The sequence below is a fragment of the Saccostrea cucullata genome, unplaced genomic scaffold, assembly GCF_032062105.1.
Source record: "Saccostrea cucullata isolate Sc308-1 unplaced genomic scaffold, CSIRO_AGI_Scuc_v1 ctg2050, whole genome shotgun sequence".
In the NCBI taxonomy this organism is placed as follows: Eukaryota; Metazoa; Mollusca; class Bivalvia; order Ostreida; family Ostreidae; genus Saccostrea; species Saccostrea cuccullata.
In genome coordinates, this window is record NW_026926947.1 from 115,173 (window position 1) to 259,351 (window position 144,179).

At 33.4% G+C, this 144,179-nt stretch overlaps 9 protein-coding genes across 10 annotated transcripts in view; 5 read left to right on the plus strand and 4 right to left on the minus strand.

The window, feature by feature from the left end:
- The first annotated feature begins 3,064 nt into the window (after nucleotides 1-3,064).
- On the plus strand, nucleotides 3,065-30,114 carry LOC134273000 (uncharacterized). Its single transcript, XM_062755171.1, has 9 exons — nucleotides 3,065-3,136; nucleotides 5,774-5,849; nucleotides 6,833-7,006; nucleotides 7,310-8,412; nucleotides 20,625-20,837; nucleotides 21,028-21,058; nucleotides 22,072-22,474; nucleotides 23,188-23,366; nucleotides 28,693-30,114. The coding sequence occupies exons 2-9, from the start codon at nucleotides 5,823-5,825 to the stop codon at nucleotides 30,082-30,084; spliced, it is 3,522 nt and encodes a 1,173-aa protein (XP_062611155.1). The 5' UTR covers nucleotides 3,065-3,136; nucleotides 5,774-5,822; the 3' UTR covers nucleotides 30,085-30,114.
- Nucleotides 30,115-37,456: 7,342 nt separating this feature from the next.
- LOC134273006 (DDB1- and CUL4-associated factor 6-like) lies at nucleotides 37,457-49,903 on the minus strand. The gene is made up of 18 exons (XM_062755177.1): nucleotides 49,750-49,903; nucleotides 49,320-49,381; nucleotides 48,902-48,994; nucleotides 47,588-47,659; nucleotides 47,295-47,393; nucleotides 46,659-46,772; nucleotides 46,315-46,450; nucleotides 45,923-46,083; nucleotides 45,598-45,657; nucleotides 45,109-45,436; nucleotides 44,164-44,382; nucleotides 42,582-43,595; nucleotides 42,354-42,450; nucleotides 41,954-42,107; nucleotides 41,437-41,593; nucleotides 40,494-40,582; nucleotides 38,536-38,641; nucleotides 37,457-37,780 (listed from the first exon to the last, which is right to left on the minus strand). Exons 1-18 carry the CDS (start codon nucleotides 49,817-49,819, stop codon nucleotides 37,716-37,718), a joined length of 3,096 nt encoding a protein of 1,031 aa, XP_062611161.1. The 5' UTR covers nucleotides 49,820-49,903; the 3' UTR covers nucleotides 37,457-37,715.
- Nucleotides 49,904-53,002: 3,099 nt separating this feature from the next.
- LOC134273007 (uncharacterized) lies at nucleotides 53,003-58,517 on the minus strand. The gene is made up of 7 exons (XM_062755178.1): nucleotides 58,399-58,517; nucleotides 57,005-57,187; nucleotides 56,172-56,256; nucleotides 55,732-55,831; nucleotides 54,764-54,890; nucleotides 54,410-54,539; nucleotides 53,003-54,277 (listed from the first exon to the last, which is right to left on the minus strand). Exons 1-7 carry the CDS (start codon nucleotides 58,471-58,473, stop codon nucleotides 53,640-53,642), a joined length of 1,338 nt encoding a protein of 445 aa, XP_062611162.1. The 5' UTR covers nucleotides 58,474-58,517; the 3' UTR covers nucleotides 53,003-53,639.
- Nucleotides 58,518-60,512: 1,995 nt separating this feature from the next.
- On the minus strand, nucleotides 60,513-71,683 carry LOC134273008 (zinc finger CCCH domain-containing protein 18-like). The gene is made up of 9 exons (XM_062755179.1): nucleotides 71,576-71,683; nucleotides 69,338-69,573; nucleotides 68,566-68,685; nucleotides 68,060-68,124; nucleotides 66,453-66,545; nucleotides 65,614-65,847; nucleotides 62,431-62,496; nucleotides 62,008-62,087; nucleotides 60,513-61,809 (listed from the first exon to the last, which is right to left on the minus strand). Exons 1-9 carry the CDS (start codon nucleotides 71,587-71,589, stop codon nucleotides 60,537-60,539), a joined length of 2,181 nt encoding a protein of 726 aa, XP_062611163.1. The 5' UTR covers nucleotides 71,590-71,683; the 3' UTR covers nucleotides 60,513-60,536.
- Nucleotides 71,684-71,910: 227 nt separating this feature from the next.
- LOC134273009 (uncharacterized) lies at nucleotides 71,911-73,286 on the plus strand. Its single transcript, XM_062755181.1, has one exon. It carries the CDS (start codon nucleotides 72,018-72,020, stop codon nucleotides 73,041-73,043), a length of 1,026 nt encoding a protein of 341 aa, XP_062611165.1. The 5' UTR covers nucleotides 71,911-72,017; the 3' UTR covers nucleotides 73,044-73,286.
- A 562-nt stretch (nucleotides 73,287-73,848) lies between these two features.
- On the minus strand, nucleotides 73,849-76,457 carry LOC134273010 (serine palmitoyltransferase 1-like). Its single transcript, XM_062755182.1, has one exon. It carries the CDS (start codon nucleotides 76,440-76,442, stop codon nucleotides 75,006-75,008), a length of 1,437 nt encoding a protein of 478 aa, XP_062611166.1. The 5' UTR covers nucleotides 76,443-76,457; the 3' UTR covers nucleotides 73,849-75,005.
- Nucleotides 76,458-76,631: 174 nt separating this feature from the next.
- On the plus strand, nucleotides 76,632-86,311 carry LOC134273011 (hsp90 co-chaperone Cdc37-like). Its single transcript, XM_062755183.1, has 11 exons — nucleotides 76,632-76,761; nucleotides 77,100-77,233; nucleotides 77,683-77,734; nucleotides 79,034-79,129; nucleotides 79,427-79,477; nucleotides 79,833-79,892; nucleotides 82,149-82,307; nucleotides 82,606-82,721; nucleotides 83,638-83,758; nucleotides 84,146-84,214; nucleotides 85,844-86,311. The coding sequence occupies exons 1-11, from the start codon at nucleotides 76,723-76,725 to the stop codon at nucleotides 86,051-86,053; spliced, it is 1,107 nt and encodes a 368-aa protein (XP_062611167.1). The 5' UTR covers nucleotides 76,632-76,722; the 3' UTR covers nucleotides 86,054-86,311.
- Nucleotides 86,312-103,749: 17,438 nt separating this feature from the next.
- LOC134273012 (ras-related and estrogen-regulated growth inhibitor-like protein) lies at nucleotides 103,750-109,823 on the plus strand. Its single transcript, XM_062755184.1, has 5 exons — nucleotides 103,750-103,930; nucleotides 104,420-104,833; nucleotides 107,877-107,933; nucleotides 108,063-108,139; nucleotides 108,922-109,823. Exons 2-5 carry the CDS (start codon nucleotides 104,767-104,769, stop codon nucleotides 109,393-109,395), a joined length of 675 nt encoding a protein of 224 aa, XP_062611168.1. The 5' UTR covers nucleotides 103,750-103,930; nucleotides 104,420-104,766; the 3' UTR covers nucleotides 109,396-109,823.
- A 21,357-nt stretch (nucleotides 109,824-131,180) lies between these two features.
- The window catches only part of LOC134273013 (phenylalanine-4-hydroxylase-like), a 27,784-nt gene continuing 14,785 nt past the window's right edge, over nucleotides 131,181-144,179 (plus strand). The window contains exons 1-8 of one of the 2 annotated variants that reach the window (XM_062755185.1): nucleotides 131,181-131,319; nucleotides 133,026-133,151; nucleotides 133,901-134,090; nucleotides 135,468-135,482; nucleotides 139,722-139,810; nucleotides 140,489-140,556; nucleotides 140,666-140,716; nucleotides 140,808-140,953. In XM_062755185.1, coding sequence (XP_062611169.1) covers nucleotides 131,266-131,319; nucleotides 133,026-133,151; nucleotides 133,901-134,090; nucleotides 135,468-135,482; nucleotides 139,722-139,810; nucleotides 140,489-140,556; nucleotides 140,666-140,716; nucleotides 140,808-140,953 — 739 coding nt within the window. In that variant the 5' untranslated portion in view covers nucleotides 131,181-131,265. The remainder of the gene's footprint in view (nucleotides 131,320-133,025; nucleotides 133,152-133,900; nucleotides 134,091-135,467; nucleotides 135,483-139,721; nucleotides 139,811-140,488; nucleotides 140,557-140,665; nucleotides 140,717-140,807; nucleotides 140,954-144,179) is intronic. The other variant, XM_062755186.1, reaches the window with a different exon arrangement.

Here is a 144,179-nt window from a genome sequence, read left to right on the forward strand (position 1 = left end):
TCGAGTTTGATCTGATGATCCGCGCCTGTCAACAAGACGTGATACGGCTCTTCGGATCAAGTTACTGTTATAATGATAACTTTATTATATACCCCCTTATAACTAGCTAAATATAGCAGAATAAAACTTTATAGATCAATTGTATAATATTTATTCATAAAACAAAGCATAATAACAAGGGACTTTTTAACGCGCAAGAAAAATAACGTCATGTTTTTGTGTACTACGTCATCAGTTTCAGAGAGTGGTGATATGGATTCAGAAAACTACAGTGTGGTGATCCGGAAAATCGGATCAAACTCTGTAAAATTAACAGTAACAAAAACAAGGAAATTGATGGGTATATAATAAATATATATTATTATAACAGCAACTTGATCCGAAGAGTCGTCACGTCGAGTTGACAGGCGCGGATCATCAGATCTAACGAGACGCGAAGCGTCGAGTTTGATATGATGATCCGCGCCAGTCAAAAAGACGTGACACGGTTCTTCGGATCAAGTTACGTTATAATGATAAATTTATTATACACCCCCTTATAACTAGCTAAAAATGGCATAATAAAACTTTTAAAAATCAATTGTATAATATCGATAAAACAAAGCATAATTACAATGGACTTTTAAACGCGCAAGAATAATAACGTCATGTTTTTGCGTACTACGTCATCAGTTTCAGAGAGTCGTGATATGGATTCAGAAAACCACAGTGTGGTGATCCGGAAAGTCGGATCACAACGACACGTGATTGCGTTAATTCTACAGTAAAATTGAGTGATCTCAATACATGTTAGGTATATAATAATGCTCTGGCAACCACCAAACAAACAAAATTTAGGATTTCTACTAAAGACCGAAGTTCTCTTAGACGTAATATTCGTTTAACTATACTGTATTTTTTTCTTCTTTCTCGCGCTGCATCGAATTCCTACTCCCGATTTGTGTGTCAAATTCAATTCATAGAAATACTAACTTCATACTTGCCCAAGAAGACTTTTCTTCCTAGAGTTTCACTCCTGTAAACTTTGATCGCCTATATTCGATGCTGATAGAGCAATAAATTAAAGATCATCCAACAAGTCTGTAATGTTAAGATATGTCAACAGTTTACTCCTCCTAGGCACCTAGGGTTTATCCCTCTTTATATTTTGTTTTGTGTATCGGTTTATTCTACATCGATCACTGTTCGTTATCTTTATGTTTTACACTTTACACTCATTCTGTGGGTTTAGTTATTTTAAAATGGTAAAAAAAAAAGAGTTCTATGAGTCTTGGCTAGAAAAAATCTGGATGAAAAAATCACCATTTCGGAATTATTCCAAATTGTTTAGCTGTTGAATTATTAGGCTTAAAACTCAATTTGTTTACTGTACGGTTACCTGAGGAGGGGGGGGGGGTGTCTCAGTAACAGTGGTGCTATTTACCTGGAGACCCTCAATACCCAAGTTGTCAGATATCTATATTCACGTTGCATCATATACAGGATGTCTGGGTTTAGTAATCAGGATCAACATCACGTTTTTCGTATCTTAATTAACCGTCATCTGTTGAAGGAAAAATCATCAAGAAAAACTGTTTATTAAAAAAAAAAATTGTAAAATAAAAGATTAAAAGTAAAAACCACAAAGCAATCGGATCTATATTTTAAATCTTAAATAATAGAATTAAATTATAATGATTAAATAATTGTGAATATTGAAAAAAAATAAAGATATTCTGGACATTTTTCCGCGATTGGAATATTTTTTTTATTTTCTGGCGAACAATGTTGCCCAAATATTCAATATTTCCGTTTGTTTGTGTGTTAAGAAAAATCAATTGTTTCAAAGATTTTTCTTTAGGATCGATCGCTGTTCGTTATCTTCACCTTTTCATATCAAAATTGGAAATTTGAGCAATAATTCTGAGATTTCTTTACAACATAGTGTTTACAAAGGTATACACATCTTTTGTAAACCATACCGTTTATACAATGGAAGTTGAGGCTAACAGTGGCAGAAAAGGAAAAAAAGTGCTACACTTACCAAAAGAATAGCCAAAAGCCAGCTTCTGACCATACAAAATGCGAAAGAGAAACAGTATTGGCTTAAAAATTGATATTGATTTTGATATCTGTTCACGTTAGTATCAGATACAGTACACCAAAATATTTGTCGAATGACGGGGAGCGACAGTTGTACTGCAGTGTACTGAGTATTAGTAGTAGGTTTATAACAATTAAGCTATATATGAAAGTAATTATATAAAGATGTCCCTGAATTACACGGAAAGTCTTGCGAGAACAAGTTTTTTGCAGTTTCTGACATTTCTAGACTGTCACTGGACAACTATAGTTGGAAAACCCACTTCTGTTGCTTTCAGTTTTAGTGGCAGTTACCAAGGGCGTTTTAGTTTACTTTATATTTTATACATGTATACTGTAAACCAACTTTTATTTGCGTGCAACAAATAATGTATACTGTAAACAATTCAAAATTGTAACATAATTAAATAATTAGTCTGTAAGATTTCAATTTGAATATGTTTTCAGTACACATTTTTTCATAGAGTTCATTTCTTTTTAACGTTTACTGTAGGTAAATTATCTCGTGTTATTTTCATATTTTCTGTAATTTTGACTTATTATATGCTTTGTTTATTATAGATCAATGCCTTATATCCTTAATAAATGAAAACGTCTGTCTTGCTGCTCGGTTACTCATATTCGTGAAAATCAATCGACGCGGATTGATTTTAAACTTACGAATAGTGTGAATATAAGATGACGCAAATAATTGGTTGGTTTTCAGACTGTAATCGGTAAGCGATGACAAATAGCGTTCCTTCAGTCGTTTTATATACAACAAAACGATATTGATTCGAGGAGGCGATTTTGACTTAATTTAAATCAGATAATTAATTTCATAAAACAATAATTTGTAAAAAATTAATCGATTTTCAAAAAACGATTTCCGGTGACTTTGCATTTTCGCTTTAATTACTTGGAAGCACAAAATTGCGTGCGCATACAAAAATTACGTGGAAGTATACCCGTCGGATGACTGTGCATAAACAATGAAAACTTTTGACAGCATTTTGTTGAAAACACATTATATGTGAATCCATTTATAATCCCGATTGGACATAGATTTTCTGTGGTAAGACTTTAATTTTCCTTGGCATTCTAATCGTTTGGGTAATTTTTTGTATTCAGATACTAGGCCTAGATATTATGATATTTAAGTCAGTTTTTTTTTTTTTTTTTTTTAGAAACAAAGTTTTATACATGTAGATGTTTACACGGTAAGCATGACGTGAAATTCTACTGGACAAAAAATTATTTAAACAAAAATTAAACATTCAAATACTTTTTTTAATCTATAGAGGTCAAAAGTTTCAAATCTTATATATGTATCAGCAAGACATTTTTGGCAAGATTAACGTTGTTTCAGGGGAAAAAAATAATTTTGATTCTGCAGACTATGAAATCTGCATATGATGTATTTTTTTTATCGCAGACAGTGCAGTCATAAATTTGAATTTACTTTCATTTTCATGCAAGAAAGATAAGGAAATTATTCAAGGTTGACCTCAAAATAAATGCATTTGTTTAAATGGAATTTTTCTAAATATTGAAAAAATATTTTGTTCATGTTCCAATGTTGATAAATTACGTTTATTATAAGGTAAGGGTATATTTATTTTATTAAAAGAAAAATAAGTAACGTCAGGTTCCTGTGATAAGGTAACAGTATTTTTTTTTTTATTAAAAGAAAAATAAGTAACGTCAGGTGCCTGTGTACCAAGGGTAAAGGTTAATAAAGTTGAGTAAATCCTTGCCAATTCGTACTATAAAAAAGTAAAACCTTGTCAAGAATCCATTGATTCGAGGAAGCGATTTTGACCTATATGTATAATTCAAATTTCTTATTCATAAGAAATAAGTCGACTTTTAAAAAACGATTTCGGGTGACTTCTCATTTTCGCTTTGATTACCTGGAAGCACATACAATAATAACATGGTAGTGCACAGTTCAGTGTGTATACATAACAATGTGAAAAACCTATAAATATAGAAACTTGATTAGGCCTAAAAGATACGCTTTTTTGGAAACTGTATTAAGTATATAAAAAAAGTTGTTGGTTTTATTACGGTAAAAAAATAAATTCTATTCGGCATAAAATGCTTTTTAAAATCAAGTTGGACACTGAAATATTTTTATATACAATAATTTCTACTCTAAATACAGGGCAATAAATACTGTATAATTATTAAATGATGGAATAATATCCCCATCTCTGATTGGCTGAGATCCAACAATGTTTGAAAAATACTACGTTATATTGACCTACACGTGCTCTTCCGGGTCAATACCATATAATGTCATATTGTATCATTTTTTTTATTTCCTGGGTTGTTAAGTAAATGCAAAATTACAAAAAGACCATTAACATACGGTAGTCAGATAACATATTCACAAAATACAGGATGTAATTCACAGAAGGAATATACATAAATAAAATATTTTCATATACGAGAGCTGTACTTTAAGATAACATCGCTTTTGTACAATATTTCCTACAAAACATTTTTAAAAATCCCCAGTTTACAGATGTGAATCTCTAAGTACTTCTGCTTTTTGGGGGAATTTCACTTTATTACTGTTCACACACATTTTCAGTTGATAATGATTGTAATAGTTTATACATGCTAAGTATATACCAAGATACACCCTGTACAAGTTTATGATACAGTTGACATTTTGAAATAAAATGGTACTCATATTCAAACTCCATTTGACAACAAAAGTTAAATGTATTCTCCCTAGAAATATGAGTAAATCTTCCCTTCTCAATCATTTCAATCACAAATGTGTGCTTAATCTACAGAATTCTATCAACCGTTAAAAAACTCAAAATTTTTCCATACATGATTACAAGAGTGACTCGTTCTAATAACGCCAGTACCCCTGACTCTGTGGCTAAAAATTATAAAATTGTTGATCATGCATCCTTTACTTATCATTCAATCAGATAAGCAACTACTGAATAAAATTAATGATAACACGGATTCTTTATTTACATAATACCATTGTGCAGCTCAAAATTAGTATGTACTTATCATTACCAAGCTCTTCGTTTCTATGGTATTTACTGTGGTGTGGTAAAAAAGAGTTTTTAAAGCATTCGAGCATTTTCTCCAATTACACAACAAAGACTTCCTTCTCATTAAAATTATGTTTTTGGTTTGTCTGCTAAATATCCAAAAGCAGAGAAAAATAGTTATATATTTGAAGAATTTATTCATATACACTATATGAACAATAGAACTCCGCTTGAACACCAGAACTCTTGATCCTGGGACCATAAATTTCACAATTCTGGTATAGGGCCCATGTTTCTTACAATGATGCCAAAAGCTCGTCTGTTTAATGAACAGGAGTAAAAAAAGAAAGAGACTATGGAATTCACATTTTTATTTGCCTGCAATTTGTAAAATCTACATGTAATATCTAATATTTGCTTTAACTGGTTCAGGAGTTGAGAAGAGACTGAAAATGTTCAAAGTCCTCACGGACGACGCAAGTCGAAGGACGACAGACAAAAATAGAGAGCAATAGGTCACCTGAGTGACTCAGGTGACTTGTCGTAAACCATGCAAAAAGAACTGAAGAGAATTCACGTTTTTAAAAAAAATCTCTTTTTGAACATTTTTTTCATCCCAAAAGTTGTTTATAATACTTTTGTTGGATATGTGTACGCCTCGCTTTAAAAAATTATAATTATGTATTTAGGTCAAAGGAAGACAATTGTGAGTTTTTTAGAAAAATAGACAATTCCAGCATGTCTGATGATCGTTGTGAAGATACTGTGAGTTTTTCTTTTAATAATCAAACATTGATATCTTTGTGTATTGGTCAAAATTAACATCGATTTGGTATAATTCATTTAAGAAATTCATGTGTATTTGTTAGATAATGATATAAAGTTAAAAACAAGAGGCCCATGGGCCACATCGCTCACCTAAGCACTGTGGCTTGGAAAAAATAGAAATTGGTTTATTATTGAAAAGTTTAAATCCAAAAGTAGTCCCATGACCAATCATGGCTTTGCTATTCTTGAGAAGAAGATTTTTAAAGAATTTTCCTATATATTTCTATGTAAAACTTTGGTTGGCCAGTTTGGCCCCGCCCTACCCCCGGGGGTCATGATTTGAACAAACTTGAATCTACACTATCTGAGGATGCTTCCATATAAATATGATCAATTATGGCTTTGTTATTCTTGAGAAGAAGATTTTTAAAGAATTTTCCTATATATTTCTATGTAAAACTTCGGTCGGCCATTGTGACCCCGCCCTACCCCCGGGGGTCATGATTTGAACAAACTTGAATCTAAACTACCTGAGGATGTTTCCCCATAAGTTTCATCTTTCCTGGCACAGTGGTTCTTGAGAAGAAGATTTTTAAAACATACCACCTAATTTTCATTAATTCCCAATTATCTCCCCTTGAATGAGGGCGTGGCCCTTCATTTGAACAAACTTGAATCCCCTTCACCCAAGGATACTTCGTGGCAAGTTTGGTTGAAATTGGCCCAGCGGTTCTAGAGAAGAAGTCGAAAATGTGAAAAGTTTACAGACAGACAGACGGACAGACAGACGGACGCCGGACAAAATGTGATCAGAAAAGCTCACTTGAGCCTTCGGCTCAGGTGAGCTAACAAGTCTTCAAGATATATAATTTATATGTGCATGCAGTTAAAATGGCCTATATCTAATTCCTATACCTGTGCCGTATTTAAATGAAATAATTATTTGTTATTCTTCCTCTGGTATCATACTACTTATGAAGTCAAAAACAGATATTCTTGAGGAAAATGAAAATAAAAAAGAAAATGTTCCCCGGGAGACTCTGGAAAAATGGGAAACTCTGAAAACCGAATTGGTGGAAATTGAAGATGAAAACAATGGAAATCAAATGGTTGGTATAGGACAAGTTCAAATCCCAGATTTACTCGATAAGAAGGTAATCAAAGTTCCAAACTATTCCTGTCGTACTCTTAATGTTTACCCAATTAAGTTTATAAGGAAAAAGAAAATCAGGAAATATTACGTTGTTAGTTTGTTCCTCAGTTGGTCATCGACGTTGAACATTCGTCGTAAAAAGTGGGGTAAAAACTTAGCAGACTTTAAAAAACTGAACAAAGTACTTTAAACCTTATGAATGTTACCGTTTTGAATAAGTTTTTATTTGTTTAATTCTGTTCTAAATTCAATGGCGACTGGTTTCAAATGATAGATTTGATAATAATGATTTTTGTTCATTTAGAATAAATTGATTCTCAAAGGAAACAGCGATGTCTGCACTGAACACAACTCTGAAGTTCAGAACGTTTGCATTACTTGTAAAGAAAAGCTGTGTTCTGTTTGCTCTAAATCTCATGGGTTAGAAGCCGGGAAAGATGTCCATCAGATATTACCCTTGCTACAATTTCTAGGCGATAAGTTTCCTTGCGCCAAATGCAAAATAAGTGCTTCTTATCACTGTCATTCCTGCAACTTTGATTTTTGCAACGAATGTAGAATCCGTCATCAATCCGACGTACTGATTGACCATGCATGGCTGGATATCACAACGCATGCCTTAATCCTTGAAAGTAAATCAAGGCCCCTTTGTGGTGTCTGCAGTGGGTCCGATATAATTGAGGCACATTCCTTCTGCCAAACCTGTAAACCTTTGCTTCCTCTCTGCGAAAGATGTTCCAAAAAACACGAGAAAGCTTTTTCAACGCACAGTCTTTGCCCTGGTTTGCCACCAAAAAATGAAGAAACCGAGAGTCAAGTGGACGATGATAAATTCTCTGTCAAATGCATTCCCTGTAAATATGAGAATGAAAGTAACAATGCCACTTCATTCTGTCAAACCTGCAATGAACCTGAACCGATGTGCTCAACATGTGCAACGCAGCATACTCGAGAGAGAAAAACACGTAATCACAAACTTTGTAGCGATCTTGAAAAGCTTCTTCGAAGTAAACGAATAGAGAACGATCCACTATGTGAAAATTGTGCATTTAATGACATTACGTCCACAGCTATTGGATTTTGTCTTAATTGTGATGAGCCAGAGCCTTTGTGCAAAAACTGTATAACTATGCATTTAAAACAAAAAATTTTCCGGAATCATCAAATTTGTTACGAGTTAGAAAAAATCAAAACTGATTTAGTTAAAGGGGCAAAGGTGTTGTACTGCGAGCCTTGTTCTTTTGAGAAAGAGAACCACATTGCTACACATTTTTGTCTTGATTGTGATGAACCCGAACCACTATGCCAGGAATGTGCTACACATCATCTCAAACAACGAAATGGCAGAGGACACAAGCTTTGTGACGATATTGAAAAAATTTCCCAGTCAACTATTTTGAGTGATAGGTAAGATCGATCACAAATAGTTCTATGCAGATTACATCGTTTTCGTTTATTATGCCCCCCGCTTGAAAAGTGAGAGGGTATACTGTAATCGGTATGTCCGTCCGTCTGTGTTTACGTCCTTCCGTCCGTCTGTTACGCTTTGGGGTACCCATCTCTTATCTGCAACTCCTCTTATACCACTCAGTGAAATTTAATGACAATTTAATTTTCTCAGAATCTTTATTACATATTGTACCATTGTTCACCTCCTATTTTACTTTTTGATTCGACACATATTTTGGGTTTTTCCCGGCCACAGCAAAACATGGACTTTGCTATTATAACCATATGGGAGGCGGGGGCATCATTTAGTGAGCTCATTGCTCACAATGCCTCTAGTTTTCCTTTATATATTCAAATCGACATTTACAGAAAACCTTATAATTCAAACTTATTAAAACACATACATGTATACTGTTATGGGTCAGAATTACCCGAAATGCCAGCAAAGATCAATAACACAGTTTAAACCTAACAATAATTTATTTACAGTAATATATAATAAATATATCAAACATAAAGTACAAACTTAGCAAGAATCTAAAAATACATACATCAGAGTGTCCGTTGCTGCACACAATGTCCCAGTGAAAATATATCCCATTTATATCTAAATAGTGCTTATACGACAAAGTATTGTATTTGCATCGAATTGACAGGGTATTTATATAGTATCATAAATCTAGAAAATTCTAGAAATTATTAAAACATGTTATTACTGGAACAATCTGGACATACACAAAATTTAAGAATGTTCTAGATCAAATGACCGAACATGTTGACCACGCTGGAATTTTCAAGAAACTTAATGTTACTAATTATATACATAATGAAACAATACACATCTCACAACACCTCCCCCCTTAAAAAGTTTGAATGTCAATGAAAAACTTAAGTTGTAAAACATGTACATTAATACAAAATCTAGTATGTTTACGATACTCTTGACAAGGCGTCTGCAATAACATTGTCTTTGCCTTTGATATGCTTAACTGTTATGTTGTATTCTTGTAACAACAAACTCCATCTAGTCAGTCTTTGATTCTTGTTTGACAATTTGTGCAAAAATGTCAGGGGGTTGTGATCTGTATATACAAGAATTGGATGCAAAGTAACATTCAGATAAACATCAAAATGCTGTAAGGCTAACAACAAAGCAAGGCATTCCTTTTCATTGGTGGAATACTTTTGTTGAAATTTTTTATGTTTATTTGAAAAATAAGAAACAACTCTATCTACCTTATCACTATGTTCTTGAAACAAAGCTGCCCCGATTCCAACATCACTAGCATCAACAGTAAGCTTAAATTGCTTAGAAAAATCTGGAGTTGACAGAACTGGGTTGCTCATAAGGACAGATTTGATTTTATGAAAGGATTTTTCACAGCCCTTTGTCCATTTAAAGTTAACCCTCTTTTGTAAAAGATTTGTAAATGGACTAATAACTGAGGAAAATATTGGACAAAATTTTCTGTAAAACCCAGCCATGCCCAAAAACCTCATTAATTCTTTCTTGTTTGTAGGAATCGGGAACTTTGCAATAGCTTCCACTTTAGCCATAATGGGTGTAACATAACCTTGACCTACTTTATGACCTAAATACTCTACATAAGCATGACAAAATTCGCTCTTCTCAAGATTCACAGTTAAGTTTGCTTTAGCTAAAATGTCAAATAAAGCACGCATGATTCGGAGATGTTCGTCCCATGTGTTGCTGTATATGACGACATCATCAATGTAGGCCTCGCATCCCTCAAGGTCTTGAAGAAGGGAGTGAACCATCCTTTGGAATGTAGCCGGTGCGTTTTTCATGCCAAAAGGCATTACTTTATACTGGTAAAGTCCATCTGGTGTTGCAAAAGCAGATATTTCTTTTGCTCTTTCTGTTAACGGTACTTGCCAGTAGCCTTTCAATAGGTCAAATTTACTGACAAATTTCGCGTTTCCAATGTTGTCAATGCAGTCATCGATTCTAGGTATTGGATATGAATCAGTTTTGGTAACAGAATTCACCTTTCTAAAGTCTGTACATAATCGGTAGGTACCGTCCTGTTTTGGTATAAGAATACACGGTGACCTCCAATCACTTTTACTAGATTCAACAATGTCATTGTCCAACATGTACTGCACTTCCCTTCTTAGGTACTGCAATTTTATTGGATTCAGACGGTACGGATGTTGTTTGATAGGCAGAACGTCACTCACTATGACATCATGACAAGCTGCATTAGTTTTCTTTGGAACATCCGAAAAGATTTGATGATACTCATTCATCAAGTTTTTAACTTGTTCTTTTTGGTGAATGTTCAAATGTCCAAGTTTGGCATCAAAATCAGCCAAAATTTCCTATTTCTGGCATTTTTGTCATACCACATTTTCATTTTCATCTGAGAATTCTTCAAATTTTCTTGTGCTAATTTACAAGCATTGTAAAGTTTTTTCTTTGAAATCAGACACATAATCTAAAAGATTAAGATCACTAGTCTCAGTCAGCCACTTTTCCTTCAACAATTTCAAAGGTCCTCTAACTGTATGACCAAACACCAATTCAAAAGGACTGAACCCAAGAGACTCCTGGACTGCTTCTCGTGCAGCAAATAGCACAAGAAGAACCCCTTCATCCCAGTCTTTCTCATACTGATAACAATAGGTCTTCAGCATTGTTTCTAAGGTCTGGTGAAAACGTTCTAGCGCCCCCTTGGACTCAGGATGATAAGCAGTTGATCTATATTGCCTTATACCCAACTCATGCATGACTTGCTGGAACAACCCCGACATAAAATTTGAGCCTTGATCCGACTGAATTGCCTTGGGTGCTCCTACAAAACTGAAAAACTTGGTTAGGGCTTTAACTATGCTCTTTGCCTTTATATTCCTAAGAGGTATGGCTTCAGGAAATCGAGTGGATGTACACATAATGGTAAGTAAATACTGGTTCCCAGATCTAGTCCTAGGCAAAGGTCCTACACAATCCACCAACACTCGACTCGACGGTTCTTCAAAAGCTGGAATTGGTTGAAGAGGGGCGGATGGTATCTTCTGATTCGGTTTACCTACCATCTAACAAACATGACATGACTTGCGAAACTTCGAAACATCCTTTCTTAGCTTAGGCCAATAAAAATGACTCAAAATCCTATTATAAGTCTTACTGACACCTAAATGACCTGCCATAGGTGTATCATGAGCTAAGCTCACTACATCTTGACGATAAGCAGCTGGTACCACTATTTGGTGAACAACACGCCACACTTCGTCTGGGGAAGCGTCAGGTGGTCGCCATTTTCGCATAAGGATGCCATCTTTCATATAGAAACATTCTCCAACTTTAGTGGTCTCTTCTGGTGGAAGTGCCCTCTTACTAAGTTGAATGATATCTGGGTCTTTATGTTGTGCTGAAAGTAACTGCTCTCGGCTTATGATATCCTTGCCTTGGCTTTCTGGTAGATTTAACTCATCTTCATCACCATTAAATTTTGATAAAGGTTCATTCGTCACCGACTTCTTGATATTGTGTGGTTCCATGCTTGTTTGAGTGCCATCAAGGTCAGATAAGAAAGTGTCATTCAAATCAATATCAGTAGAAGAATTTGCACTGTCAAAGGCTTGAGTATGGTCTGCCTCCATTTCTCGTCTTTTGGCCATTGCTCTGGTAACAGCACAGGCTGGATATATGTCATCATCTTCATCATTACACATGACATCTGAAGTGATTTTCTCACAAACTATAGGATCTGGTACAACTTTTCCACCAGCTAAATCGTTGCCAAGCAGCAAGGAAATGCCTGGAACGGGAAGAGTAGGTCGAACTCCTACAGTAACAGGTCCAGTAACTAAATCTGACTTCAAACAAATTCTATGCAGGGGAACATCAATGACGCCTAGCTCCACACCCTGTACTAAAAATGACCCACCAGTAGAAGTCTGCTCAGACAAAGGAAGCACGCCTTCTGACAATAACGTCTGTGCAGCACCAGTATCTCTCAAAATCTGGACAGGTTTAATTTCGCTAGAGTCACCGAGTGAAACAAATCCCTGAGACATAAAGGGCTTATAATCCTCCATAGAATCAATAGAACTGGACTGTGAACCCTGGACATCAGGAGTGTCAGAACAAATCGAAACTAAGGCTTCTCTATCACCTCTAAGTGCCGCACAAGCGTGTGGTTGAGTTTTATCAAAATCATTTTTTCTCTTAAGTTTAAAGCATTCACTGATCAGATGACCTTTTTTCTTACAATAACTACAAGTAGGAAGCGACCCTATTCCAGAAGATCCTTCAACACGTCCTGGACCGGACTTAAAACCACCTTGTGATGGAGAGTGGAGACTTGTGGAAGACTGAGACCCTGAACCACTCTTTTTATATGTGTCTGAATTGGTAGAATTACTGCTAGTCTGAGATCTTGATACAAAATTCTTTTTATGAGACAGAGCATAAGTATCAGATATGACTGCTGCCTCTTCAAGAGTTTTCACATTCTTATCTTCTAAATGTGTTTTCAAATCTTGAGGAACACATTCCTTAAACTCTTCTACCAGGATGACTTGGCACAAATTAGCAAAAGTTTTATCAAGTTTCTTAGATCTAAACCAGTGATCGAATAAATCTTCTTTCTCTCGTGAAAATTCAACAAATGTTTGATTATCAAACTTCCTATACTTTCTGAATTTTTGTCTATATTCTTCAGGTACTCATTCATATGCTTTTAATATTGCTGCTTTGACCTTCTCATAGTCTGAACTTTCAGCTACCCCTAGTGCAGAGTATACCTCAGCTGCTTTGCCAACCAGTACACTTTGTAACATTGTTGACCAAACGTGTTGTGGCCATTTAAGATTCTCTGCGACTTTTTCGAATTGGGGAAAATATTTGTCTACAGATTTTTCTTGAAATTTCGGAACTAACCTAATATTTTTTGCTGCGTCAAATTCATTCTTGACAAATGACGGTTCTGGTTGGTGCTGTAATCTTAATTTCTCTAACTCAAAGTGCTCTTGTCTTTCTAATTTGTCTAATTCAAATTTTCGTTCACGCTCTCGTTCTTCTCTTTCTAATTTGTCTAATTCAAATTTTCGTTCACGCTCTCGTTCTTCTCTTTCTAATTTTTCTCTTTCAAATCGCATTTTCTCTAACTCTAATTGAAACTGATATTCTGCCATTTTATAAGAGCCTAACTCTGATTTAACTGTATATTCTGGAAGATCGTATTTTTCAAAGATGTTTTCTTCTACTAGTTTGTTTGCAACCTTAATTCTTATGTCTTGCTTTCTCTGAGAGGATTTCACATCTAACCCAAAATGCAAACCTAATGCGATCAAGTCATCCTTTTTTAACGTATCAAAAACCTGAACACTTGGTGAACCAAGAAAGTCAGTGACCGAAAATACCATGTTGATTTTTGCTGGCTTATAATCAAATTTAACGGTTCAATAAACAAAATTTTGACAATAAACTGCAAAAGTGCAAGAAATTCTTTATCCCGGACGAGCCCCAAATTCTGTTATGGGTCAGAATTACCCGAAATGCCAGCAAAGATCAATAGCACAGTTTAAACTTAACAATAATTTATTTACAGTAATATATAATAAATATATCAAACATAAAGTACAAACTTAGCAAGAATCTAAAAATACATACATCAGAGTGTCCGTTGCTGCACACAATGTCCCAGTGAAAATATATCCCATCTATATCTCAATAGTGCTTATACGACAAAGTATTGTATTTGCATCGAATTGACAGGGTATTTATATAGTATCATAAATCTAGAATATTCTAGAAATTATTAAAACATGATATTACTGGAACAATCTGGACGCCCCTGCGAGACGATCATGAATAATTCATGAATTTCCTTGAATTTTTCATGAATTTCATTCATGAAATGTTCATGAAATGTTCATGAAGATCCTATGAACTTATTATTGGACATTTTCAAATCATGAATTTTTATTCATGAAAGAAAATTGATGAATATTCATGAATATTTTTTTTCATGAATAATTCATGAAGAGTCATATTCATGAAGATTCATCATTTCAAGAATGTCCAATAATAAGTTCATAGGATCTTCATGAACTATTCATGAATCATTTGATGAATTTTTTCAGGAATGTTCATGAATGAATAAAATTCATGAACCATTAGCATTCATGAATATTCTTGCTTATTCGTAAACAAAAAATGAAATATTATTATTTATTCATGAAAATGCATAAAGTCATGCTAAAAAAGTAACAGTAGATGATTTATAATACAGCATCTTGAAAGATTTTACAGAAATGTTGTTTGTTTTCCAACCATGGCAACAAAATCTTTGTTAATAAAATTAAAATAGACAATTCTGACACATTAAACCATAGAAAATGAGTAATGTAGTTCATCCTGGTGTAAGTATAAAAAATTTCAATTCAAATGCAACTCTTTGCAGAATGTTTAACCTTACTTGGTCAAAAGGAGAGGGGGATCCTTCCTCAGCATGTTTCAAATTGTGTTTTAATGCCAGAAATTGAACAGTATTTAATTCCAGTCTAGGAAAGACGTTTGTTCAGCACCAGGTTAACAGTTTTCAGTGCTTTCAAGCAGTTCAAGCAGAGGTGGTCAATTCAAAAATCCTTATTGTCTCTCCAAGTAGAATTTCCAGAATTTCATCATTTGGATCCTTTGATTGAATATCATTCATATTTTCATTTCTTTTTTTGTTTCTTTTTCAAGAGCTCAGATTTTTTATTTTTTGTGCAGCCAGAGTTTCTTCTCTTCTGCTCATCAACATTTGTGAACTGCTTCTCTTTTTCCTTCAAAAAGAAAGATTTTCTGAAAGTACCCATGATTGTAAAACATAAGACTTTTTTGTATTTTCTTGCGCATTTTAGTTTCATTTAATTTTGCATCAGAGACACTTCCAAATTAAAAAATTCTGAGTGGAATTTATGCCTATTTTCTTGGACCACCATTTTGTAGATCAATCAGGCCTATGAATGTTTTGAGTATCAGTCTATAATTAATGTATGTTATATGGTCGGATCCAAACTCAAAGCAAAGTTAGACAAAAATAAATTGCATTAAAAAAAGAGACATATTAATTTATCATAATGTGCTTTAATTAGTTGTTATTTTACAAATAGACAGTAACATTTACAGACAGATTTCTGACTCAGTGACTGTCTCCATTTTTTGTCACTCACCAGTTATGAAGTAGATCGATCCTATGTATAGTCTTCCTTCTTCATATTCTGTTATTTTCTTAAAAAGTTGACAAAGATCAGTGACTGTACTGTTTATTGGACACACCTTGTGAGAGGGTGAAAAACTACAAATTACAAAAGCATAATAAGAATTTGACAAAATATCAAAATCATAAGCAATCATACAAAATTAAATGCGTAACTTTAACATGTGAGCTGAACAGGCCTATGCCTATCGCATGCTGAAAATGTGCGGTTTTACAAAACATTGTAGTTAAGGAATTTAAACATGATAAAATATATTGCATAATACTGTTAGATACAGATGATCAAGTTAGATATATTTTCAAGTAAAACAATATAAAACTTACTCCTTATGGAGGCCAACATCACCAAACTTCACAGCCAAAACGCCAGGCAAACAGCATGGCTACCATAATTAGTATAAACAGAATATTGAACCCGATCGAAATAAAATCATGCAATACGAAAACGGCACAGTGACTATGCAAATAATAGATCACAAATACTGATTCTTCCACACTACAATTCCCACTTCCAACGTCTCGCGCGTTTTCAAGTTTGCGCCTATTCAAAAATGTACGGTAGAGCTAAGAAATACCTTAGTTTCGAATTTCCAAGATTTCTGTTTAAAAAAAATTACAAACACTATCTGAATAACATTTCACTGAAAATACAATATTTTATATCAAAATAAGTTTTATCAATGAAGAATTCGATTTTTTTACGTTATAAATTATACATGTATTGACTTTTAGTTTCGTATAGCAAGTATGGTGGCCCCCTATGACATGATTATAACAATCTCTTGCCCTCAGACAGAATATTCTGAGCTGTGAAGACGCATAGGAGAATTAAAACTACAAAATACGAATGTGGATCATAGGTACTTTACAACCATGCTGTCTTTGCTCTATCATTAACGCACGAAGCAAGGGAAACTTTTGACATTTTAACTACACCAAAATTGAAATGTATGTAGCGTTTCGATCCAGGAATAATACGGTACAGTACAGACAAGTGATATAATTTTTAAGTTGTTAATAAATATATAAAACGTTTTTTACGAAGCTCACTAAGTTCATTTTCGAGAATGTTTCATTTTCCAACAACTTGTTTAAAGTTTGATGTTAGAGAAAATTCGGTCGAACAAAGTTGTGTGATGAAAAAAATTATTAAAGCACATTATGATGAATATAACTGTTTAATTTAAATTATGAAGAAACACAAGTAATGAATTTGAAAAAAAAATGCTGTCAATTGTGATACAGTGTTTGTTAAATTAAAATCAAATAAAAACACTAAATGTTTAGAGATTTCATGTTTTTTTTTTAGATGGTGAAAGAATTATTATTAAACATATATTATACTAGGGGCTTGTTCAACAATTGCATCTGCATGCAAAAGTTGTATTATGAGAGTATTGAGTATTTTCTGTTAATCATTTTTGTCAATTATTTTAGTCTTCATGAAAATTCATGAACATTCATAATACCTTGAACTCTACATTTTTTCTGTCTTTAAAATGAAAATTATCAATATTCATATATATTCATCATCTGTTCGTGAACTACATTTTATGAATATATTCATGAATAAAGTTCATGAACCATCTTTATGAACCAGTCATGAACCAGTCATGAACACATCATGAATGTTCATGAACGATTCATAAAAGTTCCTGAAATCATGAATTTCACCTCGCAGGGGCATACACAAAATTTAAGAATGTTCTAGATCAAATGACCGAACATGTTGACCACCCTGGAATTTTCAAGAAACTTAATGTTACTAATTATATACATAATGAAACAATACACATCTCACAACAATACCACGAAGTATTGATATAAGATTGAGTAGCCTGACTTCACCATTAACGGTATATTCTAAAACAAGTTTTCAACACCCTATATTTTATAATTTTAATTTTAATACCGAATTATCGAGTCTTTCTAAATATTACAATGTACTGTAAACCTATTACATTTGGCGCTGTATTCTTTTTAGCGTTTTTGGCGGACAAAAACTTCCGCTAATTCAAGTACAACGCTAAATGTCTTAAACATATAATTTATACATTAATAAGCAAATTAATAGATGCGCTAAATCAAATCTGCGATAACTTGTTCAAAAATCACTTTCCGCCAAATATTGTACACGCTAAATATAATTACAGTACTTGAAATGAAACGTAGATACGAGAATTACGAGGGACGTACAATAAATAAAGTCATCAGCTCGATGACATACAACATAGAAATCATATGACATTAAGCTTGACTCGAGATATCGCGCGGAAACGAAAGTGTTATAACAGACAGAATTTGCGAATTTATGACCTTGACCTTTGACCTTTTGACCTCAAAATCAATAGAATTCTTCTTTAGTCCATAGGGAGTTGCTATGCAAAATTTCATTGCGAAAGCTCAAAGGGTTCTCGAGATATCGTGTGGAAACGAAAACGTTACAGACAGACAGAAAGACGGACGGACGGACAGACCAAAAATTAATATGCCCCACTTTTCAAGCGGGGACAAAAAAAAAGTACAACAAATCATAGGATCTGCAATATTCCAGTATGCAAAGGTCATACTTCAAAATGTGTTCTAAAAACAATTAGAAATTGAACTAGATGAGATCTCGTTGCGAGCAACGAGTAGGTCTTCCGTTGAATTTCTCAATAAGATGAGATGTGATTTTGACTGAGATATTCGTTTAAAGAGAATGACATTGAGTTTTCCCTTATTAAAGTTAAAGTTTCTCATTTTTATCACGATATTCTGAACATCTTTTGTTTGATAAGGCTTATGAAAAACTCCTTCTTTTTGAGACATAAAGCATAAAAAATATAGCATTTTGGTCCCTTGTGACCCCTAATTACGTAACATATGATAAAAATATCATATATTGTTGCAATTCGTTAAGATGAACACTTTTGCCCTTGTAGTGTATAACAAAATATTGATCATTAGAGAGTTATAGATAAAAGAATATTGGCCCCTCTGAGCCCCTTTTTCTTGATATCAAATGCAAGGTCTTGTAATTTTAAAGATTTTTTGTTCAACACTTATTCAGAGATTTCTACTCGTTGTGGAGATATGCTAAATAAAAATATTTAGGGGTCACTTTTTCAAGTCCTTAATGGGACCGTTTTACAAAAATTCAAAGTATGCATATTGTTAAGAAAATTTTCTGGCCATCTTTTGTTCAATATTGCTTATCAAAATATTCCCCATTTTCGAGATATAAAGCGTCAAAGATTTGACATTCTGCCCCCTTGTGACCCCTAATTACGCAACATATGATCAAAATTGTATCATATATTGTTGCAAATCGCTAAGATAAACACTTTTGCTTCAGTAATGCACAACAAAATATTGTTCATTAGGGAGTTAAAGATAAAAGACTTTTGGTCCCTCTGAGCCCCTAATTTGAGGGGTCAGCCCCTTTTTCTTGATATCAAATGAAAGGTCTTGTTATTTTGAAGATTTTTTGTTCAACACTTATTCAGAGATTTCTACTTGTTGTGGAGATATGCTAAATTGAAATATCTAGGGGCCACTCTTATGAGTCCTTAATGGGGCCGTTTTACAAAAATTCAAAGTATGCATATTGCTTAGAACAATATTCTGGTCATCTTTTGTGCAATATTACTTATCAAAATATCCCCCTTTTTTGAGATATAAAGCGTCAAAGATTTGACATTCTGCTCCCTTGTGACCCTAATTACGCAACTTATGATCAAAATTGTATCATATATTGTTGCAAATCTTTAAGATAAACACTTTTGCTTCAGTAATGTATAACAAAATATTGTTCATTAGAGAGTTATAGATAAAAGACTTTTGGTCCCTCTGAGCCCTTAATTTGAGGGGTCAGCCCCTTTTTCTTGATATCAAATGAAAGGCCTTGTGATTTTAAAGATTTTTTGTTCAACACTTATTCAGAGATTTCTATTCGTTGTGGAGATATGCTAAATGGAAATATTTAGGGGCCAACCCCTCAACTCCTTAATGGGGACGTTTAGCAAATAATAAAAGGTTGCATATTGTTTAGAACATGATTTTGAACATCTTTTGTTCAATATAGCTTATCAAAATACTCCTCCTTTTGGAGATATAACGCGTCAAAGATTTTACATTCTGGCTCCTTGTGGCCCCTAATTACGCAAGATATGCTTGAAAGTTTACAATATATTGTTCCAAATGGTCTAAAATTTAAAAATATTGAAAAGTCGAGCAAAAAAAATAATAAAATTTTTTGGTCAAACGGGGGATCGAACCCGGGTCGCCCGCGTGACAATCCAACGCGCTAACCATTTAGCCATTGGAATCGCCGCTTCGCGTTTTCAAATGCAAATATCTCGAGATTGGCTTTTTCGATTTTCAAACAAATTACATATTTCGCTTCTGCAAAAGGGTCTCTATTCAAATCAAAATTAAAAATCTTAAAAATCAAAAGTTGAAAAATTTCGTATTTTAAATTCGCTTCCGGTAGCGACCGGAAGTATTGACATCGCACGAAAAGGTGATTCTGCAACGCTATAAGTCATGAACTATCATCTCCAAATAGTCTCCAGTTCATATCTTAAGCAGTTTTCGCTAGTAAGTTAAGACAAAATTGCAATTTAAAATCAGAAAATTGTCCATATCTCACGACCGGAAGTGACGTCATAAAAACGCTTAAAAACCGCGTGCACAAAATCGGTTGGAAAAAAAAATAATAATAGGGAAAAAGAAACCGAAGAATAACAAGAAGGTCTTCCGTTGGAGACGGAAGACCTTAATCAAAATGTTATAGACATGTGTTTAATTAAAAGAGAATATTTTAGTTAAATCATTAAGACAAAATCATAGAAAAGCGTTTTTTATTTCTTTCCGAGCCCCGATGACATTATTTATTAAACGTCCCTCGTATTTTATTTGATTGTTGTGTCAAACATTCCTTTTATTCGATTTCAGAGAGAAAGACGAGAAGACAATTTTTTGCGATCCGTGTTTATACGACAATTTACAAAGCGTTGCAACGCATTTCTGCAAAACATGTGAAGTTCCTGAACCGCAGTGCCAAGATTGTGCGAAGCAGCATCTACGACAGCGATCAGGAAGAGGGCATATTTTGTGTGACGACATTAGAAATTTAAAGTCACAAAAATCAAATTTGCCCCCTTTAGAGTAAGTAAAATGAATCAATGAAACTAAAAATAAAAAACCCAATGCAACGTTTATTTAAACAGTAAATAAAATTTAAAGGTAATATGAAACTTTTTGGACTAATTAGCATAATAAGACATGTAAACAAGTTTTGGTTCTTTTCTATATTAAAAATATGTACGCTCTATAAAGAACAATTTTCATTCTTCAGGGCGGATGCTCCGTTACAACCGGATCCTAAGGTATTGAATTCACCGAAAGTAATGATGAAGAAGTAAAGAAATAATCATTCATATTAATTTAAAGAATCATCTTCCTGTTATAACCATTGTTTGATATTGATGAAATCCTTATGTGTATAAATTAAAGTCGCTTAATGAAGAGAATCAGGGGACATGAATGTGAAGAAAAGATAGGCATGGAGAAATATCAAGAACAAGACAAACCAAACATCATAGGCGCTCCCCATTTTTGAATGTGACAAAATGATACTCTACAAAGGTCCACCTCTCTTGATTTTATAGGGTATACTCGGTCTATGAAGGCTATCATTTCGTCATCTACAAAATTACACGGGAAGTGCCTATTACGAACATTACCTCCTCTACATTGCAAACGGTGGAAGACATAGGTATAGCGAATCTATGGAAGCCGGTAGGTGCCAGGTAGAAAAAAAAATTATCTGGTGGCCGCCAGATAAAATATTTTTCTACCTATCGGCTTCCGTTCAAATTGAGTGAAATTATTTTTAGAGATTAGAATGGCATAGTGAACACTTTTCCACCAGGATAAATGTAGGTTTCGCGATTTTCTAATTCAAAATTGAATTCTGAGTATATTTTGGTGCTTTCAAATATGTAAAATGTACTTATACAAGAAATGTTTGAGATTTTGTGTGAATTATTGGTGTGTGAGTCACACAGACTCAAAATTTTAATTTGTAAGGAATGTTAAAGACAAATAATTGCAAAATGCAAATATACAAAAATGGTATTCAAATTAAATTCACTGTTGGCTTAGAAGAAAACCCAGCGAATGTAAATATTGAAACATGCTGAGCAATATGTTTAGTAAAATTTCAATCAGCTACCCAGGAAAACGGTACTTATTAAATTATATGATCAAGTACTTGAGATATTTTACACAAACGAACCCTGGATTCTCAAAATAATATATTTCTACTCACAATATCAAAATTATGTGTGCTGTTAATTAAGACTGGTCGCTTTATCAAAAATTCATGCATTTTTTTCAGATCCCCGGGAAGCCAAAATCTTTAAAAATCAAATCCGATGTTATGGAGCTTTGTTGGGAAAAACCATCAGAAAAAGTTGATCATTACCAAATTCGGTATAAGAGTTTGAACGACAAAGAAAAATGGAAATTTGTTGAAACCGATTCCGATGAAAATCATGTAACTATAACAGGACTTATGGCAAATACACAATATATATTTCAAGTGAGAGGAATTTTTGGGGATGAGGAAGGACGTTATGGACCAGTAAATGAGGATCTTTCGACAACAAAGTCATTGGCAACAATGATGTTAGAATCTTCAATTCTTGTTAATAAAAATGATCCTTCGAAATATCAACTTCCTGTTCAAGAAAATCAAAGAGCTAGAAACCCTCAAGCAAGAACCAGGCAATTATTCTTAGGTATTTTTAACATAATCAATCTGGTAATCTCTTATGCTCATCTGAGCTGAAAGCTCAAGTAAGCTTTTCTCATCACCCTTTGTTTGTCGTCCGTCCGTTTATCCGTCAATCTCTAAATTTTTCACATTTTCAACCTCTTAAAAACCACAGAAAAAGTTTAGCCAAACTTGGTATAAGGCGTTCTTAGGTAAAAGAGAGTTTAAATTATTAAAATAAAGGACCAGGCCCTTTGACCCTCTTCCGCAGAAATGAGATATGCGATACTTATTTATCCAAATCGTGATCCCCGGGTTTTTGCGGGGCTACAGTAGGGAAATCAAATTATTAAATTGAAATACATGTATAAGAAAAATCTTTTCTCCGTATTCTCCGTATCAAGAACCACGGGGCCAGTAAAGTTAACAATTATGCAGAAGCATTCTGGGCTAGTTGATATTCCCACGAACCGATCTACATGACCATAAAATGCTGATACTTATGTGGAAGCATTAAGGGATAGTGAAAATTCCAAATCATGACCCCTGAGGGTAAGACGGGACCACAGTAGGGATTACAAGTGGGTAAATCTGGTAAGGACAGCGTATAGGTAAAGTTACTCAGGTGAGTGTTGTGGTTCTCTTATATTTTACATCATATGTTAAAACATGCATAAACTATTATATATAATGTACAATTTGTCTTCATCTTATTGTACCTAAAACAATATTAATCAGGCAAACTCAATCATGGTTATACTGAGGAGAAAACCAGTATGCTAGTTGGAGCAACAGGTTCCGGAAAAAGCACATTAGTAGATGGCATCATTAACTACGTTTTAGGAGTGAGTTTTGAAGATCCTTTTCGATTTACAATGGTTACACTGGAAGATGAAGAAAAGAAAACTCATAATCAGGTATTTTATCTGTAATTGGAAATAATTACTAACCTACCCTTACTATATTAAATGAATGAGCTATTTTACATATACAAGGTGTGCTGCCAAAAATGATTACAAAACGCTACCCTTTTTGGCATGTGTATTCTGTTTTTTCCGGTGTAATTATATGTACAGAATTTTTAATTATGAAGGTTCAGTCAAATGCGTGCATCTTAGACCAAAACGAAATCTAAATGTGATATTGCAATTGATTTACATAATAACATAAAAGAAAAATGTTCAAATTATGATTTCCCTGGATGTGATTTGGCCACCGTCGTAAATGTGAAGGGATTTTCAGATATTTTGAATTCTGCTGAAAAGTCTAAGAATTAAAATGTTGATTTAATGCATTGGTGTAAACAATAACCATACAGAGCAGAATTTTTAGCGAGAATTCAATTTGGCCTAATTAAAGAGGGTACTGAGATTGCTAAAATTGAATATTATTAAAAATCAATTGTGATTTACCCCAGTATTTGTAATTCAGCGAAATGATCAAGAATAATTCTTGAACTTTTAAAAAATTTTTTTGAATTATATTCTTGAATCTGCTCATGAATTGTTCATGAAGATCCCATGAAGTTAAAATTGGTCACTCATGATTTCATGGATTTTATTCATGAAATCCAAAATCAAGAATATTCAAGAATAGTTTGTTGTTCATGAACAAACTTGGATTTTTTTTAATTGCCTGCAAAATGATCAAGAATAATTCTTGAACTTTCAAGAAAAGTTCATGAATTTTTTTCTTGATCTTTCAAGAAAAGTTTATGTAGTTGATCCAAAAGTTCGTGGAATTTCTTTCTAAAATTTTATCGTGATTTGATGAAATCAATCAACAGGCATATTCATAATACTAGTATAGAGTCATAATACAACAATATTGGAAAATTTCACTACTTTCCAATTACCAATAAGGTCACACGAGCTTTCTGAAAATGGATAGTTGGGAAACCCGGGGGAGACTTCGACGTAACGTCAAGTTAAATATGTCACGTCACGTTATAGAAGCATCTCGCCCAAATGTCCAATTATAATACGTAATTCTACAAAATGCTGCCTTTTTCTCCATTTTTTTTTCTCAAAAAAGCCTGAGTATCCTCTCGCGCCAACTTTTTTTACTCATATTTCAAAAATACTACCCATCTTTCCATATGATGTTCAAATTTCAGTAGCAATGTCAAGAACAGTACGGCAGCCGACAACGTCCATTAACGCTTTTAAATTGTCTAGGGGGATACGTACTTAAACAGAACCTCTAAAAAGCGACCACACCTTTTATCAATGTCCATGGAAGTTCTGTTTGTTTAAATTTCTTATGCCTCTGGAAAACCAGTAACTAAATGCATTTTTTCCAAGCCTATGTCAATAATATACGCGTGTAAGATAGATTAAGATAGAGTGATCCTGGGATTTTTCTCAAAACTTATGACTTGACCAAAATTTGATGTTGTCTCACAACTCAAAGATGAACAATAAGTCACCAACTAATAAACTAAATATCCAGTAAAATCAGTAAAACTCTCACACAAAGGTTCATAAAAGATCAAGCAATCGTAATAATGACATAATTTTCGTTTTATACCACATATGGCGGTTTAATTCTTATTTTACGAATTAAGAATTTAAATGATAATAAACGCGTTAATGTCTCCCCCGCATTTCCAAACAACCGTTTCTATGGCAACTGCCATAAAGGTACTATCGAAGATATTTAAAATGGTTTTTTTTAATTTAAAATATTCATCAAGTGTCTATATTTTCATTTGTAATTTTCAACTAATTCCACTGAATAATAAATAAAATATGAAGAAATTCCACGAACTTTTGGATCAACCCTCGTATTAATAAGTTCAATGCATTTTCATGAACTATTCATGAATAATTTGTAAAAGTTATATAGGAATATTCATGAACTATTCTTGAATGTTTTTGCTTCTTTGTAAACAAAAATGTAATAAGTTATGCAAAATGAAAAACTGTAAAAGAAGATATTTTATAATATATCATCTTGAAAGATTTCAAAGAATTTATTTTCCAATCATGGTAACAAAATCTTTGTTCAAGTAAACAACTCTGATAAGTGATAACGATAATAAATGAATTATGTAGATCATTCCTGGTAAAATTATGAAAAATGTCAATTCAAATGCGTCTCTTAGCAGAATCCTTAACCTTACTTGGTCAAGAGGAGAGCGGGTTCCTAAAAATACTCCGTATATTTCAAAGTGTGTTTTCATGCCTAAAATGGAATTATTTTTAATCCAAGTCTGGTAGAAAAAATGTTCCGCAATTAGGACATCAGCTAAAAGGGCTTTCATGTATTTTGAGCAGAGGTGGTCAATCAAAAAATTGTTCTTGGAATTTCCATAATTTCATCACTTAGATCCTTTGATCGAAAACTATTCTTATTTTCATTTCTTTCTTTTGTTTTTCTTCAAGAGCCTGGATTTTTTTGCAGCCAGAGTCTTCTGATCTAAACTTATCAACATTATCTGTGAACTGCTTCCTTTTTCCCTACAAGAACAAAGATTTTATGAAATTGCTCATGAATGTGAAAATTTAAGACTTAATTGTATTTTTTGCATATTTGTTTCATTTAATTCTGCATCATATCAAAGTATTCCGAGCGGGAGTTTAGCCTGTTTCCCTTGCCCGCGTTGTTGTAGGTGAACAGGATTATGAATGTTTTGATCCTCAATCTTTAATTATTGAATGTAACGTAATTTGGTTGGATCCCTACTCATTACAAAGTTTGGCAAAAATTTCATTAAAAAAAGACACAACTTTTACAAATAGACAGTAACATCTACAGACAGATATATCACACATTCACATGATTCAGCGATTGCGTCCATATTTTTATTTCTTTTTTTTTTTTTTTTTTTTTTTTGTATATCATCACTCATATCTGAAGTTATGAAGTAAATTGATCCTCTGGATATTCTTTCTTCGTATTCTGTTATTTTCTTCAAAGGTTGACAAAGAATGACTACGCTCATAATCCTTCCACTCTACCGATTCACTTTCTAACGTCTCGCGCGTTTAAAAGTTTTCGCCTTTTAAAAAGTGTAATGCAGAGCTAATAGTAAGAAATAGTTTCGGATTGCCAAGATTTTTGTTTAACAAAATATAACAAACTCTATCTGTATAATTTTTCACTGAAATTATTTTTTTAAAAATTAATATGTTATCATTTAATGATTAAGATTTTTTTTTACATTATACATGTAGAGCCATAGTTTCGCATTGTAAGTATGGCCGCCTCCATTTTAAGAGGACAACAAATATCTCTTGGAACCACTCTCCCTCAAACTGAGTACCTTGAGTTATGAAAGTTTGTAGGAGAATCTCAGAATAGACTACAAAATATGAATATGGATCATGTCATAGATACAATCATGCAGTCTGTGCTGTGTCATTTACACACGATGGACAGAAAAATGTAACTTTAACTGCATCAAAATATAAAGCGTTTCGACCCAAGAATAGTACGGTACAGTACGGACAAGAGATACGATTTTAGAGTTGTTAATAAATTAATGATACGTTTTTACAACTTAAGGTAGATCGCGGGTTTACTGTTTGCCTGAAAACATACTCTGAAAATTTGTCAACTGAACCCTCTCGTTTCAGATTTTACTTTCTGAATTTTTTGTGAGATTCATCTGTGTGGTTATATTGTTATCGCATTTCAAAGGCACTAATGTTGATGAGAACTGGTGACGCTGTTACAATGAAATATATAGAAAATGCGCCTTTCTCGTCTGTAAACGCATTTCAAAACCATGCTTATGATATAAAAACGGGGCAGACGAATTTTATATTACTCAACAGAATGAAACTGAAATAAATTTAGAATCGGTCTATAAAAAAAATTAATAAGTGTTCTCGCTAATTTTCTCGCAAAAAAACTTACAAGTTTTACAAATTTGTGACAAACATATATTATTTCATTAAGACGTTATATAACGTTAGTGCAACGTCATTATTTTTGTATGTCTCAGAATCACGATGTAATCAACAATTCAGTGAAAATAAAACATGTTTTATCCGCATATTTAATTTTTTTCATTGATTGGCAATAAATGTTCATGTAAACATTCAATGTCATAATTTACCTAAATTGTCACACTTTTTTCAATGAAACACAGATTCATATTATTTGAATAAATTTTGACCTTTCATATTTTAACGTTATGTTAATTCTTAATTTAATTTAGTATTGATTAGTTATTGATTGATCCTTTATCTTTTATTACATATAAATAGATATTTTTACAGACAAAACAAGCTTTAATGTACTGATGGAAATACTTTTTGCTTGTTTGTAGTTGATACTGTAAACGTAGTAAGGTTTTTACGTCGAATCCTATTGTGACGTCAGCAAACCCGCGATCTACCTTAATTGTTTAAAGTTTAGCAATAGAGAAAATTGGATCGAACAAAGTTGTGTCGTGAAAAATAAGATTATTTAAAGCACAATATCAATATAGCTGGCTAATTTAAATGATGAAGAAACATTAGTAATTCAATATGAGAAAATGCTGTCAATGATAATGCAGTGTTTGTTTAATTATAATCATAATTTTATTATAATCTCCCTTCTACATGTATACAGTTCATAACAGATTTTAATTATCTTGAAGAATCTAAGTTATCAATTACATAGAGTAGAAAATAGTGATTTTAACCTCTTATGTTCTCCTACTCGGCTCTGATCCCATATTTTCAAAATCAAAACAATAGCATGTTATTAATTATACCAGGGGCTTGTTCAACAATTGCATCTGCATGCAAAAGTTGTATTATGGGAGTGATGAGTCAGTTTTCTTCAACCTGAAAATTACCAATATTCATATTTGTTCATGAACTACATTTTATGAATATATTCATGAATAAAATTTATGACCTGTCTTTATGAACCAGTCATGAATCTGTTATGAATAAATAATAAGTATTCATGAACGGTTCATTAAAAAGTTCCTGAAATTATTAATTTCATCTCGCAGGGGTGCTTCTTTGGTGAGCACTTTAAAATTGACAAAACTACTTTTCTTTTGAAATAAAATACTAATTTAAAGTAACTACATTTGCGTCTCGCTAAATTTTCCACTTGTATACAGTATTTGAGATCAAATACGTAAGATTTTACCTAAATCTTCATAATATTTTATGTAACTTTTAAGGAGGAAAGATTAGGCTGAAATTTTTGTCAAGTGTTCTTGTCATATTTAGAATTTCTATTAACAAGTTAATATTGTATTGAATTTTGATATCACGAAATTTACCTCCACAGGCCATGTCTCAGACAGAATGGATAACGGTATATAGAATTGCTCCAACTGAAGGAAGTCGACTCAACTACATGCTTAACATCATTGATACCCCAGGGTTTGGAGACACACGAGGAATAGAACGTGACCACGCTATTGTAGATCAAATAAGACACTTGTTTTCCGCACAAGGTGAACAAGGTGTCCTCTACATCGATGCTGTTTGCTTTCTTGTTAAAGCTCCTGATGCACGTCTTACTGTCGTGCAAAAGTACATATTTAGCTCTATCATGTCTCTGTTTGGAAAAGACATTGAATCAAACATATGCACGCTAATTACATTTGCTGATGGTGCACAGCCCCCAGTACTTGCTTCTCTAAAAGAGTCTAATCTGCATTTCGGTGCGACTTTTCAGTTCAATAATTCGGCCCTATTTGCGGAGAATAAAAATCTAAATGACAATGCTTTGTCACCGATGTTCTGGGAGATGGGATGCAAAAGTTTTGACAGATTTTTCTTCCAAATGAATTTTTTTGAAACAAGAAGTCTCTGTCAAACAAAAAACGTTTTAGAAGAAAGAGAGCAGTTAAAAACTATTCTTTCAAATGTTCGACCCCAAGTATCAGCAGGATTGTCAAAATTGTCTGAACTAAGTGATCAGTTAGATATTTTCAACAGATACAAAAAGGAAATAGAAAACAATGAAAAGTTTGAATATCAGGTCGAAGAAACCAGACAAGAAATGGTTGACCTTCCAAAAGGTCAGCATGTTACAAATTGCCTTAACTGCAATGTCACTTGCCATGAAAAATGCCAGATAGCAGATGACGCTGAGAAAAGTGGTTGCTGGGCAATGGATAGACAAACTGGACATTGTAGAATATGCGTAGAGAAATGCATCTGGTCAGTTCATAAAAACACTCCCTACATCTTTAAATATGTTACTGAAACTGTCAAAAAAACATACGCTGAGATGAAGAAGAGATATGAAGATGCTATAGGCCAAACACTATCTCACGAAAAGTATATTGAAGAACTGACTTATGATGTGGATGATTTGTTTGAGCAGGTTTCTTCAATGATGAATGAGATGAATCGTTGCAAAACAAGACTCAAAGAGATTGCGTTAAGACCTGATCCTTTATCAGCAGTAGAGCACATCGATCTTATGATACAGTCTGAAGAAAGTGAAAAACAACCAGGATTTCCGAAAAGAGTAAAAATGCTTATGGAAATGAAAAGAATGGCCCTCGTAGACAAAGATGTGGAGAGTTTCAGTCAAAATATAAAAGTCACTCGCAAGAACATTCAATCAGCCACAGGCAAAACTTTCACTAGAAGTCGAAGAGTGCGTGTCGTAAAGGGAGGAAATGTTTTTTCGCGGGGTTTGAATTACGTGAAAAAATTATTTTAACTTTTTCACGTAAATCGTGCTTTAGTGGGTTATGACGTATGTAAATAGATGTTCTGAATAAGAACAAGTTGACGTTCTGGTTGAATAAATATGATCTATATAACTGTAAAATGTGCCTGACGGACACAAACGTCTTTATCAAACTAGTTCCTCTGTTCAACATTTTTCAAAGCGATATTTGGTAAAGGATTTTGCGTCGTGCGGCCACTGGGAATAAAATTATCCGTCAATTTAATGCGATAAACGTTTTTCACACGCAATGTTGACGCTGCTTGTCAGCCTAAACGCAAATATAACTTCGTTTATATGCATAGAAAAACTATGGCTTTAATTATTTTTTTTATAATAAATACTTTTGTTAGTGAAACAATGATGCCCTTCCCCGCATGGTACATGTAGCTTTTTGTGAAGATTTTTAGCAGTTGGCAATACTACTAGGTCCAGGTCAAAGAGTAAAAAATAATGGTAGTCAGGGGAAAGCTTTATTATAAGAAAAGCACGTGTTTAAGAATGTATTTGTGAAACAGAAATGCCCATGTATTACAACTTTTGCCGAAGGTTGAAATTTCTCAAAAGTTAAAACCAAGGTCAAGGGTTGTTAAGAAAAAAATTTGTAACAAGAAGATGAAACTGGCTATCAAAGGATATGGGCAAGATGAAAGATTTGGATAAACATGCAGAGAGAGGAGTGGACAAAAGGGGCAAAATATATACATTGTACCTCCGAATCGTCCGGGGGGGGGGGGCTAAATATCACTATACATTAATTAGCCGTATTTTGTTAATGAATTGATTGTTTGAAATATTAATTCCCTTCAACATATCTTTACTGAATCGATGACTGGTAAAGGATGTCACTTGATCGATCGAACTTCTGTTGTACTAAATCCCTTCCGTTCGTTCAATCTTTGTTCATAAAACAACAAATAGTCTCCAAGCATGACAAAATTTCATTTCATTGTAAAAAAAATAATGATAATGCGGAATTTCTCTTAATATTAGGGTCGAATTAGGATTAGCGAACTACAGTGTTTAGAACTGTGCATAGTGTCATTTCAATTCACTTTTATTTGAAAAATATTGTTAAAAAGGTGTACATTTGATACAATTCTCGCAAAAAAGAAGGCCCCAACAGTAGATTTTGCACATCATTCTTTCATTTGCATTAAAATAGGATTCTTCTCACTCAAAACTATATTTCTTGTATTGAAAATTAACGAAATTTTCACAGAATCAAGAAGACAATATTACAAAGTGATGGTGTCAGTTAGATTAGTTTTGACCGTTTTATATTAGAGTCAAGGTCATTACCCTTTTCCTGGACATTAAGAATAAAAATTACTGCATCCAATCATGCGATAAGATCTTTTTTTCAAAAGATTACATGTTTTTTTTTCTTTTTGCATAAAAAGATTTTACCATGTAGGGTCTATAAGATGATATTTCCAAATTGACACATATAGTTTAACAAAAATGGATTTTAACTAATTCGAATTTTCTCTATTTTGTAAAATTTTTAAGATATTTAAGTTATTTTTATATGCACCCTATATTTAAATGTTTCGTATTTTCACACATGGTAAAAAAAAATCATGTAGAAATACAAATGGTACAAAAACAAAAAGTTTTGACAGTTTACTAAGAATGTAAAAACACTTGAATCTACGGATTTTTGCCTCATACCTGTACTTGGAAGCGTTTAGAAGCTAACATAATTGTAGTTTGTTTGGAAAATCATATTTATTTGGTATATTTTGAAACTTAAAATAATTTTGAGTTGCAAAAAAGAAGATATTTTAAATACGCCACCATTCCGCCAAAATTTTAGTCCATGCTAGTTTTCGAACACAATTTATCATTTCTATTTAAAGTTGTACAATTGTGATAAAGAAAGAAAATGTATTTTTTTTTTAAATCTCTTTCACCTTAATATATACGACATAAAAGCAAATATACATTGAATATTTCACCCTCTCAGAAACCAGAGAAGAATCCTACCGTAAGATATTTGGATTGGAGTCATTCATATATATTATGCACACTAAGCTTGAATTTTTTGCTTAAAATTGTATCTATTTTTTAAGCTAAGATTAAGAAATGTAATTTTTTATAGTCTTGTAGTTTTTATTTGTTATTATTTTACCGTCTTTAAGGTTGTTTGTATTACTGTAATCGGTCCCAGAAATGTTATTCATGTAATTCGACGATCCCTCTCTGTAGAAATTCATCCGCAACAACCATAACGTTTTTCTTGCGTGAAAATTAAACATTATAATTATGTTTCCCAAACGAAGTTGGGGAACATATTGTTTTTACTCTGTTTCTTCTTCTTCTTCTTCTTCTTCTTATTAAGGTCTTCCGTTTCCAACGGAAGACCTTATTGTTTTCGTTCGGTTTCTTTTTCCCTATTATTATTTTTTTTTTTTTCTTACCGATTTTTGTGCACGCGAGTTCTCGAAAACGGCTCGGTCGATTTTCACGAAACTTTCAGATCTGATAGATATTGGTCTGAACCTTATTGGAAATTTTTTATAAGTACGTCGTCACTTCCGGTCGTGAGATATGGACGATTTACTGATTTTAAGAGGGTCAGCTTGTCCGGGCAATCACTAAAAAATGAATGAAGATATTGACTTGAGATTTTCAGTGAAGGTAGAGGAAGGATTGCTGAATTGCTTTTTTAAGTCTATATCTTTCCAGCGCAAAAGGCGTTGAAGCTCTCTTGAGCTCGTTATAATTATTATTTTTCTGACCATCAAATTTTGTGCACGTGATTTCTCAAAGACTACTGGATGGATTTTTATGTAAATTGCAGGAACAATGTGTTGCTATCTGCAGTTATTATATCCTGGTGTTTTTTTTTTGGAAATTCTTATCTGGTGCCGAGTTACGGACAATTTTCTGATTTTAAATTGACATTTTGTTCGCGGATAATCTAAAGAACGGTAAAAGATATCACTGTGAAACTTTCAGGGATTATAGATCGTGATAAGTACTATCCAAGACGCGATCTTTTGTACGTCGTCTCTACTTCCTGTCGTAATGACATGCAAAGAAAAAAAGTCAAATTTTTAAACTTTTTTGTTTTTCAATATCTTCAAATCATATTAGTTTGGTTGATAGAAACATTTCTCATTAGGCTGAATATATAATTTGTTTGTAAATTGATGAATTCGAACTCGAGATATTAACATTCAAAAGTCTGAAGCGGGATCTTAATGGCGGCGGTCTCTGTCAATTCCGACATTTCGCAATAGGGGTTTACAGAGGCAGCTGAGCGTTTGCTTGAACGAAAGTAACATAAAGAGCAATGAAATGTGTAGGGATACTTGGATAGTCACGTCGTAGGTTCGTTGCAATTCGGTGTCAAACTACATTTATTATCCAAGGTTTACTTACAAGTCTTCTTTAATTGGTTTTGGTTGTTTCTCAAAGTAGAAATAGAAAAGAATTAATGTGCAAATGAAGTACAATATCTATATCTTTTGTTTTGCATCACGGTAACACATAGCTTAAATCATAGTTATAATTAATAGTTTTTCAAGAATGTAGTAAGTAAAAAACGTGACCACTGTTTTCCCATGCACACTTGTGTCATATTAAATCAATAGAAGGGACAACTGTTACAATAAGAAAATATTTTATTTTTAAAGATAACAATTTTTCAAAGACAGTTTAATTGGCCTATATAAACATTTTATTTTCTCAATGCAAGTTATTGAACATAATGGAATCTTATTTTTTGACCCTCGTAGGGCGGTCGAGGCATTTTTTTCTCAGTGAAACACACCACCTTTTTTATGAAAGTGTAAGTAGTCGGAATAGTCAACTTTCGTGACTGAAAATGAAAAATTAACCATTCATAGCTGTTTCACTGCTTTAGTGTTATTTGCCTATATACGATATGTTACATGTATGTGTTATACTTTCCACACCTTAAAATTTAGGCGATAAGAACGCTCTTTTGTTATTTGATTGAAGCTATCTCACCTATTTAAATGAACATTCCAAGAGAAATTCCCTAAGATTTACTCGATGCGTTTGGCGCGAAATTATGAATAGTGACCCTTCTTTCATAATTCCAAGACAGATTAAATGTTGCAGAATTATATGTACAAACAAGTGAAGTAAGAGTAGTTGTTCAAATAGCGTAATCGATAAGCGTATTGGATTTTCACCCTAGCGACCCGTTTCAATTACCAGTGTGTCCAAAATATGTTTCATCCATTTTCAGCCCGATTTTATGGGTTATTTTTCAGAATCGGACGGAAGACCTACTCGTTGCTCGCAACGAGATCGTTTCTAGTTATTATTATTATTATTTTTCTTCTTCCTGGGAAAATTTTTTACTCGAGTGATCTTGTAAACTACACATCCGATTAAGGTAAAATGTTTTTAGGGTCAGTAGACATGTTATGTAGATTTGCCGAACGAAGGTCATTTTGCGTGCAAGTGCTTGTAAGAGCGTGCACGTGCAACACGTGAAATGACCGATTTAATTGATATAGGCGTAACTTTTTACATTTCTGATTAAATGCTTTGAAACTCATGATATAAGGATATATTAGTGGCATAGACAATATGACATGGTCAAAAAAGCAAGATCTCACGCGCATGCACGTGCGCTTTGCTCTGATTGGCTGAAACTAAAGTCTCTATATCTTTCTTGTTTTTCGACGAAATCCTATGAAATTTTGAACATAGCCATGCATTAAGATTTCCTACAACATGATATAAAGCAATTATCATGAAAACACGTGCATGCACGTGCGCTGCAATCTGATTGGTTTAAACTTTAAATAGCTATAACTCCCTTGGTTTTCAACCAAACAGGATGGGATTTGGAACATAGATAGATATAATGAACTTCTACAAGCAGGTATGCTCACCATGCACATGCGTATACGTGCACTGTAATCTGATTGACTGAAACTTTAAACAGCTATAACTCCCTTGGTTTTCAACCAAACGGGGTGGGATTTAGAACATAAATAGATGTAATGGACTTCTACAAGTTTTGTAGAAGATATGGTCATCATGCTCATGTATGCACGTGCGTGCACGTGAAATAAGTTAAATCAAAAATACACTTGAATGAGCGTATTTTTTAATACTTTTGGATTAAATACTTTAGTATTTAGTATATTAAAATGTATAGATTGTGTAGACAAGATGATATAATCATTATGCACATGAATTCACATTCGCACACATGCAATGCTAAAATTTGAATGAACTTAGCGTTGTTAAAGTCTCTAATGCATAGATTTTGTCCTATTTAATGAAGCTTACAGGGAATATGGCACCAAAAGGGAGTTGGGGAGCGTTTGGGGAACATCTGTAACGGTTCTCGTTACAATTAGCACTAGTTTATCGTTGTTTTGTAGCAGAATTAATTGAAGATACAATTGATAAAATTTTATTTTCAAGCTATTATTCATTGTGAGCGTTTTCAAAGAAATTGGTTTACAGCTTTGCTATTTTTTATTGCGGATGCATCCACTGACACATTCGGTCGCGTAAATCTGGCCGATCACTAGATGACGTTCGAGCTTCGCTCGACGCCATAAAAAATAGCAATTTACGGCGCAAGATTTTTGCGCACTGTTTGGGAGAATTTTACACTTTCCAAAGGTGGTAAATCGCCTACCTTTCACACCCCAGTCGCCTCTACCGGCGATAAACGTGTTTGGTTGGATATTGTGATATTGTGGAAGGGTTTGCAGAAATTTCTAATTCAAGCGAGTTTATCGCTTGTAGAAATAACTATATAAAGGGTTTGGAGGTATTTATCGCGTAAAGCATACAAATTGGTTTAAGAATGTGTCTTGAATTAGAGAGTGGAAGGTAGGCAATTTACCAAAGTTGGAAAGTGGAGAAATTTTCTAAAACAGGCACAAACAAATCTTATATTTTTCTGTAGTGTTATGGCCAAAATATAAATTTTATCATGAAGTGTTATTGAATTAGTGATATCATTTTTTTTAATTGCACCACCTGTGTATTTGATTCTTTGCTCACCTGAGTTAAACGCTCACGGGCTTTTATGATCAAAAGTTGTCCGTTGTCTTTTTTGTTGTTATTTTAAAATTATGTTCTTCTATGATGGTTCTCGCGAAATTACGCAATAATTACAATTTGGAATCTACAGTACCAACAGTTGAAACATGTTTCACAGTTACCGGGTATGTCCCATATGCCAATCCTAGAGCCATAATTTGTACAAACTTGAATCTGCATTATTTATGGTTGTGCGCTTACTTGATTGACTGATTTTAAATGCTTTGATCTGCGAAATAAAATTATTCGCTTTTATTTTTATGGTGCTGAAATACGTGGTATTTTAAATCTCTTGATCAACCGTCTATTCGCGAATAATTGTTCTCGCGAAAAATAAGAAATCTATAGTATATAAAGTGAAATTCAATATTTTTTTCCATGGACATTCTTATTAGGTTGTATGCATGCATCCAAAGGTAGTGCGGATTCGAGTTTGTTCAACTTTTGACTCCTATGGATAGGTTTGAACTTAAATAAGGGATCAAATTTTATATACGTGTATAAAGGGTGGTGAAATTTAAAAATATCGTTCTCGCATATCATGACTCATTGGACACGGGTGAGCATTGTGACCAATGTGCCTTTATGTATTTTTTTTTGTAAAGAATGTGTTGAATATAAATGATAAACTTCCTATGTTTTGTTTTATTTTCGTTTCAAAATTTAGAAAAGGTTTTTTGAGAAACGTGTTCAACAAAGGAGCAGAACATTTTGCACTGCAACAAATTTAACTGATAAGGATTTAGAGTGTCAGTTACGGGGAAATTTTCTATATACGACCTTTCTTGTGGGGTTTATTTCAGGCACGGGGTATATAAAATGCCTCGTAAATCTAGCACTATTAGCCTCCACTAAATCATCATCTAAATATCGCTAGACCACTTTTGCACAACACGGTTTTAAATCGAAATTTTTATACAATAATTTTTTATATAGAAATAGAGATTTATTAATTATGGGGTAAAAGTGAAACCCAGCAACATGATTTTATACAAGATCCCCCTAACTGATAATTATTCTATATATATACTAAATGTATGTCTGTGGGATATATATCACTTTACACTGAAGTTTATATATATATATTGGATATATATATATATAAAAGACCCGGAACCTGAGACCCCGAAACATGGTTTTATACATGGTCCCCGTCCGTAACTGATATATATATATATATATATATATATATATATATATATATATATATATATATATATATATATATATATATATCCGGCATATTATATATATCAGGCTAAATATGCTGTTCTGATTCTTTTTTATTTGCTTCAAAGCATGAAATCAGCAACAATGTCAACATACATGTATGTAATCATATACAGATAACCTGTAAAGTATTTATATATAGCCTGAAACATAAATGGAAGTGGAGTTTAAAATAACACTCAAAACAATCAAATCAACCTCAGTAACCTCAGAATCACACTTTTAAGCTGGCTCTGCTCAGGTTTAGCATACTTCATTACTTGGAGTCTATAAGACATCTTTAAAGTTGAGAGTCATAAGGGAAGAGAAAAAAATGTAAAATCGGTAATTAATTGTTAGAGTCACTCAGAATCACTAGATGAGCTGTCGTTTTCAGCCACGGCTTCATTGCTGGAGGATGCACGACCTGAAAGAAAGATATAATTACTGGTACAAGGTATTTCTCGTCTTTTTAGTCCCCTACCGGTGAAACCAGAGGGACCTAAAGGTTTCCTCTGCGTCTGTCCATCCGTCCGTCTATTTATCTGTCCCACTTGGTTTTCCGAGTGTTTTCTAAACACTTGCAGATATTGAACTGATGTTTGGTATTTGAGTGTATCTTGATGGGTTACAGATCAAGTTTGAATTTCATTCCACTTCGTTGGTTTTTGACGGAATTAAGGCATTTTAAATTTTTCATAATTGGGATAACGATCGGGTTCGTTATGCACTAAATTAAAGTTCCAAACAAGCTTGTATTCTAAAGAGAAAAGTGGAACCCGGTAGGGGACATGTATTGCTTATGCAATACTCTCAGAATGCTTGTTATATCTGCAAGAGGAAGAAATCTGACCTAGATCTAAATAGTTTAATTTTTAAAAATATGACATCTTAATAGATCCATACCATATACACTCAAGATAAAATTCATGTGAACAAGGTGTATAGATCTTCTTAGGTAAGTTGTATACAGCAATAATCTATGTAGATTGATCTTACATAAATTTGGATCAGAGTTTAAAAGCATTACATGATTAAAAAGTATAGACTTGAGTTTCATAAACTCAACTCAAGCAGTTGTCACTGTTTCTCTAAAACTCAGTTGATAAAATTTTGCAATTCTTTTTCTCAATAAAAATGTAAGAGAGCATTCTACCTGCCCAGCATATAATGCACACGTACCTGCTCTGATCTGGTTGAGGGAGGCCAAAACACGCAGCATAAAAGCAGCAGGAACAGTAATGGTGTCTCGTGTCTCCTCCAGCATCACTTCATTACGCCTCATGATCTAAAATACATGTTCTTACTAAAAATCTGTCCCGAATTTGAGATTTTTTGTTTGAATTAAAAACCTTACAAAAAAAACAAATTTTAAATATTTATAAAAGATAAATGATTGTTAGATTTTCATAATGAAATCCTTTTTTAATTTGGGAAGATCCACTTGTATATTAATCTGATCCCACTTCTGTATTTACAGGGGTCCATGTATCATGGCCTGTTCAAAGATTTGTATTGTTTGTAGGTTTTTCGAGATCTTCACTGAAAACAGATCTATATTCTCACCTATTTCATTCATTAGAATACGTTTATGAATTGTGAAAACTGTTAAGTTAAACATACTTTTCCCCATAGGGTCATAATTCAGTGGAATCACAATTTCTGTTTAATTTGTGGGTTGAAAATTATACGGATTTATTGGATTATCAATATATTTCTTGAATGTACTTTACTTATGCTGGTACAATCATTCATGGACATGACCTATTTCACATCAGACCTACAGCGTCGTGCCAAAAGTATTCGCGGAAAAATGGCGGCCGTCGTAAAATGTTCACGCTTCGCGTTTTTTCAAATCGTCCTAAATCATTATGCAATCGCTTTTTTGTATTTTGACATCATCCCCAAAACCGCGTAAGGTCAAAGTTTACCGTGATGTCATGTTTGACGTCTGCTAAAGTTAGACTGCCGAATATTACGGACTGTAAACAAGATGGGTAGAAAATCAAAAGAACTGTCACTAGAGATAAAACAGCTGATTATAGATTTGAAAGAAAACGGACATAAAGTAAGTGAGATCTCAAGAATTATGAAAATTCCCGAATCTACATGTAGATCAATTTTGAAAACGTTTCATCAGAGAAAAAGTGTGGAAAGAGCTCCTCGTTCGGGACGTCCCAGGAAAGTGTCAAAACGTGGTGAAGTAAGATTACTTCGTATGGTTAGGAAGAACCGGGGAAGTGTTTTGAAGGATATAACAACTGATTTTAATGATGGAAATTATTGTGAACCTATTAGTGAACGGACAAAGCGGATTTTACATAATAACAAAATTTACAGAAGAGTAGTGAGAAAACGTATGGTTGTCAAAGAAGTAAATAGAAAGAAACGTTTAGCATGGTGTTTACTCAAACGAAGATGGACTGTTGAACAAAACTGGAAACCTATCATATTTAGTGATGAATCTCAAGTGGTTATAGGGCAAAATAATCGTGTGTATGTCTGGAGATCCGCCCAGGAATCGTACCGTCCGGAGTGCATGTATGCGATTTCAAAACCCAAAGTTTCCGTAATGATATGGGGATGCATCAGCTGGTATGGTCCAGGGACTTTATGCAAGGTACAAGGTAACATTAATGCCGATAAATATATAAATATCATTGACAACCACCTGTGGCCTGTTATTGCCCGACATTTCCCTGCAAACAACTACGTTTTTCAAGACGACAATGCGCCGGTACATAGAGCCCGTGTTGTAGAGGAATATAAACGTGCAAATAATATTCGAGGTATGGTGTGGCCAGCCCAGAGTCCGGACATTAATATCATTGAAAACTGTTGGCATAGAATTAAAAGACAGATCCAAAATCACGCCGGAGATATTACCACCCCTGATCAGCTGTTCGATGTTATTTTACACACTTGGCAGAATTTCACCATAGAGTATATTCAAAACCTTTATAAATCCATCCCAAAACGCATCATGGCATGTATACGATCCAAGGGACATTTAACAAAGTACTAAAGGTAAGCGTTTGTTTTGTTTTTGTTGTATTTGGGTGACTTTTATGTTGCAAGCGCGATAACTCTCAAATCACGTCCGCCATTTTTCCGCGAATACTTATGGCACGACGCTGTACCTCAGCAGCCACCTCCTCCTCAAACTTGGGATTTTCTTCTAGAGGCATCCACAGCTTAATGTCATAATCTATACCACTGGAAGCCAAAACTACAAGAGTGAAAAACAACCATATTACAAGTCAGCTGTTAAAAAATAGCAGTAATTGCAGCATCATTTGATCTTTTTATATCAAGGAAAAAAATTCTTTGATGAGGAAATGGTGACAAAAGGAACATTTGAGAAAATTTAATAAATGCATTGTACAAGTAATTGTCAACCTCTCTATTTGTTCAAAAATCTCATAATTGAAAAGCAATTCAACATAACTGTGTCATGAAATTTTCATTCAACTTTCTAGATTTATGATAATCATAAATTTTTAACCCAACAATTCGTTCACCTGGGCAGTATCAATTCACTTATAAAACTTAGGCACTTTACCATATTTTTGAATTCTTTGAACCGAATAAGTTACACATACAATGTAAATGACTTTTACCAAAGAAATTATAATGATTTAGGCCATAATAAAAATATTCCTAGATTCTCATCCCCGCCCGCCCCAATTTTATACCCCCGCCTCGATTTTTTTTATTTTCTGTTTTTCTTCGTCTTAATTCTGATTGGTATTCATCTACCATTCTACTTTCGTTTTAAATCCCGCGAAAGTCAACGTGATTTTGACAGCTGAAAAGATGGTAATTGCTGTAATACATGCGTATATATTTTAAACAAGGGTCATTGGTTGAAAAATATTGGTGATGATGTGAAGTAAGAGATAATTGAACCTTTACTATGACTTTTATTCGGGTATTGTAGATAAAATTACACCGACTGACCAGGTCAATAAAAAATCTGCAAACTTAAAAAAAATATAAAATATAAAATAAAAGCCGCCCGCCCGCCTCGATTTTTAAGAAAATTCAGATGAGAATCTAGCAATTTATTTATTATGGCCTTACTTGGATCATAAGGATGAGGTTGTAGACAGTTGACAACATGGCGGTCAGCCTCTAACAGCATGGTTAACTTAGCAGTGTATCTATCCCAGATAAAGATGTGACCACAGTCCGAGCCACTCATCACAAACTGGTCTCCCCAGAAGTTAGCTTCCTTTATCTGTCAATGAGAATAATGTTGAAAATCTGTTAATTTTTCTTTTAATGCAGAAAATTCTTCAAATTGTGCCAAAAATGTCATGTTTGTAAATACTAGAAATTTGCAATTTAAACTATTCAAAGGCAATTTATCTCTGAAAAGAAAATTAAGTAAAATAAATGTGCAAGATTTTGAAAAATAGCCAAGACTTTCAAATTAAGTAAAACAATTTAAATCCAAGATTACTAAACACCCCATTTATGAACTACAAAATATTGGACAGCATACTAGTATATCGAAAGATTAAGTGTATATAAAACTTAAGTTAATACATAAAACGTGGCATTTTAATCAATAAAGGATGATCCAGAAACATTTTACCATAGTTCGAGCATTCCTGTGCCCTTTGAACTTGATTTTGTGGAGGGGCTGGTGGATGCTCTTCATCTCTATCTCCTCATTCTCTCTGTCCTCCTGGCGTTTCTTGTACAGCTCCTGTAATCTGATGGCCGTGATGTGTCTCTCCAGAGTGTCCCTACAAATCAAATCAACACAAATCACTATACTGAAAATGTAGACGTGTTATACTGTCGCGCAGGACTACACTTGTTATGTTTTCTGTGATTATTTTCAGTTATTTTGGAAATGAGCGAAAAATTTCATGAGTAGCTCAAATCCTTCAAATGTATATATATAAAATGTATCTTTATATCAGTGTCAAACAGTGTGACTATAAGAAATAGCCTATGGCTAATTACATGTACATAACCTGACATCTAACCTTTGACCTTCCCCTTCCTCATCTGACCCTACATCCTCCTGACCCGAGTGAGAAGTCCGAGCTCTACTTTCTTCTGAACCTCCTGTAGCTTCACTACCTTAAAGCAAATGGGAAAGAATTACTCATCGTTCATATGATTATAGGGCATTCATTGCACATTTCAAAAGTCTACACTGAAATATGATAATCGTATATCTGAAATGTAATAATTTTAATGCTAGTTGATACCAGGTATTCTGTCATCTGTATGACTGACGCCTCTAGATACTGGCAGCTCCTCCTCTTCTGATGTTCCACCGTCGTCTGTGTGTCTGTCCTGCTGCGATCCAGATACCCCCTCTCTACAAAGTCTCTCTAAAATCCTCATCCGTCCTATCTGTCTGATCTTCTCTTTCACAGCTGCGCTAGCATCTCTTCTCCCTGCTCTCCGTGGCTGACCTTCTGAGCTGGTTGAAGGTTGATTGTCAGAGGCTGACTCACCTAAAGGTTTACTAACATTTCCAGTTTCATGAGATTCAGATGTAGAACCAGCTCTTTCTTTATCTGCAGCACTTTCACACTTCTTGCCAGAATCCACTTTTGCTGACTCAGTAGAGCAAGCAGAATCACTGTCAAAAATATCACTGCTGTCTGTGGAATCAGAAAAACCAACAGAGTCTGTATTTCCCTCTTTGTTTTCCTTCACAGACTTTCCCATTTGACTAGTCACATCAGTATTGTGACTCTCTAAGTCTCTATTTCCTGTAGGAGTAGTCTCTCTAACCAATGGTTGTAATGAAGCATTCTCAGCACTTCTCTGTAGAATACCAGCTTCTAAGTTTTCAAACCTGGCAAAACCGAGTCTGACTGTACTGCTAGTGGTGCCCTCAGAGGAGTAATGTAGACTAATCACTGGCTCCTCCTCAACCAACAACCCTGCCTGCTGCCTCCTCTGCTCACCTGAAATTATATTCCTTCCCTCTTGGGGCCCCCGAGATTCCTCCTGATTTGTAACCCCTCTGGATGCCCCAGAAGGACCAGCTTGAGTAACGTTAACATCACAGTCTGACACTGCTGTCTGGGATTGGGAAAGACTACTGGGTTTTGGTATTGCACTTTGTTTGGAATTGACATTTGGTTTATCACAGACTGCCTGAGGATTGTCTTCACAACTGGTACTTTCTGGGTTTTCTACACTTGAACCTTGAGGTGATGAAAAATTTTGTAATCTGTCATTGTCTGGGGTATGCTCTGTTTCCATTTCTGCAATTATTAAAAACATTTTGAAACTGAATGACATCAGATGGGATTTGAAACAAACAGGAGGTTTCTTCTAAATAAGCTTATCATTTTTAATGCGTATAGCTGCTACTTTCCTTGGTTTATATAATGTGGTGTAAATAATGCATACACATGCATTTTAGGTGTTAACCGATTGCTGTATACAGGGAAATATTCGCCCCCGTTTTATTTTCGCCCCTTTCGCCCTAACCTTGTTTGAGCGAATTTAAAAGGGGCGAATTCAAAATATACAATATAATTTCTTAAACAAACCTGTGACTGGGCGAATTTAAAAAGAGGCAAAATTGTTTCCAAGTGTGAAAGGGTGAAAATAAAGCGGGGCGAAAATAACCCTGCATACAATACTTTCTGTAAACACTATCTGTCTATTTCAATTTGATGGTGCCTTGCAATAAGCCACGCAAGCCCAAATTAAACTGAATGAAACTTATCAACATGAAGGGTTCTATTGCAACAAATTGACACAGGACCCTATCTTTGTGAGAATGTTACATGTGCAACACAAAATGAAATGAAAATGATATTTTACCTTCAACATCAGAGGGTTCCCTGACAACTTCGTCACTCCCTCCACTTCTACCCTCCTCGGCCTGACCCCCTGAGGCCTGGTCTTCAGAACTCCCTCCCTGGATCTCCTCACCCCCCTCTTCTCTCCCCTCTTCCTCCTGTCTTCTGAGGTTACCATCTAACCATCTCGTCAGCATGTCTGACATTCTCTGCATGATGGTGGTCTGTCTGTCTGGTTGTTCTGAATTGAAAGTGAAAAAAACTTTTGAGATTCATGATAACTATTAACATAATATTACTTAACAACACTTCAATCCACTGTACTGTGTAGCAAAAAAAAACATACTTGGCAATATGGCAAATTTACATTTAAACAAGAGATGTTTGTAAAACACTTATGCTCCCCCTCACCCCAAATTGGAATTTTTCCAAGTCCAAAAGGGCATAACTCTGTCAAAAATGGTGCGATCATACCCAAAACAAAACTTGACCTAGATATTCATGTGATATATCTGTATACCAAATTTCATTTCAGTATGTGCAACGATTGCAAAGAAAATGAGCGGAAACTGCAAATAATTGAAATTTTTCGAAGTTCAAGGGGCATGACTCTGTCAGAAATGGTGAGTTCGCACCGAAAACAGAAGTTAACCTAGATATTAATGTGATATATCTGTATACCAAATTTCATTTCAGTATGTGCAACGATTGCAAAGAAAATGAGCGAAAACTGCAAATAATTGAAATTTTTTGAAGTCCAAGGGGCATAACTCTGTCAAAATGGTGTGATCATGCCCAAAACAGAGCTTGACTTAGATATTCATGTGATATATCTGTATACTAAATTTCATTTCAGTATGTGCTACGGTTGCGAAGAAAATGAACGGCCAAATTTAAAATCAGGACCGACAGCAGCAAAGCAATATGCCCTCTCTTCTTCAAAGGGGGGCATAAAAATTATTCTTACCATTGGTCTGTCGCTCACTCTCAGGTCTGGCGTGAGGTCCAGTGTCAGACCAATCTCCACGGAGACGAAGTCTTTTGATTGGTGGTTGCCTTAGTGATGATCCTGAGGGGTTCTGGGGTAGTAACATGGAGGTGACCCCCTCAGAAGTGGACTGTCTGGGTGAAGAAGAGGTGTGAGGAGGGGATGGGGGAAGGTCTGTTGGGGGGACTAATGGACTCCTGGGGGTAGGATGGGGGTCAGTTTCTTTGGCTTTGGGTGGTGCCTTAGATGTAGATGGCATGTCTGCTAACAAGTCAGATGATTTGAATTTCTTTGGTATTTGGTCACTCTGACAAAAAAAATCAAGCATTACTTCTTTGTACATCCTCTAAATCTTTATACTTTTTAAACATCTGATTTTGAAATTAACATTAATCAAAAAAGTTTTTTTTTTCAAGTTTGTTGAAAATTCAACTTTTCATGAGAGTGACAAGTATAGCAATGATTTACCTTGTGTTTGGTCTTTTTAAAGAACTCTGCAGGTGCTTGTAATTTCTTTGTTTTATAATCCTGTATTAAAATTATAATATGTGATAAAGGAGGATACATGTATTAAAAAGATAAAATACACAGTTTCCATCATGCACTAAAACAAAGCAATAGTGGTTACCGGGGATGTCTGGTATTATGACATTACATGTATCATTCAATAAATGTTTTTTTTAACTTGGGTAAAAATAAATCCTTTTAAGAATTAATATGCCAAATCCATATTCAAATTAAAACTGTTTTTCTAAAAGTAAACCAAGAACTCATACAATATAAAGAAATCTACCCTTGATCCAAACAGGTAGATGTACTCGGAGGAATAGCTGACCAATATGTCATCTCCATTAGGACTGTAAGCAAGGGAGGTAATCCTGTGAGGTCTGTTGGACAGAGTCGGAGCCATGAATTTACAGATCATCCCTGTGACGCCCTTACTGCTGTGGGAACCTTAAATAAAGATTTCATACACTTTAACAGTGACATATTTCACCATCCCCAACAAGCTACACTTTTACTACTACATGCATGTAATTGTATGAAAGCTTAGTATGTTACGAGCAAATGGAGCATAGTGAATCAAATTTTTCCCCTATGGCTTATTTTTTGAGGATGAACACATGTATAGTAACTTAAATCTTTGCTGAAAAAACAGAAATAGGAGTATCATACTATATATACCTGAGGCTCTGGTTCCTAGCATTCTCCTGTCATATATTCTCACAGAACTGTCAGCACAAGCAATGCCTAGTTCATATGGAATCAGGGGGTTAACAACCAAAGATGTAACAGCTCGCCGGCAGTTTATAAGAATGTCCTAAAAATAGGTATTACTAAATTTACTTTCAAGGAAAAAAGTATGGAATAAGATTTATCTACACTTTAGTTAAAAAACTACACCTTCTTTCCACTCTGAACATATTTTTAAAAAATACAAGGAAAATGAATCATCATGTGTTTCCTTTTTGATATTCAGTATAATATTTCAGTGTATCATCTCCCTTGCTAATTTGGCTGTAGATTACCTCTTTACAATCCTCCTTCTGACAGGACGTCTTGGCCCTGAGGTCAAACCAGCGAACTGTGCCATCCTCTCCACAGGACAGAAAGGTGGAAGACTCACTGGGAATAACTACCACCTACAAAAACAAAACTCTGTGACATTATATGATAGAAAAGATTCACTCAGAATAACTACCTAACTGTTATAAAATCAAAATTCTGTGATATTACATGATAGAAAAGATATACTCGGAATAACTACCACCTGTTACAAAAACAAAAGTCTGTGATATTATATGATAGAAAAGATTCACCCAGAATACATGTAACCACCATCTGTTATAAAAACAAAACTCTGACATTAAATGATAGAAAAGATTCACTTGGAATAACAACCTAAATGTTACAAAAACAAAACTCTGTGATATTATATGATAGAAAAGATTCACTCAGTACTACCTACAAAAACAAAACTGTGTGACATTACATGATAGAAAAGATTCACCAAGAATAACTACCTAACTGCTACAAAAACGAAACTCCCAACAATTTTTTTCTCTTTATGTATCTTTTAACCACAATATCTCAAATCCTTAAAGATATCATTCAGTTTTTCTTGACCATATTGAGGTTAAAATGATATTAATTTTTTACTGTACCTCATATGTAGTTCCAAAATGGCAGTCAAAAATATTCGTTCTGGAGCTTGTGTCTACATCAGTGTAACAGATTTTTCCATCACCAGAGCAGCTTACGATCTGGAAAAATATTACCATTATGTTTGTAAATCCAGATTGGAAAAAAAATCTCCATTTCTACAGTATGTACCCTGGTAAATGACTTTTTAAAAAAAGTTTTATAAACAAATACATTACGTGCATGCTTATGCATGTATCTTACCCTTTCACTAGTGTATGGTAAAAACTTGGCACTGAATATGTTTGTATCTTACCCTTTCACTAGTGTATGGTAAAAACTTGGCACTGAATATGTTTGCCCTGTGTCCTGATCTCACACTGGTGTACTGAAAAATAAATAGGGAACAAACTAGAGATATATTACACTCCTCTAGACTTCTGTTATATGTCTCTGCTTAGATTATATAAACATAACTTGCAGCCTTTTCAAAGTGCGCATGATCAGTTTTTTAAAACACCTGAGATAAGGAAAAAAAATATGCTATTATTAAAGCAGAAAAAATAAAACAAAAATATACGAGGGGTGATCAAAAAGTTCGCGAACTATCTCTATATTTACAAAACCACAATTCAGATCAGAATGAAAATTGGCATAAATAATGTCATACATATGTTCTATAAACAGCATATGTAATGGAAAGTTTTCCCCCATGTTTGTGACGTCACAAGGTGAAAATGACGTCATAAGGTAGATCACTTGTGACAAAAAATGGTTGGCTCAGTCGTATTCGAGAAACGAACGGCTGTAAAGTTAAATATATATCTTTGGAAATTCCTTTGTAGAAGTTTATAATAATTTGTACATGGTTTATGAAGACAAAAGACTTGCCAGAAGTTTTGTCATTAATTTGATTAATTGTTTAAGTGAAGGAAGGGAGATGTTTAAAAATGATGTTTGTTCTGTTGCCCAGTGAATTTCAAAGCAAACTGGTAAACTTTGTAAAGCAATTTGATATGAAAGATCGCCAACTTACAGTTAGAAAAATAGAATGATGAATATCTTTACAAAAATATAATTATCAAATCCCTAAAATATTGTTTACTTTAGACTTTAAACATATCGTATATGATAAAGTGAAGGCACCCATACTTTCTCCACATGAAATGTAAAAAGACAGAGGACTTGGGTTTTGATGGTCACCATGCTCATTCTGCTAAAGGATATCATTATCCACCCATTCTATTGTCGAGATTAGGCCATTTCTGACAAATGGACAGTTTTTGTTACAAAAAATAACTTGCATGGTAAGAAATATAAGAGTCGGAAAAAATTTTAAGCTTCTGTGACAGGACGCTGCAGAGCATGTCACGTGACCGCCTATATCGTGATCCGTGCATGGGCAGAATGGTTGCAGATGCGTATTAAAATAGGGAGGACTACTTTGAAACATTTTCAACACTGAAATCCTATATCATTTCTTTTTTGGAAGTTATTTACTTAGTTTGCGAACTTTTTGATCAACGGTCATATTTTAAAAATCTATACATGCTTAATTTCTGTTGTGAAAAAAAAATATTACAGACTATATATATAGGAAGACTATGTATGTACACATCACTACATTTACCTTTCCAGTGAACGGCTCTGACACAATCAGGTGTTGATCATCTGATCCAGACAAGAGATACTGCCCAGTCTCATTCCAGCAAATTGTGTTCACCTGTTTATCAAAATTACGAATAAAAAATACTGAAATTGAATTAAATATAAAACTTTAGTTTACACGAATGTTGCATAACTTGTAAAACCAGAAATCCCTGGTGATATTGCAGCTCTCCGTTTTTAATATTGATTGTCACAATTGTTTACTATGTGTTTTCAAAAACCTACCTCAAAATTGCAGAAGAGTTTACACTTAAAACAAATTTCATAAAATTAATCTGGGTGACCATATTGCAGCAAATTTATTAAACTAAGAACATATTCATGGAATAAGATGCATTCTTGGGTATATGTCTTGGAGTGATAGTAAAAATGTTTCTTACACATCCAGAATGGACCTCTATCTTGTTATGTAGTTTCAGTCTTTGCACAAAATCAATATTCCCTGAAAAAAAAGAGAAAAAATAATCATAAAGTGATAAAAGTGATAACAGAGCCATCCAGTTAATTACATCCACTTTACAACTTGAATCACTTGATGCAAACTGAAAATAATCCTGCGATATTTTGTTTTCATAAAAATTATGAATTTAAGAGACTGTCAACAATCTTTATTTCTGTGCAAAAATAGCTATAACCTTCTTTTGCTGTGAAATTTTTCGTACAATCAACGATTTAAATGTGTATAAATGTTAAGTGTTTTCTCTGTCACTAGTTGAAATCGGCTGATGGATTTCAGAGTGATGAATTGCGAAGATCTGGAGATGGTAATCTAATTGTTTACGAAAAACCTTGTAACATAAAAAGCAATACCTTTTGCTGCATTGTATAGTTTTTGTCTACTCTCTAAACCATAATATCTATCTTGTAAAATCTTAAACATAATTTGCAGACACTTGTACGCAGCTTTTCCTCATTGACGTTTGTTTGATGTTTACAAGTTTTTAATGCTTTCCGAAATTCCTCGGACTCCACTAACTAAGTCGTTCTTAGTTTAGTCGATCAAGACAAAGTGTATCGATAATATTCGGACTGGTGTGATTTTATTATTTTTTCCCTAGATTATATTATTAAATTTAACTATCAATTACTCATTCAATTGTCACTGATATTTATTTTTTAATCGATTCAGTTTGAAGGGAAACACAAAGTTACTCCATTTGAACAGCATAGAGGGAAAGGGGGGGGGGGGGGTTACTTTCCAGTACCCCTCTTCGGGATTTATGAAATTGGAAGATAACCACTCAATGCAGACGTATATCTCCTCCCCCTTGAAAAAGCAGAGATCCCTTACAAAATTGTAAGGACCGGGAAAAACATTTGATTCGATGACTGGGGTGGCAGATTAATGTCGAATAATTATAAAATTGATGGTCGAACTGAAATGTTAAAATTCTCAACTTAGATGAGAATAAAACAAAAATCTGATCTAGATTAATGGTATTCTGGCTTGGAGGGGGGGTCAACCTTCATCCTCCACCAACATTCGATTCAATTCATTTTAATTATTGACAACACCTATATAGAATTTGGATGTTATATTAGCTAGGTAGATTTCCTACCTTTTTCAAGATATTTTTGGAAAAAGAAAAAACATTTCTCACAAAGCAATGAAATCCATATTGATTTAACTCGACACTGCACCCTCTCCCTTTTAGAAACAAGCGAAATTGTTGACACCCCCCTTTGAAAAGTAGTTTCACTCAAATTTAGACACGGAATGTTTACCCTGATCACCAGGCACAGACTTCCTGTGTAATGCTACGTGTATATAGATTTTTGACATCTTGAGTATTGGGGGTCTCCAGGTAAATAACATTGGTACTACTAAGACCACTCCCCCTTCTCAGGTAACCGCGTACGGTAAAAAAATTGGGTCTTTAAACACCCAATTTTATGTTAACGCCCCCAAAATCTACCTGATTCAAGATCAATAATTTACCGCCTGTCAATCATTAAAAAAACAATAGCTTCTGATTTGATTGACAGGCCAGCTACCCGTGCTACCTGATAGTCTGAGTTTGTGTCCTTTGAAAACGATTGCCTGGTCACGCGTCAAACACTTTCATGTAGCCGCCTTGCATACACGGGGGTTAACAAAAGAATCTTGGTAAAATTTTATTTTAAAACAAATGAGAGTAGATAATTAAAACATGACTTCATAAAATATTTGCTTTTAATCTCAACGGCTATATTGTATTTCAGGCGATGTGTGCTCTGTAAAATTTAGACCACTCCGTGCACAGAAACGCTAATTGCCGATTAAAATTGAAATATGATAAATAAGAAAAGATATTTAGCACAAACGGCACGGATAAAAAATTCGTTTGCCCATGTTTTATCTACCTATATATGAATACAATCTATATCATGTTCCGTTGTAAAGAAACAGCTAGGAGTTTCGAGATAGTAACTTTTAGTTCGAATTTCCTATCATCTGTCAATACCCAATATTCGAAATTAAAAAGTGAATATATACAGCCAAAGATCAATTTTTAAAAGTATAAAAGAAATCTTGCAAACAATAAAAAAAAATTAAACACACGAACACCCGGAAATGGTGAATATTTTTGACACTATTGTTGATCAGAACGTATGCAATCGTGTTACGGTACATTGTATATGTTCACACGACGGATAGGGCTACCTATGAATGGAATATTTTATTATTTTCTTTTTAATTTTGATATTTACACAAGTTTAATTAAAAAAAAGATATGTTTACTTTGTAGTTTTACTCTGTGTTCTTTTCTTTAATTTGTCATTTTTTTAAAATATAAAAACGATATTTCTGTATATAATTTCTTTTCTTCATTATATACCGCTGAAAGTATTTATAAAAAATTTTTTTATTGAAATATTTCAATTATTTCAAGTAGTTTCACTTAAATTTAAGACACGAAACACGGAATATTGACCCTGATCACCAGACACCTGTAGACTTCCTGTGTAATGCTACGTGTATATAGATTTTTGACATCTTGGGTATTGGGGGTCTCCAGGTAAATAACACCACTGTTACTAAGACCACTCCCCCTCCTCAGGTAACCGTACGGTAAAAAAATTGGGTCTTTAAAGCCTTGTTTTGATATTTACCATGTTTTATACATGATAATTATATTTTCTGTTTCATTTAACAACACTTACGTTTCATTCATATATTGAATCCTGAATTCAAAATGATTACAAGAGGCCCATGGGCCACATCACTCACCTGTAACTTTGGCCATGTTGTTCTTGAACAGTTTTCCCCCACTGTGACACCTACTGTCATCCCATCCTACTTCCAGGAGTCATGATTTGAACAATTTAGAATCGATAATACCCCAAGATGCTTCCTCATTTAAGTTTCAGCTTTTCTGTGCCAGTGATTCTTGAGAAGACTTTTCCTATATATTTCAATGTAAAACTTGCAATTAGATTCCTTATTGTAGCCAGCCCTACCAATGGGGGTCATGATTGAACAATTTAGAATCTACACTACCCCAGGATGTAGTTTTCACCTTTTCTGCTATGCTGGTCCATTTGTTCTTGAGAAAATTTTTAATGACCCCCCCCCTCCTATTTTTGTCTTTTTTTTTTATTACATCCCCTTGTAAGGGGAACCTGGCCCTTCATTTTTACAATTTAAACTCCTCTCCAGCTAAGGATGCTTTATACCAAGTCTGATTCAAACTGGTCCAGGGATTCTTGAGAAAAAGTTTAAAATGTGAATAGTTTACAGACGGACAGACAAGTGATCTGAAAAGCTCACTAGAGCTTTCAGCCCAGGTGAGCTAAAAAGACAATGGATACATCAACTCCCTTTTCAGACCTGCAATTGGATATAGTTTAAAAAATATTAAAGACAAACAGTATATTAAAGATTCATTTTTTAAATATATGTAATCAGTCAGGCTGTACAGGTTCCCCAAATGAGATGGTCAATAAAGGATGCATTTCCCTAGCGAAAGCAAATGCTGCCAATGCTGGTACTCCCATGGTCTCATTGTGTTTTTGCAACACGTTTATAAGATTTATGCCATTGTTTATCAAAAATTACCCTTTTAAACAAATAAAAATGGTGTGAAAAAAAATAATCATGCCTTTATTAACATTTTAAATATAAAGCCATGTACAATATTTACATTTCCTTCATGATGAAGGACTTAAAAATGCCTGTTTTACAATGCAGACCAAAAAAACAATACTTGACTCAGTATGTACAAAGTACATGAATATACATATAAATTACTTCTACAGAAGTAAAAAAACAATGACAGAATCATTATGAAATGCAACATTCCATATCGATCCTGTTTAAAGAAAGCTTGTGTATAAATTGTATAAAACTTCACTTTGTAAGTTACCAAGTACAAAATAAATATCACACATGTTTAAAAAAAAACATATCACCGAGATATAGTGCGCAATAAAAATCAAGCATTCAAGAGACAAAGTAACAGGAAAGTTGGTATGAAACTTCAAAATGTATATTTCTTTTCATTTAGAGTTTTCATTTATTTTTTAAAAGCTGAACTGCTTTGACCAACCGAATTATAAACAACTTTCAGAAGAGAAAAAAATATACAAGTACCCCAGGTAACTAACCCCAAAAAATTTCAAAAATTCAAAATGACATGTAAATTTAAAACATTTACAACTGGCATATCAATATACCCCTAGTATGAGTAGGAGTTTATACAGTCAATGGTCATCTACTGTCAGTGGGGATAATGAGAGCTCTGGTGTCCAAGATGGGAGGTGAAAGTGGGAGTGAAAGGTGACTGGGTGTCAGTGAAGTAAGCCCCTGTGATTGGGGTGGGGGTGTAAGCCTCTGTGATGGGGGTGGGGCTGATGTCACTCAGGGAGACAGGCTGATCAGACAGTAGTTGTTGGAGGGAATCAGAACTCTCCAGATTGTTCAGTAAAGAGTCCACGATGGACATCTCGGTATCACAGGTCGGGAGGGGAATGTCACCAAGAGGACCCAGGTTCAGATCCTGAGAGTCACTGCTCATGATAGTGTCTGTAATGCTGTGAGGTATAACACAGTTCTCAGCTACAGAACTGGTGGAGATCATTGAATTGCTCTGAGTTACAAAATGGCAGATGGTTGACAATGTGCCATTTGTTGGCATGGTGGAATTGATCCACATATTGGATGGGGATTCCACATGGGCAGGGTTGGTGGTAGCTGAAGGAGGAGTGCTGACTGGATGATCATCTTCCATCTTTAAGACTTGGGAATCTGACGTCATGGATTTACCAGGACAGCTCCACTGAGCTTCCAATGGCAAGAGTTCAGGTGCATCCATTATCTTAGTTTCTTTGCTGATTTTTCTCAAACAGTTAAAGAATTCTATAAAAGAAATCAAATCCTTTGAAAATAAACTTTATTCTTGTAGATAATTACAATATGGGATTGTCATATGTATCTGTCACAATGTATAGAAATTACTTTAATAAATTTTCCTTGTTATAAAAGCAATACCTATCCTCAGGTTTGGAAGTGAGAGTTTGTCCTTGACCCAGTTACTGACAGACTGGGTAAACTCGTCAGAGGTTGTTGTGGTTACCATGACCTTGAAGGACTCAAAGAGAGGCTTCATCATAAAACTGAACTGACCAAGACTTAAGGAACACTCTATTCAAAATATTGTTTTCCATTTAAGTTTTAAACAGATTGCATAAAATCCTTCCACCTGAGGTTTAATAGTTCCAATAAATAACAAAGCAATCTTTATCCAAAGCAGAAATAAGTATTAAAGAAATGAATGTAATTGCTTTCTCAAGCAAAAGACTTCTGATCAAGACTTTAGAGAACACAGAAATATGAATAGGATACGAGGTAGAATTTCCAGTTTTTCCTGGTCTGAACCCTCACATATTCCTCATACAGCTTGTCGATGTCCGTACTGGGAGGTTCTTCAACAGTGTCCACTCCCGTCACTGGAAGTTCCTTCTGTAGGTCACTGAAAAAGTTAAAGAGGGGGAGTTAACATTCAGTGTTAAAGTCAACGAAATGCAGAGGAATTTAAAGACTGATCCATCTTCCAAATGTCCTCTACAAAAAGTTTGCCGAGTCAGCACGTTCGCCAAATTTAAAGAGATTTTTTCCAGTACATTGTAATTCATTAAAATAATCTATCTTAATAAATCCTCTTTGCTCTACATTTGTCAAAAAGTTTGCTCTACATTTGTCAAAAGTGATATTCAACTGACTCCAAACTTTTCATCTTTTTTTTTCTAAATATTTTTGGTAAATCATTTAAAGAATTATCTGGAAAATATCTCATGAAAACCAAGTTGTTGGATAACTTAACTAATAAAAGACTAAAAGGTTATTACCTGTAAAAGATACAAAATCGTTAATCTTACATCAAGCACACTACATATTCTAGTACATAAACATTTATTATACAATAATCTTACCCAAGTTTTCTGAAACATAAAACAAATCATTAAATAAATTGATACTTTTTTCCCTGAAATAAGAAATTCATTAAGCATTGTGTGTTTTCTTGAAAGAAAAAAAATCTAACAATACCTAATAATCAAAGCTAAGATTTATTTTTGATTTTCCTACAAAGAAAACAAAGTAAATTCAAAATCATTATTTTTAAGTTAACAATTAAATTTCATCTCTTATCCAACAACTTGGCATGGTTATCTAGAATCTGGAAGAAATAAAGAGAGACTTAGGATGTAAGCATATATAGATATATAGTATACATATACTATAATTAGTCTCAACCATATACATATAGTGTTCATACAGAGCTTGGTCAAACATTTAAAATGTTTTTGACTTACTGAATTTGAGTACCCAAGGACTGGATTTCTTGCCGCAAAGCAGCCGTCTCATCGGTGAGCCCCCTACATTGGCCCTTAAGTTGCCGACAGTATTCAGCAGCTACAAGAGGGAGACAAGTCAAAATTTGGGGTAAGGTGCCCCCTCACGAAAGGGGACCAACTAAACAGACTTAGCACTAGAACGCCCCAAACATTCCTCTCTCTGGTTTTCTGTGATCATTTTCACTGCTTTTCTAAGTCTTTTTTTTTTTTTAATATTAACACTGAACTGATTTTATAATTTTTGAAATACCTTTAACAGTTGTGCAGCAAAATGATTCAAGTCCTGAGAGAGCAAAGTTATCTAAAGATTCCTAACTACCCCTAACACTAGTAGGTGCCCATGAGTGACTTCCCCTTACAACTAATAACCTTAACTCTTGCAAAGTGCGGATACCTACTTTTAAAGAGCATAACAGCTTTGCTTTCCTTCTCTGACACATCTTCCAGGGACGGGACCAATGACCTTAAACTTTCAAATCCTTTCTGTAAAACAAACCAACAGGATTAACAAAAAGTTCAATATTTTGATTTTATATATGACCCTGAAACTGCAAAAACCATCTTGATTACATCATACAGATTCAGATCACAAAGAAATATCTTCTCTAACTTTGAACGTTTTGATAAAATGTTAATCTGTAAGCAAGCATTGAATGTTAAATGAAGGCATTTCTTTGTGGAGAGATATAAGCATGTAACTTTGCCCTTGAATGTGATTGTGCAGAAGGTTCATACTAAAAATCGATAGACGTCAACATTTATTACTAATTAATACTTTAAATTTCTGAGTTTTGCCAATAAAATTTCTAAAATTCAAATCTTCTACATCATTATCACATATTTAGGGCTAGTTGGAAGGAAAGTATGCCATAAAATTTCTTACCCAATTTCCCATACAAACTTACCCACAAATGATTTTTTTTGGCTATCAATATACCTTACCTTATTTGGAAACAAAAGAGATATAGGGCACACTTTTCCTTAAGCCTAATTTTTGGATACACTGGCCAATTTTGGTCAGGCATTCTTTTTTGCAAGTGGTACTACATTCAATACCCATGAAAAAATAACATACAAAATCATGCTCAAAAGCAAACTGAAGAAGACTTGTAAAAGAATATAAAGATCTTCTACTATAATACTTACCGTGCATTACTACTTATATGTGTGTAACAAGAATTAGAAAATTACATCTAAGTAACATTAAAACCCAAACTGAGCCATTGCAAACCTGAATTTTATCCCTGCGTTTGTGCTCAGCCTTGATGTGTGACTCCCTCTTGTGCCTCGGGATTGGATTAGCTGGCCGCCCACATTTTCCTGTTCTCGGAGACTGGGGGGAGGGTGGGGAGCTCCCATCCGGGGGACTTTTGGTTGTCCGATGTCTGGTTTTTCTTTTCACTCTTCCATTTACCTATTAAATGAAATATCATCACCATTTCTTTTAAATTACGAAAAAATAAAACTGTATAATCTTTATTGAGACATGAAAATACCACTATTTAATTGTACAATCGATTGGGTATGACGGTTATATAAGAAAAAAATTATTCAATCCATTTTCTTATTATAAACATTTATATGATGACTTAAAGTGATTTAATTTAAAACATTTAGCTTAGTATGCATATATACTATTGGTATATCATTTGATAAGGCCACAAGGGCTTGCTCCTGGTGTGTAATATTCATAAAAAAAAATATCAAATATGGTGTTGTTTTTGTATTACCTTAAATATTTTTTTTTTTTATTACAATGCCAGAAGCAAGCCCATATCATCGGCATATGGTTCTGAATGGCCATTATAGTAAGTATTTCCACTGACTTTTTTTTTTTTTATTAAGAACTACATGACTTTTGCACTAAAGAGTTTGTCTTTCTTTGAATTTTTACAAAATATATTGTTATAATTTTTGCAACTTGAATTTATTAGGAAACAGTCCCATCAACTTTTTTTAACGTGTTGAATTTCTTTATCTCATTTTAAAAATATATATATATATATTCAGCTCATTTGCTAAAATTCCATATTAGTAACCTATATAGAATTTTGAAATTGAATTGAAAATTCTTATATCTATTTTGCTTCTTTTATCTTACAGCCAGCTAGCAAAGGGCAGATCACTCTAACTGCATAACCTTTACAATATCACGATTTTAGTGCGTGCACGATTTACACAGGATTCCTCGTGCCTGTTCGTACAATTATAGGGAAAACCCCGATATATTACACATTTCATGGAAAAAATCAGCCAATCAACTTCCGCGCATTGCACAAACCACGTGATGGTCGTCGACATACTATATAAACAGCGATCAAACCCCTAGCAATTTCTTGCCGATTGAGGCATCGACGAGCGCGCACCTTGCAAATCAAATAACAAATGATGCGCCATCAAAACACAGAATTTCTGTTGACATGGTCTTGGAAACATATAAATCCATCCAAAATGAGGATCACAGAGGAAATGAAGTAGATTGATACAATAAAATCAACAAGAAATGGTTATGGAAAAGAATGTGAAACTTGTGAGGAAAACCTGGGGGCACATGTTAGAAGAGTTGTTTTCAACATAGATGCGCAAGAGTTCTTTTGAATAAATGTCAAATGAAATTATACATACCTGTAACTTTTCAGTTATTTCCTTGTGGAGATTACTTAAGTCCAGTTCAGTCTGGTTGACGTTATTACCCGTCATTGTGACCTTGTCGAGTAATGCCGAGCGCCAATGTTATATACTGGCTATACCACAATGCATTGCGGAATTTAGTCTCGAATCCGCATAAGTCCTTTTTGTTTTGACTTTCAGTAAAATTGCTCAACATTCCCAAAATTAATTAAAATGTTTTGACATTTTGTTTACAGTTTTTGAATTGATAAAATTTATTGCATAATTGTGCTATTTTAAAAAAAGATACGATGTGACACAATGCACTTTATGCTAAATAAGTGCACTGCATAGGATTGGTTCATAAATTATTTTTCTGCATCGGAAATAAACAAGTTAGAACATTTAAAAAATGAATCAAAGCTTTATAATAAATTTTAAAAATATCTTCCGATGTTTGAGACTATAATCTGAAACTGGATTAAACCGGTTGGCATAAGAGGCGGATCTTTTTGAATAAGATTCCAATATTATTAATAATTTGATCAGTTTAAATAAAACAAATGAACTGTGGTTTAATATTAAATGTCCTTTTTGTGAAATGAGAAAAAATACATATGATAAAAGGATGCTTTGGACCCATCTTGGAATTCAACTACTGGTACAGTACTGAACCATCAGTTTATTTCTATATTGGACCCCCCCCCCCCTTTATATTTGCTAAAGGTTATGCAAGTATGTTTACATGCCAGATGTCAAGCTGCACTTGGCATAATTTCCTGGAGTAGAAAGAAAATATATCTTTACTACATGTAATATTACGTGCAATTGACTTATTTAAGTACAACAATTAACCCCCCCCCCCCCCCCCTCAAAACACAATCACACACAAGAAAGTTTTGGAATTTGAGCTTTTATTTTATTTTATTTTATTTTTTGTTTGGTCAAACTTTTTTCAGTGATGAAAATAAGTTCTGTCCTTGATCCTCTTGAAAACAATTATCTATCCATGACTGGCATGAAAATAATCTGACCCAACTGAGGATTCAAATAGTAATAGCTTTACTGTCCATATGTACTGTAGTTTGAAACTATTCTAATACCAGTAATCACTGACCAAAGATTTAACTTACATATATGGTACAACCGCAAGAGCTACATCCTGAACATGACTTTAACATAAGGCCAGTCACTAGCATACTATCTTCATATTTCACAAAATTTAATAAAAATTATACATTAGTCTATTTTGGACATTTTTAGATAGTTTTTTCAACGTGTTACAAAACGCAGTAAGTAAAACCTACTCAAAATAACAGTAAAACAACACAAACTAATCAGATTTCATTTTCTTTTTTATGATTTTATTTTACATGTATGTACATCCTTATAACACCATTCTACAAAATAAAAAAAATATTCTTGCACATAATTTCAACTCAATGAAGCCTCGGAACTATATGTGTATACACTCATTTTTCTTTTTTTTTTTTATCTAGAGTTGACACAAATGGTACTAGTCTATTTATAATTCTTAGGTTTTTAGTATAATATTACTTAGTTTATTTCAAAACTTGGTATAAATTACTCTATATCCATATCTGTCTAATCTGTAAAAAAAAAAAAAGGTCTTCAATAATACAATACATGTACTAGTTTTAAAATAATTAATCCAGTACAAAGATCAAAATATACAGAGGTACAAATATTTACTGCCTAAAATGAAATACAATGTATTCTTATATATAGTGAGCACTAAGCTAACAAAAAGATATATCCCCCCAAATGTGATGATGGCAAAGTGCATTTCTTGGCAGTTTGTAAATGAGATTCTGTGAGAGTAAATTTGTCTATGGTACCCCAAAATACAATGAACAGACATATAGACATGAATAAGAGACTGATACACCAGTCACTAGATACCCCCAACTCCTTTGTTGGGGGGGGGGGGGATTAATAAATATACAACACTTGTCTGTCTGGTTAAAGTTCAAACTGAGTATACATTAGTTGAGTACAACAGTGTACTAGTATGTAAAACGTACAAAACAATGGGATATTAATCTAAAAGAAATGTACATGAATTTTGGGATTTCTACAAATGTGCTTCAAAACATCCAGTTTTTTTTAATACAAGCTATCATTTAGTATGATCACCAAATAATAGTCTCCAAGGACTTAGACCTTTGTAGGTTGGACAAAGGCTTGCGTTTCCGAGGTGGGGTTTTACAGCCCATTACTGGTAAAGGCATAGAGTCAATATCTGTTTCCAAAAATCTCTGTTGTTGTTTTGTATTGGGATTGTCAGAAATGTCTAAAGGTTCAGCTAACCTTTCACTCCTCCCTAAGCTTGACTCTGTAACCCCCACAAGATCGTGTTCTCCCTCTGAACGGACTCTTGATTTCGGGATTTCTCCCCTTTGTGTCAGATCAACCTTCCCATTGTCTCTATTTTCTTTCATTTTGATAGATTTGTTGTCTACTATTGGAAAGTTGCGGACATTATGCAGACCATTACTGATCATCATGGTGACCCTGGATTCACTTCGAAGTTTTGGAATATTTCTTGGTGGAATCTTCGGCTTTTCCTTTCTGGGACATCCATTTTCTAACAAAGGAACTTCACTTTGTTGTTCTAAACATCTTTTTGACGCCACATTCTCTTTTCCATTGTGAGATAAAGATAAGTGTTTCTTGGGTGCAGAAGCGTATTTATCTGGTGTTATCAAGTACTTGCTGAAAGAAAATCGGCTCTCCTTTGTTGTAAGCAGATTTTCCAAAACTACATGTTTAACCTTTGATTCTGGTGAGGAAGCACTCGTTGGAGAATCACTTTGAGTCAGTAAATTGTCATTCTGTAATTCACTCACTGGTTCTGTAAACACCTGATCATCATCAACAAATTCCCTATTTTTAATTTCTTTATCTTCTGAAGATTCAGCATTCAATGATTCAATCTCTGCATAAATTTGTTCCTGAGGAAAGAAAGATTTAAGGATCTTGATTGGTGGACTGAAAGGCTTTTCTTTAATGGGACTGTGCCAGCCATCTCCTCCCTGTGTACCTTGATCAGTGGGGCTCTGATCGTCTACCTCCATAGAGCTGCAGGATTCAGACATGCCCTGTCTCGCACCACTCTCCTGTTCATTGTTCCTTGTATCTCCTGGCTGTACATCTTTTGTTTGGCAAGCTACCCCCTCCTGAGGTTCTTGTTGTGCAGCTTCACTGCGTTCGCTATTTTTGTATGATTTGGGAGGGACAGGAGGGGGTGAGGGGGACTTCACGACCTGAGTGACTTCTGAAGGCTTCTTCCTGGGTGTCGGTTTGGGTTTCCATGGCACGGCGTACACAGGGGATTTCTCTGGCATACCAGAGGCTGGAGTGCCTGGTAATTCAGTGGAAGGGGATGGCTGAATCTCATTGTTACTGGAACAAAAAAAAATCATTTTAAATTCATACAACAAAATTTAAAGTAGCAACTTGTTTTTAGAGTACATTGTATTAAATTTAATAATGCATATATTGTTTTTGTTGAGAAATATTTTGACATTAAATATGAACTCTTTATGAATACTTTATCATTTACAGTAGGTTTAGAAGTTGCTGAAACATATCTGTTCATACCTATTCTCTTTGCTTTGTATTGTCTTTTCAGCATCCGTCATTTGTAAAGCATTTTTTGGAATTTGATATTCTCCAAGTTTCTGTGAAGAGAAAATGCCAAAATTCACAGGTATAGACCTTAATAAATTTATTTAAAAAATTTAAGTTGGAATCTCCCACCCTCATGGGTTTAATCATGTATTATAAAATGAAGATTCATGGGACTTTGAAAGTGATGACATACACAACAATTTGAAGTAAAATCATTTCAGTATCTTTCATGTCGATAATTTCCCTGTATAATTTTTGAATGCCTTTTATTTGAATAAGATTACTAAAAGATCCTCATCTTCATTTTAGGTTGCTGTGACCCTTTATCCTTTTTGTCCTGAGATATGACAAAAATTTCAAGCAAAATATATTATCCATATTAAAAGTTCTTACTGGGAGAGAATCATTCTTGTAACTTCCAGAGTTTTCATGACTGTCTTCCTTCAGGGAACTTTCCATCTGCAATGTATATCAATTTTGAGAGCAACATGCATTATTTGAACCTTTTCATTCCAATTCTTTTCTTACTATTTCAAAATTGATACAGTGATAATTAGGCCTGCAGATGATATACATGTGTATAAACTACCGGTAGAAACTGACATCTGATTACAGTGGATTCTGGGGTGGGGTGTCCTATCCACAAGAACCTACAAGATTTTTCCCATATACATGTATTTCTGACTTTGTAAAACTTTGCTTTTTGTGTCTCTAACCTAGCCCTGGCCGGGTCATGATTTGAACAAATTTGAATCACACTAACTGAGGATGCTTCCTTACACACCAATCATGGCTTTATTGTTCTTGGGAAGATCTCTTATGGTTTTCCTTAAAAACTTTTATGTAAAATTATTACACACTTGGGTATATTATGAATACCTGTATGTATTAATATTTACATTTCCAATGTCTTTGTCTGAAATAAAATTACAAATACGTTAATGTAATTTATTTCTCCATAAATGTACTGGTTCATCAATAGGTGCGCTTAAAAAAAAAATCATGTGCAGGGAGGGACAAAAAGAGAGAAGTGGGGCTTGTAGCATGTGGATTAGTTGAATCAAGAACATGTAAATATATGGAATAACTGTCAGATTTTTTTTTGATTTCATGACAATGATCAATCATTTGGCTTGCATGATAATTTTATGCATAAACGCCTTCGGCATCCATGCAAATTATCATGCAAATCAATCGATTGATCACATCAAGAAATTGAAAAATTAGAGTTATTCCTTAATTATTACAGTAACTTGATCCGGAGAGCTGTATCATCTCATTGACAGGCACGGATCAATAGAGAAAACGAGATGGGAAATGGTCACAAGACGTGATATGTCTCCTAAAATCAAACTACAACTGTCCAATAGGGACAAATACCCCCGCTGGGTTTTTCAGAGTAGGTGCAAATTCACAAATATTTATGGATCTAAAAAGAGGTGTTCACTATTTTCTTAGAAACAATTTGAGTGCTCATTATATATTTTTTTTAATTAATGAAACTGAGGTGCAACCAAATAAAACATCAATACTAATACATTTTAACAGTTTTTTTTTATTTCATTGAAAAAATAAAATGCAACTATTTGTCATGATACTCAGTGCAAATTGATTGTTGAAAAAACATTATACAGAATCAAATTAATCTATATAAATTTATATCATATTCATTTTAAAAATAATAAAGTGCAGTCAGCCTCAGCATGATACTCCCATCAAATATTTTTAATTCAATTATTATAAACAGTTTAAAGTGCAAGAAAATCATGTCAACCTTTAAAGGGATTTGCATAATTTTTCCATTCCTTATAATAATTGTTTAAACATCTCCTGTGGTGCAAGCTTTAATTATAACAAATAATCATCAACTGGTTGCATTAAAGCTTGACAAATGCCCCTCCTCCACAAACATACACATATACGCATGTCTTTCATGTGGGACATGATGATATGAAATTGGTCACTTGATATTTTCAAAAAAAAAAATCAATTTAACTAATATGTCTTAAAAACTTGATATATACCAAATTGATTTTAGAAATAGGAGACTGGCCATCAAATGACAAATGCTATTTAAACTGACCAGCAGTTTTTCTGTCTAATTCCCAAAGGACACAGATAAGAGCTCCTTTATCAGAGATATGCTCTAACAGAAATGATTGGGACAGCTTAAGCTTCCCTACATAGAACTCATTAATTAATCTTTGACTGGATGCATGCCCATTAATTGCTACCAAGGGATGAATGGATCTTAACCTTCTCCTTTGTAGTGCAAACAAAATGCATTATTGCATGTGTCATTCTGAAATTAAATCTCAAAAAACAAAGATTTTATATAAATTTGTTACAAAGATTTATACTGAAAAAAATTGTGTAATCTTGATGCATCATTTTGAATAAGGTTCCTGCATGATTCTTAAGATTTGTAGGGACTGTCTACCAAATTTTTTTTTTTTAAATACTTGTCAAGTATTTAAAAAAAAAAATTCTCAAATTCATTAAATAAGTTAGGCTAGTCACTAAAACTATTTAAGGCTGATTCCTTAGCCCAGTTCCCAAAAGACAGATAACAAGTTCTTGATCAGAATTGTTCTACAAGTTAGCTCCTTACACCATGTACACTAAACTAATTAATTTCTCTCTAATTTGACATGCAATTTTCTGTTATCAAAATTCTCTTTGACCAGTGCTTCATAACTATACCCTTGGGAGAGGTAGATTTTCTCTTATAAAAAACATTTATCATGGATTGCTGTAAAGTATATAATGAAAAAAAAATTTCTTAATTTAACATGTTTTAAATAGGGATACTGCAACATTCTTACATTTTTTGGGATTGATTATTTCAATAGCAAGAGACAGTTATTTTTTTTAAATTTCACTTTAATTAAAGGTCACAGTGACCTTGAAATAGGTCAGGACATACCTTCTACCCAAGATGCATAAATTGGCCAAGTTTGATGATTGTAAGTCTAATAGTTTTCTAGTTATGAGCCAAACAAAACAACAAAATAAAGAAGAAAAAATGCCTGTAAAATGCAGAAAAATCATCCAATCGTAATGAAAATACCAGGTGCACAACTTCATATGGTGAATAATAAGTGTACAAATTTTCAGACAAATCCATCCAATAGTTTCTGAGAAACGGTCCGGACAAAATCTTGTCTACAGACAGACGGACAGACGGACATGGTGATTCCAATATACCCCCCTAAACTTCGTTTGCGGGAGTATAATTACTGTTATAAGGATAAATTTATTTTATACCCCCCACCCCTCCTTTACAACTAGTGATATATACATGTATATTTAAAGAAAAGTTTTGAGATCAAATAAAAATTTTTCCATTAATCAAAGCATTTTGTCAAGGAACGTTTTGTGCTACATTATCAATTTCAGACAGGGTGATATAGATTCAGAAAACCAGGGTGGTGATCTGGATCACATGGTCATGTGATTGTACGAAATCTACAGTGAAATTTAGTAATACAAACTTGGGTTTATTAAAATGAAATAAACGAAAGAAACTCGTATATTTTCAACCTAAGGACTTGGAGTTGTTGTAACTACACCTACCAGAGAGGTCTGTGAATCTAACAAAGCAAGGTTTGTTCCCTGTAAATGTTTGGGTGGTGTCTTTCCAAAGGTAGAGAATGGAGAATCTGGTGGCCCCCATGGTTCAATGGACAAACGCTTTGATTTCGGACGTGAGAAACTAACAACTTCTTCGTCATCATCAGCGAAGCTGAAAGTCCTTGTTGGATTAGCTGGGCATGGACTCTGAATCTCAGCACTCCCTCTATAATACTTCTAATAAAAAGCAAAATTGTTTTTAAAAAAAACACATATTAAATAAGTATTAACTCATCCATCATACTGTTTTGGAAATTATTGTAGCAGCCGCAGCTTGAGGTTGTTAAAACTTAAATTATCAAAGGTGGTCTACCGTCATAGTTGTAATAATATTTTGTAATTCTTAAGTTTTACTTTTGACTTTTGTTTTCTGCTTTAGAATTTTTTATTGTTGCTGGCAGAGCAATTCTGGTCAAATTAAAAAAAAAAAATAACAAAAATAACAAAACCACTGCCTATTAAATATAAAACAAAATGAAATGGACCATTGAAGAATTTTAACCTTTATAATATTGGAAATACAAAAATTGTCAAACTTGGAGAAGTTGCACAAAATATTATCACGGGTTTCATGCCTACAAAATGTAATAAGTTGCTTGCCACCTTTTAATTTACAGCTCTCATGTTTTAAATATTATTGTATTAGTTTATATCTTTTTACATATGCCTTTTGATCTATATTTATGTTACTCTACAATAACATTCAAATTATTCATTGACTAGAATTTAAAATGACTGATTCGCTTTGAATAAAAAAATTTTAAAGTTTGTTTTATTTTTACCTGAGATAATTTCCTTTTGTTCCACAGCTTCATGAATGTCTTAAAGTAGGCTTTCCGCTTTGGTGATGACATTTCTTTGGGATTCTTGTGTTTCTGTAGACAAAATAAATATCTTGAAACTAACAGTTCAATACATATCATACAGTATATTGTTAAAATTTTGTCTAACTTTCATATTATGCCATCTTTAATATATATATATTTTGTCCCCCTCCCCTCCCAATGACTCAGGAAAATAAAAAACAATGGGTCAATAGGCAAGGTATAAACCTCTTACAGATAAAAAAAAAAAAAACAAGAGGCCAATGGGCCACATTGCTCACCTGAGCAATGTGGCTAGGAAAAAAGCATAAATCAGTTTATTATTGAAAAGTTGAAACCCAATAGTGGTCCCAAACAATCCTTAAAAGGGAGAGGGTATGATTTAAACAAATTTGAATCTACGCTAACTAAAGATGCTTGCATATTTCTTTGACTACCTGTGGCTTTACTGCCCTTTACATTTGAACTTACATTGTGGCCCCGCCCTACCCCCCGGGGTCATGATTTGAACAAACTTGAATGTCTACTACCTGATGATGCTTCCATAAAAATATGATCATTCATGCCTTTTCTATTCCAGAGAAGATTTTTAAAGAATTTTCCTATATATTTCTATGTAAAACTTCGATCGGCCATTGTGGCCCCGCCCTTTCCCCTGGGGTCATGATTTGAACAAACCTGAATCTACACTACCTGAAGATGCTTTCATATAAATATGATCATTCATGCTCTTGCTATTTCTTGAGAAGAAGATTTTTAACAAATTTTCCAATAAATTTCTATGTAAAACTTTGATCAGCCATTGTGGCCCTGCTCTACCCCCAGGGGTCATGATTTGAACAAATTTGAATCTACACTACCTGAGAATGCTTCCATATAAGTTTCAACTTTTCTGGCACAGTGGTTCTTGAGAAGAAGATTTTTAAAGAATTTTCCTACATATTTCTATGTAAAACTTTGATCAGCCATTGTGGCCCCGCCCTACCCTCGGGGGTCATGATTTGAACAAACTTGAATCTACACTATCTAAGGATGCTTCCCTATAAGTTTCAACTTTCATGGCACAGTGGTTCTTGAGAAGAAGATTTTTAAAGAATTTTCTTATATATTTCTATGTAAAACTTTGATCGGCCATTGTGGCCCCGCCCTACCCCGGGGATCATGATTTGAACAAACTTGAATCTACACTACCCGAGGATGCTTCCCTATAAGTTTCATTTTTCCTGGCACAGTGGTTCTTGAGAAGAAGATTTTTAAAATATACCATCAAATTTTCACTATTTCTGAATTATCTCCCCTTGAATAAGGGCATGGCCCTTCATTTGAACAAACTTAAATTCCCTTCACCTAAAGATACTTTGTGCCAAGTTTGGTTGAAATTGGCCCCGTGGTTCTTGAGAAGAAGTCGAAAATGTGAAAAGTTAACGAAAACGATGACAACAGACAACGGACAAATTTTGATAAGAAAAGCTCACTTGAGCCTTCGGCTCAGGTGAGCTAAAAACTGAATCTATAATGGAACCAATTTTTAAATTATATTTTTAAACAAGAATTATCCTCTTTACCTCTTCTTCAAGCCATGTGGTAAACTCCACTTGTTTACTCAGGAAATCATCCATAGATAATTTATCTGATAAGGAAGAATTAAAATATTAGAATTAAATATACCGGTACCATTCTTATTATTAGATTAAAGTTTATTTTATAAACATTATGAAAAGTTGAAAACCATTATTTCTGCTGCTTTTTGCAGTATTAGGCCAAGCCTAAGAAATCCTCTGTTTGCACTTGCCGACCTATGATTTTTAGACTGGTTAGGTAGGTAGGCATTCTTTTTTTTCTTGAAAAAAATTGTTTTCGGATTTTTGTTAGATAAGAAATAACAGAGCTTTTCATAGGTTTACTAAACATGAATAAGCTCCACTTTTGTTATAAACCACTGATTGATAAAGACAAAACTCAAAAATTGAAAATTAAACATTTTACAAACATTGAAGAATAAAAACTAAAAAAAAGATTATTTTCTGCTGCAACTCTCTGCAAACAAACAAATTTTTATTTTAGGCCTTACTTTTCTCTTTTCTTTCCTGCTTTTCTTTTTCTTTCTTCTTATCTCTTCTTGTTGATTTCTTGGCAAAGGTTTGAAGTTTACGGCTGGCTTTATGGACATCATCACAGGATGATCCAGATACTGAAGGGAGGAAAACAAAATATGTCTCAAATGTTCATCTTCACCAGGTGACCATTTATCAATGTTAGTTGTTGCATGATGATAAATTGCAAAAGTAAAATGAAATGCTACAAATTGTAAGTCTCCAGTGAGTGTGAAATTGTAACAGCTAGGGATTCAAACAGAACTTCTGGTATGCCAGTCCAGTGCTCTATACTTGCATCAAGCTAAGGTTTTATTCACAATATATGTAATACACACTAGTGCACTACCACTTAATAGTGGTGCCCAATGTCATGTGGTGGTGGTGGTGGTGTTGGGGGGGGGGGGGTCTCTCAAATCTTGGTTCCACACACAAAGGCTCTCCCAAAAAGGTGAGGACACCTCTTGCTCTATACTGTAGCGACACAATGTGGTAATATTTGGCTTCCTCCTAACTTGACTTAGTTGTTGACCTTGAATCATGATTAATAAAGGATTGCCAGAATTCACAGGTTCAATTCACATAGATACCTTTAATCTGACTTGAAAAAAATTGTTGGGGGTGTAATTTTAATTAAAATGATCTAAAGGCCTGTGGTTACCTAGTGGCAGTCTTCGACAAATCCCGGGAGTTTGAAGTGGAGGCAGAGAGATTCACTCCAGTTTTTCCATAATACACAATAAGTAGTACCTGCTGTTTCCAGATCTGATGAACTATGTCCAGATATTTCTCCCTGATCAGCTTCCTCATCTGTTCCGTCATTTAATGTACCATTACTGCCATGAATATTGCTCAACTCAACCTTGTCAAACTCTGGTTTGTCTCCCTTGAGGTAAGTAAATTCCTGCTTCTCTCCCTTGTTTCGTTTCTTGTCTCCTGATGAGCTTAAGGAGGTGGATATGGCAAAAAAGCCTCTCTTCTTTGTCCTATTTTATGTTAAACAAACTTAAATTCTGTATAAACTAGAAACACAAATTATTTAATACAAATCCGACACAGATGTTTTTTTTTTTGTTTTTAGGTTTTTTTTTTTCAAAGCAACAAAACTAAATCCCTAAAGGCTACTGTGAGCTTACTAACTACATGATTTTTCCTCGAGGTCAGTGGCTCAGGATATTGCTTTTAAAAACATTAATTCAACATAAAGCGATAGGGATTTGACAAATTAGAGTGCCGTTTCTCTTTAATATAGCGAGTGCAGCGAGCGTCGCAAAGCGACGCTCGTCACTGCGAGCTCTTAAAGCAACGCCTGTGCGACTGCACATTCATTCGATAGAATTTTTTGATGCAGTAATTTGTACCCACAATGCGTCACTTGTTAAAGCTACGTTCTCGCGAGAATAGCAGCAAAAGTTCAACTAAATGTAAACAAGTCCTGATTTAAATATTGAAGATAAATATAGTAAACGAAACGTTCTTCATTTACGTTCAGCACTGTTCAGGCTTCTTTTTGGAAATGTAACTTACATGCGACGTCATGTGACGTCAGAGTCTAGATGCACCATATCTCACGTGCAGTTTGACTATCACAAAATAAATATCTGCGCTCGCCATAACCAGGTTGGGCACAGCCTACCAAATGGTACTTTATCCCCCGTTTGGTAGATAATCTACCATATCGGTAACGAATTTTACTAACCAAATGGGGGACAAAATTGGTTGTGTTTAATTTCCTGGAGTAGAGTGGAATTTCGCATAATTTTAAACCATGTGGAATAAAATATAGATATTTATCGGTGTTCTGGGTGAAAAAAATCAAAAATTCTATGTGCAATTTTTTGCGCAGAGTCGTTCAAAAATTTGACAAATAGCGTAGCTTATGTAAACAAGTGCAATGTTTTTCCGGTTTTTACTTTAAAAGAACATTCTCTCCTTCACCAACGATGCTGCGCCTGTCAATCATATCCTTTACTTTCTATTTCGATTATCCGGGCAACCAATCAATTAGTGCAAACCAATCAAAACGATGATCTTTTTTTAAACCTAATGAAAAGTCGGATTTAACTACGGAGGCACATTTGTGTTAATTTTCAACATGGAAATCAGAAGAACAATAAGTTTTGCCTCTATTTCTTTTTATTTTGAACACAATGGCTTTGTTCTTCATAGAAATAGTAAATGCAGTTGAAGTATGACATAATTATTGTTTTAAAACGATGTACTTGGAACAAAAACAAGAATAATCGCAAAAGTCATTTTGTACATCTTTTATTGAATATTATTTTTCGAATTTATTAAATTCACCAGTAATATGCATGTTAAACCCCAAAAGGTCACATGGAATCTGCAACTTCATCCTAAAAGAAAAATGACAATAAATATTACGTAAAACTCTGGAAAAAATTAACTTTATAGCAGGAAGTGCCCACCATACCGGTAAGGCCATGAGGAGCTCGTGTTTAACAGGATTTTATGGAGATAAACATTGACAAACATCCAAAAAGAGATTGAAAGTTAACTCATCAAGAGTTAAATCACTGTATAAAATTGGATTTTTATCCAAGCAAGACACAATACAGATTTTTTTATCGTTTGATCAAGAAGTTCGGCTGTTACAGACAACTACGGGTATTGTTTTTACGAAGTTACGGAGAAATTACACATAAAAATTCGACCGATTTATGTTAATTGTGCGAGGAATATATTCACTAAAATCCCCAAATGCCTAAATAAATGCGCTTTTGTTTTATTTTAATAAAAATTGCATTAGAATAAAAAAGTCCCCCATTTGGTTAGTAAAATTCGTTACCGATATGGTAGATTATCTACCAAACGGGGGATAAAGTACCATTTGGTAGGCTGTGCCCAACCTGATAACGGTAGCACCGTCAACATATGATATTAAATCACATTAGGTTAAGATTTTTAGAAGTTTTCATGCAGGCTTTCTTTTTAATTACAGAAAAGTTCATGTGATTATGAATCTACCTCAATTTATCCATGTTTTCTAAAACAAAATTCTTTTTTCATCCATTTGAAAATTCGATTCCGCCGCCCAGTCTTTGTCCAAACGGAGCCAACCCGCTCACAGAAAAGCATCGTAAACCTAAGCGTTTTGGAGACGCAAAGGATTTTAAAATTTTCCTATCATATTTTGAGAAAACGAATAAGAAAAGAAATGTATCTATGTTTAGGCTAGAAAAAAATAATTTTAAAAAAAAGTGACATGTATTAAAAAAAAGGTCATCTCAACGTAAACAAAAACCTCTAAGGAATGGCCAAATCGTCGTCTGTTCACTTGCGATTCCCTTATCACATGATCATCGTGAGGTGAAGGACACAAGCATTATGGAACATCTCAGCTGCGAGCTGTAAAGTTTGTTGAGTTCGTTGTCATGCTATGTAACTGGTACCTAAACTGAAGAAAATCATGTTTACTTCGAGTCTGAGGATGTTTAACAGAATTTATTGGAACACGTGTGCTCAAAATATTAGAAAGTGTAATTTATTTGGAAATATCATGAGAAACTATGGAACCACATATGTACCTCATTTGAAGAAAACGCCCAAATTGTCTGATTCCACCGCAGTGAAAGAAATCATAGAATCCTATGACACATTTCTAGTCGATCTGGATGGCACACTATGGGCAACTGATCACTACAACTCTCTACCTGGCATTCCCAGGGCCATTGAATTTTTGAGGAATAAAGGAAAGCAAATTCTATTTGTAACCAATAATAGCTTTCATTCGAATTCCCACTACTTAAACAAATTTAAGACTCAAGGTTTTGAGGCAGAGGAAAATGAGGTTTTTGGCATTGCTTATGTCTCGGCGCTGTACCTTAAAGATATTCTGAACGTTACAGGTGACATTTACATGTTGGGAACACACGGCATGGCTCATGAGCTTGACAAACTTGGCCTGAAACATTTTGGATTAGGTCCGGATCCAGATGCTACAAGTCTACAAGTGGATGATTTACTTAAAATGGAATTCAGAGAAAATGTACAAGCAGTTCTGATGGGATTCGATAAGGATTTTCATTACAATAAAATCTACAAAGCAGCAAGTTACTTGATGAACAAAGACTGCCATTTCATAGCCACCAATGATGTAGAAATTGCAGTGCAAATTGCACCCAACAGACTACAGCCCACAACTGGAAGTCTTATCGCGTCAGTGGCCACTGCCTCCAAAAGGACACCTCTAGTGCTCGGCAAACCTCACACCCTCATGTTTGACTGTGTTGTAGATATATACCCAGAAACAGATGCAAAGAGAACTCTCTTCGTAGGGGACAGTTTAAAGGCTGACATTAGGTTTGCAAACAATGTTGGTATTGACTCTGTGCTTGTACTGACTGGTGCTAACAAAATGGAAGATTTCAAGGACTTTCCAGATGCTATCCCAACATATGTATTGTCATCTTTTGCAGATTTTTATATACCTTAGTTTTGCATAGACTGTTGCAAACTAAATTTTGTTTGGTCAATGGTGGTTAGTCATAATGTAAATGTATCTAAGTCAAGTGTATAATGTATATTGCCTCTTATACTCAGGGACAATTTATATATATTGTATTATGTGAATTTTTGAACGACAATCATGTTGGTGTAGATTTATATTTTCTTTATAATACTGTACATTATAATATATTTCAGGAAATATTTTTAGAGGCATCTATTTATTTATTTTTATAATCAAATTTATACACAGTGTATAAACAAAATTTTGAAAAAATTTACTAATTTTGTCAATGACATGTTTATATTAAGATAAAACGAATGACAAAAGTAAATTTATTATTGTACTGTACATGTAACCAATTGGAAGTTTGGTATTGTCAATAAAATAATTTAAGTACCAGTATTGAAATCTAATTTCAAGTACTTGTCAGTTTTAAAAGGGTGGCTGGACTGGCAAAACAGGATGATTTGATTACTTAATATCTGAAAAATCTTGGACAAGGCCATGTCTTTAAAATTAAAGTTTGTTTGCTCTCTTCTGATGGTTAGAGTAAAAAAAATTGGGTCGGTAGGTAGGTGTGTTTTTTTTTTCTCTCCAGAAAACTTCAGTATTATCTGGATTTTAAAATAATATTGGACCTTAAAATAAACATGATAAAGAACTAAATATTTTTTTTATCTCGTAAACAATTCCTCACTATTTTGAACTTACGTTGTTAAAAAACAACTCTTTAGAAAAAAAACTGTAAGATAACCTATAATTTATTTGCAGTACATAAAAAAAAAAATTCAAACAAAACCCTCTGTATTTCAAAATACATGTATAAACATGATATCTCTAAGTTTTTGATAATCATAAATTTAAAAGCATTCTGGACAAGACTAAAGAATCAGTTAACAAAAAGGACTTGCATCTTTTAAATAACTTATAAACTACTCTAAACAAACATGGGAATATACTGGGGGGGGGGGAGGGAAGGGAGGATGCTAATTCAGCATGTATTTGATAATAAATGTTTGGTTGTCTAGTGCGATTATAAATTATTTGGAACAATACTTATCACAGTTCAACATATATATGTATACTATAAAAGTAACTAAATACATATTTGTTCTATTTTCTCCCTTTAAAATTCAAATCCACACACAATTATTAATTACAGCATTTACATATTGAATAGTAATCAATAATTTACTGACACCACTTACTTATTTGCAACTTTACAAAATATACACAAAGCTTCACTGCTTGGCAGATTATCGACTCTCTACAGATTGTGTCATAGAGTCTAGTCTTTTCACACAAACTTTGATGAGACCAGGTCAATATAGGACTCAACTTCAATAAATTCAAACTAAAGAACATGCCATTAAACATATATACAGCTAAATGGACTGATCCAGACACAAAATTATTTTTTTTCAAAGTCATTAATTTTATACATGTGTGTACAAACTTCAAAAGGAAAACTATCAACATGATCAACAAACCAAGACATTGAATGAATGGAAAATAATGCTAAACCAATTTATAAGCATGTAGACTACTTGCTGAGAAATTTCGCTCAAACATACATTATACAACTACATTTGACTTGCATTTGCTAGCACTTGGACAAAATGTTTTAGCACTGAGCATCTTCAATTGACTAAATCCATATCTTTAATTGTTTATCATATTAATGACTGATGATCTGCTCAAATCAGAACAGAGTTAACCTGGGTGAAAACCATGTACATGTACACGCAAAATATCTTAAGGAAAAAGGATAAGTTAACTTAACCTAATAAATATGATAACTGTCTTCATTCTTCTAAGTGTAGTTATGGTACAATGAATCATGACATACATCTTAACTGCATCTAATGTCTAATACATGTTATGCAGTTGATACCCGGTAGTTCTTTATCATGTTTATCTTATGAAATTCACATTAAAGTTCCATCATCAATGAGAGAGAATTTTCTGAAATGCCTCGTTTAGTGTAAAGCATACATTGTCAATCTCCTCATCAGAGAGCTGGTTGTTCACAGATATCCTGATACTGGGTATGGGAAGCTTATGCTCCTCTTCTTCTAAATAGCGAGCAAGCGTTACAGCGACTTTGTTTTCCCTGGAGAGATCAGCCACCTTCTGCAGAGTCTGGACGTCAAAATCCCGATCAGTGCTAGGCTCAGCCAGTCTTATATGCTTGATAGGTGATAGGGGTTCCCCTACTATAAGTATCCCTTTTATTTCTCTCAGCTTCTCGTGCATTTTTTCACAGTTCTCTCGGAGCTGATTCAACATGACTGGCTGCTCATCAATCAAGTGCAAGGACTCTATTGCTGCGGTGGCTAGCATGGGAGGTAAAGATGCAGAAAAGCAGTATCCAAGTCCTGATAATCTCTGATGATCTACTATATACTTCTTCCCACAGCAGAATCCCCCAGTTGATCCAATAGCATTTTCTAATGATGCTGCTATCAGGTCAACTTCATCCTGAGAGATGCAGTAGTGTTCTGTAATACCTTTTCCAGTTGCACCCAGAACACCAAATGATAGACTTTCTTCAATAAAGAGTCGAACTTTGTACTTCCACTTCAGTTCAACTAATTTGGGAAGTGGACACAAGTCTCCATAGTTGATATAAAGTCCTTCCACTAAGAGAAATCTCCTGGTCACTTTGGCTTTCTTTGGGTTCTTTTTATCTTCTTTGGCTTGTTCAATAAGAAGACGTTCCAGATCTTCCATGTCATTGTGCTTAAACCATTTGATTTTGCTTCTTGAAGCCACCAATCCTTTTTGAATAGCAAAGCAAACACCCTCATCCGCAAATATAACATCCCCTCGCTTGGAGTAAGCAGGTATAGCACTTGCAATCGTAGCAAATCCAAATGCGTATAGAATAGCTTCCTCGCAGTTCATGAATTTAGCTAGTTTGTCCTCTAGTTCCAAGTGAACGTCCATAGTACCATAGAATCCTCTGGGGCCACATGAACCTACTCCATACTTCTTCAAAGTTTTGATGGCAGCAGCCTCAACAGATGGGTTGCCAGCCATGCCCAGAAAGTTCAGAGTAGCCATGTTTATACAGGATTTTCCATTGATCGTAACATATTTACCAGGTTTTCCTGTAATTATATTATTTTCCATAGCCTGTAATACTGGGTGATCTTCAGGGATTTCAGGGGCAAGGGGTTCGGGTTGCCATTCCGCAATCAGTTCCTCTTTTTCTTTCTCTGTGAGAACGGATTCAGGAGCGTACGCCTTTGAGAAAAAGAGTAGTTTGAAAATCCAGATGATAAGCAATGCTTCAAAGAAAAGATGGTACGATGGAGCCTGTAGCAATGCTTGAAACATATCGTACATTTCCCATGTCTGAGGAATAAACCCTGACGCCATGGCGTGATTCGTTCATAACAGTAGCCGAAGGCCGATCCCGAACTCTAAATTGTTATACAACAATAATCACATATTTATCTTATTTCAAGCTATTTTTTTTAATATTTTGTGTTGATGATAAAAGTGACAACAGAAAAATTTGTGGCTGTGTATATACAGAGTTTCAAAGTCTAAATTCTTATTCTTTAAATGCTCGGGATCAAAGTATCAATTCTACGATTTCCTGCACGAAAAACGCAAATCTCAAATTGATGCAGAGTGACTTTATCAATTTCCCATCATGACAACGATCAACTACAGTAAATGGGACCATATTGAGGTAAATGATTGAACTAGAATTTTTGTATCCATGAAAACAGATTCTTGAACTCATTCTTTAGAATAAGAGGAAGTTAAGATGTATACTTTCAGTTTTACTTTGCAGAATGTTCCAGAATGTAGTGAATCTTTAGGATTTTAAAGTAAAAAAAATAAATTGAACATTTAGAAAGTTATATATATACTTAACTGCAAAATTATTAGACTATTTTACACAGTTTAATTTGAAAAGATTCTCCAATTAATGACCAAGTAGGTTAATTATTTTTGTACTGAATATGATTTCAACAAAGCATTGACAGTCTCTTCAGAAATTGATATTAATTTCCTACTTATTAGATTTCAGATGATGAGGATGACACACACCCAAATGTTGACACAGCAAGTCTCTTCAGATGGCGTCATCAGGCAAGGGTGGATAGGATGGAGCACGATAAAAAAGAAAAAGAGGACTTTGAGAAAGGCTACAAAGAGTAGGTTTTAACAACCATGGCTTGGTCTTATAAAACATAACTTAGTGTTATAAATTACAGTCTAGTTAGATTAGGCTATCCCGTGTATGCAAAGTGTATGCATGTGTCCTGACTTTGAAACATCAAGAGAAGAAAACAAATTGAAACATTAGTCATTAACCAAATAAGATGCCTTGAAATTGAATATTTCGGCAAAATTCTTTGAAATCTAATTATTTCTACCTATAATAGTATATTTATAAAAACTCTATCAGATGAAATATATATATAATGTAATTCATTAATTATCAATAACAAATTCTTGTCTAATCTCAGATCAAAATTTTCATTTCTGTTATTCATAATGAGTTAATACCTGGCCATAATCTCGTTATCAAAGAAGAAAAAAATGTAATTTTGAGTTTTTTGTTTTTTGAATAATAAAGATGTTTTATTCTTCTAATCTATAGACATCAAAGAAAAATGAATGAAATCAAGCAGAAGTTAAAGGAAGCTGATTTGGTATGTTTTTAGCTCATCTAAGCTGAAAGCTTAAGTGAGCTTTTCTGCTCACCATTTGTCCATTGTCCATCTGTACATTTTTCTGTAATTATTTTTGACTTCTTTTAAAGAACCACCTGTTCAATTTCAACCAAACTTGCCAAAAAGCATATTTGAGTGAATGGGTTTCAAATTTTTTAAATGAAGAGCTCTTTTAGGCCTCTTTTAGGAGGAGATGATTTAGTTAGAAGTAGTAAAAATTTTATAGTATCTTTAAAGGAGCCTGGACACAGATTTGAAGTTGAAAATTTCTTTTTTTTTTTATCATGACTTATGTGTTGCTATAGCATTTCATACAGAAATATAAAAAAAAATTATTTTATCTAGAAATTTTTGAATTTACGAATTTCAGGATGCCTTTGATTGACACATCCTTTAATACATTTTCACAAAGTAAACTTTATCCTTTATACTTAAAGAAAGTACAAACTTGGTTGTGTATTGATGAAAAATATGATAACTATAGAGTTTCACAAATTCAACACACCCGATCAAAATTAAATTATTTTTTTAAATAGAGCACAAGCTCTATAATTGTTAATGTGTCACCTGTGTTTGTTCAATTTGTTGAAATTTACAAATCTTCTTCTCATGAACAGCAAAGCAATGATTAGTCAGGTAGTGTAGATTCAATATTGTTCAAATAATGACCCCACGGGTTAAGGGTTAGACCACAATGGGAATCAGAGTTTTACATATGAATAAATAGGAAAAAATCTTGCATTTATCAGTTCACCTTTCTATCCACTGTAATTTTTCTATATTTTTTAATTTTTGTCTAGGAAACCCCTTTTGGTAGAATTACTGGAGCAAATTTCACCAAAATTGCTACAAAGCATCCTTTGTTCAAAGAGATTTTGTAAGAATTAAAAAAAATTCTCTTAAGAAAAACAAGGCCAGCTAAGATGAAACATGTGGAGAGGCTTTCTGACATATGTAGATTTATTTAAGTTTGTTCATTGACCCATGGTATGGTGGGGACACAATATTATCAATTCAGTTAAGTGTGTAGTTTTATGTTACGTCATGATCTAGTTTGACAGCTCTACTCAAGGTAAATAGTACACGCCTCCTAACCGCAAGCTTTACGACTGGAAGTTTCTTCTAATCCCTGATTGGTTGCTCGTGCAACAGACTATTTCCTTGTCAATGTTGATAATATGAGTTGACCAATCACACAGCCGGGGCATGAATTGATTACACTGGATGCATCTGTTGATAGAACGTTTTTTAAAATTATATTATGCTTTCTAATTGCAGAATAGTGATTCAAAGGTAAAAGCTGAGCTTTCAGAATTAGAGGCTCAAGAGAAGAAATGGAAAGAGAAAGAAGCAGAATTAAGAAAAAAAGAAAAGGTATTTCATAGAGGGTCGATCAACTCATAAAAAGAAATTCTAGTTTAACTTGATTTGATTGCACAATGTCTGAATGATAATGATAATCCTTTTTGTCCAACAGACCTAACATTGCATGTGATGTAAAAAAAGTATTTATAAAATGCTCTTTAAAGGCATTACTTATTGTAATTAATCAAGTTTCTGAAATCATAAAAATATTACAATAATGATGTCAGGTCAAAAAGAAAAAAATAGTTAATATATAGTTTGTAGATGTGAATATGTATCACAAAAACACAATTTCTCTCTTTCAAGTTAACTCCCTTGAATGTTGACACCATTTGCCATGAAGGAAAATCAAAAACAGTAAGTATACCAACTGATAACGCTGAAAATTTTTTGAGCTATGATGATGCATTTATTGCTGGGGATACAATGATCAGATCTGTTGTAGTATTTGTCTGTCGGGGAACTTTGTCACCTTTGCATTTGCCCCTTTTCCTACTTGAATTTAAATCTGACATTTCCAACATTATCTTTTTATTCAAGATTGTTTGAACATAGCTAAGAAGTATTTGTTGAAAAGAAATTAAGACTGAAAAAAATTATCCTATTATTCTTTAATACTGGTACATGTAGTTTGTGTCTACTTATTTAAAACAAAACAAAAGTAAACAAATTGTTTAAAGCTGAAATTCTCATTCGTTTCTTATTCTTCCAGGTAATAAATAAACCAATACCAAAGAAAGAATTAACAGAAGAAGAGAAAAGTCAGAGACATGTAAGTACTCTTACTGCTAGAGGTTATCTGTGAAGACTTGAGGTTTCAAAAGTTGTTAATATTAACCATATGGTAGGTAGGATAATAAGTTCAAATATTCTGCTAAGGCCCCAAAAAATTGATCAATAGTTTCTCAGGCACCGCCGCATCAGTTCAAAAACGGCCACATTGATCAATTTTATTGACATATTGAAAAGGGAAATAACTCAATTTTCTATTTTTCCAAGTTGAAAAAGAAAATCGAGTTATTGCCCTTTTCATAAATGCTAAGAAAGACGTTTTTATTAGAAAAACAATATCTTTCTTCTAAATTTAAACTACCGTAATTTCGGGAATATAGGTCGATACTTTTTTTCTCAGAACCGCTGGGGTCGACCAATATTCAGAATTCGACCTATTTAAGGCTCAAGTTTACGAAAAATGCCCCCAAATCAGTAAAATTTACGCCAATTTCAAAGCAAATCTGTGCCACTTTCGTAACTTTTTTGATTATTTTCGCAAAAAAATTAATGCTCCAGTAAACAATAAAATATTTATTCTATAGCTTTCTTACAAAATAAGTTCCATTAATTATCTGTTGATGACAAAGGAAAACAACGTTGCTATATCTATTAAATAATTCCTCAACGTATTATCCATTAACATCATGCGGTATCCATCTTGTGAAGTTAGGAAGTCGCGATCGTGTACTAAAAGTAAAACCGCAACCGTATCAAAATTTAAATATGGAAAATTTTCACGATCACAACTGTTGTGTTTTTACCATTTATTAGTAGCGATAAATTGAAATAGTATATCAAATATTTTTTATTGTCTTATGTTTATTTAAATGTTAAACGAGTGAAATAATCAATTCAATTCCTAAATTTAATTAAAAAAAAAAAAAAGTCATTACTGTTTTTTTTTTTAAATATTAATTAATTATTTACCGGTATACACAGATTGGCTTCTAACAGAATTTTAATTGTCTGACAGATAAAGGGATTTACCGTACACTGTGTACGCAAAGGTGTTTAACACCTGTGTTCACTGTTGGTTTAAATGCCTGCGGGGCATGATTAAGAAACCCACGTGCCATTATAGGGTATTAGTGTTACACATCATTGAACAAACAATGTCGTGAAATTCATGTTGAAAGTCAAATTGTGAATGTACTCTCAATTAAAATTTATAAATTAAACTTATAGAGTGTTAATATGATTTCAATTCTGTACTGTTGCTTGATATATACATTCAATGGTCATTTGCGTGTTTTAGCAAATCCCTGGAGAAGAAAAATAAAAATGGCGGACATGGAAGTAATTGTCGTCCACCGGTAAATAATGTTTGAGTAAAATTTTTTAGGAATGTGTCCAAGTTGTTCTGAAATCGGAATTACTATTCTTTGGTCTCGGGTATCTCCCGATTTATAGCTGTAAAATAATAACGTATTTACGTGTTATTTATGCCTCTGATTTAACAACAGTGTGAAACTACCGAGGCATTGAATAGGCAAGTTGGAGAAAAATAAGTAGTTACACAATTCAAAGAAGTTTTAACTACATTTTTTTAAAAAACAGTATTTAATTGCTGTACTCATTAAAATACCTGTTTATTTTCTTGATACGTTCATGTCACGGAATAACCCCGATAATTTTAGGGGTTTACCTGTTCTGATACGTTGTATCTGCGTTAAAATCTTAAGAAAACGGGAAACAAAGCCTCGTCCTATATAGTAAGTTCGACCTATCTTAGGATTTTTCAAAATTTAAGGCTGAAAAATGAGCCTTTCGACCTATATACCCCATCGACCTATATTCCCGAAATTACGGTATTTTATAAATTAACTTAAAATTAATGTTTGGAATAACATTATTTAAAGTTGAATGCGTATTATTACTAATTTCAGAGAACAAAACTTAAGAATTAGTAGATAATATCATTTTATTGAACAAATGACTTAAAAAAGGTGTAGACTAAATCCTGCTAAAAAAAAAAAAAAAAAATCCTGCCTGCCACATTGAATTGTGATTTTTTTGGCCTGAGAAACTATTGATTAATTTTTTTTTGCCTAATGACATTCAGAATTTCTATAAATGGATCATACAATGTAAATAGTTACAACTCACTCAAAATATTGAAATTACTTTGTCATCAAGTTATAAGTTGGTATAAGATTGTGAAAAATACTTCAGTTGTACCCAGTTGTACCCAGTAAAGCTAATTCTGAAATATCAACTGGATGGGGTAAACTCCAGTTTCATTTCTTTTTCTCAGAAAGAGTTTATTGAGAAACATAAAGCTGATGCTAAGAAGTTTGGTATGATGCGTCGGTTTGAAGACAGCCAGCAGTTTCTGGTTGACCACCCAGAGCTTGTCTGTGAGGAGACAGCTAATGTGCTGGTCCTCTGGTGTATAGATCTGGCAATGGAGGAGGTAAGGGCAGACAACCCCAGTGTTCTTGAATGTTTACTTTCCAGTATGTTGTGTTTTGATGATCTAAAGTCTTCTGTATTTTAGTGGGAATGAAGAAGTCAAATAATTTGTTTATTTTCAAACTGATACAGCTCAAGAAGACTATTTAGTAAGGTCATTAAATTCATAATCTCTCAGGCACATCCTAATCAGGCCAAACATTGCCACATTGATCAAATTTATTGATATATTGGATAAAAGAAAAGAATTCAATTTTCTACTTTTCTAAGTCGCTGTTGCAATAACTTGTTTTACTCAGAAAACTGATTTAATGAACCATGTGGCTCATCAAACCATCGTGATGAACTTCATCATGGAGCTGGCTAAACAGATGGATGTGGATCCAAGGAGCTGTGTTCGCCCATTCTTCTCTAGGTATAAAATATATGCAAGAAAATGGTATTCTTGTCATATCTACATTCACTAGTATATTATTTAGAGAGAGAGAGAGAGAGCTACAGATCCACCCATTGTTAAAAAAATATTCAATTCATGGGTTTTGATTATGATTGGAAATTTGTGATAATTGAATGATGATCACTGAATGTAGAAAATGTTTCTACACAATGACAGTGAAGAATCATTGCATTGTATTTATTTTTCCCAAATACTAAGTACAGTAAAACTTGGTTATAGCGAAGTCCTGGGGACCTGTGAATTTAATTCGCTATATCCGTAATTCGTTATATCCGTATAACGAATTCATATAACCATTATAGCGAATTCGCATTATGCATGTTTTCTTTCAAGTATTACTACCAACTATGTTAGTGAAGCAAATATTACAAAACATATCTTCGATAACTAAGTTTTTCTTATGAATTGAATTTTATATACAAATGCTTAAAGGAAATAAAGTAAGTTAAACTTATCATTTTTTTTATAATCTTTGAAAGTTCGTTATAAAAGATGTAAATTTCATTATATTTAATCTCAACGGGACTCAAAATCAGTTCGCTATATCCGTAAATTCGATAGAGTTTGTTATAACCGTAAAATTTTACAAGGATTTATTAAGAATTTTGCAGGGGACCCAGAAAAACTTCGCTATAACTGTGAATTCGCTATATCCATGTACGTAGTAAACGAGTTTTACTGTACTGATTTTAGTATTCAAAACTTGGACCATTCTAAAATTAAACTAGATGAATTCAAAGGTTTTTACAATGGGTGGATATACAGCTTGATATGTTCAAATTTTCTGTCCAATTGAGATGCATTTCCTCAGCTCACATTAGCATAGATCATTTCCTTATACAAAGTCCAAAATTGACCTCTGGACATCTTTCAGGATTAAGCTTGGAGAAAAGCAGTACATGGAAGCCTTCAACAGTGAACTGGAGGCCTTCAAAGAGAGGATCACAAAACGAGCCAAGGAAAAACTGCAGAAGGCCATGGAGGAATATGAAGAGGTTAGAAGATTTATAGCCAACTGACTTGAATGTCAATTTCATAAAATCAAATTTGTGGTTTCTGGATGGATAAAGTGAGACTTGAACAAGGCTTGAAACCTAAACTTTAATATAGTAATGTATTGGAAAAAATGGGAAAATATATATATTTTTTTAAGAAAAAGATAAGTCAAATAGGCATTGAACATTACATTCAAATTTATTTGAGAAAAAAAAGCATTATCTCAGAATACATATTCTTGAGTTTTTTTGGTCCCTTGCAAAAGTAAATTTCAAAGTTGTGTTCGTCATTACCTTTTGGATCATGGCAACCAATGAAATGTTTAATGTAATTTGGTATATTGTGTAATATTTATTTTAATTCTGATCCATTCTTATGCTGTACAGGAGGAAAGACAGAAGAGGTTAGGACCAGGAGGCCTGGATCCAGTGGAAGTCTTTGAGAGTTTACCTGAGGTAAGGCATAAAAAACACACACATGAATGTTATAATTGAGATTTAATTTTTCAATTTGATGTTTCTTGCATTTTAGGCATTCTGCACATCTTGATCAGCCATCTCCTTTATGAAAATTTTCGTCTCATTTTTAGCTCTACTGGTCAGAGACCAGAAGAGCTTATGCGATAGTAATGCGTCCGTCGTCCGTCCGTCTGTCTGGCTGTCCGTCTGTCTGTCTGTCTGTCTGTCTGTCTGTCTGTAAACAATTTTTCAAAATGCTACTCCTCCTACAGTTTTGGTCCGATTTCAATATAATTTGGCACACAAGTAGACTACACTAAGATACATAATTTTTTGCATCGGTTTTTGATTTCGATGAACGGTGTTGCCGTGGTTACTAAAAATAGAAATTTCTTTGAAATTCTTTCAAAATGCTACTCCTCCTACAGTTTTGGTCTGATTTCAATATAACTTGGCACAAAAGTAGACTACACTAAGATACATAATTCTGTGCATCGGGTTTTGATTTCGATGAACGGTGTTGCCGTGGTTACTAAAAATAGAAATTTCTTTGAAATTCTTTCAAAATGCTACTCCTCCTACAGTTTTGGTCCAATTTCAAAATTACTTGGCACACAAGTAGACTACACTAAAATACATAATTCTATGCATTGTTTTTTGATTTCGATGAACGGTGTTGCCGTGGTTACTAAAAATAGAAATTTCTTTGAAATACTTTTAAAATGCTACTCCTCCTACAGATTTGGTCCGATTTCAGTATAACTTGGCACACAAGTAGACTACACTAAGATACATAATTCTGTGCATCGGTTTTTGATTTCGATAAACGGTGGTGCCGTGGTTACTAAAAATAGAAATTTCTGTGAAAATCTTTCAAAATGCTACTCCTCCTACAGTTTTGGTCCAATTTCATTATAACTTGGCACACAAGTAGACTACACTAAGATACATAATTCTATGCATCGGTTTTTGATTTCGATGAACGGTGTTGCCGTGGTTACTAAAAATAGAAATTTCTTTGAAATTCTTTCAAAATGCTACTCTTCCTACAGATTTGGTCCGATTTCAGTATAACTTGGCACACAAGTAGACTACACTAAGATACATAATTCTGTGCATCGGTTTTTGATTTCGATAAACGGTGTTGCCGTGGTTACTAAAAATAGAAATTTCTGTGAAATTCTTTCAAAATGCTACTCCTCCTACAGTTTTGGTCTGATTTTGATATAACTTGGCAAACAAGTAGACTACACTAAGATACATAATTCTGTGCATCGGTTTTTGATTTCAATGAACAATGTTGCCATGGTTACTAATAATAGAAATTTCTGTGAAATTCTTTCAAAATGCTACTCCTCCTGCAGTTTTGGTCTGATTTCAGTATAACTTGGCACACAAGTAGACTATACTAAGATACATAATTCTGTGCATTGGTTTTTATTTTGATGAGTGGCAAGGATCATTTTTCTATTTATTGCTGATTTAAAGTCTCAAGTCCCAACTGCTACTTTTCTCTTCCTTTGTTTTAAGTATAAACCAGTAGAGCTACAGTCTCGACAGAGACTTCTGGTTAAATACCAAATAATTTTTTGCTGTTATGATTGACTTTCTGTGATATAATTTCAGTGCTTACAAAAGTGTTTTGAGTCAAAAGACATTGCATTACTACAAAAGACCATCACTGAGTTACCTGAGGAGGAAGCTCGGTACCACATCAAACGCTGTGTTGACTCCGGACTCTGGGTCCCGGATGCCAACAAGGCACCAGAAGGCGCTCCGGAGGAGGAGGTCTACGACGAAGTGCAAGAGAGTGCTGACGGGGACGAGAAAAGCTAAAACAGTCGGGACTGAGAGAAAAAGATACTTAAAACTCTAGCATGCATAAACAAACTCTGGTATTCAAATTTATGTAGAATTTTTTTTATCATTTATGTGCAATTATTTATTAAAGACATTTTGGTGCCCCATCGACCATCTAATGTGAGTAGTGCCTGGTTGGCTTTTTGATGAAATGTCTATTTAGATTTACCTTTACTTCTGAGTTGTTTTTGATAGTTTTTAGTAAAGGTTTCTTGAAAAATAAGGGCATAATAACAGGGCTCCCACTGGACCGAAAATATTTTTCGCCACTTTTCGCGACACAAGCTTTAAGGAAAGGCATACTTAATCTGATTTCTCGACAATGCAATACACATTTTGTTATTCAATTTTTTTATTATGTTTATCTGACACAGACATTGTTTTTAAATTGTAATCATAATGTTTAAAGCTTATGGTAGTATCCATTTAAAAAAAGAAAAAAATAATAATGTTGGAATTACACAATTAATTTGATATTGTATTGATCTCAGCCAACTCTTGACAGAAAATGTCCTCTTGTTTATTTTTTTCACCTGGGAAGGAGGGGGGGGGGGGGGCTACAGACCTTGTAAAAATATGACAATTTTTAAAAATGGAAATTTTCATTATTTCATTAATTAATTGTGAAAAGAAGTAAATTAAAAAGTAATGAAAATTAGGTTTAAAACTTGACTTTATTTTAACAACTTGGAGACTCCAGGGTTTAATATGCAAGCTCATGTTACTATAAATAATTCTGTGTAATTTACTAACTAAAGATAATTCTGGTTCCAAACCAATTTCTTTTTCACTCTTTGTCAGTTAATGGTACATTAATGTACACATTTTTCAATTTTCAGTAGGTAAAATTTGACGCCATTCTTTATAATTTTTCGTAATTTTCCCCTATTTTTGGTTAAAAAAAACGATCTACATAGATCCAGATTTTGTTGATAAAAATCTATCTCCCAATAACACTTTATCCCCCCTTGATTAATCCAGATTAAATTATTTCAAGCAATTTTGTAACCCTTATTTATTGCTCCAGGCTAGTTACCTAGTCAGCTCTGTTCGTTCAAGCGAGACGTGATTTCCTACATGTAGGTTTCAGTTTTCACACCTCTGCTGCATTAAGTAAACAAAGGGACTTATCTGTGTACATTGAATAAACAAAACAAAGGAGCTAACCAGGACTACACAAATTTTGTACATGGTACATCTAAAAAAATCATTTTCGCCATTTATGAATTTCTTTTCGCCACTTTTGAAAAAAATTCGCAATTGGCGACAATGGCGAATCACAGCTCGAGCACTGCATAATAATCACAGGACAAATGTGAAATTAAATAAGAGCTTGCCACCTCAAAAACTTGCCATCATTTGGGGCATTGATTTAACAAACACATATTGTGACCTATTGTTTTTTTAACTGTAAAAGTGCAAAAAACAATAAATGTTGTAAGTATAAGGATTTTTATGTCAAAGGTAGAAATGAAAAAAGTTTTAGATTCCTTGGAAAGAGCAATTAGAGAATTTATATAAAAGAAATCTTTTTGAGCAGTGATACAGGTGCACACATAAATTAAACATTCTCTCAATATATTTACCAGTATGTATGTAATACAATGTATGTACATGTGGGTAACTGCATATTTGTCATTACTGCACTAGTTTTTAAAGAACAAAGCATACATTTAAGCTTACCTCGAGCAATACTTTGTTTTTTTGTGATCTAAAAATGCATATGGCAGATTTGTTCTATCAAAGATATGAGCATTTTGCTTGTGACTACAATGCAGATTTTTCATGATTATTCAATTGTTGTTTAATATTATTGTATGCATAAATAGAAAAAAAATATTGATATTAATGAAGAAAAAGAGGAGTATTGCATGTGCTTCTTTTCAGCAAAAAGTTTTATCTTTGAATTTGAAATTCATGTTGTTTACTTTCTATGTATTTATTCACATCAATAATTCATCTTGGCTGTTAAACCATTCATTCAAATAAACTTAAAAAGCCAATTTCAGCATTCAGTTTGCATTTAAATTGTACAAATAGGACAAGGCAAAAGTTCTAAAAACTTATAAGCCCTTTCCCTACAGCGAATTGTATCATATATACATGTAGGTTATTTCAACCACTACTGAAAGTAAGCCCACTACGAAAATTTTTATTTCATAAAGGGATTCAAATTGCCTTTCAAAAATAAGATTAAGTTAAAACCTGATGGAAAAAATCATTTCAATTTCCCTTCAAATAATATGCAATGTAGAAATATTTTTTAAGGTACTAAAAACAGCACCTGTACAACTTCAAAATGAAATAAAATGTGTTTGTAAAATACTGAAGTCCTGAATGGTGGATTATGGTGAAGGTTCAAGTTTATCAAATGCAAGTCAAACTTGAAGGTAAAGAGATCTACAAGAGCCTAGGGGCCACATGGCTCACCTGAACATCTGGGTAGTTAAAAGCAAAAATCAGTTCAGCATTGAAAAGTTTAAATATGAAAGTGGGTTCAGGGGAGTGGGTATTGAAATAAACTTAAATCTATACTTCCTACAGATGCTTTTAAATTAATATGATACATAATGGCTTTGCTCTTTATAAGATGAAAATTTTTTATTGCTATGGCCTTTATATTCATCTGTATAACTATGATGCACTTTAATGGCTCCTCTACATTACCTTTTTTGATGCTTTTATATTGATGATCAGTCATGACTCTGTTGTTCTTGTAAAGAATTTTAACAATTGTTCCCATGTATTCATACATAAAACCTTGATCACCCATTGTGGCACCACTCTACCCCAGGGATTATGATTTGAACAAATCCACACTACATGAAGATGCTTTGATATAAATATGAACAATCACTTCTTTGTTGTTCCCAAGAAGAATTTTAAAGATTGTAATCCTTCTTAAAACTTTGATCACCCATTATGGCCCAACCCTTGCCCCAGGGGTAATGAATTGAACAAATTTGAATCTACACTATAAGACGATGCTTTAATATAACTATGACAGATCATGGGTATACTGTTCTTGAGAAGAAAAATTTTAAAGATTTTCCCTATGTATTCCAATGTTTAAACTTTGATCCCCCATTGTTACCCCACCCTATCCCTGAGGGTCATGATTGGAATAAACTTGAATCTACACTACCCAAGGATGCTTCCATATAAATATGAACAATCATGTTTTTGCTGTATTTGAGAAGAAGATTTTTATGCCCCCTTCAAAAAAGTAAGGGCATATTGCTTTGCTGCTGTCTGTTGGTCTGTCGGTCCACTTTGTTTCCACTATTTTATTCGCAACCTTTGCACATACTGAAATGAAATTTGGTATACAAATATATCACATAAATACCTAGATCAAGTTCTGTTTTGGGTACGATCGCACCATTTTTGACAGAGTTATGCCCCTTGAACTTAGAAAAATTCCAATTATTTGCAGTTTCTCTTCATTTTCGTCGCAACCGTTATACATACTGAAATGAAATTTGGTACACAGATTTATCAGATGAATAATTATCTAGGCCAAGTTCTGTTTTGGGTACGATCGCAACGTTTTTGACAGAGTTATGCCTCTTGGACTTAGAAAAATTCCAATTTGGGTGGGGGGGGGGGGGGGGCATAAGTGTTTTACAAACATCTCTTGTTAAAGATTTCTTCTATGAACTCCAATGTTAATCTTTGATCCCCTATTGTGGCCCCACCCTACGCCCGGGGGTCATTATTTGAACCAGCTTGAATCTACATTACCAGTGGATGCTTCCATATAACTATGATCAATTATGGCATTGCTGTTCTTGAGAAGAAGATTTTTAAAGACTTTTTCTATGGACTCATTTTAAAATTTGATACCCCACTTTGGCCCCAACCTACCCCCAGGGGTCATGATTTGTACAAATTTGAAATCTACATTACCCAAGGATGCTTTCACATGAGTTTCGTCTTAAAATTTCCTGGCCCTGTGGTTCTTGAGAAGATTTTTAAATATTTTTCCTATATATTCCTATTATCCCCGTTGCGGCTCCACCCTACCCCTGGGGGTCATGATTTGAACAAACTTGAATTTACGCTACCCATGGAGGCTTTCATATGCTACCAGTAACTATGAAGAATCATGGTATTGCTGTTCTTGAGAAGAAGATTTTTAAAGATTTTCCTATGTACTCCTATGTTAAACTTAGATACCCTACTGTGGCTTCACCTTACCCCCAGGGGTCATGATTTGAACAAATTTGAATCTACATTACCCAAGGATGCTTCCACATGAGTTTCATCTTTCCTGGCCCTGCGGTTCTTGAGAAGAAAGTTTTTAAATATTTTCCCTAGATATTCCTATGTTAAATTTGATCCCCCATTGTGGCCCTACCCTTACCCCTGGGGGTCATGACTTGAACAAACTTGAATCTACACTACCTGAGGATGCTTCCACATGGGTTTCACTTTCCTGGCCCAGCTGTTCTTGAGAAGAATATTTTTAAAACATGCTTCCAAATTTTCACTAATTCATTATTATCTCCCCTTTGAAGAAGTCAAGGCCTTTTATTTGACCAAACATGAATCCCCTTCATCCAAGGATACTTTGTGGCAAGTTTGGTTGAAATTGGCCAAGTGGTTCTTGTGTCTGGAAAGGTTTCATAGCAGTTTCAAAACCCTACTCCTGGTCTAAGACTGTGAAATTATGTGTATATTTTTAATATTCATTACTATATACGTTATAAATGATTCAGTTGTATATATACTAATAGTTTCTGCCTTGTCCGCGTATCTGTCTGTTTGTCCGCAAAAGCTTTAATTAATTAACCATGCCCATAACTTTTGACTGGGTGGGGCTATGCCTTTTATATTTCACAGGTGTATTTTTTGTGGCATGAATTACGGGTAACACCAAATTTGACCTCTTGACGCGGTAGATTGACCTACATGTACTTTTAAAAACAAGATGTGTTCGTTAAACACTGGTGCCCCCGTATATGGCAGCTTAGACTGGTGATGGGTGAATCTTCTCAAATGCATGTCAAACTCCAAAGGTCAAAAGTGTTGGTAATAACTTGGTACCCAAATGAAGGTCTTATAATACAAGGAATGCACTTGTGAAACAAGAAAGCCCTTGTTCTAACTGTTCAAAAGTTATGGCCAAGATATAATTTTTACAGTGGGTCAAACTCTGTGGTCAAGGTCTAAAATATTTTTACCCAATGAAAGGCCTTGTCGCAATAAAATATGAAGTTTGAAAGCAGTTAAGCTTCAACTGTTCAAAAGTTATAACTGCATCTTAGATTGTTAGCTGCAGATCTATAGCGTTATGGTTTTATATATTTGTCTTTGACCATGTTATGGTCAAAGACAAAATCAATGTATACAACCATTAAACTACAGATCTGCAGCTACTTAGATTGTCAAAATAATATTTTGAGTTTGTCAAAGTATTTGCATTTACTTAATTTAAAGTATTTTAAGTTGCATTTCGAAGTTTTAATTAATACTGCAACACGTAGAAACCCTTCTTCAGATATGTCGGAGAATTGAACTAGGCAACTAATCCTATCTGTGGCATATATTATCTATCGATGTCATGTTCAAGCTTAGGAAGCGATCATGTGCCTGATGTATTGACCCTTAAATCGAACATAACTGGGTGATAGACATAGTTTTGGTCAGGGAAAACAGTAACCCACAATCTATCATGTGATTTCCAGCGGTTTTACTTGTTCATCATTGACAATGATTGATTCACAGACATGCATTTAATCTAGACATGACCTGTATTTATTGTTAGAATAAATATAGCCCTCCATCATAATAATTCATTATCTTACTAACTTTAACTGTTCTTTTAGCATTTCGCAGATTAATGTAATGCTAAAAGATTGAGTTATAAGTCGTGATCATTTTCCCCTTACGCTTTTCTTAAAATTTCGTTTTGAATGTTCCACTGTTTTTGTCAACATTGAAGTCAATTATTTTTATACCAAATTCTGTCGAAACTTGTATTTGCCGATCCGTCTTTTGAAATTACGAGTTGTGCGTATTGCCATTTCTTTAAAAAATATTTTTATATCATATATAGTTTTTGCCCTGTCCGTCTAGCGTTCCGTTTGTCTGCAAAAGCTTTAAAATAACCTTGTCCATAATTTTTGAACAGTTAGGGCCAGGGCTTTTATAATTGAAATATGTACTCTTCGTAACAAGACCTTTCTCAAAAAAAAAAACAACTTTGATCCTTGGACTTTGACCCTTGATTTTGACCTACCTTCAAACACTTGAACCTTGGCCATAATATTTTGAAAAGGTGGTGCTAGGGTTTTCTTATTTCGCATTTGTATTTTTTGTGAGAAGGCCTTATTTTGGGTACCAACATATTTTATTTGTATTGAAGAAAGTTTATCCTTTGCTATGTTGCCATACATTGGGGCATCATTGTTTCACAAACACAGCTCGTTCAGTTTGCGTTCCTGGCCATTAGAATGTATGTAAGAACACACAAAAAGATGTGTTTGTGAAACACCATTTCTCCCATATGGCAAATTATGGCAAGGGTTAAAGCTTCAGTCAAACTCAGAGATCAATGTCAAAATTGTTGGTATCCAAAGGAAGGTCGTGGCACAAGGAATACACTTGCGATATATGAAATTCCTAGTACTTTACAGTTCAAAAGTTATGGCCTAGGTTAAAGTAATTTAAAACTGGGTCTCTAAACTCTAATGTCAAGGTAAAATTGATTTATTCCCAATGAAAGGTTTGTTACAATGAATACACAAGTGAAGAACGAAAGCCCAAACACTAATTATTCAAATTTATGGCCAAGGTTAAAGTTTGATACATTTTTGTAAAAGCGGGTCATGGTCAAATTTTGTGGTTCTCTAGGTCTTCTCACATGGAATACACCTGTGAAATATAAACGCCAAAGCCACACTCATTCAAAAGTTATGGATAATTTAAAGTTTTTGCGGAGAAACAGACAGCTATAGATATATTGATAGGCGGACGGAGAGGGCAAAAATATACCCCCGAATCTTCTGTTATTTGTAATATGGGGGCATTAAACATATACCAATAATCCATTGCTCACAATAAAGTGTGACAACATTGGCAGTGGCACCATGCATTTCATTCGTCGGCTATAGTCTATTACAAAAACTACCGCGGTATTTATAACCTTGGTCATGACAGAGAAGAGACAGGGCTTTCATATTTTACATGTACACGACTTGCGACAAGTCCTTTGAATCCAAAAATACATATACGTACTAGTGTATGGTTTTTGACCTGTGATCTTTATCTTGAGCTTGACCTACTTAATTTTAAAAAAAAACATCACATTACTTTAAATTGTTCAGAACTTTTGAAACAGAAATGATGGGACTTTAATTTCATGTTACAAATGCATGCATAATACCTGTGACAATCCCTCCTGAATGTACAATGAACTTTGATCCTAGCTGTGACCTTGAAGTTTGATCTAGATTTGTACTACAGTAGTTAGAATTGAACTTTTGATTGAGAAGAGAAAAAGATATCGGTTTGACATGTGCATTACCTGTAACAAGATGTTTTTGAGCATGCAATGATTATTAACCCTAACCTTCATGTTTGACCTAAATTTAATAAAATTTTGGTGATTGCTTTTGAATGACATATGATAGGACGTTCATATCTGACACATCATGTCGTAAATAATGGCATTTTATCCACTAATATATTATTAAGACACCGAAACCGAGAAGGGTTCTTTAAATGTTTTTGTTTTTTTTTATCATTAAATCTAATTAAAATTTTATACAAAGAGCTAGATGACACAACTCTCAACATAGATTCAGATATACCTAGATGAAACATATGGAGATGACGAACAGTATTCAAGCTCAAGGGTCCATTCAAACAATACATTTCAGAATCAGAGCAAACACGGACTCTATAACATCAGAGGTACATTGGATCAGGTGCGTACACATGTATTTCATCTTCATAATCTATCATTCAGTCATAGAAATGAGAGCATTATTATACGATTCTCTCCATTGATATAGCAGCTTTTTTATCTTATTTCGTTTCTTTTGATATATTAAATATAAAATCCTATTTTCCTGCAAGCCTCCATTAAAATGATACACGTTTTGGCAATTAGTTGTTTAAAAATAGATTCTTCTATAAATAAAGAATAAAAACCTGGGAAGATTTGTGTTTTAACACAGCGGTGCCATTATAATGTACATTATTTAAACTGTCTTCAAAAGTTGCATTATCTCATCTATAGTTACATTTTTCTCTCTTTATTCCAAAAATATCCAGTTCCTTGATTCCAATTAGAAGCAGTTAAGGAGATCTTTGGTTTAAGAACAAATTAATTTATATGTCTATTTTATAAATATGATGTCAATTATCTTCAAGGTAAGCACAGAGTAAATTAAGGCAGTTATACATTAAGCGTTAAGCAAATTGTTCATTTTTGAAAAGTCAGCACAAATTTACGTATTTCATGTAATTCTCATTTTTATTATTAATATAACTATAGTTAAAATATATCAAAAAATTATCTATCACTCCTTTCATCCGAAAAAAAAAAATCTTGTGGTAAGAATGTTACAATATTTATTACATCGTATGACCCCATTTCAATTTATTCCTAGAATGTGTGCCGGTAAATGCCTGGCAGGCCCTCATTTTGATATTGACGATGTTTGACCCCTTAAATCTCGATACCTTGTCTCCACCCCCGGCCGGGTTTCATCAATCCATCGACTTCAAATTAACGAGCTCCTCTAGCATCCTATGGCCGTCAGCGTCAGAGAAATAAATTACCAAATAGTTCTCATCCAAGTTATCTTTTTATCCTTGATCCTTTTTTTGTGATATGTTGTACCTTTGCTTAAAATAACAATTTTTAATTGATCACGCAAGCAATTATAGATGAAGAGCATAGATTCTGTTATTTTTGCTTTGCATAACATTACATAAGAGTACTTTTAAAAGTGAGCACATTTTAATATAGAATTAAAACACCCGCTTGGAGACATGACATCGCAAATTTCAAAATTTCAAGAACTCTCATAGAATGTCTTATTTTAGGCCCTTGAACCTCAACGCCCATCAAAATTTGTCAAGTTTTCCTGATCCGAATCCGTCTTCGTAAGACCCCAAGCCCCTGAACAATTTGTAAAAAGAACACAGATTTCCTTTATGTTAAGAAGATACACTTATTGCCTGAGAAAGTTTACGTAAACCAACGTAAAACTCTACTCAAGTGTAAAATCTTTTTGTTTAACAAAAAATGAGAAATTATATACCGGTATTTGTTCAGCATGTTTCAAAACAGGAACAACCACTTTGTTAAGTAGATATCTAACTAACATCAAAAGTTTATAAATGAATGATTGGTGTCTCCCACTTAGCCAACATTTTGATTAAATACAGGTTAAAAACAGGCAAATCTGTGTTGGCTAAGTGGGAATGCATCTAATCCAGATCATGAATTCAACTTCTTCGACAGTTTCAATATCTTCATCATTGTAATTGTACGGAGAGCCGTTTCTTTTGAAAAAAGAGTATACCATTTTGTTTTTCTTACAAACTCTTTTAATACTCCACAAGAAGGAATCTTTGCTTGTTAAACGTCCCATTGAAATGTTTTGTCACATTTAGACGACACTGCTTACTTATGGAGGGATGCGAATTTAGACCTGGGACCCGTTTCACAAATGAATTTACGACTAGGAGCAAAATTTAATTCTGTATATATACATTTCATTATAAGTGTATATTGAAAATGATTTTTATCCTTTAAAAAGTAATGCAGTATGACCTTTTTACATCAGCAATTTTAAACAGAATCATTCATTTAACAAATAATTACAATCAAATTAATTATTATAAGATTTTTGTCTTAGTCCTAAGCTTTTTGTAAAACGCACAGGTATGTGCGCGTTCATACTCTCTGATACTAAAACGTTACTTCAGTTTCAGAGAGTATGAATTTAAGAAAATGCCAGTTTTTGTTTAAATTTTGGATTTTTTCATTTGTAATAATTTGTAAATATGATATAGATATATAATTTATTTATAGAAGGTTAAAGAACCATTGGGGTACAGAACATAGGTGGGTGTGAGGTTGAGGGGTCCTGCCCTCAAGGACCTGTGGTAAACGAGGCCCCTGTACTCGGTTCTTGCCTTTGAACACCGGGGAACCCTTCTCGTGCCATCACACACTGCGAGGCGGGGCTTCGTCTTCGTTTATATTGTCTCATATAAAGGACTAATATACATGTCCTGCATCTGATTTGAACACGTGATTCAAGGTCAGCGACTCTTGGACAATCGCTCTAACCACTTCGCCACGCGGGCGGCAAAGAGCAATTGCGTTTTTAAGTTTATTGTCCAAAATTAAGAACTTCCTTTTCTTCGTAGGGTGAGGTATAAAAGAAATTTTAAAGTATTTCAATATTTGAATTTTTTTATGAAATATGAAATCAAGGCAAGAAAAAGCAATTTACAATGTGGGTCGTTGTGTCGCTAGGACGTTTAATTTTGTTTCCTTATCATTTCCATTAAAGATCCGGGAAGGATCCTGCAGCGAGCACCTTGTAACTTTACGTTGACATCCGAATACTTTTATATATTCCGCCTAAAATTTCAAACCGAGAATTGCAGATATGGGAACCATTTACTGATTATGAACTCTTGAATGGATACCTGCATTATCATAATAGTCAACGTTGATTTTTTTTTTTAAGTTGCAACCTACGTTATATAGTATTTCATTCAAAAAAACAGTGCTTATTTTAAACATCTGTGAAAAGAAAACTAGAAAAGATATTGTTAAAAAATAAATTGTTTTACAACATACACGTACTAGACTATCATTTGATAAAAGTTCATTTTTTTTTTGAATATGGTGCGGATTTTGATGCTTCTTGGCTATATACATGTACTTAGTAGTTAGAGATAGAGCATTTCGTTCTTTTGTACTCCAATGCCATTATGTTAGGTTTTTCAGCTCACATGGAGTGCATATGAATTTGAAATCATTAAATTAACATAAAAATAAGTCAAACCACGCTTGAACTTTTGACCGATGAAATTGTAGCTTGAAACCTTAGGAAATTTATACATATGTTTATACAATGTACTTACATATAATATGTAGTTTACAGAACATGTCCTTATATATACAGTATATATGTAACATGTATTCTCTCGTGAATGTAAACTTTCTTAAACATGTTAAATGAGATGACAAATTATCCTTTTTTTAAAGTCACTTTCAAAATGCTGACAATTCAAAAGATATCCTGTACCTGTATTACTACTACTGTAAAAACAGAGATATTCGTGGGGGATTTAATTTCGCTAATTTTGTTGTTAACACTTATCAACGAAAATAAATCCCCACACGAAATTTTTATATGACTACATGTATATATTGAAAAGGGTAACCTTTAAAACAACGAAATTTTATGCCCACGAAAATTTGTGTTTCCACAGTATATAGCACAAACTTGGCAAAATTCAATAACAAATCACATATCTCAAGATCTTTGTGGGCGAGCTCAAGAAAAATGAAAATAGTGTCTGTGCATGCACATGTGACGTCATAAAGCATTTAAAAACACACGACCATGATTTTTCTGCATGGAATTTCAATTAATGATTTCACCAGTTTCGTATTATTATTGATAATAATTATATGAACATAAAAATACAATTTGTGAAAGCGAAAGAGAGTACAAAGGATTCAAAGTTTTTAAAGGATTCACTGTTTTAGGAACCTTTACCGATTTGAAACCAAAATTGATAATAATAATCAACTTTTACGGTAAATCTTAATCAAGTACTCAGATTTCGTGCACCGTCTTGACCACATGGGGTTACACTCAGGAATGTGAAATATGTAAGCCTATTTAACTTTTGATAATGGACTTTGTCATTGTAATGTCATGAAGTTAACGTAAACATCGAATAAAGTGAGAATCTTTTCTATGCGCTCTATTAAAAAAAGGTAGGCTCATGAAAAGGGTTGATTGTGTTGCCAGAATGGGGCGGTGATGTTCCCTTAAGCTCCAAAGAATCAAATTAATTTCCTTTAAACATGCCTGTATCGAATTTTTACCAGCTAGTAATAAAAGTTGACTACGTATTGAGCTTGTTCATTTAGAATTAAAACTTGATACACCTGGTGATGAAGCGGGTAAAAATTAAACCTTCACAAAACTTTATAAATATAAAAAGCTTATTCTTCCCTTTTCATGGTGTCATTTTGCAAAGAAAAAGTATTTGGCACTAAATTGCCAATGTTCTTGAATTCAAGTGACAACTGTCTCGATCTGAAATTAAAATTGTCTGTAGCAGGATGGAATGCTAAATATAGGTACCTGATTGATTAACCACCCCAAGATAACTGTTATTTACACAATTCAAGGTTACTAAGCAAACTAAAATAAGATCCAGCGGGGAGTAATAAAACGCGATAATTCCCCAACTTTTGTTATTTTTAGCAATATCAGTGATAATATGCAACATAAAAGTGGCATGCACGTCTTTTCATGCAAGAAACGAAACAAAATATATTTTTCCTTTGAATGAGCAGGACACTTCCGTATTCCATACAGGCGTGATTCTATCGACCCCCCGGAGAACTTCAGAAGTGGTGATAAAATGTAGAGATTCTTCGGGTTCTATTTATTACAAATCTTTAAATTAAATAATTCAAATGATGCTGACTATATGAGATGCATGTGGACTGTTCGGGCTGTATGTGGAACACAATTTAATTTCACACAATTAAAGTAGTTAAAGATTTCGAAATATCTTATTTTGTAAAAGTGTTGTCTTTCAATATGTTTATAGACTGATATTTTTGTTATTCTCATTTCTTTATTATTAATCAAGAAATATATATATAGGTATCAATATTAATGTAAGATAATTTTTGTTTTGACAGCATGCATCAAGTTGTCTACTTACATTCTCAAAGATTTTGTAGGATGCCTGGGATTATTTCAATTAAAACATCTGCAATTTAGATTGCCCCAATCCCTGGTCAAGAAATCATCAATAATCATGTATCAAATAGTTATTCTAACTCTTAAAATCAATTGCAGATTATAAACAAAAATATGTTTTTTCTGATAGATTTCAAGTGTTTATGTTTGGATAAATCTTGATTAATAGTCATTTTAGTGAATTTCTTCTCCTCACCTGTTAAACTAACTTCCAATCAGCGCCATCAATCAAACACTAACGCAGCTTTTAGCCATGTTAACAAGTGCAAACATCGCTCCCCTATCTCTTTAGGAACAAATTTCACCCATTCACCCCTCAAACTCACTCTTAATTCAATTACCTGGGAGGGGTGTTACGCTTTGTTTATATTTCCCCCTCAGTCTTTCACCTCGCATCTTCTTTTTAGCAGCATCTTTACTTTCTACATCTTTTGTGTCGACTGAAGTAAGGGAGAGGCCCACTAAAAAATGTTGCCTTACTCCGAACTCACCCATTTATAATGTAATCAATCTCTCATTGTAACAGTTACTTTTGTCAGCAATTTTTAATTGTTATAAAATAAATGAATTGTCCTCAGATAAAAATATACATTCAAAGCAGAAATAATTCTTAACTGACGTGGTTAATCAAAGGTCCAGTTTTATGTAAATCAGATAAATCCCTAAGTCTAGGATATACAATGATGAGTCAAGAGTGAATACTTTCTTGTAGAATTTAATTCAATAACTCGAAGATCAAAGACACGAAAAGCGAGAATCTTGATCTTATATTAAAAGGCAGAAACGAAATAGCCTTGTCGTGCCCAAGTCTCTGTGTTAATGTTATGATTCAGACAGCTCAGTTATTGTAGAAAGATTAACAAAAGATAAAGAATGGTTTTTATCTAGGCTCATTTGGAATTAACGATGTCTGCGTTAAAATTGACATCAATCATAAAAAACGAGCCGCTAAAAACTTCAACCCAGTAAAAAAGGATTTAAAATTTTCCAGTTGGATTGACGGCTCTACAGTAAAAGCTGTGATGTGCATTAACAATGTTTAAAAAAAATTCCTTTATCAATTACAATCCGACAGGTAGATAGTTATCAGAGTTTTAAACTGCAGATTTAGAAGACTTAGACAAAGAGGAAGGGAACACGTTTTCTATAGGTAAACATATATACATGTATTTGATTATACGTAAAGTTAAAAATGCAAGAAACATGCATGTGTGTTTGATACATGTATTACAAATATATTAGTCGATATGATGGAATGATAGACGAGTACACGAATATTCGTTGACATCCCTAATTTATATAAATGCACATATATTTGTATGCAAAAAGTGGACAGTCCTTACCCTTTCGACCGTTTACTGAATCGGCATATGGGTACAATATGTTAAATTACGTTAATTAACAAAGAAACCCTATCAGTATGTATGCGTAAAAGTATACAAAATCCCCCACAAAGTATAACCCTTACAAATTCGTAATATCTTATCGATTTCATGAGTAATTTATTATTGACAAGGCGATAACAAAATTTAAAATTATTATCGGGAATCTATTTTTCAAATGAAATTAAATTTACTTGGGTCCTTTTTCTCATGGAGAAAGAGAATGACACGAAAACTAGGCGAATGCCCTCGTTACCAAGTGACGCCTAAGTACTTCGCACGTGAGATCTGACAAACTTTCAAATAACGGAAAGGTCGGGGAGATAGGTAAAGGGCTCCAGTGTCCTGGTTATGGATTATTTGAACTGTGTGTCATATATACACTTAAGGAATCACTGTCTAGTTTTGAGAGTATGCCAGGGCATCAACAATAGTGGGAAACATGGGATAATTTGCATAACGGGCGAAGCCCGTTATGCTAAAATTATCCCATGTTTCCCACTATTGTTGATGTCCCTGGCATACTCTCAAAACTAGACAGTGATTCCTTATATTTCCATTTCATTGTAAAATAAAATTTTAGACTTATACCCCATTCATACGACGAAAATTTGCTTATGTGTGCAAATTTACATATGAGTAAATATACACACGTAAGTAAAAGTTAATTTGCGATGCGTTCAGAAGAGATTTATGTTCTGTAAGTAAATCTTTATATTTTCATATAAAATAAGGAGATCCACAGATTCAGAATTGTTGATTTGTATAGAAAAAATGTTATCTTTTACTATTTGGGTATAAAATTAACTTTTGAATGTTCCCCAGAGAAATAAAGGGGGGATCCAATCTATTTATTTTTTGATGCGGAAGAAAAACAAACTTAATAACTTCTAGAAAAAATGTACACATGAAAAAGGAAAATTAATTAAAATCATTGTTTAAATTTTGAAAACGCCTCGGTCCTAAAGTCTATAGAAGAGCCATTGGGTGTTAAGAAAAAGATGGTTGTTGCCATCTACTGAATGGCGTCTTCAGCAGAAAAAAGTACGACTGGAAATCTTTTTTTGTGTTTGGAAATCTACAGTACCTCAAGTTTGCGAGGTCATTATGCAATATCTGCTTGAATATTATATGTATTTTCCAGGAGAATGACATGGGCAATCAATTTTTAAAAAAATTTAAACGAAACAAATTATATGAATAGGAAATACTGTTAACGTATTACATTTGGCTGTGTATTCTTTTTAGCGGCTTTGGCGTAACTCAACAACCGCTAAATCAAGTACACCGCTTTATGTCTTGCACATATACACAAAAATAAGAAGAAAAGCGCTTAATCAAATCAACACTAACTTATTCAAAATTGAATTACCGTCAAATATCGTACACGCTATTGAAATACAATACATTTACAGTAAACACGACTCCCCTAGAAATTCATGGTGGGACATGTGGCCAAGGATCGAGAATGCTCAAAAATGCTTATTTTCAACAGGGTTGTTGAAATTCCTGAAGCATCAATTTATATTTCAGTAGTTTGCCTTGGTTTAAAAACAAAGAAAGGTAGAAGAAAGTCAAACTGTAATGGGGCCCGGGCGATTGACGTAATGCCTATTCCTATCACAGCCCCGGAGCATTCCCATGAAGACTACTTGAATTGTAAGGGGACTACTTATTAATCCTGCAGCTAGGGCACATGTTTGCCGGACCACAGTTATATCTTTTTTAATTTAGAGGTAAAAACATAGGTTTGCCAAATTTAAATTTATATCAGAGGACACTGGAGATGCAGTGTGGATTCTTGTTTTCAGAGTAAGTTGAAAAAGCCATTTGTGGAAAGAACTATGCTAAAACAACCCGGCGTACCTTTAAAACAGTACCCTTATCAAAACTCAAATTACTTTCAGCTGTTGTTGAAGTACGGCATAGATGACAATAAAAAATCCAGTTTTTTATGTTTTGCTGTCTAGCCGCCATGCTAACAGACTGATATTATACACAAAACAATGCATTAACAACCGAAACAACACTTAAAATGGAGATTTATGCAATAAACAAAACAAAATACATACATTAGTATATTTGCTGCGAGTTCATATGACAAAATTTACACACATGAACTATAAATTTGCGACAACATGTATGCAAAAGTTAATTTGCACCTAGTCCTGACCAGGTGTAAATTTACTCAACTGTGCAGAATTTACATGTGAGCAAATCAGTTCATACGACAAAAATTGCACATGTGAGTAAATTTACATATGAGTAAAATATACTGATGTATGCAAATCATGTCGTATGAATGGGGTATTAGACATTAAAAATGTAGACTAATAGATTTAAATTACACGAGGACTTCTATGCCAATTTCAATAGTTCGATCTCGCACACTGGCGTCAAACACAAAGGTAGCTGCACGAGATTTTCATGCATATTTGGTCTTCTTAGCGTCAGACACAGAGGCAGATGCGCACGAGATTTGCATGCATATTAGGCCTCCTTAGCTGATGACCTATCGACCTGCCTAATTTACATTCCGGCAGAATTATAAAGAAATAAATTCCCCCAACTTTCAAACAGTTATCACAGAGGAAAAAATTAGAAATGGAAATATTTAGAGAAAATTGCAGTCTGGGTCACTTCACCTCGCTTCATCTGATTCCATTGACAGGGGACCGGTATTTATGATAGAATTCTCATCTCTGATTATCATGAGGCTTTCAAGGTTTATTTATATTAGATAGAATAATCATGAAATGGTGAGATGAGAAACTTTACCAATATTTTGATATTGTGAGGAAAAATGGTGCGAGTTTTTCTTACTTTGAGAATATTGTAAAATTTACTATACATGCATGTGTTTCAAAACTGAAATATTTACATGTATATAAGGCCATTGCTTGATCGCCTTACTTGAATATGAAAAGTATAACTTCCGGAGGTATATCAAATTTAGCTCAAATTATTCACTTGGTAAAGAGGACAATTGACCCATTCACCTCCCAATTCCCAATACAAATAGGCATATACATGTACAGTGATGTTTCAGGAGGGAAATGTTCTGAAATTTAGGGTGGGGTATATTTGAGGACTAGAAGTACGATGCAGAATTCTAATGTATAAAATTCTGCAAATATAACAATTAAACGATGTAAACAAGGAATAAATTAAACAAGAAATTCAATCTTATGTCTGGATTTGACTAGAAATTATGTCATATGTAGGCTGGACAAAAATGAGTGCATTAGCATTTTAACCAAAAGGGTTTATACGTTTTGAATACCTCAAGATAAATGCGTTGCAGTCGACCTGTGTGTCATACTGTTGAATGACATAATCGGAAATCTTTTAAAACATCACCACAATGTGCAAAAAGGTTTATTAACCGTAGATACAATGGATCTGAAATCGTGAGAAGAAAATGACCGTAGGACCTACTCATCCAAATTTGAATTGACCCACTGAAACACAAATTTGCTCAGGTGAGGGGGAAAACAAAAGATGTATGTAAAGTAAATTAGGGATGACCGGAGAATTTACTCAACTTCATGGCTAGGTCTGACCCAGTGATACATATAATATACGCAAAATAAACATGATAGGTAAAGGAAAAAATATATAAAAGACGGCTGAGAGGAATATATATAGAAAGTTTTTAAGGTTATTGACAGTTACTGTGTCTATTTGACGTTAATGTTTACACTGAGAGGAAAACGACTCAAAATTCGACCCTGCTTTACCTGCGCGGCTTTCTGTATTAAAGCACCTGTGTACACCTTTATAAGCCCAGTCAGTCTGATAGCACAGGCAGGAAGAACTCTGGTGTGTGGAATAAGCCCACTATTCTAAAAATATTGATTCAAGGTATCAGCCTTGACGCGCAACACCTTCAGTGCATCGGTAAAGAAGAAGTTGAGTGAACTGTTTTTTTTAATTTATTTCTTACATAAGTTATTTTCTACCAACACCAGGTATTATAAGCACCCACACAGCAGCCTGGGGAGTCATTGATGCCTCGAGACGCTGGGCATACAGTGTGTTCATGATTTTATGGAGTAGAGCCAGATTTGCAGCTGTATGAATTAATATCGGAAATCGTCTAATGGAGTAAAAAAGTCAGCAATTATCGAACACTCTGTCACCAATTATCTGTTGGCTTTACTCACTTTTTTTTTTTTTAAATTTGGAGTTGATATAAATACGTTAAACGGTTTACAAACGATGTAGATGTTCTTTGTGACTTAGAATTGTGGCATATACCTGGGACTTGAGTTTACAACATTAACTTTGTATAGTAGATCAGCGGGACTATTTCCTAATGAGGACCACTATGACGTCATCATTAAGGGTCATGGTCTTAGGAGCAGAGAAAACTGGAAAATCTGGTAAGTCTATTATAGTTATTCTGTGGTGATATTTGACAATCTGAATATGTATACATATATCCCGGTCCATTCTTGTTGGGGCTAACAGAAACTGTTTTGAATTACTTTTTTTCAACTGGGTTTAACGATTTTCAGAACTACTTGAAGAAACCCTTATATTTCAGGCTTGGTCTTGCCTACATTTTAAACTAAATGAAACAAAACTAGCTTAATTAAAAAGCAATAGTAATTCAGCTGATGAAAATCTAAGAGCATTTCATTTGATGTTCAGTGGGAATTGTCGGGATGTTAAAGATACGGTGTTTGATTATCATAAACTGTAAGGTATTAAAAGATACAGCTCTTGAGATATATGATAAACAGTGCTTGATCCTGAATACACCAATATCCTATCATAAAACTTGGCGTACTCTCTGACCATCTGTTGTCAATAGGACGGACATCTGTTAAAACATCTGACTACATGACTACAACGTCAATCCTACAATTCCAGAAAAAAGATTGTATATATGTTTAGATTTGAGATCACGGAATTCAAACCACTTCAGAGTGTCTCTGTTGGGAGATGTTATTCTAGTTAAGCTGTACACAAATCCATTTAGAAAGTTGTTTAAGTACGCAAAGCGTTCAATAAGATCATTGTTTGCTATGAAATTTTAAAAGACTCGTTACGAAATCGAGACGGTTGAAAATATTTTCACACATTTCAAGGACAATCGAATCATTACGTATTGGAATTAAAAGCAGCATCGTGGTTTAACACGTGAAAAACAAAAATGGGGGAACACACAGATAAGAGGTTTCGATGAGAATTTACAGAACAACAAAAGACGATTTCACAAAGAACAGTGCATTTTATTAAATACCTCTTTTGGGAGCCTAATGCTCTTAAAATGACACTGCAAAATATCGAACGTTCATTGAGTGACTGTCTTTTTTTTTCTGGTTGAGGTCAAGCATTCAATGTTCATCAAATGAACTGAACTGGTCATGTATATTTTTTTCTTGCATAAATTTACTTGCTTTATTGCTTCAAAAATAAACGGTTTACAAGAAGTCCAAGGAGAAGTCAAGTCTCAGCATAATTCCTTTACATATGTTAATGTTCTGTTATTGTTGGGGGCCTTGTTTAAATACATCAGCAGACATCAAAGAAATATTTTGACAATTTGAGGCCAAGAGGACAATTCCTTGTTAGGCCATTTCGTGGTCTGCTGCTTTTGTCAGTGGCATACAAGACACAGGGGACGGGCTCGTACGTATAGAGTAGACTTGTTTTTCGTGACGGAGAACGAGGAAATACAACCGTAAAACAACATAGATGAGAACTTGAAAAGGATTTTAATTTAGAGAAACTAAATTCTTTCCGACTTTAAAATGAACCGACAAATAAAAAAAAATAAGCACATTTTTTGGTAGGTAATTTTGGGGTTGAATAGAAGTACACTTTTTACTGTTTACAGACAAAGGTAACCGTATGCACCAAAGAGTTCAGAAAAAAACCAGACAACTGTTCCACGGACCATTAATATAGTGCTATTTGAATTGTTATTTTACTTTGGTTGCTGAGGATAATTGCCTTTACATGAGAAGTTCTCTTGTATTGCAAAGTGTTGTTATTGCGTGCAAACGGTTTTAAAAAAAGAGATCTCACGAATGCATTAATTTCATTTCGTTCATAAAATATATACACTCATTAAACAAAAATACCCCCATTTATAGCTGACTTTTTTCTTCTTTAGCGTGTGATTTTCTGATATTGGCCCTAGGAAACAATAACACGTGCCAAATCTCTCGATTACGCAACATTTAACAAAAATAATGTATCTCATAATAAATGTAGCAGATAAGCATAGAATACATTTCTTCAGATGATAGGCTGATGTGGATGAAATGCGGAATAGTTCAATGTAGGATAAGTAAAAATAAGTCATTCAATCGTTATTGGGATCAGCAAACGTAAACAGTTCGTGAAAAAATTAATCCATTCATATATTTTTGTTTTTAAAAAAGGAACGAATTTCAGCTTCTTGCTTGATATCTCAGATTTTATCGTATAATAAAGCGGGTAATGAAACTCCAAGCAAATAATATCGGTCGAGCATTTTTTCCTATCTCAAAAAATCGTTCATTTTTTTATATCAATATGTGCCGCCATAGATGAATTGCAAAGTTTTGGACTTAGGTACTTTTGGTCATGTATATAGATGGATTACTTAAGATAAATAAAAACTTTATTTTTAAATTTCTGCATGTTGGCTCTTCAAAGAATATCTATAGGTCAATTACCTATGTGACTGTATATTTTCTTGAAAGACAAGTCTTTTGAAAGACAAAAATGTCAGTCCTCTCCCTTCAAGAGGATGATATACAGTACACAAATACACCTTTTGGTGTGCTCCTCAAGGTCTTCGTGTGTATTGAATTCTCTCACACAGAAGAGACTCGCAAAGGCCTTCTGTAGAGACGAGACAGCCATCTTAAACGTTAAGAAATTTAAATTCTCTTACATGAAATACTGGAATTAAAATTGATCAGCGGGATGCTCACTTACTTGCGCCGTGAACAACTAGACAAATAGGACGTTAGATATAGACAACCCCCACGCCACATTTAACAAAGAACGTCTTCCCTCGACTTTAATTAAAACAATATTTGTCACCGAAGTGTAATCCTAGGGTTTCACGACATTGGCCTCTTAAATCTTCTGTTTCACGACACAGTATGCATACAAGGGGGATGTTTGCTCTAAATATTTCTGTAAAGAGGGCCTCTTATGGTATTAACTATCCCCTCTGACACACATATAATAAAAATCGTATGAAGCTGAGAAAATAAAATTAAACATATAAAACATCAAAGCTTGTGTTTTATTATCGGTTCACTGTAAAAGTCAAGACGACCTATTAATTTTAGTGATAGGAATGTATTCCAAAAAGACGAAAAAGAGGAGGGGCATATAGCTGAAACTTAAGTCATATTTTGATGTGATGAAAAATTCATTACTTTTCGAATCATTGACGTATTTTTCTTTATTTTTCAGCTGTTACCGTAAGATTCTTAACCAAAAGATTTATAGGCGAATACAACTCCAATATAGGTAAGAAATACAGAAAAAAGTCATCATTTTCTTTTGAATTCTTCAGGACGAATCATAACATTGTCAATTGTTTATAAATTTTCTGATTTAAAGACTCAATGCTAAAGTTCATTTTTTTTTTAATTTCAGATTTGTTATATAAGTCGTGCATCAAGCAAGAAGATTACTTGACAGACATTGAAATCTTAGACACCAGTAGCAGAAAGGTAATTTTCGTAATTAATCATCAAATTAACAAATCGTTTTTATTATTACTCATCAACAAATTAACATTGCAAGCGATAACGATGTTTTGTTATTGAATGCGTACTTTCGCAGATGTTTGACGCAAGAGAAAAAACTAACTTTTGTGATGTCATGCAAAGAAATACTATAGTAAAGGAAAACACACATGAACTATCTTTAAAACATGAATGGAGATTACACAGCTTTAGGGAAAAGTATCAATTTTATTTCTTGTGTCTTCCATTTGTTTTGACGGAAAATTCAGAACATATTTTATAAACAAAAACTGAATATTAAGTCTTCTGTAGCAAGACACCGAATTTATTTGGATAATAAGCATACTTAAACTCATTCCATGTCAAATTTTTAACCGCTTTAGTTCGTAATCTATTAAATATGTTGGGGTTATGTTTGCTCTAGCCTGACTTCGATCTCCAGAATGTGTTAAGTTTGGACGGCTATTGTTATTGACATTATTTACATGGTGAGGGGATTACGGTGGATTATGTAGTAGACTTAATACTCTCACCGAGTTATCTGTCAAATTCGTGCTAACATTCGATTGTATGTAAGCATTAAATATGATTCCATATCGTATATGGGTCATCTAGAATGTCACGTAAACAAACTAAAATTGAGAATTTTTGTCCTATATACAAGAAAAGACCGTGCAATTTTTTTAATCTAGACATTGTTTTATTCCCTTTTCAAATAAAGGCCATTCAAAATACCAATTTATATCTTTCAATTTTCTCTTTTTTAGAATAACTCATCTTCGCCATCCACAGAGACTCAGTTGAACTGGGCCGATGCTTATGTGATTGTGTACAGCATATGTGATGCGTGTTCGTTTGAAAGAGCTAAGACTCTCTTAGAGAGCATCAACAAAGTTCGTTCTAACTCCTACATTCCCGTTCTTCTATTAGGAAACAAAACAGACCTCGAACACAGAAGAGCTGTTGGTGTTGAGGACGGCCACCAGGTGGCCATTGAGTACAACTGCCAATATTACGAAGTATCCGCGGCGGAAAATTACGTCACGATCAACATTGCATTCCAAGCTTTGCTCAGAGAAGCTAAGATAAACCAACAACAGAAATCTATGTTAAAACGAAGGAGAACGTCTTTAGTGAATGTATCAAAGAAACTTGGTGCCATGTTCAGTGGGAAGAAAGACTGTGATTTTGATAAAAGAAGGACTTCCGTCGATACGAATTCTCCGCTCAAGCTCACGTGAAACAAATTTGGCTTTCATCCTCAAAGAAAGCGTCTGATGATGGACAGAATGTCTGCCCATTTGTATGCCTTAAAATATAGATCTAACGTGCGAACATTAAAAATAAAAGGGTATACAACTCAATTTCTACATTCAATTAGCAGACATGTGGCACGAAATTATTGCTTGTTTTGAGAAAAAAAGACCTCTTCTTTGTTGAAGATACGAAGATAGTTTAAGTCACATGACTTTATAATGCTCCCTGTGATGTACTAACGAGAGAAATGATCAAATCATTGCTCACTTAAAGAACGCCTGTCAGTTATAGAAGTGGAGACTGTTTATTATTAGCATTGAATGCTTCGTTGTTTTGTTACATTTGTTTCCTTTTTATGTTATTTCGATTATCTTTGTATATCTATTAAAATAAACAATGTGATTTCCTACAACTCTGCTCTCCATTTTCTTGTTCTATCTTCAAAATACAGAATGTGTAAACGTAAATAAATTAGTTTTATCAAACATGCCCTTTCTTTGGATAGACCTGTGTCAACAACTTGGTGAAGGTTGGTATAAAAAAGAATATTGATTTTGGCAGAGGGTTTTAGGTTTCCGTATTGACATATTTACACGCTTTGACAACCCGTTACTCAAGTTGACATGGTGTAGATTGGAAACCTTACAATGTATACACTTATCATGCATCTAGTGCATTTGGTTTGCAAACATGTCACAAAAAAAACTGGTAAAAGGATAAGACATATGCATTAACCATTATCCATTATAACCCAAATACGTTATGGATAAGGACTCATAAACTGTCAAAACTTAATTAAGCTGGAAATTTCTGCTCTCTCTTGTATTGGCTCCTTCAACTGCCCAGTATGCAATATTCATTGATAGCTTTTAACAAAATACACATTTACATGCTTTTTTGGAACATTCATCTTATTCTGAAGTCACGATATTCCCCTTGTTTTGTTTTCCCCCAAATGATGTTTCCTGGGATTACATATGTATTCGCTCTTCACCTAAATCTGCTCCTGAAACCGGGTTACGCAACCATTTTAGTTTCTAAATTTGGAAAGTACTTAAAACTTCCGTTTGAAATATTGTAATCTTAATGCATTTAATGGATCTATCAGAGTCGAGACCGGCCACAATGCTATTGAGGCAAACAAATCACACCGATTCTCGTTGTAAATCAAATACTTATTACATAAGAAGGCATAAGAAAATTTTTATTCGTTATATAGATTTTGGCCTTTTAACCCTCTTAAAGGTCTTTTAAAAGGTCTTGCACTTACTCTTTAATTAACAAGATTTGTGAAAATAAAATAAAGTCCAAGGTTTTGCCTTGGTTCGTGTAATTACATATTGCTTGAAAAAAGAAACATGCTTGTATGTACAGCATAAAGGAGAAGTTGGGCGCTGGTTCGTCTTCATAAAACAAATGATGACCTCTGAGACATGCACTTGGTAGTTTCCAATAGTTGTACGTGTGGGACGCACTTTCCATTCTTGTCTTTGATAGCTTCACAGTATTCATTTAACAAACATTAATACGTAGGAACATATGCTAAAATGGATGAGAAAGTCAGACATATGGACAGATACATGTATAGTATATTCATGGTTTTACGAATGAGATATGAAAAAATATACAAATGATCGTGTTTTCCTTTTAAAGCCTTTTATCCCCAAAATCCAAGTCAAAATCTTTTTTTTTTTTTTCCAAGATTTGCAATGTCTGAATTTGAATAGAGAATTTGCAACACTATTTTTCTGAGATTTATGACTTCATTAGCCAAATTCGAGAAATCAATTTTCTCTCAATGCCAAGAAATAACAGGAAACCAGTGCAATATCGTTTAATTCTTTGCAGCCTTATAACATGTATAAAACAAATTTCAATGAAGATTAACCAAGATATAGTTATCTTTGTATGTTGATAGGTGAAGTGTAATACTTTGAAAATTTGATAGTTCAATCGCGCTGCGCCCACAACACTTTCCCTGCAGGACGCGCCTCTCCAGTATATGACTTGTAGGAACGATCTGACTTTCACAGCTTAAATCACCGAGAAAAGTGCATGAAAGACTGTTGGAAATCTTCCTCTTCCATCTCCACTGAGACCTTGTCATGATCAGGAAGTTTAATTAATTAGGTTATTAATTAAGAAATTAATTGTCTCTGTCTGTTGATATGCATTTTTGTATTGTGCATCTGAGGAGCACAGAATGATACAAGAGAGTTGCCAAGAAACATGACTCGACCATCATACAACCCATTGTAGTGATACATTTAAAAAAAGCCACAAATTATATAGAAAAAGTTGAAAAAAAAACTTTAGATTCAGATCCTGAGAACTTACCGTGAAAAGGTTGACTCCATTTTTGTAACTGTAAATTGAAAAAAATATTCAAAGTTTTTAGCTCACCTGAGCCGAAGGCTCAAGTGAGCTTTTCTGATCACACCCCTTGTAGTGATCAAGAACCACTGAGCCTATTTTGACCAAACTTTAAAAAGCATCCTTGAGTAAAGGGGAATTTAAATTGTTAAAAAAAAGCCAAGAAAACAAAAAATTATAAAAAATAGCTGAAAAAAGTTGTAAAAAAAAAACTTGGGGCCACAATGGGGAATCAAAGTTTTACATAGAAATATATAGGAACAATAAGGTCTCAATAAGGTCTCAAAGGAAATATATAGAAAAAATCTTTTAAAAATCTTCTCCTCAAGACCCACTGAAAAGGAAACTTATGTGGAAGCTTCCTGGGATAGTGTAGATTTCAAATTGTTCAAATCATGACCCCTGGGGGTAAGCCTAAAGGTGTCACAATATGTATTACAAGGGGGTGAAAGAAAATGGGCAACAGGTGAGCGATGTGGCCCATGGGTCTCTTGTTCAATTGATAATTTTATTTTTCTGGCTTGCCTCTCCTTACGATACTATTGCCTATATACCTGAATCTTAATTACTTGCATTGTAGACTAAATAAAACAAACGAGTCAAAAATCCTTTACCTTGAAACAAGTTCATTTTAATAAGCCATTTTTGTTAAAGTAAATTTGTAATTTTGCTAACAATAAAAAAAATCCCACAATATGAAGGCTTCTTTCCCATAAATTTTTACAAATGGGTTACAGCAACCTCTCCTACGTTTGCATTGCAGTAAATTAAAAGCAGTATAAACTTGCACCAATTTAGTTCTATCTTTTTTCCCTATAATTTTTATCGCCCTACTCTGAAAATAGAGAATACAAATCCTACTTTTTGTTTTTATAGTTCATGATTTCCAAAGCTAAAGTCGAGCACGCCACTTCTCCTCACTGCCAAACGAAAATTAGAGCAAATTTAACTAATTTCAATGAATATTAACCAATATATAGCTATCTGTTGATATTGATAAGTGAATCCTTGAGAACCTGACATAGAGCGATCACACCCTCAACACTTTCTCTGCATGACCTGTGTCTCCTGCAAGGGGAGTTGATGGCTTCGGCTTGGAATAATACACTGATTAAGGACTTCCACAGATTTAGAAATCATTCTCTTCCTCTTCCCCTGTGTCCTTGATGTATTAATTATCAATTAATAATTTAGTAATTAATCAGTTCCTGGCTGTTGTACACTATACTATGCAAGGGTTTAGTTTTGCGAAGGAGCGCTGAATGATATTAACAGAGTTGCCAAGAAACATGACTCTGGAATCACCCCCACTGCTTTACTGTAGGTTCATGTTTACACAGTAAGTGCATTTCACTTTTTTAGATATCAATGTTTTTAGCAAAAGCAAAAAGCAGTTGAAATAAAAAAAAAATCCACGATGACATAGTGATTCTTGTTACCTGATATAAACATAAGACGAATTCAAATATTTTTAATTGCATTTGTTTACCATTGTAAATTAAATAACATAACAATAGAAAGACCTGCATAATTTTGCATTATTTCAGAGATGATCTCTTCTAGATTTGTTACGTCTTCTCGATTCTAAAAAAATATATATCCCGATTTTTATTCAGTTTATGTCTTCCTTAACTAAAGTCGAGCAATAAACTTTCTCTAAACGCCAGAAAATAACAGGGAATTGGGTCAAAATTATTTTTTGAAACTTTAACGAATTTCAACGAAGATTAACCAAGATATCGATAAATTTAATAGCACGATCACATCATCTACACTTTCCCCGCAGGACCGACCTATCCTGCACATGGATTTGATAGTCACTGGTGGGTATGATAAGACTTCCAAAAAATTACATATAGTCACGAGTGACAGACTGTTGGAATCATCTTGATAGTGGCGCGGACCAATGTTCGTTGATTTCATGGATTACTATTATCCATGAATTTACATCCCTTCTAACAATGGTTTTGTCAAAGTATTTATTCATTGAATCGTTTAGATACATGTACATACGAGTTATCCTCCCAAAACTCCCAAAATTTTGCTTTACCACTAACATTGGCCCCCACGAATTATAAAGATTTCCACGGTCTTGAATTTGAATCTCTGCCACGACTGACCTAAGTCCATGAAAAAGGTACATGTATAGCAACTGTTCCTTCTCCATGCGCTCAGCACTTTGAAGTGAAAATTGCAGGTCCTTTGGATGAGACCTTGAAAACTGAGGCCCCATGTCACGGAAAGACAAAGATCCCTCACTGCTTAATGACCCTGAGTGCCGAGTAATGGTCAAACTTTCATCGGTATATGATAACGTCTCTTTAAGTGGAAAAATTCTGAATGGGACGTAAAACAACAATTAATCAATCAATCAATCAATCAATCAATCAATCAATCAATCAATCATAGGCCATCTTTATAATAATGTTTAATTGCCCTTTACCAGTTTAGGGTAAAACTATTGGTTCGGTAGGTAGGTGGAAAAAAAATCATGTCCTGGAATGTATCAAATATGTTGAGTCGAGCCATTTTAGTCAGTCTGTCGGGAGAGGACGACCAAACAGTTTTTTAAAATGGTTTTATCCAATATCCTTTTTCCTAAGTAGCATAAATATGTGAAAAATAGTATCTTTGCACCTATATTTTGGCAAACGAGCGCAGAACGATAATTAAGGAGTGGACAAGATCGACACACCACTCTGGAATCGCCATTATGCAATGGATAAGTGTACTTCTCTTTTAAGGCGTAGATATTTTTGATACGAAGATGAATGATAGCATAGAGAATATGGAAAGAAGTACACCGTAAAAGAAGGATTACAATGTACCATGTCTCAATGGACATATATGTATATATATACTTTTTATTCTACAAAAAAAAAAAAATATGCCAAGAAAATTTAAGGTTGTGAATCCCCAATCTAGTGAAAGAAATTTTAACCAAAATGTCAGTAAATGTTGGTGTTGATCAGTCAATTATAATTAATAAAATTGATAATTCAATCAAGTCTCCTGTAGGGTCCACCGCTCCCACACAAGGAGTTGATGGTTGCTGGTGGGAATGATCAGATTTCTACCGATTTATGAAGCCACCAGTAAATGAGGAAATCGTCCCATTCCTCCTCTCTCTGTGACCTTGAACTTCATATATTAATAATTAATTTGGTGATTAATTTATTTCTGTCTGCTTATACATGTACTTACACTGTGCACGTATTGTGTTTTGCGAAGGAGCGCTGAATGATATTTAGAGAGTTGCCAAGAGCATGACTCTAGAATCACCATGATGCTGTGGTGTATATTGTAGATTGTTACTGTTTCAGTGCATTTCACTTTCTGTGGTATTAAAAAAAAGTTAAAACAAAGGACATTTGAAATGCAAATAAAGAAAAAAATGCACACAGATAATACAATAATGACTCCTACATGATATATGGTTGCATGGAGGCATTGTATAGATAAGTTCAAATATAAAATGATATATACACAGTGTACTACTAACATATAAAAACTGTTACTAGACGTGTAAACAGCATGTAATTCTAAACATTAAGTAAGGTACAGTTGATGGTTGTAATAAAACCGTGGCCTTGAAAAAACCAAAAATGACTGTAGTGAAATATAAATCAGAACTACAAGTCTGAAATTAAAGTATGAATATATAAATTTAACGAAAAAGCAACAATTCATAAAGAAGTCAAATAAAATTTCAGAACCAGCTGTGATTCAGAAAACTGTCAAAAATTTTGATAAAGATTTTGAATTAACAGATGTTTCACAAACTGTAGTCATCAAAGTAAACAAGTACAAATGATGATGAAATTTTGTTTTATAAACCTATATTAGCCACTAGAAATTAAAAATAAACTTCGCTAAAACTTATAACAAAACAATTCGTTTTTACAATATGAATAAACCTTGCTTACAATTTTGCACCACAAAGTATTTGGAACCTTTACAAAAGTTATTGCAACCTTTCAATGACCTTTGAGCACGTTTGATAACTAATTTATTTAATTAAAACAATGAGCTTAATACCTTGTTGGTCAATGACTTTTCAGTTCCAAAAATATTTTCAGGAAACCAAAACAAAGTTATTTTTACCAACCAGCAATAGAATCTTCATAATTAAAGGTTGTTCACCAACGCTTCATCTATCCCAGGTGCTTGTCCATGATACAGTGTATATGGTAGAACAATAACTTCCGATTTCCATCTGTACAATTTCTTTCAGTTCTACTGGTTTACCTTATGCCATTGACTTTGTTGTTTCCAAGGTGCAAAGCAATTTATTTAATGTTCAAACAGTATGTTTCCTACGCTGAAACATATGTGAATGGTTATTTGACATTTATGACTTCAACCTGTCTATTTGAAAGTACATCTTTTACTATGTTTATGTAAGTTTTCAAAAGACCTAGATATAATTAAAAGAATCCTAAACAGCAATTAAAGAATAAATTATCCCAACATAGATGAGCCACCTTTGATATTTCAGATGCTTGATATCCATCATGTCTGCCTTTGTTAAATGTGCACTTTGAAAAGAAACCGTTTTCCTGGTTTCAAAGAAATATTTATCATTTCTACTTAGGTATATCATAATGCTAGGTCTTCAGAAATGGTAACTATTTCTATTTATTTATATAAATTTGTAATTTCACACTGTGACAATTTCAATTTTGTACTTCTTGCGCTCGTATCACTTTTCGACTCCTATAAAATCTTCGATTAAAGCTTTAAGTACAAAATACTTTCATAGAAGAGGTTGTATGTAGACAAACTCCTACACACGTCTGGTATCTTTCAGTAGGTTGTCTGTTATATGTCAGGTTTTTAATTGTTTTACATACAAATACTCAAATTTATACCTGAGTATATATAGCTTTTCTGAGTAAAGTTGATCTGAACATTTGAGAAATATTGTATTTTTGGTTGTCAATTTCTTTTGTAGAAATTTATAATGGAAGTAGCCTGTGCTATTCCATATATATGTCTTTTTTCGTTTGTTTGATCTTGGCTTGAAAATTACCTAATAAAACATAAATTTATATGCACCAATCTAACAAAGTCGGGTTTAGAATGCCTGATTTTGATGCATCGAAGACTTGAGTCAAAATTTATTTTAGGCTTTAAATTTTGTTAAAGCAAGGTCTGAAAATATGATATAGAGTAAGAATTTGTCCCAATCGTGTTACTAGCAAATTTTCAGTATTTTATATTTGATTAAGTCATTATATTGTCTAAGATTTTTCAACACTTTTTAAACATATTTTCCTTAATTTACTAGAATATAATTGATAATTCTATTTTCCTATATAAAAAAAGGGATATCTCTTTTAAAAGAAATATTATCATTTCAGTATCCATTGTTGACTGGTGACGCATGCTTAATTTAAGTTCTACGTATAGAAACATTGGTTTCGGGCTTTACTTGTACATGTATTATGGTTACAATCTAGGATTCAATATATCAAATCACGTGCATTGTACAGTTGTACTGATTATGTCTTATTGTACATTAAATGTACTAATTCAGTTGTGTTAAATGCGAATTATCTTTATGCATGTAGGCATTTAAAATGCTCCATTTTTATAAAATATTAATAAATTTAAAGACTCCCTACCAATAACAGAGATGGTACATATTATTATCAGTTTGTTTTACTTTCCATTATTTTTATATTTTCTTTCATTTTATATACTTCTATTCCCAAGCTTAATTTGTCTCAAACCTGTGCTATTGTGGGATCAGGTGCCATGGAGGAGTGGAGGAGTGCGCTCCTTGTTATGATTTGGAAATACCGGAAAAATCCGTTGTCAATTCAATAAATAAATAATGGACTAACAATTAGTTTGAAAACCGCCAGTCAGCATTTGACTCAATGATAAATTGCACTTGCTAACAAGGTACAAACATCCAAATATGAAGTATGATTGATAAACTCTGTGGTGCCCTTTACAGTAAACTATATATGGATGCAGATATGAATGGAAATAACAACTGTACATTGAAATCCCCCCTCCGTTTTATTATTGTCTCATTAGCTATACCCTTCATTGGGCGAATTTTAAAAGGGACAATTTCAAAGAATACAGTATAACTTCAGGAACAGAACTGTGACTTTAAAATTTAGGAAGGGGCGAAATTGTTTGCAGGTGTGAAGAGGCGAAGATAACACGGAGCGAAAACAACCATATTTACAGGATTGTTAATTGATTAACCGTCCTTGATATATCTTAATGTCGTATTGAAGGTCATAACAAAAAGTCAAAATATCCTTCGTAAAAAATAGTATATAAAATGGGTATAAAGCACATTAGGCAAAATACAACAGAAGGATTGGTTGCAATGGCCACTACAGAATCTGTGAAATGCTAACTTTAAAGGATATTTGTAGAGAAATGCATGTACTCAAATGCATATATAATTCAATTTTATAAAGTTTTCATAAAAGATGCCAGTGTACATTTATAAGAAATAAGCCTCTCTAAAATGAAACCACAAAGACTACATTATATAGATTTTAAGTGTAGATAGTGATTCTTTAATTATTTGTCTTTAATTATTGAATGCAACAAGTATGTAAACTTTGTGACAAACAATATGGAAAGCCAAAGTGAATGTAGTCAGTGTTCGATTTCTCTCTCTCTCTCTCTCTCTCTCTCTCATCGCTAGGTCTTCCAAATAACAAAATGTATTAGTCCCGCAAAAGCAGAAACGGAAAGATGAATTTGAACTTTGTGACTCGTTCACTCCAATATTTTACATGTACTGATTGACCAACAAATGAAGAAACAGGCACATATATTCTGTAAATATTACTTAGAGGGTACACCAGGTGTTTATAATGTTATTATTATCCCGGTAATATTCTTTTGCAATTTCTTCCATGTTATGCCTTCACGCTGTGAAATTTATTCTCTGTATTTGATATAGTAGGCAACTTTAATAAAACGAAGATGTTTTCTGTCATTTCATATCAATATTTCTTGCATTTATTGACCACCCATGGTGGAAAAATATATTGCTGCATTTGGTAATTCCAACGTTTATTTTCAGTAAATGTACAGCATATCTACATCCATGTATCTAAAGATATAATTTGCAAACACATAGAGAATATAATGAAGACAGAAATACAAAGTAGGGGTATTAATATTAGTAATGAAAGACTAAAGTCAATAAACTATACAATGCAGGGATATTGATATTGGTAATGAAAGACCAAAGTAAATAAACTATATAATGTATTGTATTAACTGATTCAATTGTTAATTATTTGTCCAAGGCCACTTATTCAGAAACATAAATATTTGTGATTTACTGATCTTTTGATTCTTAACCACCATTCTGTATACGCAATATTAGATTTACGACGAGGGATCTGTAATTTAAGAAAATGTTTTAAAAGCCAAGATATGTTAATATACCTATATTCCTCCCCAAAATGATAACAAAGAAAATATTAAAAAATTCCTTTGACATCCAAATTTAATATTAGAAGTACTAAAAAATATATTATTAAATACCTGTACAAGTGCAATGATATCGGAAAATGTTTCACCATTTAAGACATTTTACGTCTTATTAGAGAGGAATGAAATACAAAAAAAAAATGAAAAGCTTTCGGTCCAATTATTTATTTCAATTGAAATATATTCACCACAGAGGAAGAGGTTAAAAAGGCAATCCAAAAAATGAAGAGAGGAAAGAGTCCTGGCATAGATAACATCAATGCGGAACTACTAAAGGAAAGCATAACACATTCAACATCAGAGCTAACAAATTTATTCAACAGAGTCATAGTGCGAAATACCAAACTTGAATGTAGTCATTGTGTTACCAAAGAAAGGAGATCTGACGATATGTGACAACTATAGAGGAATATCACTACTATCAGTGCCATCTAAAGTATTTTGTAGGGTAGTGATTGAACAAAATGTATTAGAAGACAAAAGACCAGAACAAAACAGAAGAGGAAGAAACTGACAGATTTTTGTAAGAAACATATTAGAACAATCTATAATATCATTATATGTTTCATAGACTTTAAAAAAGCCTTTGAACATAATCAGAGAGAAAGATAACAAGGCACATATTTTTTGTAAACATTTGTGTATAGAGGAAGAACAACCGACTTATTATTATACAGGAGTAATATGTGTTATGTCTGAAATTTCTTCATCATTGTGATGACCTGAGAAATCAACAATAAGAAGAGAGGCTGTGGAAGTTTATGTCACTTTGTAAAGATTTGATTATAGAGACCTTGCAACTTTAAAAAAACTGCAAGAGAAGATGTTTTCTGTCATTTCATATCAATATTTCCTTCATTTATTGACCACCCATGGTGGAAAAATATATCTGCACGTGCATTTGGTAATTCCAACGTTTATTTTCAGTAAATGTACAGCATATCTACATCCATGTATCTAAAGATATAATTTGCAAACACATAGAGAATATAATGAAGACAAGGTCCATACCTCTATCATGATACAAAGAAAAAGGGTATTAATATTGGTAAGCTCTCACCTGGGCCCCTGAGGGAAAGAAAGACCAAAGTCAATAAACTATACAATGCAGGGGTATTAAAATTGGTAATGAACAAGGTAAATAAATATACAATGTATTGTATTAACTGATTCAGTTGTTAATTTTTTGTCCAAGGCCACTTATTCAGAAGCATAAATATTAGTGATTTACAGATCTTTTGATCCTTAATAACTGGCATTCTATATGCGCAATATTAGATTTACGAAGAGGGATTTGTAATTTAAGAAAATGTTTTAAAAGCCAAGATACCGTATGTTAATATACCTATATTCTTCCGCAAAATGATAACAAAGAAAATATTGAAAATTTTCTTTGACATCCAAATTTAATATTATTAGTACTAAATTATATAAATACCTGTACAAGTGCAATGATATCGGAAAATGTTTCATCATTTGAAACATTTTACGTCTTATAAGAAAGGAATGAAATACAAAAAATGAAAAGCTTTCGGTACAATTATTTATTTCAATTGAAATATATTCACCACTTTTTCAATAATCAACCTCTTTTGTTTTATTTCAAACATCAAGTAGGTCTCTCAAACTGAACTCAAAACTTTCAAAGTCTTGGTGTTTATTTAGTTTTCAAATTAATCTAAGTAATTATAAAATAAGTTGATGTAACAAGGGTATCAAGTCAACATCTGACAAACTTTATGGCCGGTACATGTACGATGCCTTCATTCTGATACTATCTTCTAGAATATATAAGTTATGTTATAATGGTAACCTGCACTTAAACGTTAGTGTTGAAAATTAACCCCTTACATTATCTTAAGAAAATGAACATTTTGTTACAACGAAGGGAAAATTCACATTCCTGTGACCTTTGTACATGGAATCACTACAATCAATACTTTTTTGTAAAACTAGAGTGGTTACAGGTGTTACACTATTCTAAGGCATCCAAAAGTGAGGCCATAAAGGACCTAAGTCTGACAGGTTCTTTTTCTGCTCTCTTCGGTTGCACTAAACTCAAAGATGTATGGGTAATTGAGTATTTCTATGTACTTTGTTAGAAGCAAAGATTTAAAGTACATATACTTACTAAGGGTACAAGGTATATAGACAATAAAGCTGTTACTGATTTATATATGGTTTACTCTTCCTATTTCTTTGATGCATGTTCACCTACATTAATTAAACCCAGGTTTCATATTGTTTCTGTAAAGAATGCACTCGAGATTTTAGATATGGTCAAAGACAGATATTTGCATTTGAACTTTGTTAATTGCGCTCCAAGAATATCCCTTAAAATTGTTCTCTCAAATATGTTTTCATAATCAGTCTGTTAATTATCTGGATATATATTTACACAACATAAACCTTGTGAACCAATGGAGAGTTTTCTAGTGCAAAGAATGAATACAGATATAAACGTCTTATTTAATTGAATTACTGATAATAACGGAGATTGCCTACAGTTTGAATCAAGAAGTCTTACTACTTATTTTTCCTAGTTTTGAAATTTTTATTTACTTTTGGTTCAAGAAGTGCCAATGTATAGATATTTACTCTTAATTCGTTATGTAAAATCATGATATATTTATGATTTTTGTTTTAAATGAAGCAAGCTATTGACAAGGAATTCGATGAAACAAGAATATCAACAGTCTTTGGTTAAGTCATCCGCTCGCAAGTTCTACGGACAATACAGTCATCATGTTACATAACACGATCTATCATTAAGAGAGATGATAACTGACGTTTTTCAAAATGCTTCTCATTAGTCATTTGCAAAATTATTTTGTTACTGTACACACAAGTAATCTGAAGTTGACATGAAAAAGATGCTTGAGCTTCTGATTGACAACATCTATGTCGTTTTTGGAGACCAGGGGCTCGTAACATAAAGCTTGCTAAGATTTTGACTTCAGTAGGGTCATAAGTACGTTTTAGGCACAATCTTAGGACCTGTCTAAGTACTACTTAAGTATGTTTTAAACCGTAACATAAAGCAAACTAAGATTTGTCCTAGCTAAGTCAGACTTATGTTAGAGATATTTTTTAATGAATTACCCAATAGTTTTTCATTTTATTCATATATATTGCTACAAAATGATTCGGTTAATTAAATATGTATAAAGATTAACGTCCTTACCTATCGTTTTAGTTATGTAACATTAGATTTCGTATTAAAGATATAATTTTGTTATAGAATACAATGCATATTTGATTTAGAAAAAATACTGTGTGGTCACAAAGCGATGATTTTTGGTTCATTGTAAATGTATGACTATTGTTTATCCCTCGAAGCTGCGATGTTTTCATTTACAGATCCATGATTTAGACTATTACTGTGTTCAGTTTACTTGTAACCGATCGAGGTCCCACTAATTTCAGATGTATCCCCGAAATTAAATTTTGCATTTACATGTACGGTGTCTTGAGAGTAATAGTGGAATCATTGATAAGCCCCCCCGACGAAAAAAATCTCATAATAGTATTTAATAGGAATAATTATTTTTTTTAATGCATAATATGAATAGAGGAATGCTTTAACACCGAAAGTCAACATATAATAGTTCTTAATATATGTATAAGAAAGTTAAGATATACTTAAGTCACATCTATCTTTCGCCTAAGTTTTGCTAAGATTGACAAATCTTAGCAGGTTTCTAGTTACGGTCTTAAGTTTTATACTGTACTTAAGCCCTACTTAAGCACGGTCGTAAACTTAAGTAGCCTTTATGTTACGACTCCCAGGTCTTCCAACAATCTATTAGAACTCCCATGGGTACCAATTGCGGTCCGTTATTAGCAGACCTATTTTTGTAATCATTTGAAGCAGAATTTGTGCAAAATCGTATGCGTGAAACGAAGAAAACACTTGCTACATGGCTTTGAACTCGACATCTAGATTTATCGACGAGGTATTGTCAATTAACAATAATAATTTCCATTCTTATACGATATATCCTGGTGAGCTTGGAATAATTACCAAAGAGTCTGACACACCTGTTTCGCATCTGGATATTCACATGAAAAAGACATTAATGGTAATCTAACAACCAAGCTCTATGATAAACATGACGACTTTAACTTTTCTATCGTCAACTTCCCTTACTAATGCAGCAATATACCTTCATCACCTGCATAAGGCATATAAATATCTCAGTTGATTCGATACGCAAGAGCATGAACAATTTCTAGAACGAGGAAAACTATTGACAAACGCGTTGATGAAACAAGAATTTAAGAAGTCTCGTTTAAAGTTTCTATTGTCGATACAATGCCTTTTTAGAAAATACGTGTCAATTTATCACTGAGTCAAATGCTGACTGACGTTTTTCATACTAATTGTTAGTGCATTATTTATACACTGAATTGACGACGGATTTTCCCGTTATTTCCCGATCATGAAGAAAGAGAACACGGCGGGTATGGCCGGTCAGCAGGGAATGCTCACCCCTCCATGGCACCTGATCCCACCTCCGATGTTTTAGTGGTCCGTGTTTGCTCTGCTCCTATTTTGTACTGTTTTATGGACTTTTGATCTTGGATACTGTTCGTTATCTCAATATGTTTCATTGTTAGGCCTTTATTTACACACTGAAATATCTATGGATTTTTTTCGTCCTCACGACCTTGACAATAAACACATGTTGCAAAGTTTCTGTAAAAGTCAAGTTAAATTTTCCGCAGTGATATTGGAGGAGTTGCGGACAAAAGGCGAGTACCCAAAAGTTAAACTTATATGCCCGGAAAAATCCGCGCGGACTAACGAACGGTGGGCGGACATACCCATCACTATGCATTAATTTTTATACCTTTTTCTTATCAATTTCTATAAAATAGCTAGTGAATTATTATTAGTGGGTATTCAAATGATATTACACAATCTCAACTTTGTGTACTCTTTCGGGATGTCTGCCCAACTATTCAACACTCATCGTTCTACTTGAAGGGGGTAACGCAGTCGTGTAATTTTTATATTAAACATTTAAAACCGATATTAGAATTCACGCCAACTGTTCTCAAGACAAATGGTTTTGCTTCGCTTTAAAAGAAAACATGGATGATAATGTAATATGAAGCCTCATTGTCTCGATTTTTGTCTGCCATTAATTGTAACAAAAACTGAAGAAAAAGCATAAATATAAGAACATTCTTTTTTTTAATTTATACTTAGAAAGATTTTTAATTTGCACTTCTTTTGTTCAGCGAGGGTAATAAGGAAATATTAAATTTTATACACTTGTGATTTTTAATTATAAATTAAGAAATTAATTATTTCTCAATTGTTTTTCTCAGCAAAATGTTGGTGTGAACAACTCTTTGTTACGATAATAGAAATAAGAAATGTTTCGCTTGTGAATCAGTGTGTTTTACATAATAATGAGAATATGAGGCAGATATGTTTAATCTCTAGGACTGGAAGATGAAAACAATTATGATATCTAGTTCGTGGTAGGAAGCTTTTTATATGACATACATTCTAATAGATGAAATACCAATGTTGAATGAATACAACTTAAATGTAGTGGAAAAATACAAACTCGTTTAAATAAATCTATTTTCGTATTTCATATTCCTTCAAACAAACCTTTTTACCACAAAATTCAATAGATAAATCATTTTTACATCTACCTGATATTTTCTTCCCTACTATTTTAAAGTACACGATGAAAGTGTACCTATACTTATTTTCGATCATGTACAGAATCAACAGATAGATGCAGCATAAAGACCTTGCCGAACTCTGCTAGCACTCTTAGACAAGATTGTCTTATACAGATGTCAAGGGAGTGTGGTTTTAATAATGGCATTGTATCCAGGAGCCGCTCTAAGACTATCCATGCCAACTAAAAACAAAAACGATGAGTTAGTGTTAACCTGGATTGTTTTGATGAATAATGTGATATATGTCTACATTTATTTGTTACAGGAAGAAAAGAAATCAAGAGTTTCAACTCCTAGAAGAAATGGAAATCCGTGTAGTCAGTTGTAACAGTTAAAGTACAAGATTTCTTTCCATTCATGAGCATGATTTTTAGTGTCTGAGACCATGTTTTGTGTTACTTGTATCTGATGTAAGTATAAGCTTTTACCGATTTTTGGCTTCTGTTGATTGAAGCAAAAAATTGGCGATCGTGTAGCTGCTTGAACAACATTCACGAGTAAACGAAATTTGAAAAAATACAATAAACTAAAGAAAGGAAAGTTACCATCCAGTCATAACTCTGTAAGCAAGTTGTGTTTTTGAATGAAATATATTGAGGGGTATTGAGAGATTGTGTATGTTTTTGTTATGTAGGCAAGAGGAAGAAAGGATAGTGGAGAGCATGGATTGTACAGCATCCTGTGCTTGTTTTAAGGGATTCTATTCCAGAATTCACTGCAATATACTCAGTATTTCCGTTCCTTGTAAAAAATTTTATATATTTAGATTTTTAATCAAAAACTCGAAAATTGAAAGGCAACAAGTATAGCCTGTCTCCTGTAATTAAAAAAGACGGTATAGAAATATCACTCAACTCTCCGTTGTAACACAGGAACTGATAATATCATAGTGGTATGTTTAATATGAATTTCCCGAGAACAATTAACTAACTTTGCACAGGAAATATGAAGGTAGAATACATAGGTACAGTTTTGTGCCTTAAATCGATTTGAAATTTATGACAAGGGTACATAAATCCAGTATTGCAATACTCTAGTACCTTCTTTATAATACAACTTGAGGTTATCTTAACACAAGTACCTCTTATTTCAGTACACCCAGCTTGAAAAGTGGGAGGGTATAAAGTGTTGGGGATGTCTGTCCTCCGTCCGTCTGTCTGTTAGCTTTGGTGTACCTATCTCTTATCCACAACTCCTCTAATACTAGTGAATGAAATTTGATGAGACTTTCACAGAATCTTTACTACATGTATATTGCCACTGTGCACCTCCTATTTTACTTGTTAATCCGACACATATTTTAGGTTTCCCATAGCAAAACATGGACATTGCCATTATATTCATATGGGAGGCGAGGGTGGGGGTTTTATCATTTATTGAACTCATTGCTCGCAGTACCTCTAGTTTTGTTTGTATTAAGCAGAAGAGTTTCAATATTTCATACATATCATAAATTCCCGTTTTGTCAAAAAAGAAATGGTTTGGTATGGTACTAAAATTGTCTACAAAAAAATCTTCAAATATACGTGTTTTATCAGCGACCCATTCTAATAATTTACTTAAAAGTACTGTTAATCATGAGCTCACTTAAATGATGACCCCCGCCTCACATATGGTTATAATGGCAAAGTCCACGTTTTGCTTTGTGAAACCCCAAATAAGTGTTAGATCAAAAAGTAAAATAAGAGGTCACAATAACCTTATGTAATACAGAATATGTGGAAGTATCATTCACTTTTATTCAGTAGTATATAGGAGGAGTTGCGGATAAGAGATGGGTACCCTTCAATATTATTGAAAGAAGAGCCGTGTCCATGTTTTGCTATGGGAAACCCAAATCATGTGTCCGATCACAAAGTAAAATACTTCATAATGACACTATATGACAAAGATTCTTTGAAAGTCTCATTAAATTTCATTCAGTGATAAAGGAGTTGTTGATAATAGATGGACCCGTACTCTAAATGTAATGTTCAACCAGACGGACGTACGGACGGATGAACATTCCGATCACTACAAACCCTCCCACTTTTCAAGCAGAGGGAATAAAAATGTACATTGCCCAATATTTCAACTATAAATTCTGGTTTTAGAACTGAAATACATATTTCATATAAGCACCGATGTACACCTGGAAAAAACCTTTCTTTTACATTGGTATGCTAAGAAATGATTCATTTTTCTGTTTTTTTGGTTTTTTTTCGTTTTTCAATGTCAAATTAAAATGAATGAATCATTACCCCTTTTTTCTTCTTTTAGCTGATTATAAAGAGGTGAAACAATTACCCTCTTTCCCGATCTTATTATTTTTATGAACTTTACTAGTGTTTCAAGGTTCCAAAGCTCAATGGTGGTATCGGTAGGTTACGTATACTGTCATGTGTAATAGCAGGGGAGGGGTGCGACCTGTGTACAAGTACTAATGCACTTCCTATCAAGAACTGTGGAAATTGATACATGTTCGGATTGTTAGCATGAACACCATCCGAAGATGCATTAATTGATGATTGACTACCACATGAGGTTGTTCCCCTCCTGTTAAATAGGGATCAATGCCAAAAGGATGCAAAGATTTGCCCATTAATTTAAAAGTGATTTTCAAGTGAAAACGGAAATGCAAGTTAACTAATGATTTTTATGGCTTAACATAATTTGTGTTTATTTTCCCCAAAACAGATAGAGACAGATTTTTATTCTTTTTACACAGTGTCGCGGCCAAATTTTAAGCACAGTTTGTAACACCTCATCACAATCAGCTTTTAACTATTGAGAAGTGTTGTCTGTCCCGGAAGGATGTGATTATTATATATTATTTCCTGTACGTTGATTCTTCATCTGCAGTTTTATAAACTTCCCGCCTTAGCTATTTTTGACTAACCGTTAATCACTTTATTTTCGCGTTATTAAGCGAGAAAGTCTGCTCGCGAATAGTTTTCTCTCGCGTATGTATGTTACGTAAAGGATAAGTCTGGCATATAAATACCTATCTCGCGAGTCGACAAAATATTGTGATTTACTGTATCACAGTAAAGCTATAAAATATGGCACTTTTGATGCACTAGGGAAAATACATGGTATATAAGTAGAACAATTACCCTGGAGACTTGCTCAAACAATAGTGTTCCTGCTATTGTTCCAGGAAGTCATCGCTTGCTTAATTTAAAAAGGTCGGTCGTAGAAAATTTTCCTTGTTAAAAATGAGTAGAAGGGTCAAATTAAAAATTCGAGAAAATATATAACTCTAGATAAATTAAAGGTTTTTTAAAAATCCGAGTTATTCTTTAAAGAAAGCAATAAATCAGGAAGGTAACGAATAATCATATTGACCCTGTAGCACTCTGTTTTCTGTTTACATATATTTTTTTTTTATTATCAGACATGGATTTCTTAAATGAAGATATGATCTACTTAGAATGAAAATACATGTATCTGTGCCTAATAATTATATTAATTTTATAGTTATATCACTTAATATTAATTTTGTATCTTGTTGAAATACTTAGTACTACGGCAATAAACCCGGAAAGAAAATCGGACAAGTGGAGTTCAATGCAATCTTCTGAGGGAGTGCACCTGTCCCTACCGATTAGGGAAATAACAATGTATAGGTCATACATGTATACATTATTTATAAGGGCCGAATCTGGAACTGTAATTTAAGCAAATAGGCTATGCCTCAACTCATAATATACTGTACGTTTACATATTTTGACATCAAAATTTAGCGCAATCTATTGGTATGGCGTTGATTGCGTAATCATGAATTTGCAATACACATGTCCGTTTCGTGTATTGTATTTTTTGTAAATGATAATTTCTAAGGAGTATTCATAAATTAACGGGAACGAAAATTTTAAGTACACTTACAGTCTACGATGTAACCAAAGTGCAGCAACTCTGTTTTTATTCGAAATCCTTGGCATTGATCAGTATAGACCTTCAGTATAGACCTCACAAGTTCCCTCCCTTTTTATTTAAAAGCAAGAGGTACTGTGAGCAATAAGTTTATTAAATACCCCCAGCCTCCCATATGAATATAATGGAAGTGTCCATGTTTTGCTGTGGGAAAACCAAAAGGTGTATTGGAACAAAAAGTAAAATAGGAGGTCGCAATGGCAATATGTAATAAAGATTCTGTGAAATTTTCATCAAATTTCCTTCAGTGGTATGAGAGGAGAAGCGGATAAGAGATGGGTAACCCAAAGCGTAAGAGACGGGCGGACATACGGACATACCGATTACTATATACCCTTCCACTTTTCAAGTGGGGGTATCAAAAGCACATAGTACTTCCTAAATGACTAAACTTTTCATTTGATAGCAAGTCCTTTGACCCTTTGACCTTGACATTGGAGTTTCACCTACTTTTAATTTTTTTAAACCTTGGCCACAACTTCTAAACGGTTAGGGCTTCCATACTTTACATATACATTCTTTGTGGCAAGACCTTTCATTGGATACCAATTATCTTGACCTTTTGACCTTGACTTCGGAGATTTCCGTACTTATGAAAAAACTTTAACCTTGGCCTTCTTTGATATTTCGCAACTGTATTTCCAGTGAGAATACCCTAATTTTGGTACCAATATATTAACTTTGCATTTAAGAAAAGTATAAACTTCTCTATGTTGTCATACGGTGGCATCAGTGTTTCATAAACACATCTTTTTTTTGTATAAGATATCGCATTTTTTGTCTTAAAATGTAAAAAATATTGTTTAAATTGTTTTATTTTTTCAAACAAATTCAAAGTACTTTCAAAATTTTATGAATTTAATTTTACATTTAAAAAAAACCCTTGAAGACAATCCCCTATATTGCTATAATGGACTGTATTGGTGGGTCTACGATTTCGATGGGGATGTATCCTCACAATATCTGACAGGGTCCCGAGTCTACTTGTTGTGGGGGTGGGATGACAAATTTCATTCGATTTTTCTCTTACTGAGGACCCCAAATTTTATTTGCAGTTGACAGAAAACTGTGTCATATTCTGCATCTCTCTCTCTCGCTCTCTCTCGTAATCGTGCATTTGGTTCCTGCATTACTGAGTATACTACAAATTACCTAATTAGATAACATTAAACCAAAGTATGCATGACTTCTAACTCGCAAGTCTAAATTCGGGAGTAGTGTTATACATGTGTAGAGATTATCGAAACCTTTCCGTGAAGTTGAAATGCATTCTTGATATTAATATTTAATATATATATGTAGAATCAAATTATTTTGTTATGAATAGCCTTAACATCCCACTTCCTTCACTTTTCCGATATTTCGAATTTACAAATTGAAAATGAACGCATTTGTCACATGTAAAGAAAAGACAGAAGTTATTTTCATTGAATCAAAGAGATATCAGAGATGAATTATATGGTTTACTAAAAAACTCACGATATAATATTTAGTTTTAAACAACGAGCAACGGAGTTTGAGGCGATATGGTATAGTAATGCGCTTGTTAGGGTGTGCGTGTGAGTGTTTGCGTTATTTGTTCTTGTGCAGAACGTAAGAGTTCGATGTCGCATGCTTTCTTCATTTGGAAATCTATTAAGCTTCTATAAACCCTGTATCGTTTGGAACAAAAGCTTTTGTGTTCGGAAGATCACATATTTCTCTCATGCTCTTAAATTTCTACAAAGATGCTTATTAGTTTTAATTTTTATGTGTGTTACATAGAAATTAAAATTTATAAAAGAAAAAGCGTACCCGATCAAAAATAGTTTACAAGATAAAGATAAAAACCATAAAATAGATTGTTTACTATAAGATAAATTATGGTTATATAATACATAAATTTTGATTCATAATTTTAATGACAGGAATATATGACATACTATATTTGTCTCATCGATAAAAAAGAGTACGAGTTTTATTAATTAAACGTTTTTATTTCAAATATTTTCAATAAATGATCAATATCGCGATTTCATCTCTTATAAGGGCATGGGACAAGACATAAAACGTTTCATAAAATTAAATTAAAACATGATCGATAGGACAGTTTTCCGAAGTGTATAAAACAATCAATTCCATTATATTCATTAATTATCTGTTGACAGGTCTGATGCAATGGTATCTTTATAAGAAAACGCATGATGAAATCAGGAAAACTCCTTATATACAGTATACAGCTAATATATTAAAGCTGACCTAATTATTTATAAATACAGTCCACGGAGAGGTGTGCGTCGTTCGTCCAATGAAATCGCTTCGTTAGTCCAATGTCAAGTTCGTTTGACGGCGATTATAAACAAGTCCGGATTGAATTTTGTCTGTGATCAATTCTCACTGAAATGGATAACGGAATTTCTCCAGCCAAAAAACAGAAAGTGATCAACGGTGATAATGTAAGTAGTTTGGTCACCTCTGGTTTCCAAATTATCCTTTTATTGCACGAAACATACACTTTGTTTATTAAGTTCATTGCTTGCTCATGCAATACAATAAAACAGGATCTTTTCTACTGGATAACGTCCAAGTCATTGATTATTTTGTATAACTTCACATTGACGGACGCGAGGCATATAACTGTCCATGCTAGGCTTCTCTCATGCACAGTCGACCTCTTTTTTTCTGCTATATTACTAATATTACTAATATTAGTCTTTGCATGTTTTATTTATAAAAATATAACCGATCGATAGTGATATATTGCACGGTTGATTCAATCAAATATGAATTAATCCATCATTGTATTGACTTTATGTTTTGACTTTGTACTTGATTTCGTAAAAATACGTTTTATATCCCGCAAAATGTATAACATATTAGATTATGTAATCGTCATGAACATATGGTCTCGTATTTGGATAGAAAACGTATTGTGAATCAGTGAAAACTGACAATATTCGTACTAAATATTGATTTTTACATGTTTAATTTAAAAAAGGCATGATATTGATCTTTTCCTTTCGCAATAGACAGGAATCTTTTAATTTAAATTTTAGTAAGTTCAAAGATGCAATTTTCAAATCCCGATCATTATAAATTAATTTCCAAAATTAATTCAGGATGTAAACTTTTACCTTTTTTTCAGTTAAATTTTTATTTTAATTTAAACTCAGTGCGGTATTCCAGAAAAAATTGAAAATCAAGAGTATAACGTTTCATTTATGTATAGCAGGATTTGCATATGGTATCTGAATTTGTCTGGCTTGTCAGAATTCTGGCACATTATGAGTTATTTATTACACTACTGTGTTAACAGTTTAAAAACCCTGATCCCTGGTACGGCCCTCGAAAACAGCTATTTGTGTCGACTTCTCCTGCATGTACATTTTTATTTTACTGTAACATGTCATTTTTGCATGTAAATAAATTGTTACCGGAAAGGTGTAATTTTGTTGTCAGCTGGATAGTAAAATTGAGGATGGACACGTTTGTTCGTTGAATTTTTTTTCCCCCCCCCCCCCCCCCCCCCCTTAAAAAATCTGTCACCATTTTATTAAAAAAAAAAAATTATCCATTCTCTTAACGTCTCAAAACCAAAATTATGGCAGACCAGCCAAGGTATACGAATAAGGAAATGTAAGTGAATACTCTGTAAAACCTTGATCTAATTTTATTCTTCTTTCTCATCACCCAACTTAACTTTGTTTTGTTAATTAAAGTGCAGGCAAAATTACACACAACCCTGATAAACAATTTACATGGATATATTTATTTTTTGCATTTCAAAACTTTGACATGATGGAAAACTCTATGAAAATGAATTTGATACAAACAAAATATTTTTTTACCAAAACATATTCATTATCATGATATGAAATGGTTTTGATGTCCAGGATTAAAGAATAAACTTAATGGTTTGTCGTATTTTATCCAATAGACTGAAAAGATTTTTACAGTAAAGAAAGCAGAATTGTCCAATGTTTCTTAGCATTAAATTTAAAGTAACAGACATGCATGGGATTTTATTTGGTAACGAATAAAATATATGTGTAAATATGCGTTAATACACACTAGGCGAATTTTATCTTAAGTATTTTCATATAGTTTAAGTTCATGCATTTTTTTTTTAAAAACATGAAATGAACCTTCTTTCTATTTTTAGAATGACTCAAAGTCGGAGAAGAATAGCTACCTTAAGGTCCAGACGGACCCAGAAAACAGCGTCAGCATCTTCTTCTCTCTCCCCGAGAAAGTCGGGGCCTTGGCCCAAATTCTGAAAATCTTTGAGGTACACGTCCACTGAAATGGTAAACGGTTGAATGAGTTTGGATGTGTGGGTGGATTTCTATGGTATATGTTTCTTCAAGAAGCAATGAAAGAAAGAATTGAGTTACTGAAGGACAGAGAACGAATATAATAGCAATGAAAGAAAGAATTGAGTTACTGAAGGACAGAGAACGAATATAATAGCAATGAAAGAAAGAATTGAGTTACTGAAGGACAGAGAACGAATATAATTCCGTTTTTAATGTCGTTATTTATATACTTGCCTGTCCGTCTTATAACGAATGACTCTGGACTACGACCTTGCCATCTGTCATGGGAATGTATCTTAGTCAATATTTGGGCGATGTAAAACAAAATTTTGTATGCATGAATGCTAACCTGCAAATATTAATTTAAATGAAATAAATATCAGTGTATGAACTTGTAAAACAAAATAAATCCAGAAAAAGCAGACATCTGAATGGCAAAACTGAATCAATGATTGGCAATATGTTATGTTTTTAATTTAATGGTGTGTACATTTTATAGAATTACAATTTTATCGCGTCCGTCAAGGAATGCTTTGATCATCTTTTGTTGCAGAATATCGAGGGGCATATTTCGTCACATTCACAGGAACCTCTAGTAAAAAGGTGGAAAAAATGTTAACGGCAATTTTTATTCCCTCTAAAATCGTCGCAATTAACTATTCGTTCCATTGCTGCAGATGTGTAAGGCAACTAATCACATTTTATGCATGTTTCCTCATAGGAACGCCAAGTCAACCTACATCATATTGAATCCCGACCTTCCAAGCAGAGCAACACGGAGTTCGAGTTCTTCGTGAGTTGTGATAACAAGACTGGTGGCCTGAAAGAAGCACTGGATCAAGTGAAGGGAATCGCCAAGACATTCCGAGTGTTGTCAAGAAAAGCCGGGGAATACCCTTCTGATGACACCGGTAGGCGGCGCAATGTGTTGATTCAATTAAAATCTGCATAGCAGGTTCTTTACTGAAAATCTTTAAATTATTTTAAAAAAATCACAAAAAGAAAAGAAAAATGTATATCAAAATGCAGTTTTGCACACGGAATATTTATAAATATACATTAAAGACAATGTATGTAGAGGCACCTTGTACATAGAAATAAATCAACTTGTGAATGGGGATAGCTCTAAAACCAAACTTGTGACAAGAATTATTACCCGAGAGCTTGCCCGAGGACATTACGCAGGCGCGGATCCAGAAATTTTTTCAAGGGGGGGGGGGCGGTAACCCCAGTCAAACAAAAAATTCCAACCCAAAATTTCTCTGACAAGAATAAAAAGTTCCTAACGTGAAAAGACTATTTCGTAGGGGAGGGGGGTTAGTGGATGACTTTCAAAGCTTTATATTAATACTTATGAATTTTCATACCAATATCACATAGATCCGTATTTTCGAAGAGGGGTCAACGTTTTCTATGGGGGGGGGGGTTGTTTCCAAGGTCACTTTGACATGGGGATGATAAAAACAATATTTCACGAGGCTCTTTAGAAAAAAAAAAATAGCAGTTCAATTCGTCATATTTTAAAAAGAGAGAAAAGTACACAGAGGTATTATATCAATAGTTAAGTTTAGGAACTCAAATCCATTTGCTTCTCATGGGCCAAAGAGAATAAAAGAGCAAGTTAGTTTTTGAAATTTGATATGTATATGTACATGCTGTGCTTTCAGCTTAGATCCAATTCTCCTTTTTCGATTGATATTGTTTTTAAACCACTGTATAATACAATGGAAAAGAGCATGCCTTGGTTGTACCACCTCTATGCACTTTTAAAGTTAAAAAGTCTTAGTGGGGTAGAATTTGTATCCACAAAAAGTATGGCAATGTTTACTTATTTTATTGTTCAACTATCGTTAATCATACGTCTGAAATTAGAGTACTGTCACATTTCACTGTAACTAACAATGGAAAATATCAATGTCTGTGAAATTCGATAAAAATTTACAGAATAATGATTTTATTGTTTGCCAATCGCTCGGTAAAATCAATCTGATCATTACGAACCATTTCATTTAAAAAGGCATTTTATATCTTACCCAGTATATGATAATTTTAGCACCTGAAATTTTTATTTAAAAAATTATAAAGTTTTCCTATAGCAAATAATTTTGCAATGCAAAATTGTGAATAGTTCTTTAGTTTAATGCATTTCTATGCCTCGATCATAAAAGATAATTTCTTTTAATGAATATCTCGCCGGATTGATTGATTTTTTTGTGTACTTTTTTCAACTTTTAATATTATTGTTCAAAAACTTCAACATTTTTTATACTTTGTTTATTTTTAAACAGAAAGGGAAAATACAGGTAATATTTTTATAGTGTGATTCGGGATTAATAATTCTCTCTCAGAGCTAACAATATCACCATATTTTAGATCTCTTATCAATTATAGTAGTCACATACAAACACCCCATATACATATATTGCATACTAGTATTGAAAGGAATAGAAAAAATCTGAAAATATGTTACCTTCACATATAGCTAAATATTCTTTACATCCCTGAAATGCATTATACGTTGTCATCATTAACATGATTGTATTTTTTTTTAATTCTTAAGTTTAATTGATTAAGTAGTTTTTGGTTTACGGATGACATTAAGTTCTGACTGGAATGAAAATTACCTGTTGTACACTGTATAGTTTCAAATACTGAATACAGGGAAATTTTGCCCATTTGCCATACCCTCATTTGGGTGAATTTAAACTGGGCGAATTCAAAGAATAGAGTATAATTTCTTAAACAAAACTATGACTGGGCGAATTTAAAACGCTGCAAATTTGTTTGCAAGTGTGTAAGGGCGAAAATAACACTGTATACAGTAATGGCCACTCTTTACGCTATTGCTCCGAGTATTTTCGAAAATTCAAAAATTCCCATAAGTAGTCGTTTCACTTTAACCCCAAAATTATTGTAGCAAAATTTTAAAAATATTACAACTCTCTACACACATAATATATTATAGACAACAGTGACTGACATACAATAAGGAAAAAATGTCGATATATTGAAACGATTTAATACAATTTTGAAACATTTTTTTGGGGGGGGGGGGGAGGGGGGTATTATTCAGATTTTTTTCTCCGTGTCACAATTAATGCATCTTTATTTTTTTTATTAATTCCTTCACACGGCAAAAAATATATAAATAAATAATAATTAAAATAATAAAAAAATAATTATATTAATAAATTGTATAAATATTAATTTATTAATTATTAATTTGATAAATATTTATTTTGCCTTTGAATCATTGCTCTCATTCAACGGTATTTTATAGCATTCCGTTTCTGTCAATGGAAAACGTACATGTAATTAAAGCAAAGCGTCATCCTTAGATTATTGAAAAAAAAAATTGTTACTAACTTTTAAAGAATAAAGATACAACCTATTTGTTGTGTTTAAAAAAGTGAGACCTTTACATTAAACATTGATATTAAATCTTCCCCACATTGTATATAATAATTATGACGAAATGCATATATGTATAACGTCTTTGTCTACAATTTTATCTCTTTCATTAACCTCTTAGGGCTCTTGATTGGGAAAACATAGTATCTATTGTTAATTTCATTCATATTCATATATATTATAAAAAAAATCTATAATTTAGACAACTTGCTTGAACCAACATTCCAAACATTTTAGAAAATGTTGATTACCTTTGTATACATGGTGTGTTTTTCGTGTTTTCAGTATTATCTTTTTGTAAACTCTTCATTTTTTAATTTATATCTTTGATTGCAAATCATTATAACATTATTAAAACAGTTTTTAAAGAAATAAAATATGATCTATGATTGACAAATAACAAAGCTGAAATGTAATTAAGTTTCAGAGTTTTCAGATTTTTTGATCATATTACTTTATCGTAAATGATATTCATAATGTTTTAGTAATGTCAATGTTAAATGTTCATTTGAACTATAGATCCCACCAAACAAGGTAATTCTGATAAACTTAGTTCAACATAGGTTGGAACAAATGATTTCATAGTATGTTTTATTTTTTATATACATGTATTCATCACATATAGCGAGACTTTCTTATTTTACATCTTCACTCTTCATATTACACAATTGGGAACACAGCTTTTCCTATATAAAGCTGATATGTGTACTGCTCAAGGTGTAGATGGAACACAAAGACACCCATCATTCTGTCATACTTTGATACAGTGTTTATATTTGTTCACAGTGGGCACTTTTATTGAATTAATGCGAGGCCAATGGTAAAAGGAAATATTGCAAAAGATAATTACATGTACGAGGGTTGATCCAAAAGTTCGTGGAATTTCTTCGTAAAATTTTATAGTGATTAGATGAAAGCAAACAACAGGCATGTTCATAATATAGAGTCATAATGCAACAATATTGGAAAATTTCATCATTTTCCAATTACCAATAAGGTCACACGAGCTTTCTGAAAATGGAATGTTGTGAAACCCGGGGGAGACTTCGACGTAACGTAAAGTTGTATATGCCACGTCGCGTTATAGAAGCATCAAGCCCTAATGTCCAATTTGACTACGTATTTCTACAAAATACCGCCCTTTTCTCCATTTTCTTTTTCTCAAGAAAAGCATAATTATCCTCTTGCACCAACTTATCTTCATTTTTCACTCATATTTCAAAATACTACCCATCTTTCCATATGATGTTCCAATTTCAGTAACAATGTCAAGGACAGCACGGCAACCGGCAACGTCCATTAACGCTTTAAATTTGTCTAGGGGGATACGCACTTAAAACAGAGCCCCCCAAAAGCGGACCACGCCTTTAATCAACGTCCATGGAAGTTCTATTTTTCTAAATTTCTTATGCCACTAGGAAACCAGTAGCTAAATGCATTTTTCCCAAGCCTATGTCAATAATATACGCGTTTAAGATAGAGTGATCCCGAGATTTTTACAAAACGTATGACTTGACCGAAATTTGACGTAGTCTAATAACTTAAAGATGAACAATAAATCATCAACTTATAAACTAAATGTCCAGTAAATTCAGTAAAACTCTCACACAAAGGTTTATAAAAGATCAAGCAATCGTAATAATGACATAATTTTGGATTTATATACCACATAAGGCTGTTTAATTCTCATTTCACGTATTAAGAATTTAAACAATAATAAACGCGTTGATGTCTCCCCCGCATTTCCAAACAACCGTTTCTATGGCAATTGCCATAGAGTTACTATCAAAGATATTTTAAATGTTTTTCAATTTAAAATATTCATCAAGTGTCTATAATTTCATTTGTAATTTTCAACCAATTCCACTTAAAAATGAATAAATTATGAAGAAATTCCACGAACTTTTGGATCAACCCTCGTATGCACACAATTTAAAACGAGCTGAATAAGTTAAATATATGTTAACTAGAATGGCAAGCAATGTGTCCATATATGTTTAAAGATGTTGAACATTTAACAAATTCACGAGTTGAACATATATAGAAATATGCAAGAAATGTAAGTTAAGTTTATGTTAAATTATAAAGCAAACTGTATTAGTTGAGAATTAAATTCTTTATCGCCGAAATATGGCTGAAATATTGCCGACTTGGCATTAAAGAATGATAATCAATCAATCAATCCTATTTAAGCTTAAAGTATAACCATCTGACTGCAATATTTATAATTTATTCCTATCATGTAAACCAGAGAATTAAAAAAAAGATCTTCTGAAAATATTCATAAAAAACATGTTCAATCATTTACATCAACAGTTCTGTAACAAATGTACTTTTCGTATTAGAAGCATATATTGAACATATATTTGTTGCTCGTTCAAAGTATTTCAAATAATTTAAACAGTCATACTAATTAATTTTTCCAGTATACAGCACAGCGTTTTGATTAGCGAGTGATTATGATATAAATGGTGAAAGGGGCATAATGTTATATTTTTCAATTAAAAGTGTAGAATTTCAATTTAAAATAAATACGTTAAACACCAGATAAAAAAAACTTTTCAGATTTTGTTTAAAAATTCTTTATAACATATAGTTGATGTGACTCTTATTGTTTCCATGTGGTACTTAACTTTCTGAATACCGGAGTTTATTCCCGTTTACATGTACACATGTATGAAATAAATGCTAAATAAATACAAATATTTACAAAAAGATAATATTTGATATTCGATATAAAAGAACCTCTCTATTTGTTGTAATACGTCAATGTTTGGGCTTTTTTAAAAATTTGTATAAATGAAATTCATTCTTGCAATAATTCAGCGGTCATTTTAATTTCGTTCTGTACATGATAAAATATTTTCATCGTTTGTAAAAGGGTAAGTATATATTAAGCTTACATTATCATCATAGTGCCATTTTACATGATGTTTTAAAAATGTACATCTTATACTCAAAGTATTCAAAAGGCTCGAAATGAAATCATAATATATTATAGAGTAAAATAAAAATCACAAAAATTACGCTAGAAAGTAAATATACTCACAGTGTTTTATTAAATTAATGTTCTATTGGTGGAAAGATTTTTTAAAAAAAACCTACTTGAATATTTGATTCTTTCTCTATAGCTCCATGGTTTCCGAAGAAAATTTGTGAACTGGACAGATTTGCGAACCAAATCTTGAGTTATGGATCTGAGTTGGACGCCGACCATCCTGTAAGCACATTCTGGTACACAGGGTATCAAAACTGCTCATGTACACTCGTATATATTCTGCAATATTCAACAATATTAACAAATTGACTACGAAGCAAGATTAAGTATGTAGAGTCAGTATTGTGTCCTCTACCAAATTTGGAATTTTTTAAAATATAAATTTACAATTGACAATTGTCTGATAAATACGGTTTTTTTAAAGAAACTGTAATTTTTTAGGTGGTTTCGAAACTTTGATTCAAAAACACATCAATTCATAGCATATTACATGGGTGTTTTAAAATTTTCGATCCTTATTGAATTTCACCTGAAGTATTACAAATGTACAAACTGGTACAAAATACTATTAAAGTCACAAACGTAAATTTTTAAATCTTTAGTTTAAATATTTTCAAAAGAAACCAGTTTATTCCGAATAAAGTGACGTGGAACAATTTCAATTGTTTTACCTGTATATCGATTGATTTTGAAATCTTGGAAATGAATACGATGAAGAATTAATAGTTACTGTTCCAAAACTGAGATGAAGAAAGACTTAGTCAAGATTTATTTATTCATTACACACTGTAAATTGTTGATTCTCTTTCATAGAAGGATTGAAAAGTTTGAATTGGTGGAATTTACAGTAGTTGAAAATATATAATTGCATCAGTATGAGCTTTCTGTATTTTTATACAGGGATTTACAGACCCCGTCTACAGAGCTCGCAGAAAGGAGCTGGCAGACATCGCCTTCCATTACAAACAGTGGGTACTCCAGTCTCTTACATTTATCTTTAATGTATTGAAACGTGCAGAAATTTGAAACATTGTAAACTAGATCTCTTCATTTTTATAAATTTTATTCCATTTTTAGTGGGCAAGAAATCCCAAGAGTAAAATATACAGAAGAGGAAATCAACACATGGTTAGTGGACTTTCTGGTTAAAAACAATTCAACAGGTATTTTTAACATACAAAGATAGTTGTTCAATAAGGTAGTTGGCTGATCATTTCAGGAGGACTATCTACAATGAACTGACAAAGCTTTACTCGACACACGCTTGTAAACAGTTCAATCATGTCTTCCCACTGCTCCAAGATAACTGTGGATATAATGCTAACAATATTCCACAACTAGAAGACGTCTCCAGGTTTTTACAAGGTATAGTTATTTTACATTTACAAGTCAAAAAGGAAACATACAATTAAACCAGGGGAAGACAATCATCTTAGTCATATTTTCCATGCATTCTTAGATTTCGCAAATTGAAATATTTTATATTATTTAATTTGAACTACCACATATCTATGAAGGATATGGAGATAACGAACAGTATTCAATCTCAAAGTCCATAAAACAATACATAATAAGAGCAGAGCAAACACGGACCCCCGAAACATCAGAGTGCCATGGAGGAGTGAGCATCCCCTGCCGACCGGTCACACCCGCCGTGTGCTGCTTGTCATGATCAGGAAATAATGGGGAAAATCCGTCGTCTGTTCAGTGTATAAATGGACTAACAATTGGTATGGAAAACGCCAGTGAGCATTTGACTCAATGATAAACTGTATTTGCTGACAAGGTCATTGTATCGACCATAGAACTTACGAAATGATGACTTTAAACGAGACTGCTGATATTCTTGTTTCATCAACTTGCTTGTAAATAATTTACCTCGTTTTAGAAATTGTTCATACGTAGAGTATGCTCTTACGTATCGAATCAACTGAGATATATATATACTCCGTATGCAGGTGATGAAGGTATATTGCTGCATATGTAAGGGAAGTTGACGATAGAAAAGTTAAAGTCATCACGTTTATCATATAGCTTGGTTGTTAGATTACCATTAGTGTCTTTTTCAAGTAAAATATCCAAGTGTGAAACAGAAGTGTCGGACTCTGTGGTATCTTTTATCTCAAGCTCACCAGGATATATCGTATCGACGTAGGAATGGAAATTACCATTATTAATTGACAATACGTCGTCGATATATCTAAATGTCGAGTTGAAGGCCACATCACGTGTTTTCTTCTTTTCACGCATAAGATTTTGCACAAATTCTGCTTCATATGAATATAAAAATAAGTCTGCTAATAATGGGGCGCAATTTGTACCCATGGGGATTCCAATAGACTGTTGGAATACCATACCTGGTCTTCAAAAACCACATAAATGTTGTCAATCAGAAACTCAAGCATCTTCTTGATGTCAACTTCAGAGTACTTATGTGTGCAATCAGAATCTGTTTTAACAAAATAATTTTGCAAATGACCAATGATGAGGTAAGTAAATTTACGAGATCCATTTTTATTGAAGAAGCAGCTGTCAATGATATCAAAAAGCCTGGATTTTACTTTGTCGTGTGGAATTGTTGTGTATAAAGTTGAAAAGTCGTAAGTTTTTAAGCTGTTGATTTTTGTAAAGTCTTGTGATTTCAAAGTGTCCAAAAGTTCTTTAGAATTTTTTAGTATCCACATCTGATTCACACCACTTCTTGAATATATAGTTGCACAGTACCCTTGAAGTTTTTCCTTCACTACTGTCAACATCTTAGTGAGGAGTAACGAAAGAGGCTTGGTTGAACATTTACTGGAACCTGCAATGTATCTTTGTTTGTAAGGATTCTTATGAAGTTTTGGAATATATATATATATATATATATATATATATATATATATATATATATATATATATATATATATATATATATATATGGAATATTAAAAGTATTCAAACCAGACAGGTGATTTTGAAGAATTTCTTCCTTAGAAAGGGAAGTATTAGTAGGATTACCACTTGCAGAATTAAATCCAAGTTCTTCTAGAATGCAATTTATATAATGAGCCTTACAAACGAAGACAATGTTATTACCTGCTTTGTCGGCAGGAACCAGTACGTACTGATCGTGTAATCTATCTAACTCCTTTTTCACTTCTGGTTCATTGAACACAGAAGGATATATGGTTTTCATATTGCCCCTCAGTTTTTTAATACGGGACTTTAACATGGATCTGATACATTTAATCCATTCTGACAAGGTGTCAACATCTTCTTTGTCATAACTTGCCCATCGTCTGGCGTAATTTTCCCTAGAATCCATAATATTTATGAAATTCCGACACCAGTTGAACGATCGGGGCTTCCTATATTTAGGACCTTTTAAAATAAGTGATCTAAGGTCCTCATTACGAACTATATTTACGTCACCTGTAATAAAGTGTCCAGCAGGACTATAGTTATAGGGCGAAGAAGAACATGAACACGAAGGAGGATTATGTTTCAGATAGTCGGTATTCAGGCCATGTAAAGTGTTTTTGTAATTGAAAAGTTCGGAAGTAATGGTCGATGTATATTTGTAGGAAATACAATGTGTAGTCTTTAAGTTGAAATAGGGTGGAATACAAGACTGGACCCTTTTGTGATTAAGAATATTACTTATATTAACCGCGTCAATTCCTTTATTGGGATATTGAAGTTTAAGGAAAAGACGGATTATTTTAGCTGCATTTTCTTCCGTGAAGCGTGCGGGTTTAAAGAGCCTATGATATGCAATATCCATAATCAAAGATCCGAGTCTATATTCAGGTGACGAGGAATCTAAAATTGGATGCCTTTTCAAGAAGACTATTTAAAAGTTTCAAAGGGACAAAGTCAAGTTTTGTTCGAATATGATGTAGACCCAACTGTTAATTTACATAAGGTAGTAATGAATCAAAAGAGACGTCGTGTATTGCAGGTTTATTGTACGAACGATGCCAATGACTACGCTTACGTCTCTGAGTATGGTTAAAAAGTCTAATCATATTTACATTATTACACTGCGGACTGAAAGATTTCCAACACTATCGACATTGTCATTACATCCATTGGGAAAGACTGTCCCTAGTTTTCTAGTCCAAAATTCTTCTCGTTGTCTACGGAAAGGTGTACTCAGCGACGGACTATTTGTGTGGTGATAAAATCTTTTAGAGAATTCTAACTTTCATTGATAAAATAGAATGATCCGGTGAATTAAAATGTTTGTCTAAAAGCTGCTGACCACGATGATTTATTTGAAATCGATGACCTGATATTCTTTTGTTAAGCGATCCTTTGGTTTCACCGACATATACAAGTCCACACAAATTATATTCTATTCCATAGACAACATTAGAAGATTTGCAGTTCAGATTTTCCCAAGTTTTGGTATAAAAGCTCTGTCCAGTAAGATTACTGGTGAAAGAAGTGTCAGTTATCAAAATATCACAGGTTTTACAGTTTCGCACAGAACATTTTGAAACAGAAGACATGGGATCGGAAAAGGAATTATCCAATATATCTGTAATAGAAACCTTACATTCTTTCAATTTGGTGTATGATGTATTGGTTTTATACCAAAACTGGG

What these genes read in the sequence shown, in the direction of transcription:
- LOC134273000 (XM_062755171.1), top strand. Translation starts at nt 5,823, where the DNA reads ATGTCTGATGATCGTTGTGAAGATACT. An exon ending in CGTTACAACCGGATCCTAAG is followed by an intron (nt 21,059 to 22,071) that starts GTATTGAATTCA and finishes CATTTTTTTCAG; the next exon opens with ATCCCCGGGAAGCCAAAATC. An exon ending in AACCAGGCAATTATTCTTAG is followed by an intron (nt 22,475 to 23,187) that starts GTATTTTTAACA and finishes AATATTAATCAG; the next exon opens with GCAAACTCAATCATGGTTAT.
- LOC134273006 (XM_062755177.1), bottom strand. Translation starts at nt 49,819, where the DNA reads ATGTTTAAGATTTTACAAGATAGATATTATGGTTTAGAGAGTAGACAA. An exon ending in CAGAGCCGTTCACTGGAAAG is followed by an intron (nt 47,660 to 48,901) that starts GTAAATGTAGTG and finishes TTTATTTTTCAG; the next exon opens with TACACCAGTGTGAGATCAGG. An exon ending in AGAAGGAGGATTGTAAAGAG is followed by an intron (nt 46,451 to 46,658) that starts GTAATCTACAGC and finishes ACCTATTTTTAG; the next exon opens with GACATTCTTATAAACTGCCG.
- LOC134273007 (XM_062755178.1), bottom strand. Translation starts at nt 58,473, where the DNA reads ATGACGGGTAATAACGTCAACCAGACTGAACTGGACTTAAGTAATCTC. An exon ending in AAATAACTGAAAAGTTACAG is followed by an intron (nt 57,188 to 58,398) that starts GTATGTATAATT and finishes TTCATTTAATAG; the next exon opens with GTAAATGGAAGAGTGAAAAG. An exon ending in ACTTCCAAACCTGAGGATAG is followed by an intron (nt 54,278 to 54,409) that starts GTATTGCTTTTA and finishes TTTCTTTTATAG; the next exon opens with AATTCTTTAACTGTTTGAGA.
- LOC134273008 (XM_062755179.1), bottom strand. An exon ending in ACAAGAATGATTCTCTCCCA is followed by an intron (nt 62,088 to 62,430) that starts GTAAGAACTTTT and finishes TTCTCTTCACAG; the next exon opens with AAACTTGGAGAATATCAAAT. An exon ending in ATACAAAGCAAAGAGAATAG is followed by an intron (nt 61,810 to 62,007) that starts GTATGAACAGAT and finishes TTTTTGTTCCAG; the next exon opens with TAACAATGAGATTCAGCCAT.
- LOC134273009 (XM_062755181.1), top strand. Translation starts at nt 72,018, where the DNA reads ATGTTTACTTCGAGTCTGAGGATGTTTAACAGAATTTATTGGAACACG.
- LOC134273010 (XM_062755182.1), bottom strand. Translation starts at nt 76,442, where the DNA reads ATGGCGTCAGGGTTTATTCCTCAGACATGGGAAATGTACGATATGTTT.
- LOC134273011 (XM_062755183.1), top strand. Translation starts at nt 76,723, where the DNA reads ATGACAACGATCAACTACAGTAAATGGGACCATATTGAG. An exon ending in AGTTAAAGGAAGCTGATTTG is followed by an intron (nt 77,735 to 79,033) that starts GTATGTTTTTAG and finishes TTCTAATTGCAG; the next exon opens with AATAGTGATTCAAAGGTAAA. An exon ending in TCTTTGAGAGTTTACCTGAG is followed by an intron (nt 84,215 to 85,843) that starts GTAAGGCATAAA and finishes ATATAATTTCAG; the next exon opens with TGCTTACAAAAGTGTTTTGA.
- LOC134273012 (XM_062755184.1), top strand. Translation starts at nt 104,767, where the DNA reads ATGAGGACCACTATGACGTCATCATTAAGGGTCATGGTCTTAGGAGCA. An exon ending in AGAGAAAACTGGAAAATCTG is followed by an intron (nt 104,834 to 107,876) that starts GTAAGTCTATTA and finishes TTTATTTTTCAG; the next exon opens with CTGTTACCGTAAGATTCTTA. An exon ending in CGAATACAACTCCAATATAG is followed by an intron (nt 107,934 to 108,062) that starts GTAAGAAATACA and finishes TTTTAATTTCAG; the next exon opens with ATTTGTTATATAAGTCGTGC.